This window comes from Apus apus, chromosome 3 (genome assembly GCF_020740795.1).
Source record: "Apus apus isolate bApuApu2 chromosome 3, bApuApu2.pri.cur, whole genome shotgun sequence".
In the NCBI taxonomy this organism is placed as follows: Eukaryota; Metazoa; Chordata; class Aves; order Apodiformes; family Apodidae; genus Apus; species Apus apus.
The window spans coordinates 16,325,053-16,446,948 of record NC_067284.1 but is presented as its reverse complement, the minus strand read 5'-3'; the positions used below and the strand labels follow the sequence as shown (position 1 = coordinate 16,446,948).

General features: G+C 37.4%; 1 protein-coding gene across 1 annotated transcript; it reads right to left on the bottom strand.

The window, feature by feature from the left end:
- Window positions 1–4,049: 4,049 nt before the first annotated feature.
- IMPG1 (interphotoreceptor matrix proteoglycan 1) lies at window positions 4,050–61,296 on the bottom strand. Its single transcript, XM_051613940.1, has 18 exons — window positions 61,148–61,296; window positions 49,604–49,834; window positions 44,752–44,918; window positions 44,507–44,535; window positions 41,902–41,969; window positions 40,690–40,781; window positions 38,520–38,666; window positions 35,447–35,505; window positions 33,841–33,861; window positions 32,238–32,485; window positions 30,728–30,804; window positions 29,740–30,244; window positions 12,940–13,502; window positions 11,940–12,159; window positions 7,002–7,212; window positions 4,718–4,894; window positions 4,439–4,620; window positions 4,050–4,128 (listed from the first exon to the last, which is right to left on the bottom strand). Exons 1-18 carry the CDS (start codon window positions 61,212–61,214, stop codon window positions 4,097–4,099), a joined length of 3,096 nt encoding a protein of 1,031 aa, XP_051469900.1. The 5' UTR covers window positions 61,215–61,296; the 3' UTR covers window positions 4,050–4,096.
- Window positions 61,297–121,896: the final 60,600 nt, after the last annotated feature.

Here is a 121,896-nt window from a genome sequence, read left to right as displayed (position 1 = left end):
TTTCACTTTCCTTGCTCTTTCATTTCCAACTGTAGCTTTGCATCATTTATAAAATAATGTGATGTGTCTTGGGTGAGATTAAATACCAGTTCAATTCCCTGTGAAATTTTCAAGTAAATAGTTTTATTATATTTTATTGAAATACAAAAGGCTTACATCCAGCAAATATATTTGGTAATTAATAGTTGAGAGTGATAAATACAGTCTTGAATAATCATAGTTAAAATATACTTTTTAATATTTCTTCTTTATTAATCTGACTAGTGATAACTAGTATGAATTAAAATATGCTAAACACATACAAAAATACATTTGTAATGGAAAAACCCGGAATGCTTTCAGCATTCCTAATGCATTCTTAACTTACATGAGCAGTAGTGAAAAGCTAACATTGACAGGAATGGCTCCCAGTGCCCTGCAAGAAGTATTTTTATAGTAGAGTTTTATTCTTAAGTGTTACTGTGTAAAACCACATCTTAGGTTTCTTCTTTTTCTTTTTTTTTTTTTCCTCCCTAGTTAAATAAACTAAGTAAAAATACTATTTCAGCTGTAGAAACTCAACCTTATATTCTTGGTGCATTGCCTTCATTTGTACACAATCACCAGTTTTGGTGGTTTTGCAGGCAAATCTGTTTGTGCAGTTCATTGTTTAGAATTCGTAAACAGTTCTTTTGAGCATACATAAGGTAAAGTTCAGTCTTTGCTGTGATAACTGTGGTGTGAAGTAAAAAGAATTGTCACTAAAATCAGCTACTATGCTGAAAACATGCAAGTTTGACACCTGAATGAGGATCTGTCATCCAGTATAGTCATGAACTTTGTAGAAGCTCAGTTTGAGCTGTAAGTACAACTTCTGGTATGCACCAAGCAGCAAACAGTGCCTCAATATTATACAACACTGGTGCAGCATATAAATATATATATGTGTGTGTGTGTATATATATATATACACACTCAAGAAAAAGATGTTCAAGGTAAAGTAATCCTCAGATGTAAATCAGGATTGCAGATCCATAGAGCATAAATTACTAAGCCTACAAAGTACTTTACGGCCACCCACTGTCTGCTTGTATTTCTTCTACAAAGACTAGTAGTGGCCTCAAAATGATTTGTCTGTGCACTGAGTTCAGAGTGTACCTGGTTATGCATGACTCTCTGACCTACTTGCTTGTGCATATAAATCTCATGTTCTGAAAAGATGATCCTGCAGGTATTGTGCCTCAGCAAAAGTCTGAAGATGAGACAGCTTAACTGCCACTAGAAATTAAGCAGTGAAGTGTCTATGTACATATGTATACATTATGTGTTTATTAGCAGAAAAATAAGAATCTCATGTTCATAGAAACCATTTAAAAAATGAATCCTGTGTCATTTGCAATGTGAGCATTGTAGGGAGAGAATGAAAATATTCACACATGCTTTTCATAGGGTTCTGATTTCCATGTTTGCCACTTATATCAGTGTGTAAGAAAGGTTAATAAAAGGGCATAGAAACACAGTAAAGTTTCACCAACATTTTTTATCAGAATGGTTGTGACATGAGATACTGAGAAAAGTAACTTCTCAGCAAAATCTGTTTCTAGCACTCAGCTCTTCAGCAGAAACACAATTAAGATGTATAAGCACTGGCTGCTTAATGCATGCATCTTAGCAGTGGTGACTTCTTGCAAGGCAAATTTTAGACTTGGTCAACTTGGTCAGGTTGTTTTTCTTTAATAAAACAATTTGTTTACTGGGCACTGATTTTCCAGCCAGGATATGACATCTTTAGGAAACCTTGATTATTTTTTTTATATGCATAATCAAGCTGAAGTCCAGTCCTGAATAATGCAGAACTTCTGTTTTCAATCCCTGTAAGAGAAACTCTCATAAGACATTTGTAAAGCATTTCTGAATTTCAAAAGGTAGTATTTATCTACTGCTAATAGGCAAGAACTCACTAAAATCTGTTGAGATAATTTCCAGTTCATTGCAAGAACTGAGATAATCCTGAAGTTATTTTACACATTTAAGTCACGGAGCTCAGAGTAAAAACTGTTTTTCCTCCCTAGTGTAACAGTGTTGTGCTTCTGTATGAAATAAACAAGAACCACCAATATCATTTTAATCTGAAGAATGTATTTTTTACGGTAAAATAACTAGAATGCAGGGTGCTACAAAAGAAGCCCTATCTAAAGTACCTACAAGATTTCACAGTTACAGCAAACCTGGGGTAAGAGTCATTGGGATGTTCAGCTTCTATGCATTAAGTGTAAAAGCAGTGACTGTGCCACTAAACTTGTGAATCTGAGAAGCCTGACACCTGGGATTCTCAAACGAAGAGCCCAGCACTCCCACCTCTGTGTATGGTATTTTAGGCTTTATTTCCCCTGTGGTTCTGGTAATGAAACTCTAAATCTCTGGTATTGGCAGGGGAGCTCTAACAGGCTATCTTGTGCTGTTGTATTGTTTTAATCCAAAATACCGTTTGCTTGATGATCCAAGTGACTGGCATGAGGATGAAATAAACAGCAGCCTTTGTTTTCTCCTCAAATATAATTCCAATCATCTTTATTGGAGGCTGAGAGTGAGTTTTTCAGAGGATCATGCTGTCAGTTACTGGTTTTGATAAACAATGATGTATTCAATATACTTCTTAGGGAGAACGTATAATGACTTCTAGGCTTCATTTGAATGACATCAAATGAAGCAGTCTGCTCTTTGTCCATGCCAGTTAGATTCAGTGATATGTAACAAATTATTCTTCCATTCTCTTATCCAGTGCCCCCATGAGAGCTCTGATGTAAACACTAATTTTGAAATTTCATCGGTGAAAAAGTGACCCAAACCACCTCATATTTTTCTTTCAAACCCATTTTTATTTTGTGGTTGCCTCACTTCTCACTAAATTAATTTCCTTAACTAGGTCTTGAGAGGAACTTTCTCAGTATAGTTTTGACAATTCAAACAGGGTCTGGAATGACACAGACCTGGTTTTCTCTCACAGATGTGCCGTTTTGTTCCTGTCATGAAACATTTAATGTTTTTGTAAGTAGTAATTTTAAGTATTTCAACTAGTATGAAAGTTTATTGGTCTGCAGTTATCCACAGGCACATTCCTTTTAAGCTGGGTGTAAAATAGTAATTGCAAAAGTCTGTGCACTTGTTTGTATCAGCAGTGAAACCAGTTTGTTCTGGAGCTTTTCTGAACTGCTGCTCCCTGCTGACTTGTCAACGGTATCGCTGCCTTCCCTTCCCCCCACTTGTCAGCTCAGTGTGTCACCTCGAGGACCTGAAGAAACCAGACCTGGGCAGGAATCCTCTGTTTGATGAAGATCAGTGAAAATAAATCTTTCTTTATGGTATAATTACTGGTTCTCTATGTACTTAGCAATGTACTGGCTCAAGCCCAAGGTCCACATGGCCCCGTAAGCTGTCCCCCACAGGATGTCCCTAGTGCCAGGGTCATCCTGTACTGCTTTCTCCCCCAATAATAATGGTACTAACAGTTCTTTTTGTTCCTCGTTGGGCTGTGATTCAGAAAAATGAAAATGGCAAAGTAAAAGCTTTTTGTCTGCCTTTCAAAACAGCTTACTCAGATACGTCAGAATTAAGAGACAGTCTGGCAGTTTGAGAGAATTTTTTGCCTCAGCTTTTCTAATCCCCCCCCCCGCCCAAAGATACAAGAGGTTTCAAGTTGAAAAACATTATTTAATGTTTGACAGATGAGCAGAAAGAATTCTGCTTGAATTAGAATTTCAAATTGTTCAAACTCTATAAAGCTTAAACAGGCACAAATTATTTTTGCGTTCTCTATGTTGCTTTTTCATTTTAGGTATTCCTTCTTCCTTCATGTGTTTCAGTGACTGCCACATTAGCAAATGAGTATACAGAATGGAACTTTGCATAAATGCACTTAAGGAGGGAGAGGTGGTGTTGTCATATCAAGCATCCAAAGAAAAATAAGATTTTATTTGTGTGGAATTAGTACAAAGAGGCTTCCTCGTAACACTGACAAACAGGAATCTCAACAGGTTTTTAAAGCTCTTGAAAATAGTTACAAACCTTGGTTTTGTCTGGCAGATACTGGAAATGAAGAATTTTGGAGACTAACTTGTCAATCTTGGCTTTGTAAACTGATCTGGTGACCTAGGAAGGAAGGAAAGGGAAGTGGAAGACAATAGATTAATTATATAAGTAAATCAGAAAAAGCACTCAGCTAGGATGGACCATCAAAGCCATGCAAAAGAGCTGTAAGAAAAACAGTTCTACAATATGAAACCTACACAGCAGAAGTGGAAACCAAATAAATGAGTTAGTCTTTTTAGTTCTGAAATTGCCAAGCAAGAGATAAGAATCACATCTGAATCAGTTGTAGAGTTAATATGTGAAGATGGACCTGTTATTTGAGGTGGGACCACATTTTGAGGGGTAAGAAAAGCATTTCCATGCGTTTTACCTCCAGGCTGAATTGTGTTCTCAAGTTCCTGTAATGCTTCATGATCAGTGATCTCTGAGGAACTGACACAAGCACTTACACTACATGCCGTGTGACAAAAGCTAGTTATGGGTTCATCATGTTCAAAAGCAGGATTAATCCTTACAGCGTTTTCTGGATTGCAGCTGTTGAGAGCAGAACTTCTACAATGCAGAACATTTTTGTTTAGGTAAGATTTTATATTGCCAAAGAAAAATGAAATCTTTTGAAATGTGAAGAAAAAGATTGTGAGCAGCTTACTGCAAATTAGGGTTTCTTTTGCTTTTTCTTCTCAACTTAATCATTAAAATGATGAAAAGAAAGCCAAGGCTTAGTAAGCCAAGAGTGAGAGGTTTAAAAATGAAGGGCTGTGTGGGTTCTGGTGCAAATTTTGCACAGCGCTGTCCTCGGTAAAGCTTGTGTCTACGTGCAGGGCATCTGAAATAGGGACAGGAAGAGAAAAATACACAGAACTTGAAGGCAGAAAATACAGAGTACCTCAAATGAAAACAAAGGAAAATCTGCAATTGAACACATTATTCCCAAAACAATGAATGGATATTTGCCTGTATGAAATAATGTGATTGAGAATCACATAATAAGCTTAGATTCATGAGAATGAGTGTTAAATAAAAGACACTGATAAATTCTTTGCCAACCTACAAATTGTAAGGAACTTAGGCATTTGGAACATGTCTGACATATCTTCACAGGTGAAGCTGAAATAATCTTTATGGTTTAGAACCTTAGAAGTTCAGGTGTGTTCTGGGTTAATGTCTAAACACATTTTTAAGCCTATATGCTGTTTATTGCTGATGGTCTGAAATAAGAGGTCTACTGCAAATAGCTCCCTTTGCAAATGGCTCCTTCTAAAGCAGGGGAGAAGACTGCAATATTTTATGAGAACACTGAGGTTCCAGTTAGTAGAAAGACTGGTGTGGTTCCGAGTAAATTCACAAGCAAAACATCCGCTTAACTACAGAAAAAATTAGTCCCTTATTTCCTCTCTGCAGGCTCTACAAGTTTTTTGTTTGTAGCTTGCTATAAATGACAACAAGTTTCATTTACTATCTTCAATAGTTTTATCATTCAAAATGGTGTTTTGGTTATTTCTGTACATCAAGTCAGAGCTTTTCTAAAATGGAAAGGTATTTTACTTGGTGTGTTGGTCTTGTTGACAACGATCTCTTCAGCTCCCAGGCTGATTGCTGGTACAAAAATCCTGCAGCTGCCCTACTGAGACTCCACAAGTCAGGAATTTAGCAGGAACTGTGGTGAATTCTATTATCATTTTTGTGACACCCACTGTAGAAAATGAGTTATGGCATTTATGTTGTTACAGTGAAATTATCATATGAATAATTTGCTCACTAGTCTTTTTTTTTTTTTTAATCCTAAATACACTAAAAGATGTATGACTAACTTAGTAAAGTCAACATAAAGAGAGAATAAACAAGTGCAAGAATTGTAACTTGTCTCTTGCTTGTACATGTGGCTGCTTAGCTGCCGTGTGCCAGTTTGCTCTAGAGTTTCACATGATATTTTGCACAATCTAGTCTTAAAATGAGATGAAACCTGATACTTTTGAAAGAAAACTAATATGTGGAAGTACTGTGGTCATTCTCAATATCATCTTAACATAATTTCATGTAAAATCCTTATGGAATGTGTTTGCCATTACGTGGAGCTGCTCATCTTCAAGTCTTTCTCAGAAAGCCCTGAAAGCACCTCAGCCTTCATGTGCCTTATTGGGTGGTCTGGAATCAGAATAGTGTTCATAGGTGTGTTTATAAGAATATAGATTTCCTTTTTAATACAACTTAGAAAAAAAAAAATATTCTTAAAATGCTACTGTGTAATCAATAGCAAAAACATGTGTGTTATTTCATTTTTCCAGGATGTATTTGGGAATCTGAGAAGAATGCATGGCTTTGTATATCATCTCTGCCAGTGATGCTGAATTTATAATAAATTTCTAAGGTATCTCTAAAAAAATAACTTCATCATGATGTTCTACATGTATCAACAGATCAAAGTGGAATAGAGGAAATGGCCTGAAGTTGTGTCAGGGAAGGTTCAGATTGGACATTAGGAAAAATTTCTTTACTGAAAGAGTGGTCAGGCAGTGGAACAGTCTGCCCAGGGAGGTGGTGGAGTCACCAGTCTTGGAGGTATTCAGGAAATGTCTCAGTGTGGCACTTCAAGACATGCTTTAGTGGGCATGGTGGGTGGTGGTGTGTGGTGGGTTTGTTGGTTTGTGTTCCATTTTTTGGGTTTGTTTTGTTGTGGGTGGACAGTTGGACTTGGTGATCTTAGAGGTCTTTTCCAACCACAATGATTCTGTGATTCGCTGATTTATCCATGGTGAGACTATTTATACTGAAGAAGGGCACTGCAGTGTAGCTTACGAGTACCTGAATGTTGAGGCCTTGGTTTATTAGCATTGTTTATGCAGTTGAAAAGTATATTTGCAGCCCCACTTGTTCATGTAGTAGCCAAGTCAGGGGTCCATTAACAGAATTCATGTTAAGCACCGTGTATTTACCTGCAGACAGCTCCTCTTCCTGGAACTAACTCACATTTCCCACCGTTGACACAAAGATGGGGTTCCAGCTCACACAGGCTCTGACAAGGCAACCCGTCTTGGCTTGTGTAACCAGGTTTACAAAGGCAGTCAGCTTCCTTTGTCTCCTCGTTAATTATGCATTCAGAAAGCTCGTCACACGCCATGAATTTGCATGGGTCTGCCTGATCAGCTGTAAAGGATGGATAAATCATTAACTGATGCATTACCCCAAAGTAACTTGGCAGGCTTTGTGGCAGCTAGAGAAAACAATTCACATTCACTGGCCTGCTACTTGTGCATGTTAATAGGAGGCTATAGCCTAGCATAAACAGACACGCATCCTTCTCATTGTAGATGACACAGCAAGCATGCAAGCTTATTTTTACTTGTACATTTTTTTGCCCCATCACTGTGACTTCATTTTCATCTCACTGAGAAGGTTTTTCACATTTGAATATTTTGATCCTTTTTTTACTCTAAGTGCTATGTGGATACTGTGCTAAAGCCTTGTGTATGTGTAAGAAGTAGTTTTGGCTGCAATAATCTTAAATAATTAATTTAGGACATGAATGGGGAGAAAATTAGATTATTAAACACTGCACAATAGTAAAGGGACTGCAACCTGGAAATACTGGGACTGTCTAGAGAAAATATGTACTTGCAGGGCTTTTTTGGAAGCTATGTGTTAAACTGAAAGAGGGGAAATTTAGGTTAGACACCAGGAAGAAATTCTTCACCATGAGGGCAGTAAGGCACTGGAATAGGTTGCCCAGAGAGGCTGTGGACGCCTCCTCCCTGGAGGTGTTTAAGGCCATGTTGGATGAGGCTTGTGCAGCCTGGTCTAGTGTGAGGTGTCCCTGCTCGTAGCAGGGAGGTCAGAACCTGACGATCTTTAAGGTCCTTTCCAACATTAACCCTTCTATGATCAGGAAAACTTGATTGTTGTTTTTTTGGTGTGTGGGTTTGGTTTTTTTTTTTAATATTAGTAAGTGATGCTTCTATGAGGTTACAGGGAAATGAGTCTGCTCACATTCACTGGAAGGCTCAAATCAGAGACAGATTAAAGTGATAACTTCACCTGTCACACAACTCTACCCCATTCCTACTCTGATTCTAGAAATGACAAAAAAGACCTAAATGGAGTCACTTTAGCCCAGTGCTCAGCCCAGCCGTGTGCTGACGGGGTGGTGAGGGGAGGGACTGCACCCACCAATTTTGTCGTGTGGAGACAGTTTCCTGCATCCTATGGGGAAAAGCCCTTACACAGAAGGCAAAAGATGAGAAGCAGACCAGGGATACAAACTCTGATCTTGCCACCAAACACTTCAATAAGATGTGGGAATCCAGAAAGGAAAAAATACATGAGTGTAGAAAAAAAACAGTCTCTTTTAGTTATGTGGGCTTAACACTTCTCCAGAAGGAAAATCTGTAGTTTAAAAAGAAGATTTGTACTGGCTATTGCAGCTATCTGCTGTAGGTACAATCTGGGCTGAGAATTTTCTTCCAGAGCCACTTCATGGCCCTAGATGCTCCATAATACTAATTTCAATGAGAGATGGGAATCACACTCTTTATAGCAGTACTGGGAATCTCAGGCACACATCAGGATATGCTTAACTGGTAGAAATTAATCCAGAAGAGCTTTTAACCCCTCTGTAATTCCTTGTCTAGTTCATTTGCCCTGTGATAGGGCAAAGGGCAATGGATGCAAACCAGAGCACAGAAGTTCCTCCTCAACATTAGGAAAAACTTCTTTACTGTGAGGGTGACAGAGCACTGGAACAGGCTGACCAGAGAGGTTGTGAAGTCTCCTCTGGACACTTTCAAGACTCATCTGGATGCACTTCTGTGTGACCTGCCCTCGGTGGTCCTGCTCTGGCATGGGGGTTGGACTCCATGATCTCCAGAGGTCTCTTCCAACCCCTGACATTTTGTGATTCTGCGATTTATTTTTTTTTTTTTTTTTTTTTTTTTACTTAAAGAGTAGTGAGCTTTAGGGTGCTCAGTTTCCCTTTGATATTTGCAATGTGGATGTTAATTTCGGATCTACTTTGTTCCTGGACTGTAAACGTACGTCCATGTGAACTCTAACAGCAATCATCAGAGCAAGGTAACTATTGTCAGGCAAGCTCTTGCTTACATGAAAAACAAACCAAAACAAAGCATTCCAGGTATTTTTCTCTGGTTGTTGATATTACTGATTCGGAATTACAAAGTTTAGTCTTTAATGAAACAAAAAACAAGTGGCAAATCAAAAGGGGTTATTAGTTCTTACAGATTCTCTTCTTATCCCACACAGAATTGCACTCCAAGCAAGAACATAACACTTCTGAGGGAAAAATGGTTAATGAAAGAGTTTATGTGATTGACTAATTGATTATAAGAGCAACAGCTGCATAGCTCTGTGTCTTCTAAAAGTCTATCCCCAGTTTTGATGGTCACAGTTTACCCTCATAACAGTTGAAACAAAGGTTTATGCTACTACAAAGGAGGTGCAGGCTCTGCCTATGGGCTTTGTGGAGCGGCCCTGCAGTTTTCAGAAGCTAAAAGGTCTCAGGGCATTTCTGTTTGACAAGTAAAGCTCAGCACGAGCATTTTGCTGGGTTAGAGGATCTTTTTTTGAGGTAATATTTCATTTCCCTTAACAAAGTGTTGGGCTATGTACCTGCCTCAGTTAGTCATCTTTCCTGTATTCGATTTGGTTAGATTATAAAAAAACCCACCACAACAAAACAAAAAACCAAAACAAAAACCCCATATCACCAATAAACAAAACCAAAAAGAAAACAACAAACCAAACAAAAAAACCCAACCCAGACCAAAGAAAAAACCCAACCAAAAAAAAGCATGCAGGCATTTAAAAAAGCCACCTCTTTAATTCTTCATGGTATTATTTATGACTGCCAGCCGGCCCCATTTGCAGCTGCTGAGTCTTGGTACTTACTTTGGACTGTCAGCTCTCAGCAGTGTTTCAGTGTGGTGTAACGTTACTGCCACTAGATGGCTCTTACTTTCATAACACATGGGAACTTGGTTAAATTACCTTAATTTACTAAAGTCTTTGGGGCTTGTTTGTTAGTTTGTTGGGGTTTTTTTCTGAAGTGAAAAGACAATAGGGCTTTGAAACAGCTGTATAGGTATGGCTGAGCTCTTGGAGCAAGTCCAGACGAGGGCCATGAAGATGATCCAAGGGCTGGAACACCTCTGCTACGAAGACAGGCTGAGAGAGATGGGGCTGTCCAGCCTGGAGAAGGCTCTGGGGAGAAGTTATAGTGGCCTTCCAGTTCCTGAAGGGGCTACAGGAAAGCTGCAGAGGGTCTTTTTACCAGAGAATGTCGTGATAGGATGAGGGGGAATGGCTTTAAACTGGAAAAGGGGATATTTAGGTTAGATGTCAGGAAGAAATAATATCCTGTGAGGGTGGTGAGACACTGCAACTGTCCAGAGAAGTCGTGGCTGCTGCATCCTTGGAAGTGTTCAAGGCCAGGCTGGATGGGGCTTTGAGCAACCTGGTCTAGTGGGAGGTGTCCCTGCTCATGCGGGGGGCTTGGAACCAGATGGTCTTTAAGGTCCCTTCCAACCCAAACCACTCTATGTTTCTATGTATATACTGGCTTTCTAAATATAGTTTCTTCTGTGTTTACATTTTACTACTGCTCATAAGCCTTGAAAGAACAGCCCTCTCAGCAAACTCATAATATGCCTTTCTTGAATTAATACTGAAATATCACATCAGTAAAGCAACTGATACAGATGAAGATGAAATATTTTGAGTATTTTCTGTGTTTGCATTTTAGTGACTTGTTCATTTTAATTTTTATTTAATGGAAGTTTACTACTGAAGCAGAGAATGTGAGGGAGCCCAAAGTTCACTCTTTCTAGAGAACTCATTTGTTACTTTATTAAGCAAAACACCATTTTACCACAGCAGTGTTTGAAGTTTAAATGCTGTGATTTTGTTAACTTTCTTTACCACACACGACTTATGCTCTTAGTGGCCACGAGGTTACAGAAAATGAAAACACATTAGAAACCTCCTCCATGAATTGTAAAAGTTTTGGGGTTTTTTTTGGTGTGGTTGTTGTTTTGTTTTGTTTTGTTCTGGAACTGTCAGATATGTGTATGTAAGAAGGCAGCTTAACCAAAAGTGCTAAAGACATCTGCATGCTAAGGCATTGGCATTGTTCTGCTCCATGCCAAGGAAATTAAATTCAGCCCTGAAATAATTACCAGAACCTGAAAATAGATCCAGGTTTTGATTTTATAAACCAATGTGGTTTTTGAAAACTTTAAGCTTCCAACAATACAGCAGTGTCCAGATATGTTGTTACTGACTTTTACTGTTTTAACAAAGATTACAGACTTATGTGAAAGGCATTAAATCAGGAGGGATTCTGGAATTAAAAATCTATGGAGGGCTACATATAGTAATGCTCAGGTCAGTGATTATCTGTAGAATTCAATTATACCTAGAAATTATCTCCTTCAGTCTTTACCTCTGTGGCCCTTTAAAAATAGATTCAATGATGCTCTGAACTATGCTTTACTTACAACTTTACAAAAATAATCAGAAATTATGTTTACATATGAAGTTGCAATATTTGCATAAATCACTCCTGTAAACTGCACATAAACATTATTTGTACCTGTCTTCACCCAGGCCTTATTCTAGAGCATTTTTAGTTTCTTATATTTGGCTCGGAAGAGCAGCTGGTGTACACACAGAAACCAACACCCCCACCCAGATGTCTGCAGGTAATTTGCTACATCTTGGATTTTCTCATTACTCCTGATCACTGGGACTTTATTGCTAATATAGTTAATTCCAAACCAGTAATACTTCTGAAGCTGTAACAATCTGGAAAAGATTATTTGCTTGGTTTTGATTTTGCACATAGATTGTTAATGCAATCTTACCTGGCTCAATATCCAGGGAGTAGCTGTCAATCTCCAAATTGAGGTGTTGGGCTGCAGCATCACAGAATTCTTCCAAAACACAGTGTACTGCTTCTGTGATATTGTATGGCACTGTCCTGGCAAATTTCATTTTGCTATTCACTATCAGACTTCCATTCCTGAAGTTAAGTATTTCCAGGTGCTTGAAGCCCGTAAGGTTGGACTGAAGGTATGGAAGTAGCTGCAAAGAGAAAGTTGCCTTTATTTTAACTTGCTGTCAATGTCTACCTGCTATTAATTCTCTTACAGTCACTTTTCATTATCAAGTACACACATCTCACACTTATTTCTCTGAATTCAATACAATTGCTAAACTTCACCACCAAATTAACTTTTCTATTTAGCACTATCTTCTTCTGGACTTTTACATCTTTCTCAATAATGTATTGAGATTGATGGGCAGCAATTTCCTCTGTAATGAAATGCACAGCAATTGGGGGGTTTATTCATCTGGAAGAAAAAAAATTCACCTCACTCAAAAGCCAGCTTTAATTATTTTCAAACATTCAATCCAAGTAGTTTAGAGCATAATATAATAGGCATGTTACTGAGCTGCCCTGCTGCCCTATTGTACCCATAGAGAAAATCCATACCTAATCACATTCCCCCTGCTAAGCTATGATGTATTTTCAAAGGCCTATTTTTAAATCCAGCATGTAGACACAAGCCTTAGATGTAATCAGCACTGCTACACTGCTGACGTGAATCTAGGAAAAAGCCAAACAAATTACATGCCAAGCATATACCTGGAGTCTCTTGAACAACTGAAAACTTTCATCAGTTACTTAATAAAAATCCTCATGCCCTGACAGCATTCCAGGCTTATGGGTACTTTAAAAATACAGCTTATCAGCCTGATTTATAGCAGGGTCTGATATTGTTAAAATACTGTGCTCTTCAGTGTAGTTCTTTAAACTGTGCCCAACTACTGTATATGTTGTTCAAGTTGATTCTCACCCACCAATTGCATGAACTGTTGTTCTAGAGCTTTGTATTCTGGCGAACTCCTATTGAAGAGGTCATCAGAAAAATGCATGTTGGTGACCCTCAGGCTGAAGAAAACCACTAACTCTTTGCCTTTGGCTGCAGTTGTCATGGAGCTGGTAGTTACATACTTCAGCGTGGGAACTGGGGTGGCTTTTGCAGGCTCGGTGGTCAGCACTGAGATATAACCACTGCCATGCTCCACTTCGTCAAGTGCTGCTGTGCTCATCACATCGATGTCATCTAACTCAGCAGCAATATCCTGCACTCCTGCCCCAGTGCCCTCAGGAGGAAGGCTCTCAGATGCTGGCACCAAGGAGTCTGGTACTTCAAGGGACTCTTGGATGATCTCGGGCTGGCTGTCGGGTGGGCTGGTTGCTGCAGGGAGTGGGGCTGGTGGTGCTGCATCTGTAAGGATAACTTCGGGCTGCACGGTGGAGAGGTGACTTGAACCAATAAAGAAAGGCAATGTTTTGTAAATGCTGTCTGTAACTAAAATGTCATCGCCTGATGATTCTGGTTCATCCATGATCTTAACAGCTGCAGAAAAACAGGGGAAAAACAAAGAGTTCTTTTGAAAAGCAAGCATAACAGGCATGGAAACAAGACACATTGTATTTCCACTAACGCAGTTTTAAAACCAAGTTTTACCACCACCTAAAGAAAAAAATGTTATTTTCGTCCTTAAAGAACAACTGCTGGAATAAAACACTTCCTCCGTGTATTTGAGTAATGTAATTTCTGTGGGTGCTGTGTTTAAATAATAATTACACTTGGTAAGTATTTCAAGAGCCATTTGAAAGCACATTCTAGTTTTGAAGGTACATAACTACCCTGACAGTTTTTTATTGACTGAAAAAGCAGATCACATCTTTGAGCCGTCTGCTGAGGTCAGCTGCACACGGGAGTCATTCTGATCCCCTCTGTGAGAGGGCAAAGCTGTTATTTACCAGTCATCGTAACATATGGTTAAGAAAAACAGTACAGCCTCTTCAGATGCAAAGGTGCAAATCAACTGTGTTGGTTTACCTAAAAGACAGTAGCACCAGTGAAAACAAATTCAGATCCTAAGACATCATCTGCTACACCTGAAGGAGCCATTTGACCCAGAGACTCTCTGAACTTGGCTTGCAGCTCCTTGGCCACAAGGACTTCACTGGCAATTATGGTCTCCAAGCAATGGACATCAACCCAAGCTGACAATCTTGTTCTTTTCCAGTGACATATTTATGTGGGCTCTTCACGTGGGGCATCCCCCGGCAGATAAAATCACTTAACAGCTGATAGGAAAGCAGTTTTCTCCAATTGATGACTCTTCCATTCCCCAAATGATCATAGAATCATAGGGCTTGGAAAGGATGTTTGAAGATCATCGAGCCATATCCCCCTGATCTTTAAGGTCCTTTCTGACCCAAACCATTCCATGTTTCTAGGAATTTCCTTCCAGTGGCCAATGAAAGTACTAAAAGAGAGCAAACTTTTGCATCGGGAGTGACCTTGACTGAAGGAGATGGCAACTATCCTGTCCACGACATAGGAGTTGCACAAGGATGTTTTTTGTACCCCTTTCCATTTCCTTGCTTCTAAATGAATGAGGCTCAGTCATTTGCTTCATATGTTGCTGTTTTTAGGAACAAATGTATATTTCCAGAAAAAAAAAAAAAGAAAAAAAAAGCTTAATACAAGACAGCTGTCTGTTTTCTTGACACTGTTAATTTACAGCACATACTAGCTCTTTGCTCCCTCCTGAAGATGCAATGTCTTGGTCTAATGTGGATTATTTTCTGTATAGTTACACATAGCCCCATTCTGCTAAGCTGAATTTTTTTAAAAAGGCAGACACTCACTCCATTGTGTCCTGGTTCAACACTGCCAGCAGAGCAGTGTGAAAGGCCAGTGAGTTTTACACTGGAATACCAGTAACCTCCTGTTACTGGAGTGTTCTTCCTCCCACCCTCAGTTCTAAGGTTTTCTATTTGTTCCAAGTGTTTCACATGCCTTGGCTAAGGGAAGAATCAGTTGTGTTTTTTTTTTCGTCTGTTCTGCAGTGAACATCTAGAAAAAAATTCCAAAAATAATATGGATACTCTGAAGCAAAACTCCTCAGATAAAGCAGCCTGGAAGGATCATTACTGCATCTGCTTCTGTTTATGCAGGCACTATATCAGTAACAAGTGCAAATGTTATTCTGTTACAAATAAACCTGTCTGAAAGCACAATGTCTTTTAAGACTGTTTTTAACAGGTATTGAGTAACAGAAGCTGACTGTATTTCAGCAAGGTGCTGAGGAACACCAGGCACATTCTTGCTAGAGCAGAGTTTATCACAGCAGCAGTGCAGGGATAACCAGGGAAAGACGTTTTACCCACTGGCTGCCCTTTGGATGCACAAAATCTTGCAAGTTTGCAAGGCAACTGCCTGCAAGATGCACCCCTTCTTTTGCAGACCGGGTTATTAGCTACTGTTACATGTTCCTGCAGGATTTCCCTGTTATCTTACAGCTCACATCATCAAAGACAGTTCCCAAACTGTCCTGGACAGCTGCTGCTGATGGACAAACATTATGTTATACTTTGGCAAATAGGAACAAATCAGCAGGAGCTCTCTGCTGCTATGGTTTTCTGGACACCAGGTTTGAGGGGAGGCAGTGGCAAGGCAGTGGCATGCCACAGGGAGTGCCTGTTTTGCTCTTAACGCTAGCTGGCTGATGGTAAGTTACTGAAGATAACTCATCTCTGTCAATATTTAGTATCCCTTTCCCATATTGCACAAGGCAAATTTCTATAGTTAATTTTGTTGCCTCCATCTGCATGCATGAAAACATTTTCCTTCAAGTGCCTCATTTTAACTGGCAGAATATTTGCAAACCAGAAGGATCTAAATGAAAAAAAAAAAAAATCCAACTTGGTAAGAGGCTTCATTTCACGTATTTTGGGTTTGATATTTAGGGTCAAGTTCTAATCCCATACTAATCAGCAGTGAACTCACTGAAATCAATGGAACTGTGGTAGCATAAAACTTGAGCAAATGAGATCAGGATATTTGGATTTGCCCTGAGGATCAGGAGTGCCCAGTTCTATGGCCTTTAGGGGAAAAGTCTTCTGCCAGATTATAAGTAGTTCCTCACCTTCCATGTGATGAGCAGTTCCCACCTCCCTCCCACAGTCCCAGTGGCTGCTCATGACCAGTGTACAAAATAACAATCGAGCTTAGAGTACTGGTGATTCTGGAAAATTCTCTTTAATACACTGCTCATATGAAGCATCTGTGTTGGATGGGATGCAGAACAAGACTAAGTGCTGCAGTCTCCTTTACTACAAGGCCAGACTGTGGTGATCTGGAAACACAACAAACACCACAAAGGATGCAGCAAATCCCTATTTAGACTAGCACAGTTGTGCAGTCTCCTTTTATTTTTTTCTGATACATAATATGCACTGCTAACAGTATAATACAAGGGCTACAGTCTTAATCTCTCCAGTCCTAGAGTAGCCAAAAGAGAATAGCTGAGTGCTGTGAGGAACCTGGGGTTTTGCATGCTGCATGTAACCCCAAATGCTGCACCACGGCTTCATGCCCTCACACTTCATTGCGAACTTGAGATGTTTTACTCTGGTCATGTCCTCCTGTTTCTTGTGTAATCAAGGATAAGGACAGATTAGAAAAACAAAGCCTAGTGATCTCTGTTTACAAAGCTCTTGCTGTTACTTGTTACGCTAATAAGGAGTGAGAGTCACTTATTAGTTAAGGGAACTCAGAACAGATTTCTTAGCATTAGTGCTTGAGGCATTAATGCAGGATCATCTACTGATGGGATGAACCTACAGCTCCACAGAGCATCCTTCTCCCAGCATGGCAACATGAGATCATGATGCTATCTGTTAGGCAGATCATATTTTAGAAAGAGGTTACTACAAGAGAAATAAGTACTGAAATAGCCTGAAATTGCAGCAAGTTTTAAGCAAAATAACCATATATGTATTAAGCATTTGGCATATAGGTTCGTATACGCGTTTATACATATATAGTCAATACATAAAGGTCTTCTGGCATCATCTCATTAGAAGCAAAGTAACTTAAAAGAACTTGAGGGCATATGAAGATGATGTCTGTGCATGTATCACCAGTTTTCATAAGGGGTCAATTCTTATCACTCACTCTCTCTCCAGTGGAGATGGACAGTGACTGATCACAGAGGTGGTTAGGCCCTTGCAATCTGAAAGTAATAAAGCTAGAAGGCTGCTGAGTCCTTCCCGAAGCACAACACTTGCCACAAACCCAAGGGTGACCGACCCCTTCTGTTGGTTGCACTTTGTCTAACCTGTTACTGCTGCAAGACTCACCTACACAAGTGATGTTGAGATGAGCAGTAAAAAGTTATGCAACTCATTTTGCCAAGACCATGTCTCCATGAGGCTTTGATAAAAATCAATCCTAAGGAGTTAAAAACTATGGATGAATCAAAGAAGATCCAGACATTTGAAATTAGAGAAAAAAAGGGAAAAAAAAAGTCTTTGCATTTAAAATATTTGGTTTATATATGAACCCGATATATATTGTTCTTCAGACTACATTTAAGGAAGAAATTTTGTATTATGAGGGTGGTGGATCACTGGAACAGGTTGTCCAAAGGGGTGGTAGATGCCACATCTCTGGAAACATTCAAGGTCAGGTTGGATGGGGCTCTGAGCAACCTGGTCTGGGTGGAGATGTTCCTGTTCACGGCATAGGGGGTTGGACCAGATGACCCTTAAAGGTCCCTTCCAGCCCAAATTATTCTAAGATTCTACCATTCTATATGCACACACATATATATATATAATTTTGATATAGAACACAAAATACACTTAAACTGGTTCATCAGAAAGCTGTTATTTATAAAAGTTCACTCAGTTTGACTTGCAGATCAGATTTTTACTGCAGAAGGCTAGAAAAAACACAGGCAATTATTTTATGAAACCTCTAAAAGTAAAACCACTGAAGATTTAGATATTCTTGATCTCATAATATTTCATGTCAGCATACACATTTGTCTACAATACTATCATTCAGCTCTAGGGAATGCACAGAGAGCACAAAATAAGATGCTGCACTCAAATATACCCCCAGAGTAACCATCTTGAAGGTTAAACAATGGTATGGAATTAAAAACTGCTGTCAGCAATAAAAAGCACAGCTCTAACTCTCTGGCACCACCTACCCTCTCACAAAGATGTTCACTGAACTCCCCAGATGTTTTTTTTGTTGCATTACATGGACAAGGTGAGACAATATTGTAGTGAAGAGAGTTTTATATCTAAAATTAAACTGCTGTTGGCAAAGATGTGTAAACACTAAATTAAGAGGCAATTTCCTGGGTGCATTTCTATATTAAATCTTTGTAAAAGAGTGCTGCACACAGGCTGAGGGAGTGAAATACATAGGCTTGACTTATCAGAAGAAATCAACTGCCATTTCAACAACTGTATTTTATGTATCTAATTAGCTGGATCTTTTTTATTTTTTTTTCTTTCTTTTCCTTTTTAGTGAGTAAAACCTTCCTGATTGACCAAGAATAAGAAATTATTGTTTGGGAAAAGTCAAAATGTCATGAGACATTTTTCTAGTGGGTTTGCATTAAAAAGCAGGCTCAGAAGTGCATACATGAAGAGGTCCTGGCATTTTGTTTCATTCATGAGGTTAATAAGCCCTGACATTTCCTACTGGCAATAGACAAATTTTTCAAGTCCTCTGACAAATATTCTTCTGTGTATGAAAGTTACAGATTTACAATGTATATGTATACATTTGTATACATGCTGGCTGAAGAAAACACCTAACAAAGGAAAAAGTATGTAATTATGAATTTAGTCCATAATGCAGGGTAAGACTCCTTATGGGCAGCTCTGCTGATATAAGTACCAGATGTACTGGTACAGCAAGTAGCTGGATTCAAATTTGCATATTTTTTTGTGCCTGAATTGCCACAAAATCCCTGGATGCAGGACTGTTGTGTACAAATAAATACATTAAATGCTGAATTTGTCATTGAGGTCTTTCATTTTTAACTAGGGCACAAGTAAGATGAGGATTAAGAGAATTAAGAGATGAGGATCATTAACCTAACGTGTCACAACAAATGTCTCACAGCACATAATTACTAAGTTTGTCTTTTAGCTGTTAAGTGAAGCCAGAAGAGGCAGTGGCTGATGGCTGTCACTCTGCTGCTTGCATGAACTCTCCAGAAGTCAGGTTCAGTGTCCAGTGAAACCAACAGAACTTCTTCTCTAATGAATCCAGTGAACCTCAGTGCACTGGGAGTGAACCCCATCTCTTCATCTCCAGTCCTAAAAATTCTTATTTCTCTTGACCTTTTTTCCTTAACATCCCTGCTGAAACTTTTTGACTAGAGTAATTTTTTATGGAACAGCCTGATTGCTGCAGCTCTAGCTCCACTACTATGTAATGCCCTGCATAACTTTCAGAAGCCTTCCAATTTATTTGGAAGACTTTCACACCTTGTAGCTGGGCTTCATCATCATGTTCTCATCACTAAAGAAAATAAGTATCATTCTGACATGATGTCACAAGAGGAATATTTTCTATCCTAATAAAGTAATGGTAAGTAACTGTATCTTCTCTCATTATTTTCAGAACAATTTGCTTCTACCTGACACTCTGAAAACTAAGAAGATAACATAAAATCTGCAAAATTCAGGTCTGAAAAGCTAAAGAACTGCAGATTTCAGGGTGTTGAACAACTACAGCTTACTAATCTTGTCTGTGTTCATTATGAAAGAATCTTCCAAGGGTGCTTCTTTAGCTGGGCTTCACACACTGACATCAAGGACCACCTTCTGTTTTGGTAACAACTGGACAACCCTGTTTCCTGACTTTTGTGCTTAGCCGAGGCATTTGACCAGGGCAACAGACTCTGTGTTTGATTTGGGATGTTTGCTCCCCAGAAGAGTTATGACATGGCCCTCTCTCACTTTGGGATCTTTACCATGATCCCTTTATTTTTTGGAGGTTAGTAGCATTATGTATTTCTGCAATAACTGAAGAAATAAAACCCAAAGAATTCTTCATTTGTTCCTCAAGGTTCACAAAGATGTACATAACCAAGAACAAAGCCAAGCCCTGGCTACTTTTACTACCCTGCCATTTTCCCCTCAATGCAGCTAATTCTGCCTGAGAGAAGCAGAATGATGCACCTCATATCAGCCTGGCCACCTATAAGCTTCTCACTGATGTAAATTAACTGGTCTTACTCAACTCACACGAAGTTTCGAGTACAGAGAAAGACTTCCCTTTAGAGAAGGTCGGAGGGTTGATATTTTTGTTGATCTCTCCTTGGGAAATGCAAGCTCCCTTAGCCCTCATGTCAGTAGCAAAAGGGAGTGGTATCTGCCTTTAGCAATTTCATGTTTGGTCACTGTACCTTTAAGAGGACTCTGAAATATTGATTTCTTGTAAGATTACAAATTCATTTTTAATTTGATTATCATTTTCACATGCATTGGCCAATGCTTGGCTGAAAAACAGTAATTCAGCTTGCCCTTTTCTGTTTTATTAAGGACTATTTCAATTAGCTATCTGCTAATAGTTTTCTGATTATCCTTTTTGCATGCACTAAATAGATTTTTAATTTTTTTTTTTACTTTTTCTGCTTCAAAATTGCCATTTGAGTATAATAGGTAGGAATACAATTGATATACAGTTAAATGGGCAATGTTACTTGACCTGTGCCAGATTCCTATATTGAGAGACTTGACTGCCAAATTTTAATCACTGTCTGTGGCATTCTCATGTTTCAGCAGTTCTAAGGGATCAAGCATTTCAGAAACACAGAACTACTTTGAACAGCATAGGAATAGTTGGTGTTTAAAGCACCCTGAAGGCTCTGAGTAGCAATGTTTTACTTCATTCTGCACTGAAAATCTGCAATGGAAGTATTGGTGGGAAAGAGACTGGAGAGCAGGCAGTGATAACCTGGGCCTGAACCATCATCCCACTACAATCTCCCCACTGACTTCAGGAGCTGCAGCATCTGGTTAAGGTGACTGTTCTGCCTCTCTAAGGTAAGACTCAGAAAAATCCAGAAAAATCCATTTTCCTCAGCTCTCTTCTGACTACAGCAGAAGAAATGTCAGTATTTCCATATTAATTGCTTTAGGCAGTTAACAGTATTCAGACTCATAATTAAGGGATTATAGAGTTGGTTGTTAAGGCAATATCCCTGTGTTTTATAAGACTATACAGACAAGGTGTGTAAGTAGATAGCTTGTACGGACAGCAGGTTATAGTAGGTTATTTCTGTAACGTGACAAGTCACTTCTACCATTTACAGAACCTTTACTTCATCTGCTACAGAGGTTGCCAGATAAAATCACATTCTAGTGCTCAAGTGCTCTAAGAGTCAGTTTTCTGATCAAAGTCCTCACTGAAGAAATGAGATTAGAATACTCTTGTGAAGTAGGGGAATTAGTAAGTATATTTACAATGAAAACGTGTTTAAAATGCCAAAGGTTACTTCACTATTCTTGTAACCTAGAAGTTCTACGGTATTTGCTACGACAGTAAAATCATATTAAAATATATTTTAAACAAGTAAGATACCATGCTAAACTGAGAAGTCTGGCTTGGTTGGTATTTACATCAATGAATTAAAAAGAGAAGCAAAACTGAGAAGCAGTAAAATTGCCAAAATGGATACACTTCTATAAAGGAATGGAATAAAAGCTGAATAAGAAACTACTCACTTTAAACCTACCTTCAGAAGGATTCATTCCCTCATGACCATTGTTGACTGGTCAACAATTACATTTGGAAAAATTCTTTCAAGAGTTTAAAATAACAGTGTCTATGTGAAAATAACCTAAAGCTTTACAAACACCTGGAAACATAAAGAAGCATCCACCTATATGTTGCAAGTACTCCTGCATGCCACTGTAATGATGTTGGAGCTTCCCAAATGGAGAAACTGGAATACTGATTTTTATTTATTTTACTCAAGATTACTAGAAACAAAATCTGACAGTTTACAATACCTATCTTTAAGAATTGAAAGTAACCACTAAATCCCTGCTTACTTACTTTATTTTTCTCAACTGCATATAGGAAAAAAAAAAACAACACAACACATTTTTGTAGGTGATGGGACCATTAGACAGGTTTGTGGTATGGAAGTTTATTAGTTTGCAAAATGATAAAAACAAAACAGAAGTTGCATGATACAAATTCAAGTAATGTGTTGACCCAAGGACCTAAAAAGAGAAAAGACAAACATGAAATTAGAAAGTTAAAACCCATTAATCTCTTAAAATCTTGTAATCAGATGAACATTTTAAGACTTGCCAAGAAAAAAGAAAACATTTATTTGTATATATTTACACACATATAGTCAATTGTATATGAAAATCAAGAGAGGGTAGTGATAGGCCAAGAGGTAATGGTTTTAAACTGAAAGAGGGGAGATTTAGGTTAGACATTCAGGAAGAAATTCTTCACCATGAGGGTAGTAAGGCACTGGAAAAGGTTGCCTAAGGAGGTTGTTGATGCCCCATCCCTGGAGGTGTTTAAGGCCAGGTTGGATGAGGCTTGTGCAGCCTGGTCTAGTGTGAGGTGTCCCTGCTCATAGCAGGGAGGTTGGAACCTGATGATCTTTAATGTCTTTTCTAACCTTACCAATTCTATGATTCTAAAAATAGGGAATTAAGCAAATGAAAGTCACAGAATGAGGAGTATTTTATTCTTCTAAACCACTGTGCCTTATATGTAGGTAATCTGTTTTTTTTCTTGTGGTTTTGAAATTGAACAAATGACTGAGAGAGATATGAGAACATCCTGCTGGTTTTAGACTATGTTCTATTGTAAAAATACATGGCACTTTTAATGACATTGATAATGACTTTGGAACAAATGTGTTAGCCCTGACTTGGCTTGTTAAATCCATCCATCATGGCTGGATTCTGAATGTGAGCAGCTCATCACAGACAGAGCCCTCTTGCCAGGCAGCTTAAATGTTTAAGCCAGCAATAACTACACAGCACAGTGAAATGGATCTACACAACCTTTAGCTGCACCTTTGCTTTGAAATTCCCCAAGAGGCCTTCAAGTAATACTGGACTGCAGAAGTCATAAGACATATGCTAGTTTCTCATAAAAGAACATTTAAATAAATGTTTGGGATTTTTCTCATGTAAAATATTTGGATTAAGGTACAGGGATTGCATTTAAGTTAATTGTTAAGCAGCAGTGATAACACAAAGATGAAACACTGTTTGTTACTGTTAACAGAAAGAGTGAGTCACTGATCATAGCACTTACAGATATACCGGGAAACTCAATTAGTTTGAGCTAATTAGTTAGCTGCCTGTAAACTACCTGGCTCCCTGCACATGAGGGAAGCACTAGGCATAACTAGTACTAATCCTACAAGCGTTTAAAGATAAATTGTCAATAAAAGAGCAGAAAACTGGATTGCAATATATGTGCCTGGACAAAGAGAAATGGATACTTCTTCATTAGCCTTTCCCAACAGAGGATTTTTTTGGGTAACTGTGCCTGATGCCGAGTGCATTCTCTTCTGCCCTGCCATACATTGCTAGCGAAGTTGTCTGTCCTGATGCTTTCAGGCATGCATTCTCCTCAAGACACACTTATTATTATTGTTATTATTATTGTTATTTTAATTGGAGCTTTGCAGCATCATGTAGGGATACTCTAAAGTTCTTCAAGAATGGTTTAGCATAAAAGCATAAATTTGATTTATATTGTTTCACTTCAGAGTGGCAGTTCTGAAATTAAGAATAAAATATTTCATAGGGATGAGAATGGAACTTATCTCAATGGTCTAAGACAGATTTAGCCAGGTTTTCAGCCACTGCTCTAGGCTATGTATACATTTATGGGGTAGGACTGAAATGTAGTACTGCTGCAGTATTTTTCCAACCTCATTCCTCCTAATGTCTAGAAAAATAAATCAAAACAGTGGCAAGTTCTATTGAAAGGTGTTGATTGAGAACTGAAATCCTCAGGTATGAAGATGTCATTAATTAATAGTACTTCTTGTTTTCTCAGTCAACCCCTGGCAGGTTTCCACATTGCATGGCAATAAAGATGGCTATTAAATATTTGGCCTGCTATGAATAAACTCATTTATCTGTTATTAGCACCACAATTCTACAAGTATCATATTCTACAATACATTAATAAAAAATAGGAAATCCACCAACTGGGGAAGAATGGAAAAGAAACTAAAACATGTAAATGCAATAAAATGAACAAGAAACTAATTCCTTTGCCTCCAGGTTTGTTTTAATCATGTTCTTACTGATGCACATAATGACCTTACCATTCTGCCTCCTCCTAAGTTACACCTGGCTATTGTTGCTTGAAATTGTGTTTACTCCTTTCCTCTAAATGTCTTTATAGAAAGTTGTATTGAAAAAGGAATGTTAAGAACATATTTGAAAAAAATATGTTTTATCATCAACCAGAAGTCAGAATTTTATTTTTCTTCCTTTCTATTTTACTTGCAATATGCAAATATATGAGATCTATCCTGGCAGTAATTTTTACACATCCAAAATTTTCACACATCCTAAATTTTCACAAACACAAAACCCATTAAATTTAGTAGAAACATTGCAAATTTGCCTCTGTTAAAGATTTTTGTATCTTTTTGTCTGCTAGTTTTAAATACTATGGCATCTTTCAAATTAATGAACATGCAGCTTAAATTGATATTAGAAGGAGTTTCACATATGTGAGTCTTCTCAGGTATTGCTGAGAGAATCACAGTTGGAAGGCCAAGCCCTCTCTGTAACTAGGATACAGAGAAATAAAACTCCATCCAGAGATGTGATTCAGAGTACAAACCTTGTAACTTGCCTATAGTTATCTCATGCAGTTGGTATGAGTTATTCCCTAACAAAGAATTAACCATTAAAGAAGTGCCAGGCTGAGCTCAGATGACCTTGTTATGTTGAAAGGATACTCAATCCTCTGTAATAATTTTTAAAAATCAAAATACTACCATCATTTGATAATAACAGCTTATTTCTCAAAGTTGTAATTTCTAATAAGATCAAGGATATTTAATTAAGGAAGGAACATCATTATTTAGGGCATATTAGTTTTAGCAGTGCCACTTTACCGGGTATGTGTTCCAACTGGACTATATATATATGATATGTAAAATTCATTAGCTTCATTAATTTTTAACCTGGCACCCTCAGCCTAAAAATCTGTATTATTTGTTTTAAAATATTTGTCTTATTTTACTTCTGCAATATTGCATATTGCTTTTTAAATTATTTCATTAAGGATATTACTATGTTATTTTTCAGCTTTAATCTTGTCTCTGCACAGAGACAGGAAGGTGATCATGGATTGGTTTTAGCAATAGACGGGATGTGAGAATGGAATGCATGAAAGCCTGTATTAGACATTATGTCTCACTCTTAGTGGAGGGTTACCTGCAAGAAATGAAAAGATTAAGTAACAAACAGTGAGCTGATTTAAAGTCAGCAGTAGTATGGCGAGTTTGGAGGGAGGGAGAAGAGTAGTTTGGAGTGAAATGGTGTTGAAAACGGAAGAGGAAAATCATCAGGGGAATGCTAATTATAAGATAACATATAATATAGTGATAGCATTTGGAAAACAGAGGTACTGAAGGATGGTTAGTTTTGAGAGTCTAAAAGGGAGCATGTGAGGTACATGAGAATTAGCTGCAGGAGCCATAGAGTTTACTAGCAACAGTGATGATTGTGTGAGGGAGAAACTCCAAATGTGTGTGCAGAACATGAGCATCTGGTGCAGGTGTGCACCTGTGAAACCAATGGGACAGCAGTCTGTGCCTGTGTCTGGGGAAGAGGTATAAGTAAAATGTACAAGTCAACAAGTGGCAGAGCACAGAGGTGTATCTTCCTGCTATCTATATAGTTGGGGAATAAGGTGTTGCATTTTTTCATTATACACATTGCATCTGGTTAAGCAAACCTTCTTAGCAGGTACATAAATTGCTTCACACGGTCATTTCAATGAGTCATTGGAATTACCAACCACATATAAAGTAAAGTTTCACTTGTTTGGGTTAATGTGCACTTATATTGCATATTTTTTGGGGGGGTGGGCATGAATAAGTAATTGTATTTGAAGGAAGAAAAGCCTAACCTTGGAGTAAAACTGAAGTGATTGGACAGCCTAATAATTTTAACAAGTGATGTGTTAAATTGGGAAAATAGATAGTGCTTTGTTTCTCTCATACTGTCTTGCTTGGATTAGTTATTTCATTTTAATATTTTAAAGAATGCTTTGGAGATGTGATGCAGGTTTTTTTCTATTCAGGCTGTTCCTGCTCTTCCCAGCTCAGAGACAGCTTAGTAGCAGACTCTTGTTAAATTTTAGGCATATGCTAATCACATACATCTTTACAAGCCTTCAGGATATCTGTTGAACTCCAAGTATGCAATTCTAAATTTATCACAACAGTGAACATACTATGAACATTTTATTAAATTTGATGTATCCTAATATGGGCCTGCTGAAAGTTTGCATTCAGCTGCTTCTTCATTTCACAGGTAACTTTTAGGCTAATTAATATCATACATAATGTTTGAGAAAATGATGTAGCTAGACCTACCTCTTCTCTTCTCCATGCATCAGCTTGAAGCAGCACCTCCATGAAAAGCATTTTTGCATGGCTGAAGTGGCAAGTGATAAGTGAAAGGACACAGAGAGGAGCTGATGGGGGAGAATGTTGAGAAGAACCTGTCAGTTTATGGTCAAAGAAAACTTAAGAAAAACATAAAAACATGCAAAGAAACAGAAGAGTACTTACCCTGTATAACCACCGATGTCAAAATAAACTGGTGAGCATTTCTGGTGCAAAGAATGGGTGAATTCCAAGCCTTGGAACATCCACAGTGGTTCTTGCAAGAAGTAGTAAGCTCTTCTTTTCCATTACAATGCTGGCTATGCCAAATAGGAAGCTATGCTAGGCACAGATGGTGCTTAGGCAGCTGGGGATGAAGCAGAGGCAAAAAGAATCCCCAAACATCCAGAAAACTGAGTTTTTCTAGAAATTGAGTAGCAATAGCAGTAAGCAAGAAGTGCACAACTGAATGAACTGTTGGGCCAGAAGAAGACAACTTAAAAGAAGGCTGTGTGAGAGCAATTATAGAAATTAATTAGGTTCTCATCAGTTACACATGCTGAGATGTGACTGCCATCTACTTCTCATCAGTTTTCTTTTTTTTCCTCACAGAAAAAACTCTGAGGCACACTGCAGAGTCTTCTGTCAGAGACTTTCTTGAGGGCTTGAGGATGATTGAGGCTGGTGAGACTGAGATGTAGTACAACAAAATAGCTGAAGAATTTTACTGCTAGCTTTATTTTATCCTATGCTTCTGGAATAACTTCTCCAGAAATACTGCTTCCTCTGTGATAGTCAAGATTTCAGGATTTTGGAAATAATTTACTTTGATTGTATAATTTATTAGTAGCTACAATTAAAACAAATACAAATTAAAATTATTCTTACTGTTATGAAGCAACAGTATATAATTATTTTTGTTACAGACTTAATAGTCTCCTTTATCTGCTTATACATTTGTTTGTATTTGTTTTACTGCCGGAATATTTTGGTATTTGTCTAACACATCACACAAGTAAGTTCCTTTCTGAATGGTCATGCTGTTTTAGATGGAGTCACAGGAAGACTGGAAAGAGAGGGAGAAGAATTTAACCATACAGAAGAGATATTGATGAGTAACTCCGGAGGGGAAGAAAACAGGAAGAAGAAAGAAGAATGCTAGAGAACACTGAACAGGTATCAACTCAGACAGTAGAATAAAATGGGGGTGTTTTCATGCTTTTAAAAGGAAAATGGAAATAGCTTAACTTTGGAAGCTGCTATAGCAAAGAAAAATTTTTTTTAATATTCAAACGTTTAAACCACAACATCTCACCCAGGCATTTCACAACTTTTCAGTAAGAGGCCTGGAAATTTGTACCAGGTTTTTTAATCTTAATTCTATTAAGAAATCTCAAAACAGAATTTGAAATTCAAAGGTTAGGTTTACTTTAAAGACAGCTTAGCATCTTCCTAGTAGTTCTGGGTTACTTCAAGAGGTGGAGTACCTGCCATCACTGTTTGGCCAGCATGGATGTCTAGTCCTCACTGGCTTGCTCTTTACTGCCCGTGGACAGCATCACTGTCCAGAATCAGCACAACACCATCTGAAAGAAGCTTCATGCCTGCTCCTGGCTCATTCCTCCCACTGTACACCCAAGCTGACAAATCCCATCCTGCATGGCTTAAAAGGACACCTCTCATACAAGTCTGACTCCTCATCCCTCACCTGTTTTTCACTCTCCTTTCCCTAGATGATGTGTGTGAACTGTGTGTATTTGTGTGTGTGAGGCTGTCTGATTATCTTTCTGGGAGCTGTGAAAGAAATTTTTTATTGCTTTGCTCAGTGACCTCAGGTAGGCACAATTAAAGTAGTTGGTGTATGTTGTAGATATCCAATGCTCAGGAATCATGTGATAGCCAATGCAATAAAGCCTATGTGTGAAACGTATAGCTGATGAGGACACCTAAAAGAATCTCAAACTTCATTATTTCTGCTAGACAGCTCTTCTTTTCATGGTAAAGAAGAGTGAATTTAAAGTTCTAAACACGTGTTGAAGAAAATTTGCTCCATCATCTGGACTGTAGGATGGGGAATTAACTGGAAATTAATGTAGTAAAATTGCAAGCATTTAAAGCCTAACCTTCTGCCCAAACCTATGCAGCACTGCCTCAGTATTTCCTGCCTCTTCACACCAGCAACAACTAAAAGATTAAAACAAATTAAAAAAATAAAATAAAAAAATTACTAAGAAATGTGGCTATGAAATACAGCCAGGCACAAGGTGTGAAAAATTCTGTACCTGCTGGTGAGAAATTCTGCTAGCCATATTAAAATGAATACCACTGACACTGTTGACTTCAATAAAAGCTGTTATAAATGTTATTAAGTCCTGAATTTCCAGAGAAAATGGAGTTCCTATGAAATATGCAAAATCCAGGGAAATATAAGAATAGAGGGAATGCTGTACACAGGACTTCTAGAAAAGCTATAAACAGGTAAAAAGTTTTAAAAACTATACACTAATTACTCTTTTAAAAACTCACTAAATAGATTTTCAGCATCTCTTTTCTATTAAACATCCAGTATATTTTTTTGCACTATAAGATTTTAAGCAAATAATTACAGCTTTGTGTTTTTGCTAACACAGCATCCCTTCTTTTTAGATAGGGAACAATCCTTTTTTATCCTCTTCAGATGCAGCTGATGATGAAAGTCTTGTATTGCTTGTTTTAGACATAACTTGTGTTCAACAAGGAGGAACAAGATAGTAGACTTAAATTTTGGGAAGCCTTTTTTTTTTTACAGCTCTAGACAGTTCATTCTGCTTTGCAGATTGACAAGTCACAACCCAAATTTCTTTTTCTGATATATGTTTTTCTGTGCCTTTTTGAATTTTCAGCATAGTATCTTGTAGAAAGTGTGCCTTATCCTTAGGCAATTGTTGTTGGGTTGGTGTTGGGTTTTTTTTGACAACCTTGAAGTCAGGTACATTAGGATTTTCCTGAAATGGGCATCAGAAATGTAAATCTTTTCCCTTTGATGGCCCAGAAAAATTGTTGTGACAACTTAATAGAAAGCTTACTGTACTTACACGTGGTTGTGTGTGTAATAACTGTTATTATTACTCTTTTATGGAAAAATCTTTTGTATCTTACCTTGTCCAGATGGAATATCTTGGTCAGCTTCTTTGAAAGGTGGCTCTGTTATATCAGTCAGTTCTTTCTCCTCTTCGACTGGCAGGAGATTAGGTGGAGTAAAGCTACCTGTGGTATAAACTGCCAGAGTGGTAGGCTGCTCCACTGGAGACTCAAAGCCATCAGTGATTAAGTCATTGCTAGCAGAATCATCTGCTGGAGGAGGCAAATAGGAATCCTCTGGTTTTTGAGCACTGCTACTGCTAGCCAGAGCACTGAAAGGCACTGTGAAACTTTGATGTTCAGTAGCGGTATCTTCTGTGCCTGTAGGAGATTTATCCTGAAATGCATCTTTGGGGGGTTTGGTAGGGAATGCAGGTTCAGATGTGACAAAATTGCTTAAGTCTTCAGGGGCACTTAGCACAGGGATTCCAGTTGTAAATTCGCTGACCAAGGGGTCTTCTGTTTGGTCCACTGTTGCTGGGCTGGGGTAACCTAGTGGGAGTTCCACACTCATGGAGTCCTCCTGAAAAAGTTTTTTAAAAGAAGGTCTCATTCTTATGTTTAACTGTCATTGCTAAAAAGGGCAATATTCTTTAGTCACAGAGGCTTGCAAACAGCTAACTCAGCATGAAGTCATGTGATACATACAATATTTGACATGTGCATGTGATCTAATCACACTGCCTGTAGTTTAAGAAATGGTCAAAGAAAGATGCCTTTCACTTGCCCTCCTGTCACTGAGATGTACTACTGAGACATGGCTTACTTTGTGATTAAAACTGGAAAAGGTAATCAAGCAGTAATATTCACCTGTAAATGCTCTAAACAGTACTTCTGTTGCAGTATAACACCACAACAGTCATCCTTAAAGCATTTATAAAAGGTAGATACATATTTTAGCATAAGAGCCTTTTTCTGTGTATTTATGTACATCTTAGCATTTTTTATTTATTTTCTCATGGATAAATATGTAAATTAAAAAATAACCCCCCCACTATTAACTTACCAAACCAGGGCCTGCCAGAGGAATTGTGACCATGGCCTGGATGTCATTATCAAACTCAGTAGATGGTATAATAGATTCTGAAAAAACACACCAAAAAAGAGAGAGTACGACATTTCAGCAGTGGCACACTGATCAAAATCCATCAGCTCAGTAAAAAAAAACTATTAAAATTATTCTCCATTCAAAAAATTAATTTAAAAAACCCATGTTAAGAAGAAAGAGGCATACATTTCCATTTAAACTGGCAATTACGAGGAAAACAGGAATGTGCTCTTTATTTAATATAAAAGGGATGGGTCTGTAGAGAGCTGTATCAGGGAGGAATGCTCAAAATCAGCTGGTGTTTGAACTGCTCCATTTAATCTGCATGGGCTATGATGAGTCATTATCTTGTGTTGCTCATTAAGCCTACATTCTTATCAGCTTCACCCAGAGTCAACATCATTGTTACTGTCAGTGTTTTGGCTTTAGTGCCCAGTTGCTCCATTCACCCCCTCGAGGAGCTCTTTAAACATACTTGCATGTAAGCTGTTTTTCTAAAACTGGTTATTAAAAATAGTAGAAATAAATTAATTAAAATAGTTATTATTAAAGTGTTGTATATCCATATTTTGTTTCCTTGGGACTTTCAATCTACATTAAAAGATGAGATTTAATCTTACAGAAAGTATAAATTCATCTAAATATTTTTTTTTTAATCCAAAAAAAGTTTCTGCTCTTTGCAAATGAAACAATAGAGCTAGAATTCTGTATGTGTTTTAAGACTGTTTTGGTAAATATACATATTATTTTTTTAAAAAAAATATTTTCCCCATATTTAACCCACCTCCCCAAAACTAGGGCTATGCTAGTTTTGCAAAAAGAAATCATTTTTGGACTAAGAGGGGATATTTCTTAGCTGGATTACTGAACGGTATGCAGCCCTTCAATCTTCTGCTGGAACACCCAGCTTGTTATCTGCGCTCCCCTTCTGTTTCAGAGACCAAAACGCACCTACAGTGTGATTCACACCACTGATTCTAGCTTGGGATCAAATGCTCTTTAGGGTGTCTGTCTCTCTGACTTCACTGGGAGATTAGATGGCTTCTTTACAAAAGAGACTTAGCTTTCAGAAAGCTAGATTTATGTCGTAGGAAGCCCTCACTTTTTGTCTTATTGAAAAAGGGAGACTCTCCATACTGGGAAATTAAAACAATACAGTGATTATTCATAGTAATTTTTTTCTCCTCTTATTTTTCTTAGTGTGCAAAATATCCAGGTTTTCTGAACAAAATACCAAGAAATAGGTTCTCCAGTGTGATTGGAAGTCAGGCTGTAAAATTATAAAGGCACATTTTGCTACAAAATTTAACTTAGATCTGTGCATCCTTCAGATGCTATGCAGTGCTTAGGAGAATGGGATATATCAAATGAAAACAATGTTAGAGGTGCAAAGGAGACCTTACTGAAACTGCATCAGTTTGAAAGGGCAAGGTTCAGACTTGTGCCTGGCACCAGCCTGCCTACTGACCATCGGTAAAGTGGAGTGTTCCAAGGTCCATTGGCAGGGACTGGTCTTCATGGAGTGCGATGGCAACCAGTTGCTGAAGGTCTGTCACTGTGAGTTTAGATGTTGCTATCTCTTCCTTTGGAGAAAGTGGAATGTTTCCATTTTCCACCTTATTAGATCCAATAGTTGAGATGTCATCTGCTGTGCTTTTTGTGTCTGAGCCATCTCTCTCAAAGTTTACCACGTATCGTGCTATAGTGCTGCTTGATCTGCAAGGAAAAGATGCAAAATTGCTCAATGCAGCAAAATCAGGGTTAGGACTGATTTTACAAGCAAACAAAAATACATGCAACCATAACTTATTATCTTCTGTAAAAACAATGCAGATAGATTTCTTTCTGATGAAACTGTCATCTTCAAATCTCTTTTGCAATACCCAAACCTTTTTTTCTTTTATGCATAATTTCTAATAACAATTCCAATATTGAAGAAAAGTAATCTGACTAATCAGAGGCCTACAAAACTGCTAATATAACTGAAGTCATTGATTATTAGTTCAAATAGTCATAAATGCATGCTGAGGTTACTAGAAGTCACAATAACTTCTTAATTATACAGGAACATATGAAAAGAGATCAGACAGTTTATAAAACTACAGATAAGCAAAAATCCTATCACATCTGGGGCAATTTTTTACTAATTTTTGAAGAACAGCAAGAAAATTAGCTAACCACTTAGCTGATCACTTTTCACAATGGGAGTTAGCTTTTCCAAGTCTGGATGAATGTTTATAGCTTCTCCCTAGATGTACTTGTTTAACAGAAGTTAATACATACTTTTCATAAATGCTAAATTCACCTAATTAAAATGAAAAATCATGAGTACACTGTGAAACATTTGTACTCCACTGTGTTGCTAATATCAAATAACTGGAGAGAGAGGAATGTCACTTTATCTAGTATGTGGTATGCAGTTTACATTTATATGACATTGCAAGAATTCAGGAAAAGCATAAGACAATTTTTCCTTTTAAACTGCAAGTAAAAGAGAAATTCTGAGAACTGCTAGACAAATTATTCCCCAGCAGCACTTTTAAGCAACAGCAAAAGGCTCTGTAGCTCTTTGTATTATCAGGCAAAAGCTCCCTGCGTTTTATCAGCCTAGTAACTGGAAGTTTTGCCATTCTATCTGGCCTGATAAAGGAGGTAACAAATAAAACTCTACATGCTTGTTGAAGACAATGTGTGTGTGGGAATACAGCTTGGAAACAGCAGATCAAAAATGAAAATTTAAACATGAAGTTTCCCTATTTTATTTTTCTTCACTTTCTGTTTATGACTGATAGAGACCTTAACTCATCTGAATGTGAATTTTCTTAGGTCAAACATTTTTCTTCAGAGATTCTGACAAAATTTGATTACATGAACCCTCAGATTAAGGTAAAAGCTGTCCCTGCTGCTTTATATCACAGATTTTGTACTAAGGTAGAACACAAATCAATTCACTTTGTCACATGCAGATAAAGAACATGTATTGATATATCTATCTACATCAGATAGTCTATAAAATTATTAATCTTAACTATTATTATATTTATATTGTATTATATTTACAGACAAATTACCCATCTTTCTCCTTCTTCTCTCTTCATTTCATCACAGAAGAAAGGGTATGATAAAGATTGCAAAATAAAGAAAAACAGAAGATTCATGTAAATCAGTTGTACAACGAAAAAACATGTTTCATCTTATCTTCTATGTGTTCTCTATAATTTTTATCTCTGTGTGAAAATGACATCCTATGCTCTATAATTTCACTTTTCTCCTTCAAAATTATAGGAATATCCATGTTTTGAGTGGGGAAACAGAATTTTACCTTATCTTAATAGTTTGAAATATCTGCTTTCCTATTTCCCACTACAGATGGTGCACTTTGAGGACTGTCATTACTAATCTATATTTCTATGGTGTCAATGAACAACTGTGACAGTAGTAGCAACTATTACTGTTACCACACATGGTGCCTTCTTTAATAAAATGCCCTGTTATTTTCACTGATGAGTTCTCTAGCATATCTCTAATGTTGACCTTCCAAATTGCATGGTAGGAAATACTGCTTATATATGTAGCAATAAGGATAAGGGAGAAAGGACAGCAACACCTGTCTTTGCTGATCTGTAACTCTCAAGAGCTAACTAAATTACTAGAAGATGGGAAGCAATCTTGGTCTACCACAGTGATGAACGTTCTTTCATATCAGCTCCTAAGACCAAGATACTAAGCAGAAATGGAACCCACATCTTGGGAGTCACAACTGAAAGAGGTTAGTTATTGCAAATTGTAACTCTGAGGTGCTATTAAAGACACTCTCTGCTTGTTCTGTGGTAGCCAGCTTTTTTTTTTTTTTTTTTTTTTTTACTTTCACTTTCACTAACAAAATGTAAGCAACTAATTTTCACTCTATTTTCTTCTTTTCTTTCCTTTTCCTCAGCAATTTTGGAGTGAGAAAAGCTAGGAAGAAGTATGCTCTTGTCTAAAATTGCATTGCAATATGAAAGTTCTTCAATGTATTAAATATTACTAGAAGTACTGAATGTTCCTGATGCTGTGCCATAAACCCACATGAATGTATGTATTTTTCTTGCTCTTTTTTCCCTTTCAAGTTTATGTTATTGTTTACTATTAGTAATTTGGTTTTCCCTTGACTTTTTACATAATGTGTTCATATCTATAGAAGCATAACCATATCAGATACTCAGTTTTTGATCCCCTCTCTCCTGTAGATTCTCATTGAAAAAATACACAGTAGCTTGTATTATGAGTAAACATAAGGAAGCCAAAGCTAAAAAAAAAAAAAAAAAAAAAAAAAGTCAAGCCAGATTTTATTAAAAAAAAAGAAACTTTCTTAATTGTTTGAGAAAAATTTATTTTACACATGTGAACATGTATCCTCCTGCAACCTTCTCTTGTCAAGGCACCTTCACTGTTATCTATGGGCACAGGGTCCACACACAAAGAAGTAGCCACATAAACAATCATATTCCTAACTCTCTTTATAGTGCCATTTAAGAAAATCTAACCTAAACCTCCCTTGATTCAGCTTCCTGCCATTTCGCCGAGTCCTGTCATTGGTCACAGGAGGGAAAGCTGAGAAGGGAGGTGTTGGAGGGGAAGAAGGAAGAAGAGAATGATAGTAGCCATTAGAAAAATGAGTCCTATTTTCTTACTTACTTAAATCCTAATACGTGGATTTCTTTGAATCCTGGAAGTTTCTCAAATATTTTTTGCATCTATAGAAAAACATGAAATCATTAAGTCAGTGTTCTACCACTAACAAGCAAGCATGGGTTGAGTATGTAGGAAATATTTTTCATATTTCAGAAAGAGCTTTAGGAAACAGCCTCATCTGCTCTCTTTGTGGTATCATTGCTCAAGTTAAACACAGTATTTCATTTGTATGTGCTGTCTGTAGGCCCTATAAATAGGCAAAATGAAGCACAAAATACAGCTGTATGTAACGTAATAATGTAAATCAGTGATAATCTAGTTCATAATAGAGCAAGTCAAACAGTATGAATCAAATGTTTTTCTCATTTTCAGCATTTTTGGTTCATGAATAGTTTTGTGATTCAAGAAAGCTCAACTGTAAATTGTTAGTTATTGAGAAATAATGACCAAATGTGGATGGATTTGGATTATTTGACAAATAATTTCTAAATTGAACAGTATTAACTGTCTTATATAAATAGAATAACTTAATATATATTTTAATTATAATGCTACAATTGTACAGTTACATGTTTTTGAATAGAAGAGATAGTATGAAGAATAAAAAAGGAGCAGAAAAGGTGAATACTGTATACATTTTTCAGACTTTAGAATAAGGGGTTTTGTCAGCACCTCAGCAATTAACAATGTTTTGAGATCCAACTAATTGATCTTGTGCTCTTTTCCAATTGTAGCAACATTTATGCAGCTAAGTCAAATTAAATATTTTATGTACATCTAAGAATAAAAGGCTTTTTTTAAACACCAAATTCCACGGTTCCTTTCTGATTCACTTCCTGGTGCTGCTACGTACCAGGAAACACATTGTCTAAGCCTTTCATCTGCAAGCAAAGCCTGTGGTGTTGAGGGAATTCAGCACTTGAAAAGAACTAAAAAAGCCTTTTGAGGAATCAGGCCCTTTTAATTTAGCAGATAATTTTAAAAGTATATACATTAATGCAGAAATCCTTTCCTTAGCTGTATGATTCTGAACTAACCTAGCGCATATTTAAAACTCCTCCGTTCATGTGTGAGAGTTTGTCAGAACTGGTAGGGAATGGATGGTTAGATTCGCAGCTTTCTCTGCATCTCTAGGGCAGGTTAAGTGAAGAAAAATTGCCAAAGTTCACTATGTTATCATAATACCAGGTATCAGCCACATTGTATCAGTCTAAGAGTACGTTTTTCTGTGGCTGTAAGCAGCAGAGCAGCTGAAGGGTAAGTGCAGAAAATGGCTGATCACCTACACTCTCCTTGCCCACCTCCAACAAGAGGACAGTAGGAAAGGAATTGAAGCAAATATTTCAATTTGAGCTTTGTCTCACATAGTAAAAGTGGTGCAGAAGTAATAATTAGACTATGGGAAGATTTAAAATGGTATTCATGAGACTAATGCTCGCTGAAAGTAACAGAGTTAAGGGCCTAAATCATTAGATTGCAATTAATTTTCCTAAGTATAAGCAAGCAGTGCCATTTTATATGCCTTAAGGTCACCTTCTGCTCCATTTCTGGATCAAAAGAGTGCAGCTCTGTCATATTTGAGAGGCCCTTGCAGATGTATTGGATAACATAGGGCACCTAATATGGCACCAGATGTCCGTGTTTAGGTAAATTAATCCCCCTTTTTTTCATATTCTGCCAGCTCAGTTTTCACTCCCTTCCATCATAATGAAGATGATGCTTTCTTTTAACAGTGTGCACCAATGTAGCTCCCAGTTTCCTACTTTCTCCAAATAAATCTCAGTTCACTAAGTAGTGTAAGCATCTGAATCTGCATTCTGTTTTTCATGTGATTTTAAATGTCAGTTGTGGTATACAAAAGTACTTCTGAACATTTGCACTATAAACCCTGCTGCAACTTCTGTATTCCCATATCCTGGAATGAATTAGGAACTGCGCTTGGAACTCCACAGTCCCAGCCTTTGCAAGGGCTTCTCTGGAATTTGTACAGGAGCCTGTGTAGCTGGATAAGGTTTTAATTTTGAATCTAATCTCTTTCTCACCCTTTAAGTGAACTTGTAAAAATTACTTGTATCAAGATTGGCCTCTGCCTCCTCCATGACCTATTTTTGGAAGAAAGCACATCATGGGTATTTCATGGTACTGGACTAAAATTATTTTCTATTCAACATTGCCTGTCATGAACAGCTTTGGACTCTTTGAAGCGGCAGATAAAATTTTCTGACAATAGAAAATAATTCAACAATCAAGAAAGTGCACTTTTCACTCTCCTATTAATGAAATCAATGAAATAACTTAAAAAACAGATTGCTGAATTATACCACTATATGTGTAGTAAACAAAGCATGCAGGCAGCTTTGTTTGCAGATAATATTGGAAATCCAGAAAAGCTAATTATTATCAGCTCTGCCAGCACATTTTTCACCATTTTTCTATCAGTATCTGAAGCTGAAGCAGAGTAGTGAAATAGCTTGCATTAAGGAATGCTTGTGAAACTGATGAGAAGCTTTGGTTAATTTTACTAAGAGAACCTTTTGGGAACGTCATCAACTGCTATCTATTAAACCGATAGGTGAACATTCAGCTAATATCATTAATTATATGAAAACACCACAGATGTTCCAGTTCTTACTGAAACTGTGGTAATGCACAAGAAAATCACTAGAAGTTCTTTGAAGAATAGCTCAGACAAGTCGCTCATTACTTTTAACATTTATAGTACATTTCACATTAGGTTCATTGTAGAAATTAAATTATGACAATGTACTGTTCATGGATTCCTGATGAAGCCCAAATTATACTCTTAATCTTTTCTTCAGTTATCTGAGGCTCTACTGCTGACAAAGATGTTAGCTTGGTGGCTGAACAGCTGGCCTAAACCAAAGGATAAGCTGACTCTACATGAAGGAAAACTGAAAGTCTTGAGACAACAGGAATTGCCTATTTCACATGAGGGCAGTAGATTCTAGTTCTCTTTCATGGTGAATGTAGTTTCATGTTATGAATCTCATTTTCATAGAATGAATCGCAGCCAAGACAAAAAGCCAACATTTTGGCATTCACTCGGCCTCCTTACCTGTAGCTGAAATCTGGCAGCTAGTTGTTGGTACTGTGGGGAGTTGGGATCATTAAGCTCAGCTGTGTACTCCTGATCAGTGAGAGTGACACTGAATTCTACCATTTGCTCCACAGGCAGTTCTGGGACTGTATTTGTTTCCAGGTCCTGGAAAAGAAGAGGAGAAGAAAAAAGGGGGAGAAATTAAACAAAGTGATTTTACCCCCCCCCCCCAGATTTCAGTATTTAACAGGTAGAAGGGTTTCCTTTTAAGCCTGTGCCCAAAATAACTTCCCGAACCATATTCTAAAAAAGGCAAGAGTTCCTAGCCACAACTGTTGCCTTAATTCTTTTGCCTTCACAAACAAATTTCTATTACTGTGACTTGAGAGTTGCCTTCGATATGCACAAAGGTGAGGAACAGAATCAAGCGACTTTTGCACAGAGAGTGTTACCAAGTCTTATTTCCATCATCGTTAAAGTCATATAGCTTTACTTGCCACTTTGGAAGAAAGTGTGTGACATCAACAAGACCAAAAAGTACATATTACAAACTTTTTGGTATCCTACCCATGGCCAACCAGAGAACACTGCCAAACTCTCTGTTACTGTTTCATGTTCAGATGTTTGCATTTTTTTTCCTGATGATAAAGTAGAATTAACCCTACCTGGGTCACACCTTTCCTGTGTAGTTGACTTTACTGTCTCTTATTTTGTTTGCTGTTTCCTGTCACTATTCGCATTTCTGGCCTACACTTATTATTTTTTTCTTTTAATGTATTATTTAAACACTTCTTTATATTTTTATTTGCTCAAGAACAATTTTACTCTCAACCAGGCTTTTTATTCCTTGAATAAACAAAGAAAGCACAGGAGCAAGACAATAAACAATAATAAACTGGCCCAAAAGAACATCAGAGAGGTGAAGTTTCCACTTCTGCTGCCAGGTGGGCTGGCATAAAGCTGCAAGAGACATCTGTCCCATACATAACACCTAGGTTTTCACAGTTTGCAAGAATAAGCAGAACAATAAATATATGCAGTTATGGTGTGTCGGGGGTAAGAGAGAAAATAAGATATTAATATAATAAATAATTAATAAAACAGGAGAGAACACTTTCTGCCGGGACGTAATACACACTTGAGAATATTATTTGCTTTTTTAGATCCTGAGGATGTAATAATTTCAGACAGTAAAAATAGTGTGTATCTGGGATCACTCTGGTGCAATTTGTGTGTCAGAGCTGAGAAGCTTACAGAGGCAGGATGGAGAATGGTGGAGATTTGCCAGGGGTGTGATGGGCTAGACTTACGCTTCCATTTCTGCCCTCAAACTCTTGGTGGCAGCAGCACTGAGACCTTGAGCTCTCACCCAAGAGTGCTGTTCCTACAGCCAGTACGCACAAACAACGGAAACACCCAGAGCAGCTTTTTGAGGAACTGCCTTAGAAGGGCAAAGTTTTTGAGAAAGCGAAGATCATCTCAGAGCAAATCAGAGGAGAAATGGAAGGGTCGGGCTCCCACCTGGGGCTCTTCGGCAGCGGTGTCCACCCTGGGCCCTCAGGCCCTGCTGAGGCCTCAGTCTCTCTCCAGAGGGAGGCTCCAGAAGGTTCCCTGAAGCCATTCAGCGGTGCTGAGGCCAAGGTCACCTCCCTGCCACCCCCGGCTGGCCAAGACAGGAAAGTAACTGCCTCTCCCCTCACTCCCTGTCTCAGAAGTAGCCTGTGGCCTGAGGAGGAGGGGGCGGCCGGAGCGCCACGCGGCGTGGCTGCCCTGCGGAGAGGTCAGCCGAGCTCCTCTGGCAGCTGGCTGGCAGGAAGAAGGCAGGAACATCCAGTCCTGTCCCCTGTGTAGTGGAAAGCTCGGAAGGCGTGCACTTTTACACTACCTAATTAAGAACAAGGTTACAACATGGGACAAAACAGGCAGTGGGCACCTCATTAAAAGAATGAAGACTCTGCCTGAAAGCTGGTTCCCATATTTTTATACTTTCTACTGCATACAATGACAAAGATCAAGAGCTATTCCAGTACAGAACAGATAATAATAAAATCCTTCAGTCCTAGTAACAGAGAGCAAAAATAGTTTACAAGCACTAAGTGTTTATAATGCTTCCAGATCTTTTCTGCTAGCTGAGCTCAAAAAGAACAGGTGAGTGAAAAAGTGAGATAGGAAAACAGGCTTCCCTCACCTTCACAGGAGGTGTCTTCGTGTCAACAATTTCATTGAGCAGTGTGCCATTAGGTACTGGTGCATCTGGAGAGATGGGTGTCCCAAGGGAGCCTGAGGGGTTTTAAAGCAAAATCAGACAACAGGTTTGCACATCAAAAATCTTCCTCTTTCGCTGCTGGTCAGTCTTGCTGTAGAAGCTTTCCTTGTGGAGGGTGTGTTTGAGCCAAGCCTATGTCAGTGAAAAGTGGTCAGGACTGATGGCATGGGTAAAGCTGCTACTTTTTATACACTGGACAGTATTTAGTTCCGGGTTGTGGGAAACTGTTCTTTTCTTCCCCAGTACCTGCTCGCGACAAAGGTCAACACAGCAGCAGTGCTGTGTGTGTGTGTGTGTGTGTGTGTGTGTGAGAGAGAGACTGAAGGCAAAAATGGCACTGACTCTGCAGCAGTGAAATGGTGTGAATTAAATAATATTTGATGATTTCCTGTCATACTGCGTTATGTATCACCAAGTATCTCAGCTTGCTTTTGCCAGTTGAGGACTTTGTCTCTACAATAGCCATGTTCCTTTGGGGCTCAATTTAAAATAACAAGAGACTTTGAAAGAGTTTTCCAGCTAGAAGCAAAATTACTATGCTGGAAGTCACTTTCGATAAGATTCTGTCATATCTAAACCTCATAAAAATATGCATGCAGGATTTTTTTGCCTTGAACAAAAATGCTCATATTTGCAGGTTTTTATTAATGAATAAAAATTACAGCATAAATTTCTAATATTTTAAAGAACTGGAGTGCACAGCACTGTTGTTAGGTCTAATGGGAATAATAATCTGCTGAAATTAATGTCCTGGCATTAATGTGAATTTCTGGCTAAAGTAATTTTTTATTTTCATCTGCTTGCTTGTTTTGTCTAGCAAATTACAGTTAGACAACACTATAAATGTTATTTCGTAAATGAAGCAAAATTAGCTCTTTACGGGTGTAACTAGGAAAACATATGCATTGAAAGACTGTGAAACAAACCTACAATGCTACATTTGAGTAACACACGTTGTAAAGAAATGACAAATGCTTCTTATACATTATTTTGCTTTAGCAAAATACTGGACTTCACTGAACTTGTCATGCTTCTGCTCCGTGCACTAAATTACAGCCTTCTAAGATCTATAAATCACTGGTTTTAGCAATTCTATTTAATGGGCAGACACACAGGAAGCAGATTTTGTTTTACCTGTAGAAAGGGAAGGAATGTCTTCTAGCTTTTTGCCACCTGTTTTCTCTGTGGATATTTCATCTTTCCTATCAATCAAATAGAAATGAGAGATTTAGTGTTCAGCATGCAATACTGGCAATGGCAAGGGTGTAAAAAACGCCCTCTATATTAAGTGTACTTTAAATGAGAGAAGTTATTTCTCATGGAATATTTAACAAGCTGGTTAAACAGGCAATGGAGCAGTAGATAATATTTTATATTCAACAGTTCATGTATTTCCTTTCTTCTTCAATACAGAATTTGCACTTACAATGAAGAGAAAAAATGATTTGATATATTCCTTCACTAAGGATTACTAATCCTGTCAGGAGTCTGTTCATGAGATTTCATGACTGATTTTCTCCAAGCAGTCAGAGGGATGGGGTCACAGAGATTAAATCAGTGCACAGGGTCTGCTTTTTCTGTCCTTGAAGTCTATGAATGGTTGACCACTTGCTAAAATGGAAGCAAGACTTCTTATGCATTATCTAAACCAGCTATTGCCTCCTTAGCTATATCTCATCCTATCAAGGTAAATCAGTAAGGGCTTTGGGCTGCTTGTACATTTAGAGCCCAAATTGTTCCTAGGGTGTTTCATAGGGTTTGGTGTGAGAAGAGGATGGGTGAACTTATTTTTCAGTCATCAGCCTGCATTATAATATCATAAGGATTATCTGGATTGAGATTTATTAATTGTAGGAATGTTTGTTTTGATCTAAATATTCCTGGGTTAATGCCTACCATGGTCCCCATGGCAGACAGCTGAGAACTCAAGTAAGAATATGGTGGGTATGATGTATGGAATGTCTGCATTTTTTTTGGTATTGTTATTATTTTCTGTTATAAACTTTACAGTCATTTGCTGTTGAATAAATTTTGGAACTGAGACTGTTAGCTAGCCTGAAAAATAGAAGTGGTTATGTATATTTAAGTACATTTTATAATAGATGTGTTAAAGACTCCTGTAGTTAAGCTTATAGAATATTTTTTGCTCTAAATCCCAATTTTTATTCTTTTATAGCTTTTGGAAACATTTTGATTCCTCGATAAGAATCTTCTAAGTAACATTTTGAGGTTTTTCTTTCCTGAAATTACGGGGTGAAGAATTTCTGTTGTTTCAGGTTCTAAGTAGAGGGTAGAAAAAAAACACAGCATAAAATACAAAGCTCAATCATAGAAATTAATGAGGAGAGAATTCCTCAAAATTTCTATAGAAATAGCTATTATTATGGAAGTGCACAGAGGCAGAGGGTTTGTGAAAACTGATATGAGTGAAAGAACTATGGACACTGTAAATACGAAGTGTGGTGTTAACTGAGACAACATGAAACTGGTCACACAAAAAGAAAAGGTGTCTGCACTGCATTTCTATACGGGACCCACCCAGATGTTTAATAACATAGACAAAGAACACAACACCTGATTTGCCACATCCTCTGAATACCTTGTGTGGTGAGAACTAAAGTATTATTTGTAATAATAATGATTGTAATTTTCACAATTTTAACTAATTACTTGTTGTGTCTTTAACTGGTGACAGATCTCTCTGTGTGGCATCTACAGAAGATGTTTCCCAAGCCACGCAGTGCTGAAGAAGTCCAACAATGCATAACAATGGCTGCTTGTATTTCTACCTAAAATACTAGTAATTTCATAGAATTTACTTTGGCTTCTGAATTGTGTCAAGGGAAAACTGTGCTGTTCATACAAAGCATAAGAAGTCTGAGATCAGCCACTTCACTTATTGCCTTGCTGCTACTGTTTGCACTAGACTGAGTGAAAAGACCTCCCTCTGGACTTCCAGGGGAGTTTAATTAGGCTCTACATTATTAAAAATACAATTTTGAGAAAGACGAACACTCAAAGCTCCCATGTCATAATGAATAAGACCTCTGTGATCATGTGACAGTATAACATATATGTGGAAAATATTATTTGCTACACCTGAAAATCTAAGAATATTTGAAAGAAAGAAATACCACATAAATCAGAGAAACTGTGGACAATTATTTGCCTGGCTGTAATACAGTGTTTATATGCAGAGTTTAGTACTGTAACTTTAATCCTGCTGTTTTTAGACTTCTGAGCATTGCCTGGAGCACACTTTTTTCCCAAGAGTTTACAGAATAAAGCAGCACAGTATTTAACACTGTCATGACTTGTAGAAATACATGAGAAAGGTAAAGGCATAGAGTTTTCATATTATTGCTTAACGAAGTCTCCAAGATAAACTTTTGTTAAGCCCTCTGACTTTCCTTCTGAGAATTATAGCAATTAGGGGTAATAATTTGTCACTAGTCTAATGCAAAGCCGTGGCTCTGTCAAGGTTTTGAGCTTGCATTAGTCTAAGAAGACGTTCTGGAGTGTCTCAAAGGGAACAGGCAACTCAGACATCTTGCCACCTTCATTATTTGTGATTCAGTTGCTGTGTACTATGACATACAGTTTACACATATCTCTAAGCACACACTAAATACACCACAGTGCTATCTGTGTATCTGTTCACATCCATGCACATCTACACGTATCTTCTTTTAAAAAAAGCAGTAATATCAAGTGGCAATGTTCTAGTTGTGCTACTTACCTTTCCTGGAAGGTTCTATGTTTTACTCGCTGCGAAAAGATTAAGAAAAACAGCATTTTACTAGTGGGTGTATCCAACCATTGACCAGAAGCCTGTTAGATTTTTGTTTACTGTATTCTATGTTTTCTTTCTAACATATGCCCCCTCCTTTTCCTGAGCAATACTTTGCCCTTATACAAGCAAATGGAGAGGGACTTGGAAGCCCCCCCCCCCCCAGTTTCTGACCAAATGTCAGTAATCTTTACCTGTTGAATTATTTCCAGGTGCTCTTGGGAATTGCTGAAGTTTTTGCCAATGTCAAATATGCAGAAGGTTTCCCTCTGGCAGGCAGTAACCCAGTTCTGATATTCAGAAGTATCAGGAATCCGATCCAGAAAAATACGAAAGGCTTCCCACACAGCTTCCTGGCAGACTGAGTGAGAAGAAAGGGGCTGGGGATCGATGCTTTGTACCAAAAATTGAACTTGAAAGCCTTTTCAAAGTGATTCAGAATGTAAACATTTTACTGTACTTAGCAAACAAATCCAGCTTCTAGATATTTTTAGATATTTAGATCTTTTATGTATTTTTGAGTGGACAGTCATTTGCTTTTATACTGAAGGAGTAGCCATCTTTGAGTTAAGGTTTGCTAATATCCCTCATTTAAAAAGAGATTAATTTGACCTGACATCATCATGATGAATAATGAGCAGACAGAGAACACACTTCCTTCACCTCCAAGGTACACACATGCAAAGATTTGTACTGGATGTTCCAGTGAGAGACAACATGGAGGTAGAGAAAAAAATAAGCTAGCAGTCATACTTGAATAATCATAATTTTAACTGTATGCAATGATTTTGCATGGTAGTATGGTTAACTATGCATAGAACAAGCTAAACAGAACATATTCAACATTTTAATATTCTCCACACATAGAACAAAATATTTTAATGAAAAAAAATGTTAAATGCAGTAGGCTAAAGTGATTTGATTATATTCCAAATTTTCAATGTAATGAGTCTTTAAAAAATGTTAAGGACATTCTACAGCAGGTACATGCTTCAATGTTTCTTTAAACACCTTTGGAATTACTTGCATAGGTAAAATTCCTGTGGAAAGAACATGATTTCCTTCCTCTCTGCACTGTACGGAGTAATTTGTTCAATGTTAAAGATCTCCTCCATGGTGATGAATCACCCAGATAAATGCCAGGCTAAATCAGACAAGATTAACAGGTACTGTGGCTGCAGAGAGAACAATAGCAGTCTGCATCATTTGAGGAAACAAAAATGAGCATAAAGAGACTAAGACAGTGGGGGAGACTTTGAAAAGGTGGTATTCAGGAATAGCTCTAAGGGAGCTTCATTTACAGGATGCAAACTGACTTAATGATGTGAGATTATGTGAAACACATAATATAACAAAGAAGACTAATAGTTTTACATATTCTGCTGTCTACTAATGCAAGAAAGTTGTGAAATTTGTCTGTAGTGTGTTACAAGATATATTAGCATGCATATTCAAGCTTGGTGTCCAGTTTTTGGATCTATTTTATATCAGTCAGAACTCTGTCAGACATTTTGAGGAAAACCTGTAAAAGATAAGTTCTTCCTTCAAAGACCTTGATCTCTAGCGTGGCAAGTGTGGATCATGACATGAATGAGTACATGAAGGAGGGCAGAAAGCAGCAGCAGCTAGGTTATAAAATGACTTTTCAGAAAAACTTTATAGGGTTTACTTTCCCTTGATAATTCTGATAACACAAGTCTTAGATATGTCTGCAGAACTGAGTATTTGAGAGTCACAGATGGCTAAATGGGGCTACACTTCTGAGTGCACTTTTACATCTTGCTGAATTCTCCAATTCTCTCTCTTCCCCCCCAACTCCCCGCCCCCCCCCCCCCCCCCCCCCCCCCCTGCTGCCCAGGGAGGTTGTGGAGTCCCCTCCTGTGGAGATATTCAGGACCTGTCTGGATGCAGTCCTGAGTAATGTGCTCTGGGGGATCCTGCTTTAGTGGTGCAGTTGGACTAGATGATCTCTAAAGGTCCCTCCTTCCAACTCTGCCAATTCCATGATTCCACTTTTTTTTTTTTTTAGGTTGAAATCACTTGTGCATGTTGTCCTCTGGAGTGTTGTAGGATAACCAGCATGGCTCACAGGCTGCTAGAACCAATATGTTTTGAACAGGAGCAGTTCAGCTTATCTCAGCTATCACTCTGCCTTACTGTTCATGGGTGGCTGTCTCTGTCACTACCTGTTGATTCCTCTGGTATTGTTAAGAGTCAAAAAAGCCAGCTGTATTTCTGGCTTTAAAATCATAGTGTACATGCACTCAAGATGAAGGATGACTCTTCTTCAAAATGCTGTTTATATTTAAATGCTTTTAGAAAAGGAGATTTTCAAACATACTAGAAAAAGCCATTTTAACAAAGGCTTGCTAGCAATTTAAAAGCTGTTGCTTTTAGCACTTCACTCTCCAAAGTTCATTACTGTGATGTGTACTTGATCCTCACTTTGGTTTAGAGTGAGATAATTATCTGCATTATCTAACATGTTGGTGTCTCTGAAATGAGTGCAATCAGTTTCTCTACATATTCTCTAAACTTGCTGCAGGGGTGTACTCATCTAGCCATGGTAGGCCACCTCAGTAATACCTCAGAAACAACCTGCCCTCCCAGTAGAGCAGCTGCATGTGGAGCAGATTTGGTCAGATTATTAAAAAGTAACAGGCTGTCTTTTGGAGAGATTTATTCGTTTTGAGCTAGCAGTTAAGGCTACTTTCCATTATCTTTCTCTCACCATGCTCTGGTATTTGTTTTTCTGAGCAGTAACTGCTGAATAAAGATGTACTACCTGATGAAAAGTAATCCAATTACCAGGGTTTAGATAAACATGACACATGGCCAGCTGAGGAGGCGTTGCAGCTGATTCCATGCATGCTCCCAGTTTGCCCCACATGTGGAGTGACTTAAGCTAGAGAGTGTTATTTCAGAGGTGGTATAGGGTCACAGCAGGCTCAGGTTATCCAATAGCAGCTGTCTGAGCTCCTATATCCGAGCTGCTTTATGTTGTGTGCTCATTCCTAAAGGCATAGAATATATATATATATACATATACATGTTTAAAAAAATGAGTAATTTTTCTTAAGCAATAAAAATCTCTAGAGGAGAGATGCTGTTACAGTGCTATTACAGTTTGTAATGTGTCATGGGATTTGGAGGGGTGCAAGATATCTCCTAGACTTTAGATACAGAAAAGAATGACCTAAAGGTATGTCTAGAAAACAAAATGAAGGTAAGACTGTCCACAGATAGGCATAAGATGTAAGTCTTCTGTGTGGCTACCAGATTATCTTGTCATGATGGCTTGTACTGTGGTTACATCTTCAAGGAGAACACTTGCTTCACCGCATTTTCACTTTGAGATTTTTTTTTTCATTGACTGCTTTCATCAGATAAATTAGCATGCTCAGCTGGGAGGGCAGAACTCGGGTCCTGATCTTTCTTTCAAGGCAAGATATTTTTAGATTTTAATGAAGGGCATTATAACAGAAAATGTGCAACTATTCAAAGGAGCAGAAACACCTTTTTCTGAATGAGTGTAAAAACTATTCAGCTGCTGTCACCAGTTGTCTTGCTTACTTTTTGGGAAGTACTTCAGCTTCAATTGGAAAACTGGATAATACTTACTTAAAGAATTGGATGAGTGTAGGGTACTCTGCTGGGTAAGAGGAAATATAAGTTTAAATCTGCTTGCACTACAAGACCTACAGAGGACAATATCCCAGCTGACGTGCTGCTCTCAAAAAAGTTGGTAGCATAGTCATAATTTTAAAAAAGCAGATTTTAAATGAAAATCTCATAGTTGCAGTTCTTTGTGTTCAGGTTAATGATACCAGCCTGTCTCAGGATAGCTTATTTTAAGCCCAACCAGAGATGTAACCAGTGAGTTTTAGGGACTTCCAAAATTAATTAGTATCAAAGAAAAGCCTTCTGGATCTGCCTCTGTAGAATTCTGCTTAATGCCCCTTGGGTTGGAATGCAATCCTATAAAGGATACCAAATATGTGTGTATCTATAGGAATGGCTACAGACATTGGTGCAATTTGACCATGTTGCCTATAGCAAGTGGCAGTTGGAGTAGAAGTTTTGCAGCTCTACTTCCAGGTTTAATTTCAGAGGGAACTAGCTGGTTCCCTGAAAGAGAGATGATGAGCAGGCAAGTTACATTCATGTATGTGAATGGTTGGAGACCAGTATAGAATACAAATAAGCAAAATTGATTTAGAGAGTAGATTTTGCCTTAGATCCTTGCATCCCAGAAGTGCTGACTTGGTTTTAGAATTAGCTTTGGACTGTCTGGCTGCAGCACAAAACCATATGTTTTTCTAATACAAATTGGATCAGCCACAGAGAGCCAGACCAGGAGAGGTGTGGGGAGGAAGAGAAGAAATATAAAAAACAGAGGGCTATTTGCACCATGCTCTCAGGGGCCTAAAATTCTTGTGGTAACTCTATAGGCTCTCTACAATCAAGGAATGTAAAGAAAGGGCTGGTGAGGGAATGAATTAATTGGGAAGGGACAGAAAAAACATTATAGACTTTGGAAACATAAGACTAAAGTCTTTGCATGAGCTGCTGGCAATTATCTCAGTGTTTATAGTATACCAACACTGCCACAGATTTTATATAACTGAAGATACACCAATATATTTGTGCAATGACCAATGAATAGCTTCATTACTTGTCTTGAGCTGGTGGCATTCATTCTGAGTAGTAAATGATGGAACCTGCTGCACTTGTGAGAAAGGAAACAGTACATCTTTACACAGTAGTGCAAGCATAATTTGGTTTTGACATTCTGCCATGCTAGAACACTATGCTCTTACACTAAATTCATTTGTCCTTTGAATGTACTGCTTTGTTCTGTTCTGGTAATTGTCTGTCTTGAACCATATTGATGTACTTGTAACATTTGATTATCTATGTAAAAATAAAGCATAAAGCAAGTAGCAAACATGCTGCCTAGATCTAAAGAATAAGATTCTGGAAAATTAATGTGCTGCCCCAATTAAAATAAATACTTTCAATGAGGAAGTACAATCATTGTCTTACCTCTTAATCTATAGTAAGCTTGGTGACTGGCTAAAATCTGCTTCACTGATTCTTGTGGGCAGATTTTCACACCAGTTGAGAAAAAGGGTGACCTCTTTGTTCGGTGTTTTGCCATGTCAAATATCCTCCTTATGGTTGATACTCTGGACCTTTTTGTTGCTCTTTCTGTTTTCTCTGATCCTGAGGCATCTGCAAGATGTTTGGCTTCACGGTTTATTTTATTAGGGACTTCTGGAAAAGATAAAAAATAATGATGTACATAAACATACATTGTATAGGCAGTAGGTATCCAGTGCAAGATCATGTCTGGAAAATCGGCATGAACCTGAGAGTTCTTTTTGCTAAATCATATTGGTGTCAATGCCCTGGCTGACTTAATGTGCTGAGGAGAAATGTCAAAAGACTGAGTAAGTAATTTCCATGTATATGAGTACCTGCTCCTGGAACACGGGGTAGAAGTTTCAGAAGCCTTAAATCTTGTTTTCAAAAGTGGCTTTGGGTTAGATCCACAAAGGATGGTTAAGTGCTTGAACTTAATGCTACAGCATCTTATTTGTGATCATATCACCCTGTAGGGAAATTTACAGTACAGTGCTAAGTAACAGCCTACAGCCTGGGGAAGGTGAAGCATATCTGTATCAGCTTACACTGTAATCAAGGTGTTTATGCTAGCAGATAAGTAAAATGAGAAACTCTAGTACCTTGAATCTGTACCCTTTTAAGATATTCTTATCTTTCTTTTGGGCTTCAAGGCACATCTCCCTTCACATTAGGTTTGTAATCTTGAGCCCACCCCAAAACTGGACCATGAAGTGCTTCCAAAAGCTGAACAGTAGTTTAATTGTCTTTGAGGGAAGAAAGCTATTTCCAGTCTCTCTGTTTTACTCGACAGTGCACTCCTTTATCCTTCACTCACATAGACTGAAATATTAATCAGAACAGACCACAATTATGTTTCTTTGCCACTGGATGACAGGTGTTGTAAACACTCTAACATTGTATCTCAATAGATCTTTATTCCTGACAACAGTCCAAAACAGCTACTGTAGAAAGAGCTGAAATCAGTGAGTAGGAGTTGAATATCTAAACTTAAGTTTGACTTATGGAGCTATTCAGGTATGAAAAATGGAAATACTTCTAGAATGTCAAAATAGCCTCAAGCCTAGGAACCTCCATCTTTAAAGGCACACAAAAATTCAGGACTCATCTGGCTCAGCTTCTGAAGTATTTCTGTCACAGTATTTTAAGACATGGCAGCTAAATTGAATGTAAAAATGTTAATGATAAAAATAGCATATAAGGTACACATTTAAATGAGCTGAAATACAGCATTTTGGAGGACTGTGTGACAGGAGCAATTAGTATCTATTAGATTATCTTCCAAAATTTTGCATTCATCTTAAGAAAAGTGTTAAAGTTAATTTGGAAATACCTTTTTTTTTTTGTTTTGTTTTCATGCATTTGATATCGTCACTACAGACAAAAAACCAAGGAAAATTGTAAACAGAATAAAACAAGTTTTGAAACAACTGCTTTGAAAGAAACCTGTAAAATTTGTGGATAATTGAAGAGCTTTAAGGAAGAAAATATGTACCTCATTACTGCTAATCAACTGAAAAAATCACTTTGAAGAATGGTTTCAAAACTTGTAAAAGAAGAATAAAGGGAAATAATAGAGTTCAGAAGCAACATGTTCAGTGAGAGTAATACTATAAAAGAATTAAGAGTAAAAAATTATCATTTTACTGAAGAAAGAAGAAATGTTATGCTCCATGTAACAAACACTAATTATCATGTTCTTAGGCAAATCAAAAGAAAATAAGGAAGGTAAAAACATTATCCTGACAATTTGAACCTGTGTTAATGAAATGTTTAAAGAAAAGTGGGCAGATAATGATAAAAGAAAAAGAATTGAAAAGCATCCTGTTACAAATGGGATAGTACTTGAAGTAAAGAATGGGAAAAGTTCTACTGCATGTGTCAATATACACATATATGCGTGTGTACATATTTCTTACTTCTTATTTAAGTTCAGAATGAACATCCAATGCTTACTGTGTAGAAATCATAATAATGACATATATATTATGGGGTTGATGTGACTCTGATGTGGTAAAAGTTGAGTCCTTGATTACGATTAATACTGTGTGAAAGGCAGGAAGTTATACAATGAAGGCAACAGGAGATCGTTACTGCTTTGTAAGCATGCCCAAGGCAGCAACCTGTAGGCCTGTAACTGTCTAATTGTTGCAAAGTAATCTAAAATGATGATGCAGGCCTATAGTGTTTTTTTTATTCAATGAAATTAAAGCAATTTTTCCACAGTAATATCAGATTGTGAACCATAAACTGCCTAAAAGGAATATATAAAACCACACAAAACCTGTGCAAACATGGCTCTGGGTCCATCAGAAACCACAAGTGACCAAACACTGTTGAGACACTGAATATATTTGAATGATATATGAGGTGAGAGTGGAAAATCCAATGCCACTGAAATCTCAAAGCAGTCCCTTGAAATGCTCTAGAAGAAAATACTAAAAATCTACATGGAAAGTAGACAGTTGTAAGTCTATTACCTTTCACAAGCTATATTAACCGTGGTAGCCCAGCTACCCAGGCATTCTGACCAACTGGGGCAGAGGATTTTGTCACTAAGCTCTTTGATAGCTTTTGTATGGAGCAGAGGTCTTCTTGAAGGATTTGCTTCTTCGCCAGGATTTACCCCTAAGTCATTAACTTTAATTAAGAGTTATACTATTCATAAGACTGACAAAGGAGATGATTTTTAAATGATTGTTGTAATGATTTCCAATTCTCTGTGTTAGGGTCACTATTTGGATTTCTCAATCTAAGAACGTGACCATATATTATTTACTTCCAGTTATCTCTGAGTTTTTTTGTGTGTTTTGTTTTTTTTTGTTGTTGTTGTTGTTTTTTGTGTGGGTTTTTGTTTGTTTTTGGTGTGGGAGGGACTTGTTGCTTATGTATGCTTACTATGGTAGGTTTAATTACATTTGTATCTTGTGGTTAAGAAATTTCCCTTTCTAATAGTACCTTTTATTACTATCAGTTCTTGAAATTACTCTTTTGTTAAACTTACACAAAATTTGAATTAAAGGAAGCATAAACTTATTTCTCCACATTTGTCCTATACTTTTTTTTTAATATTTACTGAATGTGAATTGAAGAAGACCTGTCTATTAGAACAAACATTATTTGTTCATAATTCTTCAGACCTGTGTTTTCCCCTGTGTGTGGAAATTCTGAACTGACAAATTTTAACCTAAAGACTCCCAGATGGTTCAACCATGTGCTTTACTATAATATGCCTCCATCTTCACCTTTTCAGATGTGTGGATTTCAGTATCCTGAGTTGAGAAAAAAAATACCTAAAAAGACCTGTGCTATTATGAAATTCAACGCATATATATTAGCTGTTCACTTTTCTTTTCACCATGCAACATAATAATTGAGTAAATTGGAATGGTACAAATTTTGCAGGATGCATAATTTGATTGTGTAAAAAATACAAAGAATATTATCTTGTTTTTCTGATGTATTTAGTGTTTACCCTACCCCATATGACTTTTTTATTTAGCTCTGTTGTTTCACAAAAGTGATTGTCTCAGGTTTTATCTTTAGAAGGTGTGTCTAATATTTTAAATTTTCTTTGATGTTTATAGGGCTGAAGGACAGATAACTGTTGAAGTTTGGTAACCTCTAACTGTGCTTTACTTAATCTCCAGGGTGCCTTACACAAAGCTGTAACTCTCCTTCCTTATTTTCACGTGAAAGAATCTGCATGTTGTCCCAGTTTTCCAGGGGGCATGTTTGAGGGAAAAAGTTGAGATAGATTTAACATGGTGATTTCCAGAGTCACTGTCAGACATTATTAAAATTTGGAGTTCCTGACCTCTAGTCCTGAACTTAGGCAAATATAACAAAAGATGTAAAAATAATTTAATTTTCTAAGTGTTATATTGCAATCTTATTTGTATGGGACCTAATCAAATGTGCTTTGATGACTATGCAGGTCTTTCAAGCACATAGTACTGTTCTTCAGGTTTTGTTTTCAGGCAGTTAAACAGTATTAATTTCTCAAATTAAAAATCTGAAATTCTCAGAATTAGGCCAAGTCTCTACACTTTGTCTCTTGACACCTGCATTACCAAAAAAAACAAGGCAGGAGAAATAGATTTGAAAGCAGAGAATGCCTATGTGTTTTAATCATCTGCATGATGAAAAGTACATTATTATTTCACTGGATTCTAGGAAATAAAAAGAAGTTTAAAGCCATGCAGATAATTGGTCAATGGTATTTTCTTTTATTTGCTTCTATAAACACTGGATTAAGAAGGGTGTATTCCTATTGTATTCACATTTTTTTATATAACTGTAGTGGAGGCTTTTCTATACAGCTTTATTAATTTCTAGCTGTTAACAGTATAACTTTTGGGAGGACTCCAGTTTTCATATGGGTATGGGGCTTTTTTTCAGCAATGTAGGCAATCTCTGTGTAGGAACATTTACCTACAGCATTAATTCAGATAAAAACTTTTAGTTTGATTTTACCTTGGAAAATTATGATGTCATTGAATACAAAGATAAGAATTTAAAAGAATGGTAACTAAAGGTTTCAGCAGCAAAATTCAAGATGACATTAAGACAAAACTGTTGATGTCTGAATAATTCATCAAGAAAATCATCACAAGGTTTGACATGTATGAAAAAGCAGATTAGTCTGAAAAATAAGTTTTTAGGATGAATGTTTGATTGATGAATCAGACATCTTGCCTTCACAATAAAATAATTATTAATAAAAAGTTGAAACTTATTTAAGGGGAACTGCTGACATATGACAAGAGGAAAACTTATCAAAGAGTGTTAATTCAACAAAATCCCATAAATGTGTCATGATCTGATTAAAAATACTGCAAGGCCAACCCACCCCTGTGTTGATAAGTCAACTAGTAATGAAAGGATGACTAGTTATGGAAAGTTGATCCTAAGATCTCTGAAAGGACTGAGGAGTGTAAACACTGGATGGAGCATGGAAGTTACAATGAGAACTGATTTCCTGGACTCTTCACTTAGTCAGTCTCCTCCTCTAATGAGAGCAGTGAGAACCCCAAATTCTAATGGCACTTGCCAGTGAGAGACAGTGACATGACATGTCCTCTCCTTATATTCCTTTTCAAATTTTTTAAGCCACGTTGCCTCAGTTCCAGTTACATAGGAAGGGTCTGACTGGATTGAAGGGTCTTAAATGAACAGGGACAAATTAAAATATGCCATGGCCTTATCATCAAATGTAGCCTAGAACCTACATATGAGTACTAAGAGCAGCACCTATCTTCTCCCAGAGAAGCATCGAACAATCTCTATCTTCTCATGCAGATGTGAGAGTAGATGGTCTTTCCTTGTACTCTGGCTGATGTTCTGGGCTGTTTGCTGCCAGTGCTTTGTCAGACACTATAGTTCTGACTGTGTTTGCATTACATTTCCAAGCTTGTTTTCACCACAGTGAAGGCTCATGGCTTTAAAAACTGAAATGTCATATTAGAAAAATCAATACTAATATTTTTATATTAGATCTGCTCTGGACTTGTCTCTGAGAGATCAGTGCTTAAACACAAGATCATATGTCATGCTTGTACTTATCTTTGGATCCAGTATATTCTTTAACTATTCTTAATGCACACAGTGAAGGAACTTTAGAAGGAATTGCTGAGGGGACCTGGCCCCAGCAATGAATGCATCCTGTTGGGTAGTGGGTCTTATCTGGGAGCTAACTGGGGTAGCTGAGGCACAGGAGAGAACTCAGTTTTGATCTCACTTCCTCAGGTTTAGTGCACTTAGCCAGTGAACTGCTGGGCCAGGGGGAAGTATCCAATATTGTGGGGATGTTTTGCTGAAAGATAAGGGACTAACACTGATACCTAGCTTCAGAAGATGAACACTGGCCAGAGGAGAATGCCTGCATTCCTAAAAGAATGGAAGAGATTTAAGGCATTTATATTAAAATTAATTAATTTTAATTCCTCAAAATGAATAGACAATTATGAGCTTGGTAACTCCTGTTTGGTATGTTGGCTTGTGTGAAAGTAATTCTTAAATCTCACTGAACAGTAACTACCTGTGGAATAAGGCCTGGGCATCTAATTTTGACAAAGAGCTATGGGGATCAGCTCCAGGCCTGCACCTTAGCAGACCCTGTGTTTAGCTGAATGATGTTCACTAGCAAACATCCTGCACAAGTATCACAAAGCTGTCTGCACACTGCTGTTTGCACTACAGTGGTGAGTTTTCATAAATCTTACATTTATGGAAGGTGAAGAATTATGTTATTGTTAACATAGTAGTCAACTAAGGTAAGGCTCTCAGGAATCCTTATGTGATATATTCCTGTTGTTATCCTTATGTTAAAAAAAAACACGTTTGGGTGTAGTATCATGTATGTTAACATTTCAACAATTGTGATGCTGTGGGTCAAAGAGTTGCAGAGCAGAATGGTTTTTTGAGGTAACTGTATTAACATAGAAGGATGATTAGAATTATTGGCATATAAGAAAGTTGGAAGCCACAGTGCCATCTTTTTGCTTGAACTTGTGTAATTGGAACAGGTCAGTTTTACTTTCAGTGTCAGGGCACTCAATCTACCTGATGTCCATGCAATCTACAGACTCCAGTTAATTGACTTCATCTTATTTTTGACATAGGGTGACTTGAACTTAACCTTACTTCACTTAGTTATGTGTCAAACTGCATACACCAAGTTAGCTTTTGAGGACACTTGGAGGTCACCTAGTCCAATTCCTTGCTTTGAGTAAGGCCAATCTCTGAGCTAGATGAAATCAATCTAGTTTTGAGGGAGAAGAGGAAAGGGAAAAAAACTTAACTAGAACTGCCTTCATTTTGTGCTGTAACCACAGAATCACATAATGAAAGATGAGTGCGCTACTACTGCCTACCTAAATCTGCTGGGGCTTCTACGATCTATGTTGGCTCATGTATGAAAGGTATACCTGGAGCATGCTCACTAAAACTGGTATTTCAGGTAACAAGATTACCAAAATTGTTACTGTACAATTGGATACCTGAGAGAGGCACTGAAAGATTCAGCGTGGCCAAAATTAAGGTATTTTTGGTTCTGCAGTGAAGCAGACATTTAAAAACCAGTAGAACCTCACAACTGTGCTGATAAGCATCACAGCCTAAGTACAATGATCTGTGTAGCTGCACAGCTATGAGTCTGGGTCCTGCTGATGTGCAGAAGTCTATGTGATTGGGCAGTTGCTTTGAGAATCAACCTGCTAAATTCTGATGTTCTCCTGCTTTATGACTGCAATGTCTGCAATGACGACAGGTCAGGGATTCTCCTTCCAGGTTATACCTCAAGTCTTTTTGCTTTTGTGAAATGAGGATGGTAGTGTTACTCAGGTATATTGTAGAGGTAAAACTGGCAGTATGTCACAGGGTGTGCTACAATTATGTAAGGGTGTATAAACACACCTATACTGGTGGCTGTCAGGGTACTCCCAGATGATTTTTAACATTAGATTATCCAGGTGTGCTACTATTCTGAAGTGTCTGTCCAGTAACTAGCAGCTGTTAGTGACTAAATGTCAATATAGATGCATATACTAGTAGACAGCTATTTCTTTTTAGGAAGTGTGTTGTTCAATATCACACATTCCTAAAGGGAAGAAATTGTTTGAAACACAGCTAGGCATGTGAAATGCATGGAATGCACAGGATAGTGCACGTAATTGATGATAAAAATGAATTATATGATAGAGAATAAGCAGAAGACTCATTTAATCCCAAAGGGATGTGACTTAGGATACAGGTTCAAAAGAAGAGGGGAAAATATTTAAAACATTTTAAAACATCAAAATGCAGTAGAATGCATACAGTTTTCCTTCTCAGAAGGAGTCTTGTATTTGCTATACCTAAAGAATATTGGCCATATAATTTAGTATACTGCTGAAGCCACCAAGACATCACAATTAGCTGAGAAATGAAGAATAGCATAAGCAATAACCTGCATTTCTAGCAGGTTAGGATTTCTAGTGAAGTTACTTTATTGTAGCTTGTAAATTAATGTCCTGAAAGGGAGAAAACCTTTTATTATTAGTAGTGATCCTCTTGTCCACAGTTATTTTCAGAGAAAAAATCCACACATCAAACTGCTCATTCACATATAGGTCACTAATCACTATGGTATGGGTGTGATTATATCTGGAATTAATTTTTAAGATGCAGGGATAATATTCTGGTACTTTTATTCAAGTTTGTCTCTTAGCCAGGAAATAGAAAAGATTAAACCCCACATATAATCCAGTGTTAAATTATTTGGAAAGGGAAAAAAGGAGAAAAAAAAAAAAGTTTTACTTTTCATTTGTTTATAGGCACAACAAAGAAAGATAAAGTTAACTTGGTAATTCTTATTTTATGCATGAAAGTAGAAAATAATCCCAGTGCAAAACGCAGATGTTTTTATTTTATTTTATTTTATTTTATTTTATTTTATTTTATTTTATTTTATTTTATTTTATTTTATATTTTTAAATTCTTTTCTTTGAAACTTTGTGTTCTTTGACTTTCCTTTCATTTTGGCACAAATTTTCTTAACCCTTTTCTCTAGAGCAATTATAGTCATGATGTTCCTCAACACTTATTGCTGAACTGGAACAGCCAATTGGGAAGAGGTAAGTCAGAATGAATTAAAATGATTTCATAGAGCACACAGACAGCCTTTGTGTTCTAAAGAATGACTGGGTAAATAGAAGATATTTGCTTGCTGAATAAAAAATAACACTAAACCAGCTCTGAACACTGTCTGGCTCCCTTATATTCTCAGTAGCAAGTGCTAGTTTGTGTTGAGCATCAATGTATAGTTTGGAGAGTTCAAAGCTCCTCTGTATTTTACTAGTTAGTCTGAGTTTTCAGTGTTTAACCATTCAACAGTTAAACATTTTTCAACTGTTATATTTTGCACATAGCTTTTTTGCCATTGCAAAGGCTTTATCCCAATTACTTTCCCTTCCCATTGTTACAGACAGTTTGTGTCAGGACAATAGCAAAGACCTGAGTTCAGGCCCTGAGGTAATTCCCTGGATTCTGGCAATAGTCATGGCCAAAGATGCACACTCTATCTCTAAAGGCTTTGTACGGCTTCCTACAGTTTCCTGTTTATTGTGGAATTGGAAGTGCTGCTGGACAGCCTCTCAAATGGCTGGGAGAAGGACTTTTTTGGTCCTAAAATAAGGAGGGGAAAGATGTACCAAAAGTCATTACTCAGCAAGCCCAATGTTGATAAACTTGAAATACAGATATGGGTAAAACTGGAATTTGAGTTTAAGATAGTTTTGTTAATGAGGAGAACACCCCCAATTATTAATCCTATAAATGTTTAAGGATTAATAGTTTTATGTTTTTTTCTTTTAAGATGAGAATATTTTATAACTTTGTCTGTTATTTCTTCATCTGTCACACTTGACATATACTGTAAACTTGAATAGCCCTAAAAACCTCAAAGCTTCTGTTTTAGGATCATTAAGAAATCGTTAATATCAGTATTCATACTACTGGGAGAGCCTGTGTGTTTTGAATTTTTTCTCCAAAAATTTCTAAACCTAATGCTGACTCATAACATAGCAGTTCTGGAATTATCTTTGCTTTGGTAAAGAAGTTTCTTAACACAAGTGTTAAGTCTTTTGAGATCTGTGTGCATATATTTGAGATAACATAGCTCTAAAAGATTATATATGGCATGACTACATGGTGATAAAAAACTAATTGTTATGCATTTGTGCATACCACATGTACTTCATAAAACTGGTGGGAGAGAATTTTTCAAGTTATCAGTCTCATGCACATATAGAATAAATCTTTTTTCCTCTGGCAGCCATCAAAAAAGAGAAAACCCCAAGTCTGCTACGTAAGCAAGATGCTATGTGAATTTTGCTATTCATCATTGCTTCCTGAGTTTTGATAAACATTCTATGCACCAAGACTTCTACTACATCTATTAGGGAGATAATATACAGTTCTGTATTCCCCTCTGTCAAAACATCCTCCCAGAATTTTGCCAAAGTCTTTTATGGGAAATGTATTGTAACATTCAACCAGAATTTGCAATGGGTGAAACTATGTGACCCCACTTTCACACTATCACTTTCTCAATTCATTATTATAAATATGGACTGTAATGATACCTTCAAGAATGCCAAAATTACCTGGAAGTAATACTGTCTCTTTCCATCATAGAACATGCAACCTAAATGCAAAAGCAGTGCATTTTTATATGCTTTTGCTTCTTGTCGGACATGAACTGTCACTCATTCTCTCATTTTTTTTGGCCACATTCCCAAAATATTATTAATGATTAAATTGCAATATTTGCATAGAATTAAAAAGTAAAATCAAAGAGCTTTAGAATTTAAATGTAGGGTTAAGTAGTGCATTACTTTTTTCCCAAGGATTTTTTCAGTACTGTAATCGTCCCCTAGACAAGATTTAGGTCATTTCAGAGATACAAGAACACTATTTTTAAATTTTTTTTTAAATAAATAAATAATCTGTGCAAAGAAAAGCAAGATGAAAAAAAAAGTATTAAGTAAATTAAACTTTACAAGTAGTATTGACACCAGACTATGTTTTGTAATATTTCTTTACAAATATTTAAATGCCATTGAGGACCCTTCTCTGTAATCATTTTACATTCTCTGCAGTTACTCAGCATGGTTGAGGTTGATATAAAATAGGCAGTTGTACACTTGGGCAAGCGTAAAGCAGTTATAATGTTTTTTAATTAAATTATATAAATATCAAAGCATAGATGGAAAAGTTAGTAAGAAACTTCTTCCAAATTTAAACACATTCCACAGAGCTCTAAATCTGTGACACTGAACTGGGAAAAATCACATCACTGTATTTTGTTTTTTGTTGTTGACAAAACTTTAAAATTGCTGTGAGATTTTTAATGTTTTTAACACTGGCTAGCTGCTGTTTTCTTATAAATACTTTTACAATTCTTATTACAGCAATCCCTACTAGTATTGCTGTTTTCTGTGTATGCACCACAACGGTTTATTCCTTCAGAATTTGTGTTCTTGAAGTGGTTTCCGACAATGGCTAGTAAATACAAAGATATGCTTTACTACCATCTCCTCATTTCCAGGAGGGCAGATAATCTTTAACAGTGTCAACACTTAGATATTTGTTCATCTATTTTGCCCCTTCCCTATTAAATTTTTTTTAGAATTCTATTCTTTCATAACAGAACATATGCAGGTAAACCAACATTAAATGACATCTGTTACAGAGATAGTAAACCATGGGAAACACACATAAGATATTTAGTCAACATTTCCTTTTCCACCTTTATAATGGTGCCAGTAACTATATTGTCTCTAGCTGAATTGTCAAAATACCAAATTCTAAACAAATAGTTATGTAACATAAAAATATTTGGAACTTTCAATTTTTTTCAACACATGCAACGTGCTTTAGTATAAACCTTTTATATGAACTTACCTCTGCTTCCCTGAACATGGAGAGCAAGGAAAATGATCAAAAATATTAATCCAGTTTTCAAATGCATGCTGTCTATTGATCATTCAATATTTTCAAGAACAATCATGCAGGAAATAAGAATATTTAGGTCGGGTAGAAGAATAATTTTTTTTCCTAAAAAACTAAAATCCCCAAACGTCTTCTGTTTTTTTTTAAAAAAATTTTTCAGGTGTCTCCAGCCTTGGACTGCATTGAATTGTAACTAGGCAAAGAGTGCAACAGATACCAGAATGCAGGAGCTGGACAAGTCCCACCAATGCACACACTTCTAGCCTGGGTGACTGGAGTGATAAGACAAGAGTGACGAGGTTTTGAAAAAAAGCAGTGTCCGTTTCTGGAATAATCTGTTTATCTGCTGTTCAGACATAATCCCTCTTACGGTCCAGCTGGAAGAGCTTTCTTCATCTTATTAACCTTCTGGAGCAGCATCTGTCAGCCCCAGAAGACTTCAGTGGCACCATGATAAACAAAGGAAGTCTCTTCTAGTGCCCGTTGCCTTCAAACACTGTTACTTTGGCCATTCTGGATGTGTTGCATGTGAGCAGAGGTGAAATCATGGGAGAGAGAACTGTGCTATTTCTAAACCAATGATCAGAAACCCCAGGGAACTTCCTTTGAAGAAGAAGACAGCTTTTTCTGAACAAACATGTTATACTCAGCTATTTCACTGTGTATGCCTTGAAAGATCCTCTCCCTTCTCATACCAGAAGGTTGCTGTTGCAGTACTCCTGTCAGAGCAGTGATGATGATGTTCTGTGCCAGCAACGAAATGGTGTGACTCAGCAGTAAGTTGCAGCAGTGTTCAGAGCTGGCACAATCTGATGGCCTACTGGGAGTGGGGGAGGGAAGGTGCTGCATGGAGGGAGAACAAGAAACAGTGGTAGGAAATGCTGTTTCAGTCACATAGCTATAGCCAGGCCAAGAGTTGGCAGTGCGTGAATACACTTTTCAATTAGTTCTGCCTCAGTTTCCCAAATAAATATTTGCTTACATACTTGCTATGCCTATTTCATACTTTTATTTTCCAGAACGCTTTTTTAATGTTGCATTGCACCTGAAAAAGCTACCAGGTGGGCATTTGTAATAGTTTGTCCATCTTAGAGACTTCTGTGCATTTGTGCTTTAGCATAGGATGTATCTGGACTGACAGCAAGAATCTGTTTTCTAGCACTCTTAAGTACAAGTTACTTTGAGAACAACCTTCATTCGAACCCAATCAGTATTCTATTTTTACTTATGATTTAAACAATGGTAACCTCCCTCTTTTCCCTAAATTGCCTAATTTTAACTACTCAGATCAGCTAGTACAGAGACTAGGCTGGGACCAAATAAGATCTGCTTATTTTAATATTCACAATATTTTTCTGATTTTCAGTGTTTAACGTGCATTATGTTTCACGCGCATTGTTTTATTGTTCTAACAAAATAAATTAAGAAGATCTTAAGAAGCACAATCAAGGCAATAATGCAGATGATCAGGATTTCTACTGGAGAAAATTTGATTATTACATAAGCATCATTCTTCTGCAATACCAATACTTATCTTTACATACTTTATATAGCATAATGATATGGTATCTAATGTAAGCTTTAGCAAGTATTTACAAGCATGTTACAGTTGAAAGAGGAAGTTCCCAATATGTTATCTTATTTTTAGTTGCTTCAGCTCTCAATCTGCAACAACTGGAAATGTAGGGAATTTTTCTGAGGGTAGTAGAATCTGTTGTTTCTGGCGACATCTGAAAGTGTGGGATTGGAGAAAGTCACAGATTATTTACTTCCTCAGAGCACCCTAGGTAGCAATCTGCCTATGGAGTTTGGTAGGAATGTGACACTTTAATTCCATTAGGAACCTAATTTAAGCATCAGACTACATCTTGAAAATGTGCAATAAAGAGATTTACTTAATAGCTATGCAGAGACTTGTTAGTGAAGCCTGAGCTAGGAATCAGAGATCCTTTATCAAATCTTTCATTTAAAAATTGAGTTGGAGAAGACATTTAATAAAACATACTCTTATGGGAGAATATATTTTATGTTTCAGAGGTAAAGGAGCAGGAATAGCCATAGAACACAGTGCAGTGTTGTTTACTGTTAAGGTATAACTTAAGGAAAATACTGAGATCCATAGGTAAACTGACTAAAAATGTGTAGGGCAGGAGTCTGAGTTCTTTGAGATCATGTTTAAAGCATGAGTATTTCAAGCTTTCTGTTAAGGCATTGCCTTCTATGTGTTTCCATGTAATAAAAAAAATTTGTAACTAACCTTGATGACTGCCACAGTGGAAGCAAACAAGAATGATAAACACTCATTAAAGATAAAGCAATATCTAGGGACCACTCCATCTCTTAGTACTGTAGTGTTTAATTATAGTTCACTGTTAATTAATCTAGAAGTGCTGCTTCTAGTTGGTGTGCTGTCACCAATAATTATATATAGTTAAAGAGGAGATTAAAATAATTCTGCTGAAATTCAGTAGTGCATTGCAAATATACAACCAAGACATAAGAAGGGCAAAACTATGCTAAAACATCAATTTACCCAGAGTAAGTGCTTGTAAATGGGTTAAATCAGACCAGTTAATGGTCACCTCTGTGAACCACTAAATGTAGAATAATGCATTGATGTGCTGTTTCAATACAACTAGAGCTGTCTCCTTTGCTTGCAGTTTAGACCATCAAGGATTATGTTTAGAAGACTTTTGATGTAAATTGTTGGTAAGTCTGGAGCTCAAGGTATTGCCACATAAGGATGATCTAAAAGTTGCTACGCATAGCACTGAATTTTAGGTACCCTATGTAGGGATGCCAGCCAACTCATATTCCCCATAAAGGCGAGTAAGATTCTATACCATCAGAACTGGAGTCTGTACCACCAAAGTTTGACTTCAGGTTTTAGTTGTCCTGACTAATTTCTCCTGCTGGTCTAGCCAACTCTCTTCCTTATAATTTTCATGCTGCATTTACTAGAGGTACCTGTCCCACTCTGAGGAGGGGGAGATCTGTAATTATGCAGTACCTTTTAAATAAACTTAGGTCTTCCTCCGGTATTCATTATTTTCATAGGAGCCAGACTGGTACCAGGCACAGCTTTAGGATCCTGATTAGAAGTGAGGAAGCTCGGGTTCTTCTTTTCCCTTCTTTGCTGCTGAGCTTGGCCAATCCAAGCCCAACCTCTCAGCCTCCATATCTGCAAATGGTGGGGAGAACAAGAAAACCCCTTGTAGTAACAAACAAGATAATGTGTGTGAGCAAGAATGGCTTTTCTCACTCTTTCTTGTGCAGTCAAATGTAGATAAAATATTTCACAAATTATTACTCTAAGTTTTAAAAGTAATATTTCATTTTTAGATGTTCACATTTGCATATCAAATTTAGGGATTAGTAATAGTCCTGAAGTGGATTTAAAGAGTTTGTAATGAAAAGCACAATTTGTCATTTTGTTCTTGAGCTTTTCCAGTGGGCAGAATTTGTATTTTTCCCTCTACTGCTGCCCAGCTACCCAGCTGCCATGCTTTTTTTCGTCACTGAACTAATACGAGACTTATATTCAGTCAGTAATTTAATTAAAAAAAAGCCAAACCACATATTTCTCAGGACTGTTAAAAATACCTCTATTTTATTTTCTGTTTTTTTTTCAGAGATAATTCCTCCTTCTGGGTTCTCTCTTTAGTACAGGGAACAAATAAGATCCAATCAGGGAAAACCAGATTAAATCGAAGCAAAATAATTTCTCCCTGGAAGAACTGATCAGTGTTCAAACATTGTGCTTTCAAATGTCCTCTTGTTTTTCAGACTAATTATTCTTTAAAACCTTTTTCTTCTGGAAATTCTTACATTCTTCTTTAAAAACCATACTTGACCAGTATATCCTGGAAGAGTGCTACATAACTCACTTTGCTGGTGGCCACAGACAGTGGTAGCATTGCAATAATGCACTACATTTGTACTGGGGTGTCATTAAAATAATAGTTCACAGCAAATGCTGTGGAAATGAAATTAGTTTCTAGTCTGAGTAAATGCCAGAAGCGGAATAATAATTTGGTTTAGAATAACACAGTACATTTGAACTGTGAGAAACTGCCAATAACAGATGTCAGTGACCCAGGAGTTCAAAATAAACTGAGAGATTAAGGTTCTGAGTTGCTGACCACACAACTGAGTGTTTTAATTGGCCTCTATGTACCAAGAGAAAGAGTTTCCAGAAGGGTTTTGGTGCAAGTCTGGAGAATTATGCTTCAGCAAGTCTAACTTCTGTACTAGGCAAGTTGATAGAAACCATAATGAAATCAACACAATAACAAGAATTATCTGGCTGGTACAATATCCTTGGACAGCCGGTAGTTTTTTATGAGGTCTGCTCTTTAAGAAACTAAGCTGTCATGGAATAAAAAGAAAAATATTCTGGTTTAATTGCTTGTTAAAAGATGAGAAATAAGGGAAAGAAATAAACATTTAAAAAGTCAGGTGTTTCCATTAGGTTTTATGCTGGAAGAGGAGACAAATGCTACGATAAAAAAAAATGCTGGTGGTACAGAATTGCTCAGAATTGCTAAGATTTACACTAATAGTGAAAAGATGCAGACCTGAGTGCTGCTGCTGAATATGCATAACAAAGCTGCAGATAAAATATATCCATGGGAAAAAAATGATGCTGTCAGTGAATAGCTAATTATTTGCTCTAAATTAGTAATAGGTCTTTGGCAAGCAGAGTCCAAAAAAATAATTTTCTGAAAATGGCAGTTCAATCTTTAGCCATGATCAAAAGGAGAAATACAATATTAATACTTTATTAGAAAGAAATAGAAAGGAAATTAATTTTTAAAAATAAAATGGTATATCGTGCATATTTAATGATTCTCTGGTCCTGCAATAGCAATAATACCTAGTAAAACTAGAAATCTTAATGGGATAGTGGCGAAGATTATCAGAGGAATGGAATGGTTTCCATATAAGGGAATATTATGCAGGCTAGGAGTCTTTGACCTGCAATAGAGATGTCCGAAAGGTTGCAGAAATTATTATATTACTTAGTTTTTCTTGTAATATGAGGACAGGAAAATACCCAATTTAATTTTTTAGGCATCTATTGTCCACCTTCTTTCTGAGCCTTATATATTTGCTTTGCATCTTGCTGGGACAATTAATTTTCCAATTTTATTTTGCATTGCAAAAAAATGTACTTCCTTTATGAAAAAATTAAAAGAAATTTGACAAATTCCTCCCAGGAAAAGCACTAGGTCCAACAAAGAATGAGATACACATGTGCAACCACTTACATGAAGTCTGTTGTTCACTGATTGTCAGCCATTGTGAGGGCAAGCTAGGAACTACATCACTTCTTATTTCCTGTTCCCTACATTATTTCCCTATCCATATTTTTGGTCATAAATGTACCTAAAACAGTAGCTTAACTATGTCTGGGATCTCATCCAACATGAATACTGTTAGTCACTGAGCTGTAGTCCCCAGCTCAAGACTAACCTGTCATTAAAGTCAAGCTTTCAAGGAGTTGTTACAACAACTTCTGTTTGTATTGAATAGTGTAACAAACTCATCCATGTTCTGTGATACCTCTCTCCTCCAAAACAAGGAGCCTGATGCTCTGTTCTGCAGTTGCAGCGAACACTATGGAATCCTAGTCTGAACACAAAACTGAAGCAACTGATGCAATGCAGTTATTTGTCTCCTTTTATCACCATGGGTCTGCACCTCTCCTGCAATCAAAAGATACCTCCAAGATTCTTGGGGATCTTTAAAATCTTTGCTGTTCTGCTGTTACTAACACAGTTATGAAATCCTAACACCCCTTATTATTTAGAAAGGGAAAAGTGTTGTGTGTACACATTTAGATGACAAGTTGCAAATATATCCCTGATGACTGCTTGACCCCATCATCTGTGCTTTCTTCGGAAACTTTTTATACTGTACACTCTTAAAAGGATTAATGTATTTAGATGCTGTTTAGTGTGAGAAGGGAGATAAGTGTATGAAAAAAAGCATGATATTACCTGTGCAGTTTAGCATAATTATGAAGAAAGTGGCTTTAGACTGACTGTGGCTTCAGGACGATCAGCAAATTATGGTCATGTTGATAGTTATATGATCTTCCTTTGGTGTCATCAAACATCTAAATGGGACTAAAATACCTTCCTTTTTTTTTTTTTTTTCTTTTCCTAATGGGCAGTGATCCAGCAATCTGACCACTAGCTTCCAGTCAGTGGAGATAAAGACTACAGTACATCTGCTCAAACAGATTACCATATATTTGCTTGCACACCAATACGCAACTTTATTCCTGGAACTGCTTAAGCTTGTATTGTGGGAAGCTGTAATGAGCTAAAACGTGTTTCTCCCCATACTTGGCAAGTCGTTTTTGTCTTGATGCTTGGAAAGGATCTTTCTAGATTTAGCAGATAGAGTTAACTGATGGAATAACTATTCACAAAACTGTCCTCAGCAGTGTTGCAAATTAAATTGAACATTGTAGTTATCAGCTATAAAAAAATTCTAGCTATCAGATATGTCTAGGTACATGAAGGAAGCCTGCAGAGATGTGATCTCTAACAATATATATTGTCTTATAAGCAGGAAACAGGAGTAGCTGGCAGCTCAGTTTCCTTTTATGGTTGTCCTGGTTTGGGCCAGGATGAAAGAAATTTTCTTCCTGCTGATTTTTGATTCCAGTGGATTCTTTTTCAAGCGGCGCACTTGCTGGAATTCACGGCAAGTTTTCCAGCTAGTGGGCTCATAACACTCAATGTTTATAGTTACTGTTGGAGACCAAGGCCACTTTGCTCTGCTTGGCAAATCTGCTCTTTCAGACATTAAAGGAGCAGAGGGGTCACATCTGCAATACTCCTGTAGGGAGAAGCAGTCTAGATAGGTGACCAAAATTGGCCAAATGGAATATTCCATCCCATATGTGTCATACTTGGTGTAAATCGAGGGATTGCAGAAGTCAAGATCTCTTTTGTCCATGGCTGGTGTCCAAGAAGGATTTTGTCTGTCCATCTCCCTGATTCCTAGGCCCATGTGTTCCTGACCCTTGTATCTCTACCCTCAGTTCCTGTCTGCTTGGCCACTAGTTCTGGAAGCAGTCCAGGAGTTTTCCAGGACTGCCCCATGGCTCAGGGCAGTGATGTGAGAGTTGCTGGGGATGGGGAGCAATAGGGGTTTTATACATTTCTGTACATGTTTGTATATATTTGTACATATTTTCTTGTATCACTACTATTTCACTAAAGCTGTCTAGTTTAGTTTTCAATTAGGAAGACTCTCTCCTTACTCTTTCTCATTTCCCTATCTGGGTGGGAGGGGGAGGGGATAGAGAACATTATTGTCACTCATTTAATTGCTGACACAGCATTAAATCATGACAATGGTAATGGAAGGTGTTTAGTAGTGAGTGAGAAGGAAGAAGAGAGAGATCTAAAGTGTTAGCTGTGCTTGTATCTTTATACTGGCTTAGTTTTTTCCTCTTGGCATGAGATAATAGTTACCCTCTATGGTTTAGCCTAATGCTGTTCAGTTTTTTTCTTTCACTGTTTTTCTTTCAATTATGCCCTGGGACGTATAGCATATGGATCTGCCTGATTTGTATATGTGATGATACCTGTCATTAACAAAGTTAATGACTGTGATAACATATAGTATCAGCAAGAATAAATACCCAAGTTCAATTCCAATATTTTCTTAACAAGATGTAGGAAAATTGGAAGAATTAGTGTGGAGGTTGCATTTGACTAGGCCTGGCAAGGCTTGGAGAATCATTTAAGTAATTTAAACACTGCTGTTATCTGTATTATTGGTCTTTTGCTTCAGTTGAATTCAGTAATAAACCTACTGTGTTTGAACTCAGAGAAAGGCTATGAAAAACCTCTTCTGTCAAAGGTGCTTTGAGAAGCAGGTAATATGTCAACAAGTATTGGCTTCTCATCTAACAAGCTGTTTTCTGCTTTTGATAGATTCCTATCTCTTTTCTATCCAGCTGGCAGTATCATACTTGTCATTGCTGACATAATGGATTCTGTGTATGTGCAGAAGATCTTTTTCTCGGTACTGTTGCTGCTGGATCCCTTGATGGAATCTTCCTCATTTCACTTTGATGTGATTACCACCAATAAATTTTATGGTTTATTCAGTATAACATTACCACTGTGACATTGCCATTATTCAGATAATGTTTTGTTCCTTGTGTCACTACTCATCCTATTTTGGTCTGTTAAATAAATGTTTATTACTATTATTTTACATTCTTTCCAAGGGGCTCTGTGCCAGTTGGGCCTTATTCTGTATCTCATAGCTATATTTTTGGAAATGCAACTGTTGCAGACTAGGAATATGAAAGTATTTGCACTAGTTCTTCAAGAACATGTTATAGTTCTTGTTTGTATTGCCCTTTCTCATTTTGATGTTCTGTTATGATAAACTTTAAGGGAAATACAATTAGATGACTTCTTATTCAGTGTGCATTCCAAACGGAAAAAAAAAAAAAAAAAAAAAAGAGTATGTTTTGACTGCTTCCAGTGAAGACAGGTATATTTTTATTGTTTCCAAAAGTGGTAATTTTGAAGTTGTTCTCGTGTTTAAAAATTGCTTTTTCACTTTGATTAAGCAGTTTGAGAAAGTGCTATATATTATTTAGTAAGATTGTGACCTTGTTTTTCTAGGAAGATGCCAATTGCCTCTCACTTCTATTTATTTTTCTTTCTTGCAGATGTGTATTTCTGGAAGTGTTTGCAGTTTGGATGTACTATCCTACAAGGCCAAATGTATTATACATGTGTTATTCTGCATGCAGAGTAGAGCTGGGATTGTTTAGCTTTCAGAAGAGAAACTCAGGGGGGAATCTTACAACATTTTGAAATACTGGATGGGAGGCAGTAAAGAGGCAGAATGAGACTTCTCAGTGTTGCCCAGTGAAAAGACAGGAAACTGAAACACAAGAAATTCCATTTGGACAAGCTTTTTTAAGAGAAGGATGATGAAACACTGGGACAGTTGTTTCCAGAGAGGTTGTAAAGTCTACATTTTTGGAAGTACTTGAAACTCAACTGAACATGGTCCTGAGCAACCTGCTCTAGCTGACCCTGGTCTTACTGTAGGAGAGTCTCCAGAGGCCCCTTCCTACCTCAGCCACTTGTTGGTTCTATGATACTCTCTCATAGCAAGCAAACAGAAACAACACCCCATGAAGGTGCAAGTAACTTTTTTCAAACTGGTTTGAGCACCACTTCAGTTTGCTGTTTCAGGGTCTCTAAAGCCACATTCAGCTCAAAACAGTATTTTCAGTGGGATTTTTCGATACATTCATACTTGAAGATTTAGGAGTATAACTTAAATAGGACAGAAATAATTTTTCCATGTACAGTTAGGAGTTTATCAAATCTTGAAAGCTGAAATTACATTTAAAAAAAAGAAAACTTTAGTCTGAGTAAGAAGGAAAAAAACTATCTAGAATTTGTTAATTTCTGGAACAGAATTATGTGATGTGGTAAAAGCTCCTTTGTTAGAATGGTGTTAATAGCATGTTAAAGTTTTTAGTTTATAATTGTAATTCTTACTGTGATTGCTAAATAAGGCTTCAGCAATTCAAGACACACTGTACACATGCTTAAAGATGACCCATTCCCAGAAAATAATGCTTAGGATCAATCAAACTAGTATGGCAGAATTCAAAATGTTTTCACAGCATGAACAGGATCAGTTGTGGATAAGTTACTTCCAGTTTATAACTTGGTTAGGGTACAGTTATGCTCTGCAGAGCATTGATGGTGCATATGGATGACAGGAAGGGAGAAGCTTGGTCAGAAAATTTTGTTGTTCCTTCTTCATCAGTCCAGAATGAACCCTAACTAGTGTATTGCCAATCTTTCTCTGATGTGTTGCTGCATTTTTAAAAATCACTTAATCCATCAAGTTGTTATTGATGCAAGAACCCTTTTTTGATCCTCTGCCCTGGTGACCATCCACCCCCTTGTCTAGTCTCTTTTACCCAGGTTTCCATCCTCTCCATTTCTGCTTTTTCTCCTTTCTGACCTTTCCATTTAATCTCACTTCCTAATTTCTTTCTGCATCTTTCCAGATCTCATCTCTCTGTCCTTAGCCTGAAGTTGCTTTCCAGCCCAATGCAGTTTGTAATTTTGAAAGCTAAGAGTGGAAGGCTGTTTTGATGTTTTTTTAGCTACCCCTGGTTGATAACGCCAAAAAGGAAGAAGCTACTTATTTTATCTTATACAATACCACCCTCCACTGGCAGTTCCCCCTTCCTTCCTTAAGGGCTACAGCAATATACAGATAGCTCCTGCCTTTGAACTTCACAAGAGAATTATAATTTAGAAAGGCTGAATATCTTGTCTTCTATTAGGCAAAAAATAAACAGCAGAACTGTGCCTTCTTTCAGTTTGCTGCATTGAATTAACATAAGTGTTTATTTAGGTAGTTTTCAAACATCCTTTTCATTCCAACTCCTCTCTTCATTGCTACCTGCAGTTTCCCACAGTGGCCCCCCAGCTCCCTCATGCCACAATACAATTGAGGGCCTTTACTGGAGGCAAAGCAGTCTCCAGAAACCAGGCTTTGTTGACAGCTGGATTTGCTGCTCTGTGCAATTCAGATGGAAGAGGATGTATTATGTGGATTCCTCACACCCCAACCCTGAGATGACTGTACATTGAACTGGGGGTCCGGGGGGTTCCTCAGGTCTCTGATCTGGAACAGCAAAGGAGAGGCACCTTCTAGAATGCATCAGCTTTTTGTACCACATTGACTCTCAACCAGACAAATGGTTTTGGAGGAGTCAGCTCAAAGCTGAGTTTGACACTGAAGAGGTTAACACCCCAGAACTTGCTGCATAATAGCTGTTGAAGACACACTGTGGGCTGCCTCTTTGCTATGAACTTGCTAGAGGCAAGACAAGACAGTTGCTGTCTCTGTACATTTAACACCACAGATATCAGACTGCTTTTTACAGTTCCAGTTATTAACACTTCTCCCCTATGCCATGCAGCCACCTTCTGCAACCTCCTCAGCTTCTTTTCTTACGGCCTGTTTCAGCTCATCCTCACTCCAGCCACTTTGTACCTCCTCTCTGGCCATCACCTTCTCTCTTTCATGCCTAGCTTTAAAGTCCCCTGAGATCTATCTTTCTGCCAACTAATCCCTTACTAATTAAACTCTGCCCAAAGGACAAGTAAACAAAAGCATTACACTGACATGAATTTGCAGGCACTTACAACTCTTGCTCTGTTTGTCTGTTTAATCCGTCTCTCTAGCTTTTATTTGCTTGTTTATTTAGATAAGAAACTGTTGTGCAGTAGGGATGCTGTCTGTGTAGTATACAAGCCAGGCAGTGGAAAACTCCATATTGCTTTTTTTAGCAGTGACCAAATTATCTAGTTTAAAACAATCATGGTCATCCAAGCACAGATCATGTGGAATCCTAGGTTGAGGTCTAGCACCTCTTATGAGGAGTCTGTGCAGGGTTTTAGCATATGTCTTCTCTTGCCATACAGCTTCTAGATGGCTAAGTGTGTTCATCATATGTGAAGAAGCTGCTGCTTTTGTGGGACCTAAATTTTCTCTGGAAATAATCTGTGGGGTCTCCACGAGGGCCATTTGCTGAAATACCTTTGAAGTGTTAATCTCTCAAATGGCATTGCTTTGTAGGAATTCTGACTATAGAGTGTTTACTTTACCATAGAAAAATGATGAGCATATGATTGTCTATGCTAAACTACAAACACAAGGTGAAAGCAACATTCTGTCCTGCTTTCATGTTTGGGTTTTTTTCCATATATTTTTCCCTGGATCTCATTTTCATCCAAGGAAAATGTGTCTACCTATCTTAGTGTTGAAATTGGCTTTGTGTTCTTTGATGGAAAAAATTAACTATTTTGGAAAATCAACACCTTTTAGAGAACAATGCAAAGGAATGTCTCTCTAAGCTAAAATTCCTGACCTGGCATAGTTCCAGCTTAGTCATAGTAATGTAATCTGGGCAGCTGATTTTAAAACAGAGAACACAAGTAAGAAGCAACTTTCTTTTTTACTTTACTTTTTTTTGTTTGTTTGTTTTTTTGTTTTTTTTTGTGCTAAGGACTTCCATGAATCAACCTGTGGGATGTCTGTGGTTGATCTGAATTTCAGGTCAGAGTTTCCAGTCACATTTATAGGGCAGGGTGCAATACGAATTGTTGATAGGCAGGCTTGCTTTCTTCCTGTGAGGTCGGACAGTTTCCCACACTGATGTCTTCAGAACTGCAGTTTCAGGATTAGTGCCATCTGGATTTAGGGTTAGACATTTGTCAGATCTACTCCTGCAACACAGAATTGGGACGCAGTTTATACCACAGAATGGATTTAAGTGTGAGATATGAAGGGGCCTACAAGAAAACTGGAGAGGGACTTTGTATAAGGGCATGTAGTGATACAACAAGGAGGAACAGTTTGAAGCAGGAAGAGGATAGATTTAGAAGAGCTAGTAGGAAGAAATTCTTTACTGTGAGGGTGGTGAGACATTGGAACAGCCCCCCCAGAGGAGATGTGGATGCCTTATCCCTGGAAGTGTCCAAGGTTGGATGGGACTTGGAGCAACCTATTCTAGTGGGAGGTGTCCCTGCCCAAGGCAGGGGGGCTGGAATGAGATGATCCTTAAGGTCCCTTCCAACCCAAAGCATTCTATGATTCTATTATATTCCCTTTCACAGAAAGTCCAACACTGTGCTGCCATATGGAGAAATCAGTGGCCACTTCTGAGAAACATCACATATGTTTTTAAACTCTGTGCTTTAAAATGTAACTTATCTAAGTCATTAAAATCTTCAAACAACTTAGGCAATATGACACATGAAGGTCAGAAAAGAGAAGTAAATTTGCATAGATTAAAAGGCTGAGTTATTTGTGTTAGGGAAGTGATTAGCAAAAATCCCACTGTGATTAGCAAATATCCCTCATGGTGACCAGGATTGCATCCAGAAGCATAATGTGAAAGCAAGTGTGAAAACTCAAACAAACCTACACAATAAATAGAGAAATTGAATGCAGATGTTGTAGTTAAATAAAATGTGTCATAAGGAAAAAGCAGAGAGTACAAAAACAGGAGATCAAATAGCAGACAAAAATAATGACAATATACGAAATAACAACGATGGAAAACAATGGAATATGCCTCTATGTATATTCATTAAATGCTCTGGAAACAGAGGTAATTTTTACCTAAAATCTCCTAGAACTTCGGTAACTGTCCAAGAGAAAGGAAGACATGGACTGAGATCCAATCTTAAAAATATTTTACGAATCCATTGACCACTGTCAATGTTCCTTCATCAGCTTTGAAAAGGAGCTAGTGTATTCCGTGATCTTTCTTAATGTGACTTCTTGAATCTAGAAAAAGGCTTCTGTTCTGCTGTAGTATGACAGTTTGATCAAATTTTCAGCATTTGCAATACCCTCGTCAGTATTCGTTTTTCTAATGCAGTAACAGAAAGTCTTACCACATCTGTGACAAAAAGATTCCTGTTAACAAAGACAACATAGAATAAGTAACACAGCAAAATTTTCAAATACATTAGAGTTCCCTCAGCAAGACTTTTGAAGTTGATTTCCTGTTGCACCTTGGAAACACTGCTTACCCTGCAGATTTCACAATAAAATAGATAAATGAGTAAAACTGGTGAACGAAAACATCTCACTTCTGAGTTTGTAGAAGCCATATTGAAGCCATGTGCCCTGCATGTCTCATAGGAACAGACTGGAATTCACTGTGAGGAGTAATACTGATTTAATATACCTAGATCTAGAAGTATAAACTATTTACCTGGCAGTGCTAACACTTGTCTGTAAAACAAACCCTTGGCTACTACCACTAGGTTGGCTGAGAAGAATAAACCAAAGATATGTAGCTCCCCATTCAATATTACAGGACTATCAAAAGGTACTGGAAAGTTTCTGTAATACCTCATTATTACTTCAAATTTTTGGTCTTTATTCACAACAGAGGAGAAATGTTTTCAAATTGTATTTTGCTTTACTGCAGAAAAGCATTTAATGTCACATAAATTTAAATTTTTATTTATTATACTACATGATTAGTTGTATTGCTTTGGTTAAATTATATTACTTTACACCAAGAACTGTGTGCTACAGAATAGTTCTCAGTTTAAGTGTTTTGTAAGAGCAGCTGAGAAGCCCCACATGGGACTTAATAATTTTATTCTATAGAATTCAGAGATGAATGCAGACAGTTCTACTGAAAACTTGCTGACTCTGAAGACAGGGTTTCTGCTGAACAGGAAGGTAGCTCCTCCTTCCAGAAAACTGCAGAGAGCTAGCAACATCAGGTAAGTATCTTATATTTGCATTACTGATTCTTCTTCTCGTAACCTTCTTAGTAGACTGGATTTGTGCTTTTTTAGTGAAAGTGCATTGCCTTTCAGCTCTTAAATTAGCTTTATTCTAATTCCCATTAACACACAACAGATGGAGAGCTATAATCTGTGGTGTCCCAAGTGTACTCTCAATAAAGGGCTTGATTGCATCATCTTTTTGGCTTGAGTTTTACAAAATTGCATGTAATTGACTTAAAGCACACAATTAGTTTCATCAAAACTATTGATTTCACTTGTGAGCAAAGTGTAGCATACACGTATGTGTGTATGGCTGAAGTCCAGGATAAATACTTTTCCTAAGTTATGTTCATAGTTTTCTACTTCAACACAATAAATGTATTAGTCTCCTTAGACTGTCAGCTATGATTTACAGAGACAGAAGTCCTAAAATTATAAATAAGTGGCAAAGAAAAGGTATAAATAATATAGACAAACTAGCTATTTGTTCTGGATTCTGGACGTGGATTTTATTGGATTGTGACTGGATTCTAAAAGTAGGTTGTTGTTTCATAGACATTTTATAATTTTTCAAAAGAATTTGACTGCATCTAGCCTTTACAAAGGTTGGTACAAATGTAGGATGAGAATTTATCATGACATACATTGTATCAGAACCTCTTTAAAATATATAGCTTGTTTATAGCATTCCATACTGAATATAAAAATAAGGAGCAGAAAGTAAAAGACACACTAAAAATCTTTTTGCTGAGATGTTTTTTGAGGATGAGGAAACTTACACAGTCCTACATATGTTCGTAACATCTAGCACAGTGTAAGGGAAAAAATAGTGTCGTGGTTTGGGACAACATGACAACAAAGCAACAGCCTCATGGCTGCTCACTCAACTCCCCCCACTCACACACCCTGGGATGAGGAGGACAAAGCTCCTGGGTTGAGACAAAGGACAAGGAGGGTTCTTCACCAATTAAGGTCTCAGGCAAAATACTCAACTTGGGGAAAAATAGTAATTTAATTTCACACTAAACACATGCAGGACACAGACAACACAAAGAGCAGGGCCTGCATATGTTACCCCACCCCTCCCTTCTTCCTGGGCCCAAATCACTTTGTTCCCGGTTTCTCTCCCTCCTTCCCCCCAGAGGCACAGGGGGATGGGGATGGGGTTTAGAGTCAGTTCACAGGCTGGTGGTTCTTGCAGAGCTATCTCCTCAGGAAGAAGGATTCCTTACAGTCCTTCCCTGCTTCCCCACGGGGTCCCTCCCATGGGAGAGAGTCCTCCACAGACTTCTCCTTCATGAGTCCTTCCCATGAGGTCCAGAGCTGCTCCAGCCTGGGCTTCCCGCAGAGTTTCTGGCTCCTTCAGGAGCAAACTCCCCTGGCCCGGGGTCTTCCAAAGCTGCACAATCAGAGTCCACTGGCAGCAAATCCTCTGGCCACAAAATCCAAGTCCAGTGGCTAAGTTCACCCCTCTTGGCGCCTTCAGGGAATGTTCCACCACGTTCCTCCATGAGTGCAGGGGACAGCTGCCATCTCGCCAGGGGTTGCAGGGAAACTTCTGCTTGGGCACCTTCTTCCCCTTCTTCCTCACCAACCACCAGCCCCACTCTCCTTCCCCAGCATCGCTCTCCTCCTCCTGCACAGCTCTTCTCCTCCCAGGTGCCTCTCTGCTCAAGTGTTGATTCTTTTGTATGTTAATCACTGAGGTGCATCTGTTGTCCCTCTAATGGATCTTTGGCTGGGTTTGGAAGCAGGGGGAGCTTCTCAGCTTCTCACTGGAACCGATCCTGACACCCTTCCCCCGCTACCAAAAAACCCACCAAACCAAACCAGAACAAATAGGAATACACATCTTCGTTAAATTGCAGAGATTAAATTTCCATTAAAATGCCATAATTTATTTCAGTGCTATAGGAAAGTAATTAGAATCGCTGCTGCAGTAGTTCCTTTTGTTACACTTACAGAGCCTTCATTACAGAGAGAAACATTTCATATCAGGGAATTCTGGTACTTCTGAATATATTTTCCTCTTAGTAATATGAAAGGGCTTTGTGAAATTCACATGACAGCTACTGAAACATTAGGGAATATGAAAGCATTGTGCACCACTTCTTCAGTTTGTCAAGTGATAGGGCAGAAAAGCACCTTTTCTCCCATGTTTACAGCATCTATTTTGTGTCCACAACTGTGGTATGAATAGTTTGATATTCTGATGGTCAGTGTTGAAAATTCCACCATTTGTGGAATGAACTGCAATAATGTGTTCCTCCTGTTGCTATGGCAGATCATATTAATTATTTTGATATAATTCAAACTGGTTTGTTCTGCTTTAATTGTGCAGTCAGTGCTTCTGTTGAAGTTTATGGTCTCAAGGGAATCAGTTTGTAGTATTTATACCCATGTTTGTGTTTTATGATTTATTCTTTATTTTTTTTTAATGCTTCTTAACTAATTTGTAGTGAATATGACGCAGAATGATTATAAAATTGTTGAGTCCAGAATTCCAGTCTAATGACAAAACCAGCAGGTTTTCATCCTCGGAGAATCTACTGCATTATTTGGAAGACTGCCTGTTGCACAAAGAGGATGTGCAGAGAGCAAAAGCTAGAGAGCTGTACAAAGGCACAGGCTCAAGTGGAGAGGGAAAGGATCATGGCATATGAGCAAGTCAGCCTCATCTTTAGTTCTCATTGTTAAAACTATGATTCTAAACTGAACAAACTGGAAGGTCTGACAGTTGACAGTGTCTTGTTCTACTAAATAAAAATGAACTATGCTATTTAACTAGGATTAGCAAATTGATGTTTCTGGGTAAGTAACCATCTGGATTCAGCAAAGTGGCAAACAGCGAGCCTTCTTAAAGAGGAGACCTGTTACCAGGATAATAACAAGCATAAATCCAACCAGCAGACTTGCCAGAACCTGTCTAGTTCTGCTCCATGTTGTTTACCAGGGACTACACACAGAATCCTTCACAGCACACAGGGACATGTAATGACTGAATCAGAGACTGCAACTACAAACAGGCCTCCTCAGCACACAAGAGATAAGAAGGGTTCACAGAAGAGGGTGGAGTGGGTGCAGGCAAATCAGTTGTTCAGAAAATTACCTGATGTATATGCAAATATTGCCTCACACAATACAAAAAAATTGAGTATTATCTGAATGTGAACCATGAATGAGGTTGTCAAGTGAATAAGTAACTAAGATAGTGTTCACTGATGCAGTATTAATCCTAATTGAAACAACTTAAAACCAACAGTCCTCATCCCCCATATTCTGCTGCTGAACAGTGTGTGCCTTTAAAATGACAGGATGTTTCTATATGTAAAAAATATAGAATAATATTCTGGAAATTTAGTAAGCTGGATTAAATTCTGTGTTCATCTACAGACATCCTGCATGACTTTCAGCAAAGTCATTGGGTCAGAGCCCCAAGGCTGCAGTCAGGGGGAGTTAGGGGCTAACAGCCTTTGATGATACGGAGCTTTCTTTATCAGTCTAACCCATTTCCATAAACCTTTCCTGTCTCAAGGTAGTACTGAGCAGATTAAGATGTTTAAAAACTGTGCATGCAGTAGTCAGCCTTCTGGTTTTGAAATGTCTGTGGTACTTCTCTTACAATAGACATTTCAAAACCAGAAGGCTGACTACTGCATGGTTGTTGACCTTTCCCTATATAGTCAAAAGATGCCTGGAGATGGCTGAGTGAATCGTAATAATATAGATTTCCTGTCTTGCATAGGAGGAAAAGTTTTCTTGAGATATTTTCGATCACAGGCAAGACTCAATTCAAAATTAATTATTTGAATACAAATGCTAGCAAAACTTACAGCTGGTCAGTTCTGTTTTCATTGGGAGATAATTCTTCAATGAGTAGGAGTTGTTATAAAAGATTTAAATGAACTCTGGTATTATTAAGACATAAGGTAGACTGCCTGTCATTGCCTGCTTAACTTTAATATCCTTGTAGGATTTTTGTAACTCCCATTTGCTACAAAAAACTAAACAACAACAAAAAATCCCTGAGATTTTCTCTATGTTGGAAATGTCAGTAGACTCTAGGGACATTTTCTCATACTTTATAAGCCTCCCTGTTACTTTTAAATCATTGTTGTAATGTTTCTCCACACAATTTCTCTTTCCTTATAAAAATCTATTTGAAAATTTTTCTCCTGCCTTTGAACATTGTCTCTGTGTCTTTCTCTTACAAAATGGATAATCAGGAATAATCTTTGTTGTCTTTTCAGCAGTTCCTGAAACACGAGTGATAGCTTATTTGTAGAACAGTTATAGGCTGGTTTAAGTCTGTTTACATAACACTAATATAACCACCTTACTTCTGGATTTGGAGAGATTGTTTGAATCTGCCTGCACTGATCCAAGTTGTGCACTTTTTAAAAACTCTGAAATTATTGTAAAAAAACTCTGAAATTATTGTAAGTCTTTCAAGTACAGAGCTCTAGGCACAGCCAGTAGAACTGGTGTGAAAGTGCATATATGCTCTGGCTCAGAGTGATCAGTTTGTCTACATGGTTGATTGTTAAAATACAAGAATGAATGTAAAAAAAAAAAAAAATTACTGAATATATTATTAATACTTTTCTGCTGAGAAGGGTTAAATTGATGGCAACAATTATGTACTCCTACTACTTCAAATTTTAAAAAGTTTAGGTCTACGCACAGGTAAATATGTTCAGCTTCTTTGACATTAAAGGAGTCATACCCTCTGAGGTCACACCTCAGCCTCCTCTTCTCCAAGCTGAATAATTCAAGTGACCTCAGCCACTCCTCATAAGTCATCTCTTCCAGACCCTTCACTATCCTTGTGTCTCTTCTAGGTTTACAGCCTTGTGCTTTTGGATAGCATGCAAATTATTTTCAAGCACATAGAGACACACCTTAGCTGTGATAAGATAGATAAGCTGTGAAGATCAGTGAAAGGCTGTAGAACTGAGATGTATTGTCCAGTATTTTTTCAGGAATATGGAGAGTGTTTTCTGAATGCTGGCTCACACCCTTCAATATTTACTTTAAATAACTTGCTGCTCTTCAGACTAAGATTAAAAATGTGAGGAATAGTCTTTTCTCATAGGAATTTGCAAGAAGAAATGCAATAGGCAGAGGTCAGATGAATCTAAAGGAGTGGCTTGCTAAAACTAATGCCAAAATCAACCCAGCTCTGCAGCATTCTTATTGCTTGTAAGCTCTTAAGCTTCATTTAAGTCTTTTAATTCACTCATCAGGCGCTAATGTTTTATTTTTCACAGGGTTCTGGTCTCCCTGCAATGCTAAAAAATATGAGCAATAGTACAAACATTAGAAAGAAGTATTCAGCATGACCCAGCATTTAAAAATACCAGCTATCTTTCCTACCCTTCTTTTTCACTGGATTTATCTTACTGATTGTTTGACTTACTGTTTTAATAATTTTGTCTACCATTTATGTTAATTTTTGAGTCCTGACAATGTACTTAATCTTGCATAGGAATGCAATTTTGACTCATGGACAGTACGAAAGTCATAATATACCGTCAAAGTGTCAAATAATGAAGCCTTTCCCCTTTAGGGAAAAAAATATTCACTGGATTTTTAATTTGAATATTCTTGCACCAAAATTACTTTTAGTTTGAGCCTGACTTTTCAGGCAGTTCTTAGGGCACTGAGTCATTAATCCCAAGCCATTCTCTCACAATGCTAGGATATTAAACTCTGAAAAGTAACTGCAGAACCTATGTAGTAATTCTGCTCTTCTAAGGATCTATATTATCCAATTTTTTTTTGTCACTGCAGAGTTCTTTGTTATGTATATGGAGGTTGAACAGCATTTAAATAAACACTGAGTTTATTCTTATACATTTCAAAGTAAAAAAAAAATAATAATTAGAATATGAAATACAAATTTTGTGATGTTCTCCCACATGCAAAAGTGAAAACTAGTTTGAAGAATGAAAAGTACACCTTTTTGTAGTATTTTCAGAAAGGAGATATGATAACTTGTCTCTAATACAGAATTAATTTGATAATTTATTTTAAAGATGTCAAATTCAAGTATGCAAAGAGCCCTTTTACTTTGGTTTGGATGCAAGTGGGAAGTCAAATCTAAGTATATATTTTAAAATGCAAACGATCATCTGTTCATGTTCAAAGTTATTGAGAGTGCAGAGAACTTGCCTGATTTATTGCATCCTCCAGCATGAAATGAACTACTACTGAATGAGAAGAGTCACTGCTTCTGGGTGGTTATCAGCTTTCACTAAGCTGTGCCTTTATTATCAGAGTAGAGTGGCCCAGTAAAAACTGTTAACCTCTGAGAGGGGTTTGGCTTCTGCCCTCTCAGTATCCTCCTGTCACATAGCTGAAGACACCCATAACATCTCCCCTCAGCCTTCCCTTCTAATGCTGTGCTAACCTGTTTCTCTCAGCCATCTTTTATACATCTTGCTCTTCAGCCCCCGACCATCCTCCTGGCTCTCATTGCACTTGCTCCAGGGTGTTCATCTTTTTCATGTACTCTGGGAGCCCAGTGTGCTGCGTGTGGTCACACAAGTAATGAACACAATCAGAACTTTGATGTCCTGACAGAGGAAGGACATGGAACCGTTGAAGTGAGCCCAGAGGAGAGCCACAAAGGTGATCAGAGGGCTGGAGCACTGCCACTAGGAAGATGGGCTGACAGAGTTGGGGTGGTTCAACATGGAGAAGAGAAGGCTCAAGGGAGACCTTACAGCTGCCTTCATGTACCTGAAAGTGCATACAGGAAAGCAGGGGAGGGGCTTTTTACAAGGGAATATAGTGAAAGGATGAGAGGGAATAGTTTTAAACTGGAAAAGGGGATATTTAAGATAGACATTAGGACGAAATTCTTTAGTGTGAGAGTGGTGAGACAGTGCAACAGGTTGTCCAGGAAAGTTATGGATGCCACATCACTGGAAGTGTTCAAGGTCAGGTTGGATGGGGCTCTGAGCAACCTGGTCTAGTGGGAGGTGGAAATGAGTCCAAGGGAAAAGGTCCCTTCCAACCCAAATAATTCTATAATTCTATGACTTAGTGGCAGATGGAGCTTACCTCTGCCTGTACAAGTAAGTATTTCAGCCTAGAGGTGAACATTTCCATTTCAAGAGCCTAGAGGTGTCATTCCATGAAGATGAAATACTTAATCGACATTCAATCTAGGTCAATAACTACATCAATCCCTACACGTTTTGGAAAATATTCCTAACTCTAATAATTATTCTTCCCTTCCCTTTTGCTTGCATTAAAAAAAAAACACCAAGTCACCATCTGGTGAAAGGCCTTTTCTGAAGTCAGTATCATCATCAGTTATGATGGCAATATATTCCCTGCTTTGCTATGGCCAAGACCTAACCACTGCCTAAGGGAGACAAAGAAATCTGTGAAAATATCTGCAAAACCAGTTTAATTTTGTTTTCTAGATTGAGACTGTTTTGTTTAGTAATGGTGGTTGTATTTTTATAGAAACATTAATTTCATGGCTACCTCTTCATAGACTAAGCTTTAGATTTTATTTCATACTAGTTTAGCACTATTGACTGCCATTACCCAAGACTAGCTCCTACTTCTCTCAGTAATACTGAATTTGTAATTTTATGCCTTTTGATCCAGCCTTTCTGGAGCCATATTTGCAAAGCCATCAGAGAAACTATTTGCAGAGGAGTTATTTCTTACATATAACTCCATCAGAAAGAAGTGAGATAGGCTTTGTCTAACAAATTTGTCAGTTCCAGGGCAATATTACAGTTTCTATTTTTCATTAGTATTCATGTTTTTTTACTTGGTAATAATTATCCTGCATTAGATGTGAAGAAATGACTTTCAGATGGTTAAAAAATGACACAACTATAAAATATATTTGATTTGTGTATGATCATGGATGTATTAGAAAGAATTCATATTGAAATTCTATGTAGTAAGATGACTGAAGCCACACTTCATGCTCTCAGGCACATGGTGTGATCCTAGGGGTGCCCTACAGAGGGAGAGGAGTTGGAATTGATGATCCTGATGGGTCCGTTCCAACTCAGCATTTTCTACAATTCTATTTATTCAGGCATTTGCAAAATCATGGAAACTTACTGAAAAAGAGAAATACATGTGTTGATCCCAGTCACTTAATTACACCCTGGGAACTGACAGAATCCCACTGTTATCCTTTCAAGATGGTAAAAGCATAGCTGTATTTCTCTACAGTTTTTTTGTATCCAAAGATATTAAAAACATATTAAGAGGGGAGGAGGTTCTCAGTGAATTGTTAAACTGGCATTGTGTCCTACTTTTATTTTCAAGTCCTTACCTTGAGAACAACTTATAAATTGTGAATTCTAGATAAAAATGATCAATCTACAGGGTTTCCTGCATTTCATGTATAAACTGCTCTGTGTCAGGGTTCATGGTACAATCAGTGACGTTATTATCTGCTTGATATGAATGCACTCTGGACTTAAATGGACCTGCATGAAAATAATGAGTTCAATATAGAATTTTATACAATACTGTTTGAGAGCACTCTTCTGAATGTTTAACATTTTTCAAGAAAAAACAGATACCACTCTCATCTCATAAAATATCAGACACCTTTTACTTTGTTTAGATCAGTAGCTTGCAATGGAAGCTTTGTTAAATTTGTTCATCAGTTAAGCTATTATTTAATATACGTGGTACAGATATTAACAGCTATTATACATATTTTTATTGAAGGTCAAATGTTTAACATTCTCCTTAGGATTTTAAAACCATGTTTTGGTGAATTGTATGCATTAAAAGAAGTATTTTCACTTCAAGAAAACAAACAAACAAACAAACAAAAAAAACCAAACAAGCAACCTGACAGAAAAAGTGATTAACTTTTTTGTTGTGTTCCACTTGTGTTTATTGGATAAGTGCATATTTGAATGAGAAATCTTTCCTTTTAGACGCAACATAACTTCCCCTTTTGCCTTTGAAAGGCAAATTCTTCTGCTTATGGTATGTCTAGTACTATAATAGATTAATTTCTCAGATAAACTTGGATTGACTAGAGGCATTGCAGGATTAATTAGAAATAGATGCTTTCTAAAAAATAAACAAACACAAACACTTTATTCTAAAATTAATAGTGAAAACAAGACCACTAAAATTCATAAATATGATTCTGTAACTTGGAGGTAGGGAGATAACTGAATTTCAGTGCCTATCATTTCAGTATACAATTAACTTCTCTGCCTATGGCTCAGTTGTGGTAAAGGTTAGAATTATGATAATTGTTACTAAGTTGGTTGAAACCACACTTTTGCCATCTTGGCTTGTTGTAACATGCTGTACTCCATCTGCATGTGCTGAATGAAGCTATGCTCAACCCAGACAAAGAAGAAAAGGAACCATGAAGGATAACAAAATGGTCAGAGGTACAGGGTTGTTGCTACATGAGACTGTATTAAACATTATGATCTCACAGCTTATAAAAATAATACCTGGGAATACTTTATTTCAGATAAGTAGGAAGGGATATCCAGTGAAACCATAAGACATCATTTTCAAAACAAGAGCTGTTGATCTTCTGTCTAACTACAACTTCTGACTGAAGAAGTCTCCCAGTACGTTCTTTTCAGGAAGCTGAGGAATCCACTGAGGAAAGGATCAATCTTTCATCACCTTGTTTCTTGTACACTTTCCCTGAGCATGGTCACCAGCCTACAGGCAGACAAACTATGTTGGGCTAAGCAGCCTTTTACTTAATTCTGTGTTCAAATATGTGTGTTTTTTACCTAACCAGCAACCCATGTGGCTCTATTGGATGGCAAGATCTCTTTAGCATACATCTATCCATACAGCTCTTTCTTTCAAAGACTTCATTGGTTTAAACACAAATGAAGTGTGAAATGAAATATTGTTAGAAAGGCATAACCTCTATAAATAGTTATAATACAGAATAGTAACATTGTACTCTCCAGAAGTGAGAATTTTAGCTGAGAACTTCAGAAAATACCTGCTGAATATTTTTAACATGTTCCTGTTTTCTTCTTTTTCTAATCTACCCACCAACAGTAGCACAGTATTACCCTTTAATTATAGTTTAGTCTAGTTTTCCTTTGCCTTGGAGCTAAAAATCTGCAATAACAAAGAGAAAAAGAATTTGGAAGAAATATATGAAACTTGGTGGTTATATAAAAGGTGTCAGTGAAAAACATTACAGGTTTTTTTTTTTTTTTCTACTGAGAGAAATCCTAATTATATCAGAAAGTACAATTTTTAGAAAGCTGTTGGCATTTGACTTCCACTCTTAATTATTTTGCACAACAATAGGCAGAGATACGGCAGGTCTTCTTTTCTGTAATGCTTCTGAAAGATGTTTCTGACTGTACAGTTTTTCTTTTTTAGGTCCTGTTCTCCTGTTCTGACCTAGGTTAGGAAGCATGAAGCAGTGTCAAAAGGCAGTTACTTTATGTGTATTATTTGCATTTATATACTAAAACGTACAAAATACACATATACGTGTATTATGTATGTTTCTTTTTCCTTTCTCAAGGAAGTTTTTGTGGTCTGCTAAAAAATCTTAGTAAAGCAACTGAAACCTTTCTTGAATGAAGTAAGTCTCTTTCCTGTAACATGCCATGGTGGGCCATTCCTGGGGCATCTATTAATAGCCTGCAGAAAGAATTCAGCAACAATTATAAGAACTCCACAAGTTTCACCAGGTTCCCCACCTAGATATTAATGGCATTCAATGTTTCCTTTTACTAGGATGTAAACTGAGCAGGGGCACAAATCTACTAGCTTTATATTGGCTTAATAAGAGATGCTGTTTTGAGGGTTAATTGCATCTTTAAAAAATGTCAACATCTCTCTTGACAGAAAGGTCAGCAGGTACTATGTCATTACAGATATTTGCAAGGACCTGGATACTTTCATAAAATTCCATTTAATTACACAGAATTATAAAATAGTAAAAATTAGACCATGGAATTTCAAAGTGCATATGTACTTGCAGCTGTCATAAGAAGAATACATATTTCTTTCAAGTTGTTGTTGGTTGGTTGTTTTGTTGGGTTTTTTGCCTCATTTCTCTAGTATCTGGTTGTTCTTCAGCTAATGACTGTATGGGCCTTTGAGCAACCTGATCTAGTGGGAGGTGTCCCTGCCTATACAGGGGAGTTGGAACTAGATGATCTTTAAGGTCCCTTCCAACCTGAACTATTCTATGATTCTGTTATCAGCTTTGAAATTAAAACCAGTCCTGCTGTTTTGTTTATAAGGTACTGAGGAAGAAAAAGAGCTATGCATAAAATCCATTCAGCTTGTTGAAGTTACTCTTAAATATTGCAGTGCCTAGGAATTAGATTTTGAGCCCGGCAGCATCAACAAATGGCTAGATTTCCTATTTAAGTAATAAAGAAAGTGAGGCTATTTTAGGGTAATTTCAAAAAGCCACACATTGAATAGATGAATGCAAATACTGATAAATACATGATTTTGAGTTCCTTCTTTCTGAACCTCATGGCTAATCTTTAAAACTTAAGTATGTAGGAACACTGGTTGACAGTCACTGCCACCACTGTGCTCCTTGAATGGAAATTATCTCTATGCTCTGTCAGTGTTTTCTAGCAGCATAGATGCTTAGACTTCTTCAGAGAACTGGAAATGAGACTTTGTACTCCCTTTTCTTGAGGAGGATCTAGAATCTGCATGAGGACTTTGAGCCATGATTTTCTTATGCAAAATATGTCCAGTCCATATTCAATAGTGTTCTGTTTTTTATTATTATTATTATTATTATTATTATTATTATTATTATTATTATTATTTTGTTTTGTCATTTGTTTGTTTGTTGTTTTGTTGTTTTTTTTAATTATGTCATCTGCTGCTGATTTAGGTTGTGCTGAAAAATGTCAGCATTTTTATTTGTATTATGAATGTTCATAACATGCTCAATACATCAAAATAATCTACTTTATCTATAGATTGTGTGATTATTTAGACAATAATGATCATGTGAGCAAGACAGGAGCTCCTGTCTCAACTTCTGGCATTAGAGTCCTGTAAGTGTAGCTGCTGTGCTGCTGTTCACATAGGTAGCCAAGAGGATCACTTCGAAATTAGTAAATTGGGGAATTCACCACCAATGTTAAAAATTACAAGGAAGATACCTCTATGAGTGCTGGGCTCTTTAGAGACCTTATCTATCTCTTGCCTTTTTCTGTTAATAGATCCTATTTGCTCTGTCCTCTGAAAGAGGAAACAAGACCATTTTCCAGGGGAACCACTTCAGATACCAGTCTCTTGTATCCTGGGACACCTTGTGTTTACTGTCACTTAGATGGTGATAACACAGTAAAGGAAGGAAGGAAACGTGCTGTCCATCTTCGCTAACCAGCAAATTCCAAATGAGTGTTTCCGGTGACAGCAGAGCTGGTAATTCTTGAAAAGTGCCAAGAGAATTGGGTTCATTGTATTTCATTCAAAGATGTCACAGCTATAATTTATCATGGACTAGAATAATTTCTAGAAGCAACTTCCATTCATGAGGACAGTGTAGGAAAAAGAAATTTCTGCATGATAGTTACTTAGATATCATTGGCAAAGCTTTTAAGTGCAATTTTGAAGGCTTTCAATTAATGAAGTTACACACCGTATCTTTTAGAACTTTAAAGAAAAGCAGAAAATAAAACTATCACCAGTTTCTAGAAATTTTTCCCAGCTGTGAAAGTTCCTTTAAATATTAAAACTATTTAAGCTATATTCTATGACTATGAGGGTATACAGAGAACTATTTGTATCACTATGGAGAAAGTGAAGATTTTTGCACAATGTGTTCTTTTCTTGTTTCTGGGAAACATTGGCTGTTTCTCTCAGTGTCTGATTAAGCAGAGGGACAGAGGGAAATAATGTCCAATGAACAAAAGAATTACATCTTTCATATAGCAGTGTTTGAGGTTTAAACATATACTTGACCTATTTGTCTAGGTATTTTTATCATGTCACACTAGCAGAAGTTAAGCAACTGCGATATGTACAGCTAAGGAGAAGCACCAAGGAATGACAAAGAGTAAAACGCAGAGACATAGAGGGGAGGACTGAAGGATCAGAGGTTAGACAGTGGGAGTTGTTGTATATAAGATTTACTTCTGGAATTATTTGAGATGCAAAGGAACAAAGAGCCAGAACTTCTTATTATCTAGCAATCTCACTCTTCAGATAGAACATCTCCGAGGAGCACAAATTTCAACAGTGCTTCCACCCACTTTTTATATCACTCATTAATCACTGGTCTATTAGAAAGGGTAATCTTCTAGTCCTGGTGCATTAAATCTCTTCCTTCAGCAAGTTCCTAATAAGAAAATATGCCTTTAGTGAGTCCACAAGGCTGAGATTTTCTGTCCCCTGTTCCAGTTAACCTCTTGAAATAATAGGGAAGAGATGCTAGCTGGTTTAAGTCAGTTTTATTATGTGTGTACAATTTCTTTGCCCGTGATGCTGCTGACAATACTAAGGGCTTACTGTTAAAAATCCAGTCCCTGCTTTTACATATCCTACAAAGAATGCCACTGAGTTCTAACTGGACATATAAACTGTGATTTCAGAATAAAATTCTGGCAAAGTTTTCTACAGATGAGGAAGAAAATCAATCTGCATGTTTTTGATTCAGAGACAAGCAGTCATCTGGGATCTGATTCATTACTTGCTGAATGATGCCACTGTGTTTAGTACAATATTAACAGAGAGGGTTCTTCAATATTGTGCAGACTATTTCAATATCTTCCATTAATATTCATCCTGTTAAACATGATCACCCACACCCACTGCAGAATCATGAAAAACTACATCCTTAGATCTAAATAGGTAGATCCATACCACACCATAAATAATATGGTTTTGCAAAAAAAAAACAACAAAACAAAACCAAAACCAAGCAAATTCTTTTTGGTCTTTGTGACCTGGTCTTACAAGCTAATAATGCAGGTATGTACCTTGGTGTGTATACATCTTGAGAAACCAGTAAGTGTGTTGCAAAGAACTGCTTTGATTTCCATAGGTAAGGTTGAGTGGAATCTGGCAGTCTGAGCAGACGTAAATTACTTTATTGCTTATTCACCTCAAAATTACAGCACCTGCCTTTTCTGGGTGCAGGAACAATTACCTAGGGTATTACACAAAACATGATTATGATTTAAAACCAATGATCTTTCAGAAATGTACCTCTTTGTGTCAGTTCATTTTCTGTTCTGACTAAATTCAGTAGTAACCACCATACAACGGGAGAGTCTAACTAAAACTCGCTTCACTCCTTTATACCTGCTATACTGAATTGTTTTCTCCACTTTAAGGCCTTTATTCACTACCATTTTGCGTAACTGAAATAAAATCCTTATACAAAGACTGACAAATATTGTTTTCCTACAGAAAATGTCACAAAGACCTGCCTTCCTTCCTATGTGAGCCTTGATCCATGTTTTTCCTTGAAGGCTTTTTGCAGTGGAAGTCCTGGGACACTGTGTGGAACACCACTGCCAGCTCCACAGTCACTTCACTCCTTTTCTCATTGCTCAACAATCTTTTGTGCTTTTATCTCCACCCCTGCTTTGCTTTTCTCTCTTTTTCTTCCCTCTTTGTTCTTTCATTTCATTGATCCACAATCTAGCAAAATCCCACACAGAGAAACAGTCCTACCAACATCTATCATCCCCATCCCAGAGAAAGCACCAAAGCAGGATTGTTTCCCTTGTAAGTTAATGTGCTTTTTGTAAGGATCAACTACTTACGATTCATCTATTCTGTTCTGTGAAATGGCCTCCAGAACAGGATCCCATATTAATGTAAGTCTTGCAATATGTGTAAAAAAGGAAACAGAATCTTGTGTTACATTGATGAGATACTTGTTTAGACTTGCTCTTGGTTGCATAATTATTATGTAAGGTAAATAAATAATTTATGAATTAAACTTGTATGCATATTTTTAATGTATGTAATTATTAATTTTTTTCATGTGTTATTTCCTCATTTCCAATGAAACTATTATAATTAATTCTGTTTTAAGAGCAAATGAGTGTAAAATTGCAAATGTCTTTGAAGGAACAGACTTCATTTAGTCAGGACGTGGTAATTGAAATAATTGAACCTCACATTGTAGTTAAATTTCCCTCCTGTTTCTTTCTTTAACAGCCACAAAAGAATAATTTAATGTAATTTAAATTTTGAGATTATATTAATTCCATGACAATGTACCTGAGACAAAGAAAAAAGAAGGAAGACTGCTGGAAATGGGGCCTCCGTATTCTTCCACATACAAGAACTTCTAACAGAACAAATCTTTCTGACAGGACTTTTCTCTCAAGGCTGCGTAGTGTAAGTAGCTGACAGGCCTCAGGACAGACTTTTCCAAACATTTCAAAATGCTTATGTCTCTGTGAGGCCCTTTCCTTGGGATGGAAGGGACACAGCTGCCCTGAGACCCAAATGTCTTTCCTGTGAATGGCCCCTCACAAAGCTGAGCAGACAGGCCTGGCTGTGGGGAGGATGTACTGCCCAAGCTATGTACCTCTCCTGTCCTTGTCCTATCCCTCATGTGCCTGCTCTGCTCTCCAGGCCACCACCTGGGCAGGCTAGATGGCTATTTCCCTTTGTCTCTGACAGCAAAACCAGCTGAGAAAGCTTTGATCTTGCTGTTAGTTCTTCTTCAGTACCATTCTTGTGCCATGAGCCACAGTCCCCATTGCTTTGCCAGTGCAGCTGTGCTGTAATGGTCTGGGCTAAAGAGGTCTTCTAAAAAAGAAAGTTTTCCTTCCCCTTCATATCATACAGTGAATGCCACAAACACTCACTGATATGGCTTGAAGCACTCCAGCAGCACTCTCTGCTGACTGGAAATAGTTTTTCGGTGGTTCAGGGTCCTGCTGAGGGCTTATAGCATGTGAGTGACCTCTCCCGCAGACAGCACAGAAGACATAAGCAATTTAGGAGCCCTAATGATTGTACAATCATTGTAGACCTATACCTGAAAGCACACGGCTGAAGCCTGAGAAGGAGGGCTGTGGTGCGGAGGAGTGGAGGTCAGCTGTGGGTCAGCCAAAAGGCTTAAGAGAAGATGGGTTTTGGAACGAGGTAGGGGTTAATGGAGGTTACAGCAAAATGGAATGAAAAGTGGAGCCATGGGATATCCCCTTGGGGTAGGGCTGAGATTCTGCAGACTAACAAGAATTATTAACACTTTTGTGCATATAAATAAGTTCCCAGGTATCATCCTCTACCTGGACAGTAGTGTTATCCACACATCTTCTTTTTCCTTTATTGTGTGAGGTGTCCATGGCTTTCTGACTGTCTTGGGGTAACCTGACAGAATTTCACTTAAACGAAGTATGTGCAATAGATATTTATAATGCATCATGTTGTATAACTGTTTTCTTGTCTAGTTCATATAGCAGAGAGCTCATGTAATAGATTTAAGATGCTGACATTTTCTCCTCCCCGAGAAGGATGAGTTACTTAAAAGTTATTAAAGTTTCAATGTGAAACAAGACATGGTGTCTTACAAAGAAAATTACCCCATTGATTTTGTGTAGCTTTTTGATTGAAAGATTGTTCCAAAGGCGAAAGAAAACATTTTTAAATAAAAGGAGAAGACTGAAAAGAGAAAGAATATTTCTGCTGATTGTTACAGCTTGGCTTTTAGCCACTTATCAGTTACGTCTTTTTAAGAGGGAAAAAACAGAAAAGACATTGGAAAGTTTCATGGGTAAATATTAAAAAGCCTCAAAACAATCTTTCTTGACTGTAGTTGTCTGTCATTTTCATGTGTTGGTTTTAGTAACGTGTAACAATTCTAATTAGAAATGATAAAAAAATCCAGCCCTTTCTATTGTAATCCTGGAAAGCACAGGAATTATGTGAGATCCAGAAGAGTTGTATTTGGGTATTCAAATGTGGATGTAGTGGGACTTATCTCACCACTGTTTTTGATTATCCCCTTCTGTGGAATGCGCACAATTCTGCATTCCTCTCCATGTTCATTTGCTCATTTCCTCTCTGGTTTCCTCTCTCTCCATTTCAGCTGGAGAGTCAAAAAGTAACTAGTCTGCCAATAAAGTGGTAAATGCATGTAGAAGTTCTATCTTTAAAAACTAACTTTATTTTTAGAGTTTATAGTAGATGACCAGCATTGCAGGCTAATACAGATTGGATGGATACGACTTCAACAACACCTGTGGAATACAAAACTTGTTAAGATAAAATTATTTATTCACAGAATCACAGAATAGTCATGGTTGGAAAGGACCTCTGAAATCACCAAGTCCAACAGAAAACAACAAAAACAACAAAACAACACACAAACACTGAAAAAACCTAAAAAATACCACAAGAAACCTGCAACACACCACCTACAATCTTGGCCACTATAGCACACCCTGAAGTTCCTCATCTACATGTTACTTGAATATGTCCAAGGATGGTGACTCCACCACCACCCTGAGCAGGCCTTTCCACTGCCTGACCACTCTTTCGGTATAGAAATTCTTCCTAATGTCCACTCTAAACCTCCCTTGGCACAATTTCAGACCATTTCCTCTGGTTCTGTCATTATTCACTGTGGAGAAGAGACCAACACTCTGAGGAGAAGGTTCTTGGAGTCTTGGTAGACAAGCTAACAATGAGCCAGCCTTGTGCCCTTGTGGCCAAGAAGGCAGTGATATCTTGGAATGTATTAGGAAGTGTGTGGCCAGTAGGTCAAGGGAGTTCATCCTCCCCCTCTATTCTGCCAGTAGGTCAAGGGAGTTCATCCTCCCCCTCTATTCTGCCCTAGTGGAGCCACATCTGGAATACTGTGTTCAACTGTGGGCTCCCCAGTTCAAGAGAGACAACTGTTGGAGAGAGTCCATCAGAGGGCAACAAAGATGACTGGGGGATTGGAGCATCTCCCTTATGAGGAAAGGCTGAGAGAGCTGGGACTCTAGCCTGGAGCAGAGAAGGCTGAGGGGAGACCTTATTAATGCCTATAAGTATCTAAAAGGCGGGTGCAGGGAGGATGGAGCCAGACTCTTTTCTGTAGTTCCCAGTGAGAGGACGAAGGGCAACGGGCACAAACTGGAACATGAGAAGTTCCATTTAAATATGAAAAAAAAATTATTTACAGTGAGGGTGACAGAGCCCTGGAACAGGCTGCCCAGGGAGGTTGTGGAGTCTCCTTCTCTGGAGATATTCAAGACCTGCCTGGATGCAATCTTGAGTAATGTGCTCTAGGGGATCCTGCTTTAGCAGGGGGGTTGGACTAGATGATCTCTGGAGGTCCCTTCCAACACTAATGATTTTGTGATTCTGTGATTATTGGACTAAATTCTTTTGAATCTTCTGGTCCTGTTACAACATAAAAATGAAAAATCTTTCAGCCATTTGTAGCAGACACAGAAATGTGTCAAAGAAAAAATACCTGGCCTGTAATCTGGATGAAGCATTGATTTCCTTTTAATGGACTGACCTTAGTTCACTGAATCAGGAAGGCGGAAACATTGATCACAGAGCAAAAGAATGAATCTTGTATCTTTTTGCATACTTGTTGAATGCAATTTTTAAATGTTACAGGTTTTGCTATAGGATTTAAAAAAAAATTAATTCTGTGGAAAAGTAGAAGGGAGGAATATCTCAACTCATAAGATGTGTTTTCTTTGTTAAAGTCTGTAAGGATATGCCTCCAAGAGGCTCTGCACAGAAATAATGGTCTGCTTGAAATTTCATGTTTGAAAATTCAGTACAGAAATTATGCTCATTAAATAAAAAAAAGTTTCTTCACCCACACTGGATAAATAAGCAGAGAATCTCCCTTGTTCACCAGAAGAATTAGTTCATATGGCTCATTTGGATAAGTATTGCTTGGGCTGCAGGCATTATAACTCCAACAATACATATGTTTACATCACAGTTTCCTCTTAAAATTTTGGAATTCAGTTATAATAGGGACTTCTGGGAATCTAGAAACTGAAAGCCTCTAGCTACCCTGCAAGAGTTTGTAAATTCCTCATGTCACACAATCCACCTAGATTCTCTTCATGTAGCCCTGAATGACCTTAACAAAAGGCTAAGTAGCTCTTCCTGCAGCATATCTGGAGAGTTCAGTTGAGACAGTAGTGAATTTACAGGCTACCTAGCTTATTGAACCAAGGTAACAGTTCCTGGCAATTCTTTACAATGTTTATGAGCACCATCTCTAATTTACCTGCTCAGACCTCAAGCTGTGTACTATTCTTCCTTTTCCTTGTAGGCAAATATAAAACTTTATGAAAGCACTTGTAATTTAGCTTTAAAGCTAAGTAATTGTTACAGGGTCCTGATTTAGCTCTTCCTTACTTCCCCTTATAATATTGACTTCATTAGGGTCAGTCTTGGCTTGTGTTATAGCTTTAGAAACCTCATTGTCAAAGGGTGTCCACATGAGGGACACCTGGTCCGGTCCAGGAGTGCTCTTTTGAAGTGAGTTGGAGAGACTGGACAGGAACTAGCTCCTTTCTGATTAAATTAATTCAGAATGTGTGTTCCAGGAACACACCTACTCCAACAGCTAACTGACTGCCCATGGGACCACAGGAGGGCTAATTTGTAGTAAAAGACCCCAAATGTGTATTTGTCTATTGTTGCCAACTGTAAGTCCTTGCCAAAGCAGGTCCTCAATACTAATTGTTTCACTTATAAATCTGCTTCTGTTGGCAGCTATACCTCTTGATAATGGAAATGTAGCCTTAACTCTCCTCTGATCTTTTAATTTCTGTGGTATCTTTGCATGACTTGTAGTAACTGAAATGGCTAGAGGCAAAATACTCAGTTTGATAAATTTAGCTGCAATTAGCACAAGAAGTTACTGTCTGTCTTTCTGTGTTACTGATGCAAAAGGGATTATTTTAAGCTACTGATGATGTGAACGTACATATTTGTAGTTTTAAGGATGTGTAGGTGTAGGGCTTGTAAAACAAGGTTATATTAATCAGAGAAAATAGGCTTGAAAGAAAATTTAGGAAAATATTAATCCATACTTCTCTTTCAAGTCAAGAATAACTGCATGAAAACTATTCCTCATCAATATTTTTTGAGCCAAGAAAGACACAGTTTCTGGTTTTATAATCTAAGTTATAAACATAGTATGCAAAATGTTTTTCCTAAAAAAAATATATATAAAAGTTTTTCCTAATAAATAATTTAATTCCTACAGAAACACAGGAGTTAAAATATACATAAGCATAGTTATATAAAACCTTTTACAACATTTCATTACATGAAGTGGCAACTGGAAACTGGTCTGAACAAGATACCTTAATGAGAATGTAGCTTTTCAAACATTCACTTAGCATATTTGAATTTGTTTTTGGACAATTTCAGCCAAAACAATACAGTTATTTTTTTCAGTCACTTCCTTTTACCATTCTCTCTCTCCTTCGCTCCTCTCACTTTGTTACACTGAGTATAACTATATATACTATATTTAGTTTTGTGGATGCTGTAAATTCTGATATTATATCTTAAAAATTCTTTAACCTCAGTTGGTAGTGAATTAGGGCAAGAAAGCAAAATACTGGATTTTGCTGTGATAGTTGGGTGAGGAATGGTGGAGATCCTGCTGTTAGGACTGGAGATGGGGGAAGAAGTGGGAAACGAGTCAGCTATTCAAAAGCAGAATGGTCGTAACAGGAATGAGAGTGAAAAAGTCAAAGTAAGAGCTGGGCTGGCTAAATAAATCAGAAACCAATTTATAGAACATCTTAAATACTTAGGGATCTCCTTAGTGAGGTCTGGGAATGGTGTGAGAAAACTATGACTTTATGATCTGCTTCAGATTCAACCATACTAAGTTAATCCCACTAGCCTCTTTCCCAGATGAGTTTTGGGAAGGTGGTTGAATGCCCACAAAGTCTTCAGAAATTCTGTTGAGGACATCTGCAGTAAGAATGGTCAATAAGTTCATCATACTGTCTGTGTACAAAGGTTTGAAGAGAGTGCAGGACATAAGTAATCAGCTGAGCATAGTTTGTTCTCCACACCAAATCAGGCAGGTTCTGCAGCTGAAGAAATGATGCATGCCTCATTTTTTTCCCTCTCAGTGTACTCAGTCTGACCCATCTGGACATTATGATATGAAGTGGACCACAGTGGCAAAATCCACTCTGAGTCTAACTGTTGATTTGGTAGGTCTGCACTCAGCATATGATTATGCAAGAAAATATTGTAGGCTCCAGATGAGAGGGGAGTGATGATGTGTGTACAGACAGTTCTGTTATTTCCTAAGCCTGAATTCCAGCATCTGAATGGCAGTTTAACAATGTTTTTTTAACATTCTTTTGTGTGCCATTAATTTGTAATTTAAAAGTTTAGTTGTAGTCTGAGACAATGTATTTGTTTTGTTTCCTTCAAGAAATCGGGAACCTGCTTGTGATTATTCTGGATTCTCTTGTCGTCTTCATTTGGTGAACAATATACTTTGTTTTTCTGTCTGTATTCATTCCAATACACTGTTATTTTTCCATATATATGTGCTGTGAGAAGCAGCCCTGCAGGAATTATTCCTCCCCCCTGCACCCCTACCATCTCTCTTCCAGAGCAGTCTCTGACAATACAGATAGCCAAAATAGCATACTCATTATTGCTAAACTTGACCAGAGGCTTAAAAGCAACACAGGTAAGACTATCTCAGAATGCTTTGTTCTTGCTTATGTAACTTGCTCTCCTTCCTTAAGGTAGCATCCCTTGGGTGTGGAAAGGGAAGAAATAAGGAGATTGAGTTACACTTGACCTAGAAAAAAAGAGAAAATCCTCTTGAACTCAGAATTGCCTTTTTAAATTGTATAGACATGGAGCTCTTGAAGAGATGAAAATATAGTTTAAAATATGAAGAAGCAGGAAGTTGAGAGCTTGAAACATTCTAGAAGGCTGTCTCCTCCAAAGAGATAGAGTTTGAGAAATTGAACTTCAGAGAAACAATTCTGATTTTGAAAATTTCAGACTGAGCAACAGAAGAAATTCTGTTAGATACAATAGAAAACAAAACAAAACATCAACAACAAAAAACAGATAATGGGATGAGGTGGCTCTGCGGTTTAACTGAGTTTTGAATTAAGATCCCTAAAATCACCTTACATGCAATTTAAGTAGTGTGTTGTCTCCAGTCAACAAAAATGAGAGATTGACCATCTAGTCCATGTTTTTTTTACATCATGAAACAGCTAGCAGCATAGTTGGTGTGACTTACAGACCAAATGTTGCATTGGAGAGAAGAATGTTACAGGGAATGTTGAAGTTTGTGACAGAAATTTCTAAGTACTGGTCCATGACAGAGCTTGCTTAGGGTCTAATTAAGGTGGTATTGTCAGGGACACTTGCGATTCAAGGAAATTCTAGTCATCCTTTTTCAATTTAACAGAATTTTTCTTTCATATTCTTCACCTCTTCCAATTACTTTGCTGAAGAGTCTTGTATCCTGTCCTATGCTGCACATTCAACTGCTGATGAGGCTAAGCACATATTTGCTGAATTGTCTTTAAATAAACTTTGAGTAATGGTTTTAATTAGTTGCCTTTGAACACTGAGATTTTTAAGAAGTTCTTGGGAAAAGGTGTTCACATCAAGTGTTCCAGCCAAGCTGTCATGTAATGCTTTTTGAAGACATCATGGTTTTAGCTTTTTTCAGCTACCTGATCATAGCCCATGAAACACAATCAGCATTAAAACTTGTGTGGGCATTTGAATTTTATAGTCCTGAGAGACAGGATTAATGTTTTCTTTTCCTTAGCACACCTCCTAGAAGCTTAGAAATAAACGCTTAGTGAGCCACTAAATGCTTAAATTACTGCAAGCACCAACAGCTGGCATAAGTAGGCTAGCTCATTATATATAATTAGCGGTGTGCAAACATGCCATTTTTAGCCTTTGTAGAAGTTCATGCAGCTCAGTGGCCAGCAGCCAGTGCAAAGTTCAGAGATCTGGATTTAGAACAACAAACATATAATGAGGCGACACCTTTCATTCATGCCCTTGCCTTCAAGCAGTGGTGGTATTGAGAAGGCAATAATTTGGACTTTGGCTTAGAAGGTAAGGTAGGAGCTTCTTTTATCACAGGAGCTGTGACTTCGTATCTTAGAGCACCCACCCTCAGGCTGCCTCATAAGGTGGCTTCAGGCCCAAGAGCTGATCTTGTCATTGTTTCCTTTGGAATTTGTAAACTGATCTGCACAGGTAGGCTCCCATGACCAGTGTCTGAAAACAGTTCTGCAAATTCTGCAGAGCTCCATCTGGGTGGTGTGCAAGGAATTCCTGTAGAAAATAATGGCTTTTTTTGAAGGCTCAAGTGTACTCCTATACTATATTCCTTGAAGTAGCAGAGGTAGAGGTGGTGAACTATGGTTCAGATGCCTATGCATTCCTGGAATATGGATGGCATGTAACTTTGCCATTTAAACATCAAATATATAATTTCATCTCTAAATTTCTTCTTCACATGTGTTTTCTATTATATGCTCTCTTGTGAAAAAAGTGTGTTTCAGATAACAGTGGACTTAAACATTTACATCTAATATCTGATCACCTGGCAGCTGCCCCAGCCTGCTCTGGCTGTTCCTTTGGAACTGCTGTGGTCTTGCTAGCTGGCTGTCTTGCTAAAATCTGGATGAGTTACCTTGCTTTTTGGGCACACTTGAATGATTGCCTAAAATAATTTCAACAGTTACAGATTTTGTTTTCCTTTTTTAACACTTGCTTCAGCTCTCTGAGAAGCATTCTTCACTAAAATGTGTTCTACCTAACATGGCATGTAAAAATATTTACTTTTAAGTCATACCTACCTAGAAAACAAGGGTGGGCTATGGCAACTCCATGAAAAGTCACTGGGAGCTGTGTCTCTCAGCTCTTTGGTGATGCTCATGCCATGCAGTGGAGACCAGTAGAGGCAACCCTGAACTACTACTCACCTGGCTCCTTTTCACCAAACCAGAGTTGGGGGCAATGTAACCATCTCAGGGCAGTGGAGTATTTACACTAAGCAAGGTTTTTTGCTTATGAAACACAGTTTATTTGTTTAACCAAGTGGGATGCCCTTGTACACCACTAGGACCAGCAGATAAAATCACTTCACCATGTCTACCTGTGCCACTTGGCTTTAGAGGCTTGGGGCTATTTCAGGGATTGCACTGCCTTGACTTATTCTGCATTCATGGACCTCCTTTGGCAGTTGCAAATATCTTATCATCTGAAGTTTATGATGTCATTGAACTAGAGTTCAGTTAGATGGCTAAAATATTGTCTACTAATTCATGCTGGCCAATATGTCAAATCCTTCAACAGTTCAACAGAAAAAAAGAAATTATTATCTTTCTATAGTCTCTGTGGGTTACACAATTGATCTGGAGCTGCACTGGAGTCTTTGGTTAGTGTGGTGTATTGACCAAGCTGTGGGAATGTTTCATGTTTGTTTTTGTTTGGTCTAATATGAGTCCACTAGGAAAAACAGGCAGGAAGAGGAAAAATTATAGTTGAACATAAGCCAGACATCTACAAACACAATTTTTTTCAAGTGCAAATTTTAACTAAAACCACTAATATTTTCAGATATGTGAGCCACTACTGAGCCAACTTACTATTTGAAAAGAAATATGGAAATTCAGCTTGAAAAGAACCACGCTGCTTCATTCATTCTAATTTGCACTGTCCTCAGGATGGACTGGGCAGAACAAGCTTTTCCCAGCACATCCATCTATGGCAATTGGTAATCTAATAAAGTACATTTGCAACTCAGGAAAGTTCCTTTATAACTGCATTAACCAAAATGCGTATCTCCACCATAGTTACAAATAATGTAAGATTATTTCATTTGTAACTATTATTCTGAAGGATTCATAGCACTTGAACCCATTAAATAAAAATGCTAGAACCTGTTTAATACTGGAGCTTTAATGAATTATATATGAAAGTAATTTCATCTAGACTATGCTAAGTAGCAGAATTGCATTTTGCTTTTTGTTTGTTTACCCCTCTTTTCAAAAAACAGCTTATGTAAAGCAGTTCTACTAGAAGTTTTGAAGCTAGGTTTTTGCTCTTTGCTACCATCCACTGATGAACATAATTGATGTAGGTACAAATAACAGGATTTTGACTTTCAGTATACTGGGATAAGACACACGTGACACCAGGCACATTTAATGTCAGAAATTAACCTTCTGGACATAAGGTCTGGATGGTGTTGGTTCTTAAAATATGGCCCTAAATATTTTACCAGAAATTAATTAATAATGTGAAGACCTAATGAGATACCATGTTATTTATAAATTCAGTATTTATTTGAAATGCACACTGTTATGCTCAGAAATATTGCTTTTTGCCTACTCTCCATTGATGGCCATGAATAAATAAGTTTCTTTTTTATTATGTGTGCTGCACTTTAGTAGCACTAGCAAATTAATCAAACCAGATTTGCACAGTTATTTGCCACAGAATGAAGAGTAGAGCATTGTTTTCCCTTTAAAGCTTTTTTTTTTCCTTTCAGTTCAACTGAAAAAATCCTTCTGTCACTGAACCAGCCCCATCTTATTGAATGCTCCATGAGACAAATAAACAGGGACACTAAGGAGTCCCTCATTTTTTCAAAACAAGACTGATGCTACATCACCTTCTTGTAGTATGCTTAATCAATGTCCCTCTCCTAGCAGCCTGTAGTCTTAGAAGTGTCAAGATCAAGTTTGGTTAAGCTAAATGATAAAACAAAGCGTAGGTGTGGTGATACTTGTTTTAGCATTTGTAACTAAGTTCCTAGTGTGAGTGGGAGAGTGTCTGAGACAGTAGAAAATGAGGGAGGTGGTAAGAAGAGCTCACCCCAGTGAGCTACAGCTGCATCAAAGCTACAGCACTGCCTAACTTAAAAAAGAGTTCTGAAGCTTGTGACCACCAAAGGAGAATGGCATTGCTAATACACTTCATGATTGATAAATTGGATGCAAGGGATAAAAGAAAGATTCTTAATCAACAAGGTCCACTAGGTGTAAACTTTTCACATCACATTCTAGAATGTAATTATGTATGCAAATGCACTTTTTAAAAAGGTGAGCAGTAACCCAGGGAGGTTGTGGAGACTCCTTCTCTGGGGATATTCAAGACCTGCCTGGATGCAGTCCTGTGCTCTAGGCATTCCTGCTATAGCAGGGAGCTTGGACTAGATGATCTCTAGAGACCACTCCCAACTCTGACAATTCCATGATTCCATAAAATATGGGTACCAAAGTATGTCCCCTTAGATAATGAATAGCTTAATATACTGTGTCATGTATTTTAAAATTACTTTTGTTAGTGCCTTTTGAAACATACAAGACTATGTGGAATATCTCTTGTACTTCAAAACACAGGGCCAATTGCAGTATTTTTTTTCATAGCTTTGGTTTGTTCATATTTTCAAATTCTGGGTCAGATTCCATTTCAACTGGTTGTTGAGCATAACAGCTACCTGCAGCTGACACCACAGCTGTGTACCTTTGTGATAGCTCACCCGTTTAAAATGATCATGCACGTGTTCAGAAGAACATTACCAAATAATGTTATATCAACAGTGGCTAATAGGCTTTTGATATTAACCACCTGTCTCTTTGTTACCACCTTACATAGTGCTTTCCAAATGCAGTGAACTATTCAGAATTCTTTTCTTTCTTTCTTCCTTTCTTTCTTTCTTTCTTTCTTTCTTTCTTTCTTTCTTTCTTTCTTTCTTTCTTTCTTTCTTTCTTTCTTTCTTTCTTTCTTTCTTTCTTTCTTTCTTTCTTTCTTTCTTTCTTTCTTTCTTTCTTTCTTTCTTTCTTTCTTTCTTTCTTTCTTTCTTTCTTTCTTTCTTTCTTTCTTTCTTTCTTTCTTTCTTTCTTTCTTTCTTTCTTTCTTTCTTTCTTTCTTTCTTTCTTTCTTTCTTTCTTTCTTCCTTTCTTTCTTTCTTTCTTTCTTTCTTTCTTTCTTTCTTTCTTTCTTTCTTCCTTTCTTTCTTTCTTTCTTCCTTTCTTTCTTCCTTTCTTTCTTCCTTTCTTTCTTCCTTTCTTTCTTCCTTCCTTCCTTCCTTCCTTCCTTCCTTCCTTCCTTCCTTCCTTCCTTCCTTCCTTCCTTCCTTCCTTCCTTCCTTCCTTCCTTCCTTCCTTCCTTCCTTCCTTCCTTCCTTCTTTCCTGTGGGATTTATGCTTTCTTAAATGCTCCTTACAGTGGGAAAATAATTTTCATATTATTTATACAAAAGTTCCATTGCTTAAATGATATATGCAGCAGTCAAAAAGTAAGCACAGAATATTACAGAGTGAACAGAGGTATCTACAAAGACCTACTGTGTAATTTTGACATCCTGCAACAAGTGAGAATAGTGAATAATATGATATACAAGGTAAGAATAAAAGAAAGTCACAGGAAGAATATCATATAGTTATTTATAGATGGCATGTGTCTTGATGGATTAACTTTAGACACACCAGTGAACTAAACATGGTCTTACAGATGGAAAAACATGACTACACCAAGATTTCTTGAGCTACGAGCCATGAATCAGGGAAAAAAAAAGGCAGCACTCTTCAGTTCAGGAAATTAGAAAACTATTTTTGGGGAGACACTGGGAAAAATGCCAGGTAATGAGGAGAGACTATAAAGAGTAGTGGAAGTTGTTTGTGTATACATATTTCCAAAAACATTTCTGCATACAGGGATCAAGTGACAAAACATATGAAAGAGAGATTTTGAGAGAGGTCCACCAGAAGAACATGAATGGCCATTGGCATAGGAGAAAATGAGAATTGGAATGAAGGATATCAGGTGACTGAATATAGTATATGAGCAGTGACAGAGCTATACAGAATGTTGAAAATCAAGAAAATGAATATGATGCAGATGCAGATTGTGGTGCCAAGACAGGAAAGGAATTTGTGAAAGGGGTGACTGAAGTAAACAAATAGATGTTTGAGCTCAATGAAGTTGACAAAAATGGCAATAAGGGAAACCTAGAGAAAAGGAGGTGTACAAATAACTGGGCAAGGACAAAAAGTGAAGATTGATAGCACAAATTAGATAAGTTTGTTTAGAATTGTAAAATGTGATATTTAGTGGATAGTATTCCTTGCAGGAAAAAAAAACAGCGTCCTTGACATGCTAGAAATAGTAGTACTGTTTAGAAAAATTGTACAATAATTCAATATTGGAAAAAACAATTTATGAAACAGTCTGGTATTGCAGATGCCCTTAAGTGAACTCACTTTTGACAACTGAAATGAGATTTTTCAATTCTGAAACTCTCACGTCTGCACCAGGAGTGAAAGGGCACGTTCTAGCTGGGGACAAGAGCAATGTTGTCATAAACTAGGTAATTATACTTTCTATCCACAATTCAGTGTTTTCAAAGATATCAAAACATTGTAAAGTGCAGGGCTTTTGTCAGTTAACTGTATTCAATTCTTACTTATTGCCAGCTGGACATACATAGGTCCAAGGACACTATTGGCCCAGGCCTGTGTAGTGCTTGTCCCCAGAGGTGTATGATGTAACCATAGGGATAAAATGGCAGTATCATAAATAGGCAGTATGGTACATTAAGACAAAACTGCTCAGGTAGAAAGGAAATGTTTTACAGAACATTAGCAGTATAAATGTTCTCAAGCTTTCTGTACGCATCCCAGACAGTTTGAAGGAAGGCAGCAGTGACTTCACAAGAACGAGTGCGAAGCTTTGAAAATCAAACTGTGCACAGTAGTGGAAGATTTTACTCTAGCATGATCAAAGCAGAGGCATTGCTTAGAGCATTATAAGCAAGAGTTTGATTAGAAATAGTTTGCTGGAACTCAATTTATACCATGTGTTTCAAGTCTTGCTGTTGTCTGTGATTCTCTTTGGTGATTACTGATGCTCAGTTTATGTGTTACTTAAAAAGTCTTCAGAAGCTAAACTTTGAGTACTGAATATGACAAGTTATGAATAGACAGTGAAGGACTTCAAAATACAATCAAATACAGTTCTAGATGGCATCCACTTGAGAAACATATAGGAAAATACGTATTTTTCCTGAGGACTCCCTTGCTTTTTATTTTTTAATTTTTACATATGCAAGTTGAGAAATACTCAGAGCTTCATGAATTTTAAGAGGAAAAGAGACCACTATGTTCATTTAGTCACAGTCCCTAGGCTGCACGTAATTTCTATATAAGATATGGCATATATTAAAAAAGGTATGATTTAAAAAAGAAAAAAATGCTTAAGAACCCACCCTCTCCTAGTATTTTCCCAGTGTTTCTCAAGGGTTGCAGTTGAAATGTAAACCTGCATCTGAACTTTATCTTTCATCGTTTTCTGGTTACTGAATCTCATTATACTTAATCAAAATTTTTATTGTAAAGAGCTATAAAACAGGGATCTTTTGCTTGCATGTATTTATAGTTGCTGATAAAATATCTTAGCCTTCCAATTGACAAACTAATCAGAGCTTATTGATGCTTTCACAGATGGCTTTTCCACATTACAAGTTATTTTGAAGACCTTTTCTGTATCCTTTCTAACTTTTTACCGAGTAATTTTTAAAGTGTGCACTGCACAGCATGACATGATATTCCAGTAATGGTATCACCAATACTGTTTACAGAGATAAATACCAGCCATTCAGTAATCTCAGTGTTTGATGGCTTAAGCACCCAGGAATCCCAGTAATTTTCTTATCTATAGCACTGTGCCAAATGCTCATGCTTAATTAACTCATTTACTATGACCCCAGAATCTTTCTCAGAGTAAATGTGTTTCAGAATGTGGTCTCCCATTTTGCTCTTAGATTTTGTTTTTCTCTCTGCAAATTGCACGGTCTTCAAAAAGCCACATCTTCTGGAACAGTCAGACTACTGTGCATAGCAGTTGTATACACTGTTGCTTAGCACTCTTGATTTTCATGTGATTTTCAGACTGCGTATATAGTGAATACAGCATTTGTCAATCTGTTACACATATTCACTGTTGTTTACAGCAGGAAGGGAGAATTTATATCCATTAGTGAGATATTAATGGTATGCAGATGAAAACAGATGGATTAAAATTGCGTGTCTGAGGCAGCTGGTGCTATTGCTTGCCCTGCAGCAGATCTTGCTGCCACAAATGGCAGCAATAGCTGAAGCATCCATGAACCAGCTCCTGAGCTGAAACATTTAAAGGTAAGCATACTAAGGTAACTGAAAATGAAGATCAGTTTACTTGACCACTGTGCAGTGGGTTTGGGACTATTCCACCTTCCTGTCTAGCAACAGCAGTCAAGTAACCTACATGAGTGGGTATCCTGTGGCAGGAGCATCTTTACCCATTAAGTTGAATCCACAGACATTCACAAGTTAAAACTGCAAAATATGTAATTGTTGTATTTTAGGAATGATAAAATCCTTCACTCTACATGCTTGTTCTATTCAGGAAGTTTGCAGGAGAGTAATAGCCCTTCCTATGTTTTTGTTCTGGATTTTGCTGTTGAGTTTTGATGCAGGATGAGAACTGTTTCTGTGAGAAGACAGCTGATGTACAGTTATAAAGTATGAGCTAGGGGCGTGGGATTGTGCCTGTGCTCTGTGGGTGAAAATAATGTGCTACTGTCAACGCACCTGGCTTTGAGTGCTCTCTGTATATAAAAAATACTTTTTTCTATTTCATTTGAAGCAAAGAAGATGCAGGCCTGAAAAATGATGCATTATCTACCAGGCACAAAGCTATGATTTTACTGGTTGAAAGCATAAAGTCATTCAAGTGCTAATGGAGTAGGCCTTGAGTTTTTGTTCATTAAAAATTTTAATTCCTAGGATATGAAGTGAAGGTGCATAAGAAAACCTTGACTAGAGAAGGATGGCCAGAAAAGGTGAGTATTTGCATGTGTCTGCAGTACATGTGACCAGTAGGCTGTACTTTTCAATCCTTTGTGCAGCAGCATTTGGAATATTAGTGAACTTTAAAATGAGAAAACTGAGGTTTTCTACTCACAGAAAATATCTGGAAAGATGTGGCTAGGTAGAGCCCAAATTAGAATCCTGGAGACCAACACTTGTGATAACTGGTTGCAAATATATAGAGTCATACTATATTCAAAATCAATGTACAATATAAAACTGGATCTTTTAATTGAATTCACAACAGATTAAAATATTCATATAGACACATTATGAATTCATGACAGGATAAAAACGTCTTTAAAAAACAACAATAGCCAACTAATATCTAACATAATTATCAGTTACTGGACATTATTTAATTTGCAAACCATTTTAAAGGTTATTTTTAATGCTGCATCTATCTTGTGTAACACTAGTGTGGTAGTTTGTTTACAGCTATTTTTATAATATCTAAGTTTACACTGAAAATATTTATCTTTGCACTGATACATAAATTACCACTGTCTTCAATTATAAAATAATAATGTTCTCCAATTATAAAAGTTAAACAATTAGAAAAGTTCTTTATGTAAAATACATTGCAATAGTAAGATGCTAAATAAAATGCTAAAAGAAGCTAGAGAAATGTATTTTTTTGTTGTTGTTCTATTTTCTTTATGAGGCATTCTAGCAGTGTATGGACAGATGCGTTGCCTCAACGGTCAAGAAAATCTGTCTTCACCAAACTGTCATCTGCTATGTAATCCCTTATGAGGGGATGTCTTATTGGACCTGATGGTCACAGGGATGTCAAAGTTGAAGGCAGCCTGGGCTGCAGTGGTCCTGCACTAGTGCATTTCACTGTCCTAAGGAGTATGAGGCAGATGAGAAGCATAGTCAGGACTCCAAATTTTAGGAAAGCAAGCTTCCAGCTCTTCAAGGAGTTAGCAAGTAGGACCCTGTGGGAAATGGCCCTCAGGGACAAAGGAGCACTACAGAGCTGGCAGATCTTTAAGGATGCTTTCCATAGAGCGCAAGAGATCTCAATCCCAGGTGTAGGAAATTGGGCAAGAAAGGCAAGAGACCAGCATGCCTGAGTTGAGACCTGCTGGTCAAAATAAAAGGCAAGATGGACCTACACAGGCAGTGGAAATGGGGACAGGTATCCTGGGGACAGTATAGGGACATTTCATGGTTGTGTAGGGACAAGGTCAGGAGGACCAAGGTGCAGCTGGAGCTCATTTCTTGCCAACAGAATGCTTACTTTCTGAGTTTTAGGTGATAGCTACTCAGACTATGCAGCCTCCAGATCTTCGTTCTTACTGATCTCTTATGAGGCAAGTATGAAATGGCCATAGATGTATGGGAAGAGGCTTTTGGAGTATGTTAAACTTATAGGATTAAACTTTATTTTAAATAAATAACATAGAAGAAGGTGGAGGAAGGCTTGAAGGCAGTTTTGGAGATCCTGTCAACATGGTGTTTCTTCTTTTTTTTTTTTTGTCTTCCTGTTTTAGTTCTGGTTTTCCACTTTTTATCTTCTCTTTAAAATGCTGTGCTCATTCTCATTCCCTTATCTGTTTTCTGATTCCCTGCTGTTTTCATTACAACTCCTGACCCTGTACCAAGAGGAGCTTTCATTTTACTGTTCCCCTTGTTTCAGGATCTTAAGATCTTGCTTACTTTCTTCTGTCAGTGTGTTAATAACTGTGCTTTCTAGTCAGACATATATCTGTTGCCAACAACAATTCTGTCTTTTTGTATTTGTACCACATGGACTTCAGTGAAGGCCCTCAACCTGATTTGCACCTTTAAGCACAGCTGTAATAAACGTTTATTATAATTGTGTATCACACGGATTCTAGTACAGTTCTTACTCTAGGACTGTGGCTTGTATGTACTAGTGTAAGATAAACTTATATATAATATGAGAGTGTAAGAGGGTGCAGCACCGTATCCTTGCTTTCTCCCTTGGGAACAGACTGCATACACTGATTTACTGGGAGCTGGTGAATAACAATTTGTCTGCTACTTGAGTTTACCAAATTACTTTTAAATTTCATGATTTGTAGGACCCATATTGTTCAAACTTAAATAAAATCACTTACAACTCAGATTATCTCAATCCTTTTTGCTTTTTAATGACCTGGTATGTTTTAAAACTCAGAAACATTTGATCGGTAACTATGATAATGAGCATGTTACTTACTAAAATTGTGGGTTTCTTCTGCTCTTTGTTTCAGGAGGAGAAATGAGAGTCAGTGCATTTCTTTGGAATCCAGGTAATCTTTGTAAAAAGTATGAATAGGTAGATCAGATGTTCAGATTGGCTTTTCCTGTGTTAACAAGATCAGCTGATCTGTTCTCTTTTTAGACTTGTCAGAAGAGTCTTTTCTACATTGTGGTAATCCACTTTTTATTCTGTGCCCTTATCTTAAAACTGTTCATTAAAAATAATCCCTGAATGCAGATTAATAGCTTGTTTTGATTTTGTCCTGGTGAACGACTTATTTCTATTAGAGAGACAGAGATTATTGGCAAGAGTAATAAAAATATCATAACTGCAGGGTCAGATCATTAACTGCAATTGTTATGCCTCTAATACTCTTTCTACATCATCACTCTTCTGTCTACAAACCTATCTCAGCTAGGAAAATTTTAATGCTCCAAGACTCCAAACAGCTTTAAATAGCTGTCCTATCTTTTAAAAATCAAACTCGGTTGTCCCTCAGCTAAGGAATTATACCTCCAAAACAAGCTAAGTACAGGAGTGCGTTATTTGATCATGCACAATTGATGATTTAAAATCTTGCATCAGAGTAAAAAATGTGGACTTCATATCTTTTGACTGTAAAATTTCCTGGATGTCCACTAGCTCCATGCAACTCAGTTTCTGGTTTTGTAGGAGTCTGAAAGATGGAACAGTAACATGATTTCTTGTAATAGGAAAACATCAGTTTGTGATTTTTTTTTTTTTTAAGAAACAAATGCATCTTCTGTAATTTTCTTTTCTTCAAATCTCTTTTCAGTTAGAAAGGCCTAATGATTTCTGCAGACTATTGCCTCTCTAAAATGTTCCAACATTTTAGAACAGCTTTTTTATTTTCCCTGAAACATAGAAAACACTGTATTAGAAGTATTTTTTAATGCTTTCTGGGACTGTCTCTTTAATTCCCAAGTGGGTGATGCTGTGGTGATATTTCATCAAGCAAAATATATATTTTTTTTACCTTCAGAGTACTTATATGTGTGTATTTAAATATATGTATAGCTATATGTGTTTTTATGTATTACTTATATATACACATATATTTTTATAAGCAGGTCAAAATTAAGGCTAGTAACATGTTCCCATTTGCTTGATTTGGCTTTTTCATAATGCAGGTATATATATTATTTACTATACACTAATCAAGTCCTCATAAGAAATAAAAATTAAAAAAAGCGCTTTTTCTCAGTAGCTTTATGGTTCATCATATAAAACTTGAGTGCTTCACAAAAATATCATGTTGAAACTGCTCAAGAAAGTGAAAATATCTCTCTCATAAGCAAGTGACTTGATCCAGAAAACTAAATTTTTTAAAAGTGATTTCCTGGTTTGTGCCTCCTAGGACTTGACTTTCGATGGTTTAGGTTACATTAAATTTCTTCACACAGAAGTCAGGTGCTGCCATGAACCATGAGAATTTTGAAAATCTGAGCTGAGAATCAATTTAAGTTGGAAACATTTCAAAAATGCAGTAGCTTTATCTTGCTTCTTTCCCTGAATGTTGTGCATTAGGTACACAGAGTGAAACAGGAATGCCATGGTAAAGAAGTTATACCTCTCTAACCAGCTTGGTGCTCCTAGAAACACAGAAGGTAGGAAAGTAGCAGATGATGAAGGATGTGAGAGCTATTATAAATGGAACCTTTTCAAGGTGGTGGAGATGGAGCTTAGAGCAGTGCCTCGTATTTCACAAAGGAAGTTAAAAAATAAAAACAGAGCAACTTCAGGTGCAGTTGGAGGTGTCTGTTTTGGGAGGTGAGAATGAGAGTAGGGGGATGGGAAAATAGGAATAAGGGTGACCTTTTCTACTGCAGTTGAAAGCCTTGAAGTTCCCAGAAGTATCTTTCCCCTCATGATAAGGAGAGGTGAGTAAACTTTTGTCAGATGAAGGAGTCACAATATTTTGAAAGTGTTGGACTGGAGGAAAGAATATAAAAGCTCTGGGCATTTCACTACCAGCTTAGATATCCTATATTCCTTTACAATCTTAGCATTCAAAAGGTAAGAGTTCAGTTTAAATGTGAAATGATCCTTTTTTTAGTTGAAAAAGGAGTCTTTTGTCTGAGCTGTCACAGCAGCATAATTTATCCTGCATTTATTACAATGCACATTCAATTGGTTTTCATTTTTTATTTCCTAGGGTTAATTAGAGTTTTGAAGCCTTTTATATACTTACTCCCCCACTGCTACATAATTACAGCTTATAATGAATTTTATCTGAGTTTTGCTTGGTTACTGTGGCTTCTCATAGTTTATCACATAAACCTGGAAATAGGAAGCACATGTTCCACATTGTTTAGGAAAAAAGTTAATTTCACCTGACTTAGCCATCCAAAAGCCAAGTGTCTTCTGTACCCTTCTTGACAATGAGGGAAGGTAGGTAACGGATTGGACAGTTTGCCCCCATCATTTGTACACGAGTCAGGGGTTTACAGGAATCTCTCTTCATTGACACAAGGAGGCATTCCATAGAAGGAGCTCTGAGATGTTTTCAAAGTCTGCGCTTGTTGGTCCACTCAGACACAATAGTTTCCACATTTCACTGCTCTCTATGAACCTTCCTCAAAGAACTATTATTGCTGAATTACTATTATTATTGAAAATGTGAAAATGGTTGAAAATGTGTATTTCTGTGATGGATACACAAAATGTTTATTTCTGCTGTCATCACAGAAATACATATTTTCAACTATATTAATATTTGAAATTTCACATTAGTCCCAACCCTGTAAAAAAGGTTAAGAAACACACAATTTTAAGACTTTAGAGAATACGCTGTTCTTAATCAAAGCTCTTTTCTGCTCTCCTTGTCACACAATAGTAATTTTGTCCTTTGAGATTCAAATCCAGCTTGGAACCCAGAAACCTGCTTGCAGATTTTGTAGATAATTCTTTTATTCTTTAAAGGAAACATAGTTCAGCTCTACAGACTCCTTCTAAGGGAGATAGTTCCTTCAGTACAGTTTGCATTTTGACTAAATATTACCTGAATATTCAAACATGATTTTCCAGATGTTCTTAGACTGTATTTTTACTCTTGTTTAAAGTTCCTCTTGCATTCTGTTGCATTCTTTCATTCTGATAATGTGCAATACAGCATGTGTTGCTTCCCTAGTAGCATGCCAAACCAATAAATTAATCCTCTATTTGGAAAACTGTGAATAAGAAATCTGAACCCTCTCATTATTATCAAGAATAGAAAGCTACCCTTAAAAAGAAACCAAGTGATTCATTCAACTATAAGAAGGTTTTTTATTTTAATACTCTTTTAATCAGTGGTTCTTTAATGACTAATGGAAGATTCCCCAATAGGGGTTAACACCTTGTTATCCTGCCCTTGAAAGCTGTAAGAACGAGAATACAATTTAAATATTTCTCTGAGAACAGTAAGCATAACAAGGCCTCACTATAAATTAATTGCATGTAGGTCTTTGAATCAGAATAAGCTAGAGGAACAATAATGAGAGCTTTTGAAAGTAGTGGATGGTGTAAAAAATGCCATTATTGGTGTCTTTTAAAAAATCATTTTGTGACTCCTTATTCTCATCATATGGTTCATACCAAAGAAACTCCAGCACTAGCCCAGAAGAATGTTTCTGTTATGGAGAGATGAATGGTAGCCAGAGTGGGGGACTTCAGGGTAAGTGAGTGCTCATTATTAGTTGTGCACAAAACAAAATTTTCTTTTCTGGTCAGTGAGAGACAGAAAATCTGGCAGCTGGCTTTTGATGGCAACAAATACATACAGGCTAACAAGACAGGCACTACAGACACCATTTCCCAATACCTGCTTTTCAGGTTCCTTCATTTAACCCAGAGAACACTTGCACTATAATAAGTCTCCGTTTGCTGCTGAGTGCCTCATCCCAGCTCATCCCAGTCCTGAGAGCCCTGTGATGACAGACACTGATACTTTGACACATGTAGTCCCTGCAGGCCCTCTGTGCCATGCAAACCTGCATTATGTCTTTTATCAGAAACTCCCCTGCTCTGTCTCTTACAGGCTGTCATCTGTTTGTCCTAGGCTAGCAGCAAGCAAGCCAAAGTAACTCGGCAACTTTCCAGCCTGCAAAAATAGTAGATGTATGCCTTACCTGAGGTCCCTTGTAGGGACCTTGTAGGTGCCTTGTAGGCACAGCACAAAACAAACTAAAGAAAACATATTTCTCTTATTGCTAAACCAGAGTCAGTTCTAAAAGAAAACCCCAAAATCTTGGTAGGACAGAAAAAATGTTGAGCAAAGTTCATGAAGTTGTAATTTTGGGAAACAGCTCAATATAATTGTCCTTAAGTCCTTTTTATTTTCACTCCAACAAGCCCATGTACTTTTAATTTATAACGTATGGCCATTAATGGCTCTGTGATAAAGACAGAGCATCATGTTCTGTTGATTTAAGCATATTTATGGAATAAAAAAAGTAGGTTTATTCTTACAGTTGAATTAAAGTCAAAACAACTTGTCATAAATTGAAAGTATCAAATTGACTTACTTTATTCTACTTAGTGAAAACACCTTTCAGTCCTAAAAAGTTACACATAACAGGCTCATTACCCCTCTGCCTGGTGAACAAAGATGAATTGTCTTCAATGTCAGTCAAACCATTCTCATATTTTACTGACTAGTCACCAGAAGAACCTCTGACATGTTCACATTAGATCTTGTCGACTAGAGCTCCAAGTTTTCTCTGTTGAGAATACTAAAACCTTTAGTTGTCTGTGTATATCTTGAGCATGCACTTAAATATTTGTTAAAACACATTAATAAAATAAGGACACCCAGGCGTGTATTTAAATGGGGTTTTTAGATTCAGGGTGGAACTGACATGTTTTGCAGAGCTGCTGCTCAGCACTCGAGTATAGATTAATATTCATGCCTATAGCAAAGAGGCTTGATTTAGGTAACATCTCAAGAAACAGTTGTGCTTGCAGCCATGGTCAGTGCAGTTCTGCAGGGAGAAGTTCCCTGGCAGATGCCTGTGTTGTGCGTTATTCCACCCTGTGTGAAATAAACTTGGTTTCTGGTTTGAGACTGGCCAAGGCTTTAGGGACCTTTTCCTTTCTCTGGAGTAGTTGTGCATGGACTGTGATCACAGTGTGTCTGGAGATGGGGTTATGAATATTGAAAAGAGTTCTAAAAGAATTTGTAAATAGCTTCAGGCAAACTAAACCCAGTTTGTCTTCAGTATTATCTGTTTTATTCATGTAAAGGCTGTAGGTCTCATCTAGCATGGTTATTGTCTTTGAGCCATAGTGCACATTGAAGTTATTCCTAGCTGACATTTATTTAAATGCATAAGTGCAGACAGAAATTTGTAACTTGTTTCATTGTGAAAGTATTTTATAATGGTTAAAAAGTTGTTTTGTTTTGGTTTGTTTTTTGGCTGAAAATGCATGAAAACTGATTATTACTTCTGGAGAATACTCCTAATTAAAACAATTTCTCTTTAAGATAGTAATTTTTAGGATGTTTTAAAAAACAAGAGTAAATATTTAAAATTTAGTTTCCAAAAAGAATTTAAAGATCCAAGTGATACCCATTACTTAAACAAATGTAAAACCATGCAAAGAGAACCAGCTACTTCCCTTTTCTATTTGGAGTTGTTTTGTTTTAGTCTAGGCTCGTGAACAAGGCCATACTAAGTAAACATCACAGTCAGTTCATGCCTGCTGTAGAAGGGTTATGAGTTTTAAATACAGTTGTTTCAAATACTTGAAAAAAAAATTTTTTCAGGGATGAACCCTTGGGGCAAGTAGTATTTAGAAAGCGATATAATAATGATAATGATAATAATAATACTGCTTATTCAAATTTTATATTTTATATTTTATTTCTAAACTTTGAAGACATTTCAAAAGACTATTATTTCATTTTATGATGATTGACAAATATATACTCAAACCTCAATTTTATTGTGACAAAGACCTTAAGGAGATCTTGTGAGCCTAAAAAACCTTTGCTTTTTTACAAATATACCAGTTGGTAATGTAAAAGATATTACCTCCTCCTCCAAACCTTGTTTTTTGTGTTATCTTAGACTGTCATTGATACAAGATGATTATTTCCAAAATGTTAGGTGGCAAGATATGCTTACATAGGAAAATATGCTTATGAACAAAAGGGGTAATGCTAAATAAATTAAAAAATAAAACAAAATAAAATTAGTGTGGAGTTTCACACTCCTGTAGAAGCCAGAGATTGAACTGTTAGCTTTACATCAGGAAGGATGTGATCCTCTATTTCCTTTGCTTTACAAAATGCACTTTAAGCAGTAAATATCCACATCAATTTTCAAACAGGAATAGCAAAAAATATTAATGTTCACAGAAATGCTAAACTCTGAACAGCAAGGTCTTGTCAGAATGGACTCCTAGACTGATACAGTAGATTATCCCCAGTGATACTGGATGTGTTTCTCCCACACAGATTTATATTCCTCCTTTGGTGAGAGCAGAACTATTTTACCATCTTATTTTATTACTTTTATACAGCAATTATATGGTTCTTGTATGAAACATTCTCTGATGTGACTTTCTACTTACTGAAGATTATTCTTTTTGCATAATGAGAAACAATTGCAGTCTTCTTAAAACAATGATCTCTTGTACTGAAGAAATGTTACAACTGAAGTTCTGACATAGCTAAAATTAAATAGCTGTTTTAAGTTACTTCAAACTTACTTTTGTCTCTAAAACTTTAACACCTGGCCAAAATATATATAACCAGATTTTGCCAAGCAAAATTACCATTTTCAATACCTATTCTCTGGCACATAATTTTGCAAGTTTATTGATTTTTTTAAATCAATTTTTAAATTGGTTCCATTATCCATGCTATCATACAAGGAAAAAGCCCTTGTTTTTGCTGGCTCTAAAACAACATGCAGATCTTTCTTATCAATAAGATTTGGAGTCATATTTAGTGTATATCGTTACAGTGTCCTTCCTGTCTTGGGCAAAGAAAGAGCAGGTATCTTGTCTGGAGCTGTGAGGACTTTTCCACTCTTCCAGAGCAACAAAAGTGTTAAGCACCATGAACAAAGTAGAATGGTTTAAGAAAGGAATTTTTAGAGAGGTGTGTGCTCTCCTGCCACAGGGATAATTATTGACAACCCCCTCACCCCCACATGACAGCATTTCTGGTAAAAGTCTCTGCACTGTGTGCTCATTCATCTGTATATTAGGACATTCACAGCAGATATGGCACAATGGGACTAAGACCTCCTTGCCAAAACAGTCAGTGAGAAATTGGGTCCCACACCTTGGTCATGCCATGACTTTTCAAATATCATGGGCAGTGGTTTGGCAACTACATCCTCCAATTCCTTCAGGACTTTGGGATGTATCTCTTCAGGTCCCATTGACTTGTAAATCTTCAGGTTCCTCAGACGAACTTTATCTGCACTTGCAGTGGGGTGAACTTTGTCTCTCAGTGTTTCCTCTCACCCTGTAGTTTTTCTCCCTGTCAAAAGCCTCCTTTGCCAAGCCTCACCAGGAGAGGCAAGGCCAGTCTTTTGCAGTAGGAGAAGGGGCAAGTTCCAGCAGCACCAACTCGGAGAGTAGGGGAAGTGAAGGGTCACTTGGGCAAATAGCAAAGGACTGCATGGGACCTGAAAAGAACTTGTGGCATGAGTCTGTACTGTGGAAGCAAGAGTTTTCTTGCTTCACATTAGGCTGCTAAACAGGAATTTTCATTGGTTATCCCTCAGTTCATAATAGAGAGATAGAGAGAGAGAGAAAGAAAGATTGAACAGAGCTGAAATTAAAAATTCGTTACTAGTACATGTAGTAGTCACATGAAGATTGTTAGGGATCATCAACAGTGATGCTTTAGATTTGTAAAGTATATTCCATAACCCAGGCTTTTGTTGCTAACATTAGAAACTTTTATTAATGCAACCACATAACAGTCATAATTTTCAGATAAATAGAGGCTGTAAGCAATGTTTTTTTAATGGGAGGAAGCCAAGGCATGTATGTTTGTGGTTTGCCTGAGGTCAAGCAAAAGATGCTCACCTAGATTTTCAGTGATTTTTTTTTTTTTTTTTTAACAGAATGGCACACAGTGACCCATCAAAATATGTAATGCCATCTACTGTATTAAGTTATATGTGGTATTTCTCAGCCTTACACCTGTCATAGACATTTCTAACCCCCTAAGCTAGAAACATATTACTGTGTATTGACTTACCTTTCCAAGAGTGGATATGACACACTGTACAGTTCCACGTGATTTGTGGAACAGGGGTACTGCAGGGTTACCATGCATGGTGGCATACTTATCAATAAAATGCAGTATTTATGTATTTTGACAGAGGTGACAGGAAAGACTCAGGAATTAACACTCTATGGCAGGAGCTTAAAGGATACAGTATGAAATTAATTAACAACATCGTTATTTTGGTCAGCCATTAAACTGGAAACATTTGTAGCATAAAAGAAGTGAAGTCTGTGTAAGAAAGATGAGAAGAAAACACACTGATGTCTTAACGTTTGACTACTGTAGCTTCACACAATAACTATCTGTATAATAAGAAATACCGTAATATTCTGAATATTTCACCTGAAAAATAAGAACCATTTCATCATATCATATGTGGAACAGAATTGCACACATAAATGCAGAAATCTGAAGAAATGAGACATTTCCCACATTATTTTCCAGTGACTATCAGTGAGGTACTGAAAACATTTTTGCACAGAAAATGAAGCATTTCCAACATATTTATGTGCTGGGTAATGTCACATTTGCCTGAATAGGTTATTACTAGGCTCCCTCTGGCTTGACAAATGTATTTGAGCTGTCAGATTGTGTCTAAAGGCAGCCACTTCTTTGCTTTCAGTCCCAAATTACACATGACATTTATTGTTAAACTCAAGGTGCCTCCATGCAAAACCAATTGCAACTGTGCACTTTCTACTGACTAATCAATAGATAAGCAATTTACATGGCCTGTGGCTTCTAGTTCACTCACTGGCTTTTAACAGAAATCACTGCCTTGGAAGGAACAAAGACCTTTCAAAGGATTAAAACAATCATACATAATTAAGATTTTCTGCCTGTATATTTGTGTTCTGACTCCAGCACACAAATCAAAAAACAAAATCTGTAGGAATTTTGGCTCTTTTATTAAAGATTAAATACTGTTTACAGTTTATACATTTTCAGGACTCATGGACAAACAGTTTCAATGTTACTTGGCTGGAGAGAGTTAGGAAAAAGAAGGAAATCAGTGACATACTTGTAGAAAATGAAGTAGTATTAACACCCCTTTGTACTTCTCAAGGCAGCTTTTAATTTACTCCTTGCTGAGAAATAATGGGTTTTGCACTGGGATATTGCCTAGGGTTCACTGGCTCCAAATGCAGACAGCTGATGACCATCTCCTCTCTCTTGTTTGTGGCCTGTGGGAAAGTGCAGTGTGGGATTGTGTCAATATCATAAGGATGTATTTTTGATGGGACGGAGGAAGACAGAGGGAAGATGATTCATATTCTCATGTCCACTGTCTGGTATTTCCACTTGCTGACAGAAAACCAAAGAAATTTGTCTTTCACTCTCAAAGGATTTAGTGAGCTTTGAAGAACACTGTACTGCTGGTGAATTGTAATGTGTCATGTTAATAGCATTTGCAAATAACAATATTACTTTTACAAAAGTGAAATTAGGTGAGATGTCCATCCACAATGTATTGGATTTCTCCTGGAGTTACTTATGTCCCCTTTGATTGATTAGTCTCATGATGAAGAACATTTTGTGCAAATTGTGAGGTAGCAACGGTCAATCATTTCCTTAGTGTGAGGGAGAAAACAGTTTCCATGACTCAACAAACAAGTATTCCCCATACTATGAAATTACTGCGCCCTCCTGAAAGATAGAAAATGCTTGAGCAAATCTGCTTGAGATCAGCAGAGGACTGAAGTGCTCACACACTGGCTGATTAAAAGCAATTGGATCAAAGGAAACAGCATGGAATCACAGAATCACATAGAACCACAGAATTACCAGGGCTGGAAAAGACCTTTAAGATCATCAAGTCCAACTTATGACCAACACCACCACATCAGCCAGACCACGGCACTAAGTGCCACATCCAGCTTTTCCTTGAACACATCCAGGGATGATGCCTCCACCATTTCCCTGGGAAGTCCATTCCAATGTTTAATCACCCTCTTCATGAGGAAGTGCTTCCTAATATCCAACCTAAACCTCCCCTGGAGCAGCCTGAGGCCAGGCCCTCTTGTCTTGTTGCTTGTTGCCTGGAAAAAGAGCCCAGCTCCCACCTGACCACAACCTCCCTTCAGGTAGTTGAAGAGAGTGATAAGGTCCCCCCTGACCCTCCACTTTTCCAGGCTAAATGAGACACCTGATTTTTGAAGAAATTACTTAGATGTCCTTTTTCAGAAGGGAGTTCAGGTCTGGGAAACCTCAAGTAACTGCTGCCTTGAGAGAGCCAGGATTAGAGGGACACACCTCCTTATCTTTAAGTTTAGGTAGTCTCTGTGGCTCCCTTTTTGTGGTAAATTTTCAAGTGCTCCTCATCACCTAAAGCACATCTGCAGATTCATCTTCAAAGGCAAAAGGTTGCAAGCTGGACACTGGAGCAATGAACAATGTACATAAGTTCTTCTTGTGTCCTTCTTTCCCCAAAGCTTTGCAGTGTTGTCCAGTCTAATTCATTCAGTGCTGTAATTCAGGACTTTTTTTCATTTTAATTAAAATCTTCAAAGATTTTCCTGCTTTGCAGTCTGTGCCCTTGACATGCTAGATATAATGTAACAAGCTCTTGAAGACCAAAGGCTCTCATGCTCAATAAATCCTTTGAGACTTGTTACCATATGTCAATCATGAGACTGATAAATCTTCCAGCTTAATGCAATTTAGAACTTTTCAATAGGTCACCTGAGCTTACAGCATCTTTTAAAAAATTGCCTGATAGAAAAAAAAAAAAAAAAGTTGATTGATGAAAAGCAGAAGACAAATAGTTCTCATTCCAGTGGGTGTTTTTTAAGTAGCTTGTGTCTGTCCCAGTTGCTGTCATGAAGCCACTGGGCACATGCTTTGCATTTACATTGGCTGTTCAATGATTAACCTAGACCTTGTACAGCTAGGCACTATGTTTGCCAGTGGGGATGAAGCTACCAAATTCTGCACTGACAGTCCATTCTAAGACTGTAATTGCTGGTTTAAGATGGGGCAGCAGATTCTTTGGATGGATTTTGTATTCTTTAACTGAAACATCAAGTCTCCACCTTTATGAGTTAAGGAGAAGCTAATTCATGTTAAGCAAGTAACTAAGGGTAGTTGATATCTCTTAGTAAACTATCCTTGTTACAGCCAGATGCTGAAGGTGGTAGATAATTAGGCACTTGATTATTAGAAGTGAAAACTAAGGGCATGGAGACCTATGTGAGTTCAAGACATATTTCCTTTCCAACTATGAAAGATTTTGAGAAATTGGTAACCAGTTATTTGTTCTATCTATTAGTTGTGTTAGATTTTAGACATGTTTTGGGCAGAAGTAAAAACTGATATTTCTGCATTACAAAAGCAGCAGCAACTATTTCATATTGGTTTGCTCAGAATACTACAGACATGATACCAGTAAAATATATTCTAAAACCTGGAATAATGGAGGGCAAATAGTGAATAAATTCTGTCTGAAGTGAATCTGGGAGATGACCCTACTAAAACAAGGGCCTAACACAGCACAGCTTGCTGTAGTGACACAAAAGAGCTAAAAGTGTCTGGTAGTGGAAGCAGTCATCTAATAAAGATGATGTGCTGAATAAAAAAGCATATAAAAGCTCAAGATTATTATTTACAAAATGACCCAATGAGTGCTTTTTCTTCCCTCCTGGAGCCACAATCATGCTGTGTCTTTGGTTACAGGTGACATCAAGTAAAAACCAAACGACTAGAAAAAAGGATTAAGGAAGTAAAAATCCATTTGGTTACTTTTGTCATTCACATAAACCCTGACTAATGACAGGTGCAAATTCTTCAGCTGATAATTCACAAGAAAATAAAGAACTTCCTCTCATCCAGAAGGTGGTTAAGAATGTGCACAGCAGCACATTTGGAAACCTCGGATTTCAACATAATGGCTGGCAAGTTAGCAAAGATCCTCTCTGAGCTCAAGAAATCCTTTTGCTTTGAGGTAGAAAGTGTACACATATTTCTTTCTCTTCTGTAAATATTTTGGTCATTAATTTTAAGAACCTCTAACCTGTACAAATAATTTATTTGTGCTTCAGGAATATTGTACGTAGTAACAATGATTCAGTGTAAGTCTTGCTTTGCAAAAAACTTTTGCATACTATGGTGATTTGTTTAGTGCTAAAAATGTAAATTTTGCAGAAATATGTTGACATGTGTACTGTTGTAAGCAGTTGTAACAATGCATAGCCTAGCTTTGATGTGGGAAATTACTTGAGCAATGAAAAAATCACTGGAAACAGAGCAACAATAGCTGCAAATTATCTTAATTTTGTTAAAGGTACAAAATTAGTCTAATTTAGCAGTTTTTGTTCTGAGGTTTGAAGTTTTTTTGATACTTGAGCAAATGTTCATCTCCAAGTAGGAGTTTCATTGCACTGTTTTTCCACTAAATGCTGGAAATGGCTGTGGGAATTGGGTGCTTTCCAAAAAGTTCGAGTAGTGCATAATATATGGGTGAGAGAATGGTGGTTTTAGGTCCAGTCTTTTTAGATGTCGCATCTCCTTGGTTCCTAGAGGAGCTGTGCTATTTTTTCTTTGCACTTTGTCTCTGTTCAGATGGCTAATCCTTTGTTGTCAAAGTGCTGCCCCTTCCTATATCCTTTCTCTTCTTCCCAACACTCAGCTTAGCTTCTAGACTGGATGCACAGAAACTTTCCAGTGGCTTTGGACTGTGGTACTTCCATAAACACCAGGCTTGTCCCTTACAACAAGGTGGTGCCTGTGGTCTAGTGTGCTCCTGGTGGTGCTTCCTGTCTGTGATTGGACTTGTGATTTTCTAGGAAATACCACCACGAAGTTGGTAGCAAACCATCACTGCTTGCTTATGCAGGTGAGGCACCATGGAGTACATTCAGCCCAGTGTGTTAGAGGGTACACATCATTCATTCTCATTAAGACTCTCCCAGTGTTTGCTATGAATGAATAAAAGCATCAAAGCTTGGTCCCTCTCCAGCTGCACACTGACATTAACTGCGGTCAAGACTAACTCAAAGGTTAGATAGCAAATCAGCCTGTTGTGCTGTATTGAT

Excerpts from the sequence above, each read along its gene's own strand:
- IMPG1 (XM_051613940.1), bottom strand. The coding sequence starts at position 61,214 with ATGCATTTGAAAACTGGATTAATATTTTTGATCATTTTCCTTGCTCTC. Across the intron at positions 4,895-7,001 it reads GGAAGAGGAGCTGTCTGCAG|ATGCCCTGCACGTAGACACA; the intron begins GTAAATACACGG and ends TCCCTATTTCAG. Across the intron at positions 4,129-4,438 it reads GAACACAATTCAGCCTGGAG|GTCACCAGATCAGTTTACAA; the intron begins GTAAAACGCATG and ends CTTCCTTCCTAG.